Here is a 144,179-nt window from a genome sequence, read left to right as displayed (position 1 = left end):
CAAGCAAAACATGATCACTCTTTGGGTGTTAATCACATAGCGATGTGAAACTCTATTGAACCATTTGAGTATTTCTAACATCCCTAAATAGATAGTTTTGATTGTTTGCTTGATTGCTTGTGTGAAATTGAGTGCTTGCTTTTTTGATTGATTGCTTGTGTGAAATTGAGTGAAATTTGAAACTTATTGAAAGTTAAATGAGAGGGAATGAAATGAATTTCCCAAACTATCACCTTCGCTTTCTGATCTCCATGAATTCAAATTCTTTTCAGATACAAAACCCTAGAGAGAAGATGACATGACTTCTTCCATTTAAAATGAAAATGGTTCTGAAAATATTTTAATTTCATTTAGAAATATTTCAAATTCAGAAACTTTATGCAACTCAATGATTTTCATGAGAGAAAATAAAATGACTTCTTCAAATCATTTGAAATATGAGTTGGGAGTTTCAAAGAATCAAATTTTAAAGTCCCTATGAAATTATTCTCAATTTGGAGTTATTTGGATTTTATTCAAAATATTTTTCTCCAAAAATAAAATATATGGAAAATAGGGTAAAATGATTCCTTACATTAGAAAATTGGACGGAAATAAATTTGAAATTATTTTGGTATTTTTTAAAAATGTTTTTATTGGGTTTTATTGAACCAGAAGCACTCTTTGCTATACTTATATTTTTGAGGAATTTATTTGCCGCTGAAAATATGTTCACGTTTTAGGAAATATTTTTCTGAAATTTTTGGTTTATAATATGCCTATATAAAATTTTACTTTATTTTTCGTTATTCAGTTTTCCTTTGTGTTTATACTTAAAAAAAGAAAAAATATACGTGCTGCAGATAACTATATGTCGCCCACATGCGCAGCACAGTACCTGCGGCACCCCTTTTTTTCTTCTTTCTACATGGGCTAGGCCAAGTCAGCTATTATTTTTTTCTCTTTTGTTCACTTGGGCAAAAAAACATGCGCGCACGCGCCGACCGGCCGAACACTTTACGCCGCATTTCTTTTTCTTTCTCCTCTTTTCGTATATGTTTAGTTCCACATTGCCTATCTATAGATCTCTAAGCCTCCTTTTCATCTATTAATATAGACCTACAGAACCTTCAAAAATCATCCGATTCGGGTTAAATCAATATTTTGGTTTTACTAGATTCATTAAAGAAAAATATTTTTCTCCTATCCAGCGGGACTTCTGGAAATTGTCTCCTCTCTCCGAAGTCGTCTTTTCTCTACCTTATAAAGGTATCTTTCTACGTTTTTTTTCCTTTTATACTTCCGTAGTTTATTATTTCTAGACTAGTACGGTAGAATAATTAGATTATCAGTTAGTATCTGTATTTATACCTTAGACCTAGAATTCTTTTAGCCGTAACTATTTTTCTTCCGTTAAACAGTTTGGCCCTGATTTTTCAAATAGCCATAACTTTTTACGCGTTCATCCAAATTAGATGAAACCAGCGCATATAGTTTTGTCTTGTTTTCACCTAGCCAGTGAACCTGTCACATCAACTTTTTTGAAATTTTCAAATTTTAAAATTTGTTCAGATTCATATTCAAACTTCTTTTGATCATAACTTGAGTTTCGTAACTACGATTTAGTTGATTCTTTTTGCAAATCGAAGCTCTTGACCTAAACTTTCTGATAAGACCAAATCCACCCAATTTCTGTACTATTAGAAATTGTTTTCTGTTTCAAGAGTTAATTGCTTGTTTTCGAAGTCTTTACTTCAATTCTTTGGCATGAGTGATTATGTATGCAATTGCTTTCTCATGATAGATTGAAGGGAGTGTGACAAGTAGAACTATCAGGAGTTATGAGTGTGAATCATCTTCATCAACAGTACAAGGCAAGTTCACACTTTGATCATATCCCTTTTACCCAGTTTGTATGCATTAGTTTCACCCCTCAAACATTGCATGAGTCGGATTTGATAACATGTGGGTATTGGGCAGTAGTTGATGAGGTAGGAACCTATTGTCTTGCATTCAAACCCAGGGTATTATTGCGTTATGCTTGCACTACTTTGCTATGCTCATAGACATGGATTGGTATGTGAGATTTCATGGAAGATGTGAGAGTAATATTAACTAAGGGAAACTTAAGGTGGCTACTTTAATACACATCTGGATGGATTGGTTGGGGCACCCTAGGGATACCAGTGGCTTGCCCGGGCACCTGGGGAATCCAGTGTTGTCCAAGGAGATCCCGGGGTATTCGTGTGATCATCCTATGGAATGCCACCGAGGCTCAAAGGGATCATAAGATTATTCATCCTAGAAACTTCCATGTGCAGCCACAAGCCATTATGGGCTCTGGCATAGTTGAGAAAGTTGTGGGAATCCTTTCCATGATGGGCTAGCAGATGTAGGGGATTGTAGGTGTACTAGCCTATGTATCGGTTAAGGGGACCTCTTCGGAAAGACTGTGTCTCGTTCATCCATTTCTCAAACATCATGTAGTGCGAGAAATACCACGGAGGAGATCGAGCCTTGTTGGGAAAAGTGCGCCAACCTCTGCAGAGTGTACAAACTAATCATGATTAGCCGTGTCCTCAGTTATGGACATCTTGAGTATCTGGTACTTGAATTATCATGTTGATCTCATCATTGTACTTAATTAATTTGTTGGGTTGCTAACTTTTAATTAGGATTGGTTGGGGTTACCTTCTCAATGATCGTCAACAAACTTTGTAGTTAAATAAAATATATTCCTTTGTTGTAGGAAAAAATTAGCTTTATGCAAAATTAAACTTTGAGCCTCGACCAGCCAAATATGCATGTAGTGATAGTCATTATTCAGCATTGCTCTGCAGTGTGAAATTGCAAGTACATTCAATGTACTGACCTACATGGCTGCAACGTCTCATGTTGCAGGATTCTTACGACAAGTAAGTGATATGTTAGGGTTACGATTTCTACACTCAACTTTGTCATTGGTGTTGATGGGAATCCACAACCTTGTTGTTACTTCCGCTATATTGATTGAGGTAATAGTATTTACGTTACTTCATACATGGTATTTACCTCTGTTATAAATCCTCGAGTACTATGTGTTAGTATACCGATCCAGGGATGACACTTAAGCACAGAGACTTGATCCATTCGGGCCGGGTCGCTACAAGATGGTACCAGAGCACATGTTGACTGTAGGACATGACCCCTAGAAACTGGCAAGCCCATAGGGAAGATTTTCTCTACAACTTCACTTTCAAAAAGATCTTTTAGCTCTGTTCTTTTCTAAGCTTTATCAAAATATTCCCTTTTAGTTAGACTATACCCCTTTCCCCTTTTAAACACACGAATATTCGACTGATGAGACTGTTACGTCTCCAACGTATCTATAATTTATGAAGTATGCATGCCATGTTTACAATAGTTTTATATGATTTTGGTATGATTTGATTAGAACTAACCGGGACTGACACTATTTTCAGCAGAACTACCATGGTGTTGTTTTTGTGCAGAAATAAAAGTTCTCGGAATGCGATGAAAATCAACAGAGAATTTTTCTGGAAAATATAAAAAATACTGGAACAAAAATCTACCGGAGGGGAGTCCCGTGGCCCCCACAAGGGTGGGGGCGCGCCCCAATGCCTCGTGGACTACCCATGGGGCCCCCTGACTTGTTCTCGACACCAACCTCTCCTATAAATAGCCAAACCTCCAGAAATTAACCTAGATCAGAAGTTCCGCCGCTGCAAGCCTCTGTAGCCACGAGAAATCAATCTAGGCCCTCTCTGGCGCCCTGCCGGAGGGGGCCATCATCACTTGAGGCTATGGAGGAGGATCTCGGAGGGGCCATCATCGCCATGAAGGCCAAGGCCCAGAGGGAGAACCTCTCCCCATCCAGGGGGAGGCCATGGAGGAGGAAGCACAAGGGGGTGAACCTCTCCTCCTCTCTCTCGGTGGCACCGGAGTGCCATCGGGAGGGGAATCATCGCCGTGGTGATCGTCTTCATCAACATCACCATCATCATCACCATCCTCATCTCTTTTATGCGGTCCACTATCCCGCACCCCACTATAACCCCTACTTGAACATGGTGCTTTATGCCACATATTATGATCCAGTGATGTGTTTCCATCCTATGATGTTTTGAGTAGATATCCTTTGTCTTTGGGTTGATTGATGATCTAGATTGGTACGAGTTGTATGTTTGATTTTGGTGCTGTCCTATTGTGCCCTCCGTGTTGCGCAAGCGTGAGGGATTCTCGCTGTAGGGTGTTGCAATACGTTCATGATTCGCTTATAGTGGGTGTCTTGTGTGACAGAAGCATAAACCCGAGTAAGGGGGTTGTTGCGTATGGGATAAAGAGGACTTGATGCTTGAATGCTATGGTTGGGTTTTACCTTAATGATCTCTAGTAGTTGCGGATGCTTGCTAGAGTTCCAATCATAAGTGCGTATGATCCAAGAAGAGAAAGTATGTTAGCTTATGCATCTCCCTCATATGAAATTGCAATGACGACTATCGGTTTTGTTAACATTTGCCTAGGACAATTCCGCACACCGACCCATCATTATTACACACTCGCTATTTATAATATTTAGTAATATGTTCTAACTTTATGATAACATCACCTACTTTTATATTTTAGCTCTTTGATATCATGCAAAGTTATCCTCATCATATCCACAACGTAGTTTTCTTTCTCGTTTGTAGTTGGAAGCAAACGTTCGGTGTGCGTATAGTCGTATCAGTGGAAGATAGGGCTTGAGAGAATATTGATCTTACCTTTAGCTCCTTGTGGGTTCGAAACTCCATAATTATCACTTCCACCATTGGGAATTGCTACGATGATTCCCTACACTTGGGGATTATCAAGCTCTTTTCTGGCGCCGTTGCCGGGGAGCAATAGCGTGGGGTTGATATTCTCGTGTGTGCTTGTTTTCTTTCTTCACTAAGTAGATTTTGTTTTTCCTTTTTTGTTTCTGTTTAGTTGTGGGTGAAACATACAAAAAAAATTTAAAGAATGAAAATACAAAAAAATTACTTGCCTCTCATACCTAAAAAGTTTTCAATAAGAGAAGTGATTGGAAGGTTATGCATTGGAGAAGTGAGGGTCGACCTTTAACACTTGTGTTCATGCTCATGGAAACAATGTAAAAAAATTCATGGAAGCTTCTCTGAAAATAATTATCCCCTTGTATATATCCATTGTATTATAAAATAATGTGCCAAGCCTTGGTTTTAGGATGATTAGATTGCTTGTTTACTTTGTGCAGTACAAAAACAGAAATTTTGGCTGTAGCGCGTGATTTTACATTTTTTACTGGAAAGTAAAATGGGTATGAAACTTTTTGCACATTACTTATGTACAATTTTTTTAAATTGTCATAGTTTTTTAGAATTTGTTGGAGTTACAGAAGTTCACTAAACTTCCAGATTACTACAGACTATCCTGTTTTTGACAGATTCTGTTTTCTATGAGTTGTTCACTTATTTTGATGAATCTATGGGTAGTATCGGGGGGGTATGAACCATGGTGAAGTTGGAATACAGTATATATAGTTCTAATATGAAATTGGAATAAGTTTGCAACAGTACCTAAAGGTAGTGAATTGCTTTATTATACTAACGGATCTCACAAATTTTTTGTTAAAGTTTTGTGCTGATGAAGTGTTCAAAGAACGAGGAGTTAACGATGTGAGAAGAATAAAGAGAGGCAAGAGCTAAAGCTTGGGGATGCCCAAGGCACCCCAAGTAAATATTCTAAGGATACTAAAGAATCTAAGCTTGGGGATGCCCCGGTTGGCATCGCATCTTTCTTCTTCAACAATTATCGGTATACCTCAGTTTTTGTTTTGTTAACATGATTTGTGTCCTTTGTGTTTTTTTATTTTTCCTTTAAGAACCATACTAGTATGATATAGCCCTTCATTCGTTTATAGAATGCTTCATGTGCTTCACTTATATCTTTTAAGTATGATCTTATAGATTTGCTCTTTGTGCTTCACTTAAATCTTTTGAGTATGGTTTTATAGAATGCTTCGTGTGCTTCACTTATATATTTTGAGCTTGGATATTGGTTAGTCTATATTAATTGTAGAATGCTCCATGAGCTTCACTTACATATTTTGGAGTATGAATAATACTATCATCTAAAGTGGATTTAGAAGAAGTTTGCTCCCACTATCTCGAATGAGAAATTTTTTGCTTATGTGAAGACTAGTAAAATTTGTATGCTTGTAGATCATGAACATAATGCTTTATGTGCTAGTTATATTGTTGAACTCATTCATGATTCTACTGAGAATTATTATGAGGGAGGAATACATGCTTGTAGGAGTTGCAATAATATCAAGTTTCCTCTCTATGTGCTTAAAGTTTTGGAGTTATACTTGTTTTGCCTTCCTATGCTAGTTGATTCTTGTTCCCATAAATTGTGTGCTCACAAAATCCCTAGGCATAGTAAGTGAGTTAGGTTCAAATGTGATAGTCATATTCTTCATGATGCTCTCTTTATGTTTCAATTCTTATCTTTTATGTGAGCATCATTGAAATCATCATGCCTAGCTAAAAGGCATTAAAGAAAAGTGCTTGTTGGGAGTCAACCCAATTTGTTTTTGTGTGTTCTCATGATTAAGCTACTGTAGTAATAATTCATTATAGCTTTTGTTTAAATAAAGTGCCAAGTAAGACCTTTGGGAAGACTTGGGTGAAAGTTAATGTGATCTTGCTGTAAAAAACAGAAACTTTGCGCTCACGAGATTAGATGTCATTTTTTACAGAGGAGTGTGATTGAGTTGATTCTTTTTTCAGAAGATTAATAGACAAATTACTCATGTCCACAAATTTATTTCAGAATTTTTGGAGTAGCATAAGTATGGTTGGTGTTCAGATCATTACAGACTGTTCTGTTTCTGACAGCTTATGTTTTCATTGCATAGTCTACTTGTTTTCCAGTTTCTATGGCTTATATTTCTCAATATAAATTGTAGAAATGATTTGGTACAGTAGAAATTGTGTCATAATAATTATGAACCTTGTCTTTGACAGTACCAAAGTGACTGGTTTACTCTTTATCATACTAACCTATCTCATGAAGTTCCGTTAAGTTTTGTGTGATTGAAGTTTTCAAGCTTTGCGTGAGATATCGATATGAGGAGAATAAGGAGTGGAAGGACCCTAAGCTTGGGGATGCCCAAGGCACCCCAAGGTAATATTCAAGGAAGACTCAAGCACCTAAGCTTGGGGATGCCCCGGAAGGCATCCCCTCTTTCGTCCTCAAAACTATCGGTATACCTTACTCAGAGCTATATTTTTATTCGTCACATGACATGTGTTTTGCTTGGAGCGTATTTTCAATTTTACTTTCTGTTTGAATAAAATCATTGGATCTGAAATATTGAATGAAAAATAATCCTCCCATGGCTAGTTAATTATTTGACTCACTTATATCTTTTTGGAGTCATTTGTCATTTACTCATCTGCCTCGCATATATCCTATGAGTAAATTGTTGAATGAATTGAATATTATAAATCTGAATTTATATACGTTTCATATGCTTACAGCATGGGGAGTAATGACTTCACACATAATAAGTATAGGTAGTAAACTTATTGGAAGCTAGCAAACGCAGAATTGGTCACTTAAACAATTGATGAAAGAATATTGAAGGAAGAGAGATTTCACATATAAATATACTATCTTGGACATCTTTTGCAATTGTGAGAACTCATTTAAATATGACATGCTAAAAGGTTGATGTTGGACAAGGAAGACAACTTTATGGGTTATGTTTTCCTATATCGGAAACGTTATATTGTCTTGGATCATCCAACATGTTGAGCTTACCTTTCCCTCTCATGCTAGCCAAATTCTTTGCACCAAGTAGAGATACTACTTGTGCTTCCAAATATCCTTAAACCCAGTTTTTCCATGAGAGTCCACCATATCTACCTATGGATTGAGTAAGATCCTTCAAGTAAGTTGTCATTGTTGCAAGCAATAAAAATTGCTCTCTAAATATGTATGATTTATTAGTGTGGAGAAAATAAGCTTTATACGATCTTGTGATGTGGAAGAAATAAAAGCGATAGACTACATAATAAAGGTCCATATCACAAGTGGCAATATAAAGTGACGTTCTTTTGCATTAAGATTTTGTGCATCCAACCATAAAAGCGCATAACAACCTCTGCTTCCCTCTGTGAGGGGCCTATCCTTTACTTTTATCTTCTACCCTTATACAAGAGTCTGGTGATCATCACCTTTCCCTTTTTACACTTTTTCCTTTGGCAAGAACTTTTTGTTGGAGCGATCCGCATATATATAACTTGGATGTAGGTTTTCATAAATTATTATTGTTAACATTACCCTTGAGGTAAAAGGTTGGGAGGCAGCGAAATGTTGATCTTCCGAGGCCGGGCATGACCCAGAAAAGTGTGTCCGGCCAAATGGGATCGAGCATGTTGGGTTATGTGGTGCACCCCTGCAGGGAAGTTAATCTATTCGAATAGCCGTGATCTTCGGTAACAGGACGACTTGGAGTTGTACCTTGACCTTATGACAACTAGAACCGGATACTTAATAAAACACACCCTTCCAAGTGCCAGATACAACCGGTGATCGCTCTCTCACAGGGCGACGAGGGGAGGATCATCGGTTAGGGTTATGCTATGCGATGCTACTTGGAGGACTTCAGTCTACTCTCTTCTACATGCTGCAAGACGGAGGCTGCCAGAAGCGTAGTCTTCGACAGGATTAGCTATCCCCTCTTATTCTGGCATTCTGCAGTTCAGTCCACCGATATGGCCTTTACACATATACCCATGCATATGTAGTGTAGCTCCTTGCTTGCGAGTACTTTGGATGAGTAATCACGGTTGCTTTCTCCTTCTTTTCCCCCTTTCCCTTCTACCTGGTTGTCGCAACCAGATGCTGGAGTCCAGGAGCCAGACGCCACCATCGACGACGACTCCTACTACACCGGAGGTGCCTACTACTACGTGCAGCCCGCTGACGACGACTAGGAGTAGTTAGGAGGATCCCAGGCAGGAGGCCTGCGCCTCTTTCGATCGGTATCCCAGTTTGTGCTAGCCTTCTTAAGGCAAACTTGTTTAACTTATGTTTGTACTCAGATATTGTTGCTTCCGCTGACTCGTCTATGATCGAGCTCTTGTATTCGAGCCCTCGAGGCCCCTGGCTTGTAATATGATGCTTGTATGACTTATTTTATTTGTAGAGTTGTGTTGTGATATCTTCCCGTGAGTCCCTGATCTTGATCGTACACGTTTGTGTGTATGATTAGTGTACGATCGAATCGGGGGCGTCACAAGTTGGTATCAGAGCCGACTGCCTGTAGGAACCCCCCCTTCCACACTCTTTGGTCGAAGTTGAGTCTAGACATTACAAAAACTTTTACTAACATGGCCATGTGCCTTACGGGCCCACGTCGCCATTTGGGTGGTATTAGAATCTTTTACTCCTCGATCTTTACTCCGGGATTCTGAACTCTCTTCTATTCGGGTTAAACGATTTTTACTAAAATCTAACTTTAGGTTCTCGAAATTACTTTCTCCCAGAGAGCCCCTTCAGTCCAGATGATCGCCGGCTGCACCAGAAGATTTCAAAGATACTCTCCAATATTCTCTCGAGACCTTGTGCCGTTTCTTTTGCAATTCCCTTCCACCGAAATATCCCTATGGATAAATACTTACACCTGTCATGCTTACTGTTATTCCCAATCGATCTTGTTATTACAAGATACCCCGAGAATATTTTGTGCCTACTGCCTTGCAGTTCTTTGCCACCTGATTACCCCTAAGAATAATTTCTCGCACTTTCCGAGTATCCGCTCATCCCCAGTTGTTCAGGTGTTTCACAAAAGTCTTTGAAATACTATTCAATCCTCTGAAAATCCTTAGCAACTAATGCTCTGCAAATACTTGTATGCTTATATTATGGATGCTCCCATATCACTAGCAATATTCACTAGTATCTTTTGACACCGTCATTTTGATCCTATTGATTCAACATGTGTGCAAATGCACACAATCATCTATCGACCCTTCTAAATTATCTTTCCGGCTCAGACATCCTTTTAAACATGAGCTGGTTCCCGACCAGTCGGATTGCCATTGATTGTACTCCTAAGTCTATGCAACTTATCCATCCTTAAGTCAGAGCATTTGCTTCCGATCCCTTGATTGGAAATCATAATCCTTTTGCATTTGAACTTTGAATTAGTCAGGTGTTTCTATAATGAGATCTCCTTGCATTCTTCTTCCTCTGGTTGAGTATCGACGCTCACATCATATCCCTTGTGGACCATCGGTTCCTTTGTTGGATTTTATCCGACAGTGTGCTTCATATTGAATAACCTTGTGAGCCTTTGCATGGGTATATAATGCCTTTGGTAAATTGTGTCATCTGCTTTTGAACAATGCTTTACTTTCGAGCTTGTATTATTTACTCCGAAGTTTGTGGTATATGTTCCTAAGATGCCCTAATGGGTTGGACCTACGCCTTCCCTAATCCGCGTGAACCCGAAATATTACACGGGTCATACTTATCTGGTATTGCACCAGGTAAAAACTTTCAACAACTAATGTCATTTTCGAAATACGGGAGGTGAATGAAAGGTTATGCGTTGAACAAGTGGGAGTCGACCTTGAACCCTGTGTTCATGCCCATGGACACGATGTATACCTTATCATGGAAGCTTCTCTTAAAATAATTATCCCCTTGTTATAAGTTCATCTTGTATCCATGGACGTGGTTCCGACCATGTTCCTCCTTGATTCCGTTTCTCGTGCAAGTTTGAGCCCTTATCTTCTGCAGAGCAATACCCTAGTCCAACCTCTACCTTGATCTGTCGTCGAGTATTACCCCCTGGTATCTTGAGATAATCATGGAACTGCATAACTTCTTATGAGTTCTTCATCAAGTGCTACATTCTCACTGATTCCAATTTTCCACGGGCTGGAGTTAATAGACACTCAAAGACACCGATAACTGAATCGAGATCGCACCGCGATTAAACAACTCTTGGTAACCTTCATTACTTACGAATTTGAACTCGATCACGTAAGTACTGGCCTGCTCAGCTATATCATTATCATGCTAAACTTTAATTGTGCTACCTGGTCCTTAATCCCGGAGCACAACTTTCGATGATGAGCTAAGCTTACGACGATCATGCTCGTCATATCAGTTCACCTTGAACAACAAGCTTGATTTCAAGTTTGTGTCCTACCCATGGTTCCAATAACCTTCTGCTCCATCATTCCTTTGACCTGATGTCATCGCTGATTGATTACATCTTCATGAAATCCCTCGACAAATGTGTCGTGATCATCATCGACCTTATGAGCTCTTCCAGGATATCAATTGAGTTCATGATGAGAAATACTATCCTTGCCCCCGATGATTTGTGTTACTTTTGACCACTTTATTGCCTTTCGGTCAACACAAACGTGTTCGTGTTTTCTGTTATACCTTGAGTTCCCTGCTATCCAGCATTTGATCTTCTTTACCTTGGAGTATTACCATCTTTTAATATCAAGGATGTTGTGAGGATTTCTCCACCTCTTAAGAATTCTTGGTATAGTGATACTTCTCATCATCACCATTCTTTCTTGGTCCTCGCGTTGATTCCAACCGGGGTACCAACAAGTGAATGGTGCTGTTTGGATTCTGCCTTTCTAGCAACCCTATTGCTTTGAAGTTAATGGCCGGCCATGCATTCTTAGACTATTGATTATTGAATCACCATTCTGACATTGGTCGTGCAGCCCAACCATATTTCGGGCACATCTTTCTACCAATGTTTAACTGTGTATGTTTTCCTCCAGCATACCTCATTATATCATTTGATTTGACAAATGTTATCTCCTTGTTCACATAGTTGTGGAAATCCATCCTTTTTGGAAATGTCAATGGATTGTCGCTGAGTCAATCAACCACCTCCTCACCTCTCCTTGATTAAATGATGAACTTGTGTGTCGGAACTCGCTCCATAGCTCATTTCCCGAGAATCTTACAAGGTCATCTCGACAATTGTGTTGCACCTTTTCTTCTCAGGCATCCTGAGTCAGAGGTATCCTAACACCAATCAGACCTGAATCTCGGTCAAATATGATGGTTGGGACATATTTCCAAGAGTTATAACACTGTTCCTTATATATCGGTAAGGTGATGTCATGCCCATCACACCTGGCCGGAGGACTTGTGGTTATAGTTTCCTGTTTAACAAGGTTAACCATTCTTCCATGAGGAAATTGTAACACTTAATCTATAAGTTATTCCTGATGGATCCTTTGTGTTACCAAAGTCTGATCTTCACCTGTTGACCATGTCAATGCTATCTCGAAGCATGTCGGTGGTACTCCGATTTTCAACAAGAACATTTGAAGCCCAGATGATAAATGTTTCCTGCTCAAATATCCAAACACCGCGGTATGGGTAAAGTCATGAAATTTCGCTCACCTTACCTAAAGAGTTTACTACATTATATCTTGACATGGATATCATGCTCTGGTTGTCCTTGGGAAGGATATACCCCTGCAATATGTGTTTAAACACATTTTCCTTTCCATTGTTCTGTTTAATCTGATAATCATATTTTCCTTTCCATTGTTCTGTTTAACCTTCTTGAGGTCTATATGATCTAAGCAGTAATATTCTCCTGCTTATGTAAACACCCAGGTGTGCAATTCTGCCAGCAAGACCCTGTTACTATTGTTGATGACATCCCGATAGGCACCGATGGACGAGAACTTTGCCTATTGGTCCGCCTCGTTTCAACGAGCAGGAAATTGGTTCTCTTCGTCCCTCGCCCTTGGTATCAATGTTGTTGCCAACATAGCTAACGGGCTATCCTCTGACATGCCTTGCTTACATGATCATGAAAATCGTCACCGCCTTCCTACTTTTAACCCACACTGTGGGCCCATAACCAACAGTTCCACAGGATCGAAACCTGACTCTCCTATACAACCCTATTTCTAAATTTATTCGTCATGCTTGGCTTCATATGTAATTCATGAGCCACCTTCCGTGTGATCATCAATTCTGGTATTAAACACAATACCTATGCCCGTTGCCTTGTTTCAGGCAACGACGATTGTCTATCCGCTTCAAACTTCTTATGGCACCTTCTTACTTTGCTCTCGATGTGTTTCATTTGTTCAACTCGAGAGATACTCTTATGATCATTCTTGGGATACCCCCGCCTAGATGATTTTCCTTTATAACATTCAATTGTTGTAAAGCTGCCCCTTACCTATTCGTAAGTATGATGGAGATCCCAAAGAAAGGACGACAACTTCATCATGATGACCTGAAACAGCGAAATGAAGACATCAATGTAATGGATCAACCTCTTCGAGAAGAACAACCAAGACCAAGAACACTCCCTGGAATTTCGTAACCCGAACCTTCCCCCTTTACCGCCCTCTTAAATCTCGGGACGAGATTTCTTGTAGTGGAGGAGAATTGTGACACCCGGATAATCAAGCTACAATAAAACTCTACTAATGGTGCCATGTCACCTCGGTTACTGTTGATAAACTCGAGTTAGTTCGAAACCGATTCAAATTCAAATTCAAAGTCAAGCAAACAATAAAAGTTTTCAAACATTAAAACTAAAATGTTCAAGCTGGGACAAATAAATCCTAAGTAATAAAGGTGAAGAAAACACATTTTTATAAAGTGTTTAAATGCTCTAATATAAATAAAATTGTAGAAAACATAATTATCTAAATGCCTTTACTAATTAATAAAATATCAAACTAGATTATTTGGGGACTAGACTTTTGGTGGCAGTGCAGCTTATTGCATAGTATTTATGTGCCAAGGCTCCACTTTTTACAAAATTCATTTGGATCAAGTTTTAAGTGGAAAACAGCAGCTAATTAAAAGAAACAGAAAAGAAAAAGGGCAAACAAAAAAGAAAAGGAGAAAGAAACCTAACTACTGTACACTTAAGGCCCAAAGGCCTGTAGCTAGCCCAGCCCACCAGGAGGTTTCCTCCTACCTCCTGTTCACAGGAGACGCGCTGGACGCGCCCGCGGCGTCCATGGCCGGATCGGCCACGTGCTGGCCATCCAGCTCCTCCCCGTCGCCTACAAGTCCTGCCCGACCACTCAGTGGTAAACCCTAGCTACAATCCCCCTCCTCCACCTCGCCTCATTTCCCCTCGATCTGGAGCTCACATGTGAGGAGCTGGTGTGCGCCGTCGTCAAATCACGTGGCCACCATCGTACCCCCGCCCCCTAGAGTTGCTCGGGAGCTCCGCCTCCGTCATCTACGTCCTCTACGCGAACCATCTCGACCTCAACTCCGTCACACCGTCGGGATCGAGTTCTTCTCCGCCTTTAGCCACCGCCGCATCATCGCCGGATTCGTCGCCGTCAGCTCCTTTCCGACCACCCTTGCACCTCCCCGAGCTTGCCCCCGTCATCACTGTGATCATCACCATGTTTTCCCCATCTCCCTGCTACCGCATGTGCCCCGTAGCGAACAACCATCGTAGCCGTGCTCCGACCTCCGCTCGGCTTCGCTGCCGCCGCCGTCACCGGCCGTAGGTGCTTGTGCTTCTTGCACCTTCGGACGTGGCGCGTCGCGCTTGTCTTGTAGGACCAAACCCCCGGGCCAACTGGCCACCGGAGTGCCAGTGCCGCGCTCGCCGTCATCGCGTCTAAAACTCTGCTCCTGTCGCCCTTGGCCACTCCGCCCGCGCCATACCCTGCGTCCGGCCGAGTTACCGCGCGTGCTCGCTGCGCCCGTAGCCGTGCTCCCCTGCGCCACTGTCCGTCCCAGGCCGCGCGCTCGCGTCTGCCCGGTCCGCGCGCCTGCTCCTGCTAGCTGCCACTGCTACTGCGTGCTGCCTTGTCGCGGCTGCTACACTCCTCTGCCTGCCGCTGCTTGCTCTATTGCTGCCGCGCTCCTTCCCTTGCTACGCTGCATCGCCTGCTGCTTGCCGATGCTACTGTTGCCTCCCTTTCTGGCTGCCCCCACTGCTGCTGCACGCCGCGCTCGGCCGCGCCTCAGGCCACTCTCTGGCCGCGGCGACGCGCGCGCCCGCGCCTTCCCAACGCGCTCCCCGCCACTGCATCTCCCGCGCCACACCACTGCCATTGCTCCGTCTGTACTACTCCTGCTAGCTAGCTTTTCAATTTCTACAATAACTAACCCTCTAGACAGCCCCTAAACAGCGCCTAAACGACTATTAACAGAAGCAAAAATATTTTTTGAAGGTAGTATACTTGACAAACTCCATTTTATCCCATTGGACCAAATCCATTTGATGCATGTATTAAGTACTATGAAAATCACAAAATGCTATCTTTTGTTAGCAGAAAACAGCTATAACCTCAAGCACCGTGTGTTGCGTGTTGTGTGTGTGCCGTGCGTGTGGCTGGATGGGCTGTCGCCGTCCCTTGTTAGTACTAGGTTGAGCTAGTAGTATTAATTAGTGCTAAGTTAGTCTAATAGTAGATGACATGTAGGCCCCAATTAAATAAGTTAGGTTTATTTAATTTTTAGGTAAATAGTCCATGACGGGTGGGTCGCAGCTCTCCTTTTGACTAGTCAAATTGACTTGGTCGACTTGAATTAAAAGTAATTTAGAAAATCTAAAATTTTATTAAAACTTTGAAAAATCATATAAAATAATCCGTAACTCGGATGAAAATACTTTGTACATGAAAGTTGCTCAGATCAACGGGACGAATCCGGATACGCAGCCTGTTCGTCCGCCGCACATCCCTAGCATATCAAACACGCAACTTTTCTCCTTCGGTTCATTTGTCCGAAAACGCAAAACACCGGGAATACTTTCCCGGATGTTTCCCCCCTTCGTTGGTACCACCTCCTACCGCGTTAGGGCACACCTAGCACCCCACATTGTCATGTCTTCCATTGTCATGCTTATGTTTGCATTATATTTATTGTTTCTTCCCGCTCTTCTCTCTTAGACACCGAGACTGACACCGCTGCTACCCAGTACGACTACGGTGTTGACGACCCCTTCTTGCCAGAGCAACCAGGCAAGCCCCCCCTTTTGATCACCAGATATCGCCTATTCTTCTCTCTACTGCTTGCATTAGAGTAGTGTAACATGTTACTGCTTTCCGTTAATCCTATTCTGGTGCATAGCCTGTCCTTGCTACTACTGTTGTTACCTTTACCTGCAATCCTAATGCTTAGTATAGGATGCTAGTGTTCCATCAGTGGCCCTACACTCTTGTCCGTCTGCCATGCTATACTACTGGGCCGTGATCACTTTGGGAGGTGATCACGGGCATATACTATATACTTTGAGGGGCAGGTGGCTCCATCCCGGTAGAGGTGGGCCTGGGTTCCCGACGGCCCCCGACTGTTACTTTGAGGCGGAGCGACAGGGCAGGTTGAGACCACCTAGGAGAGAGGTGGGCCTGGCCTTGGTCGGTGTTCACAGATACTTAACACGTTTAACGAGATCTTGGTATTTGATTTGAGTCTGGCTACTAGCCTATACGCACTAACCATCTACGCGGGGACAGTTATGGGCACTCGACGTCGTGGTATCAGCCGAAGCCTTCGTGATGTCAACAACGGAGCGGCGCGCGCTGGATTGGACTGGAACGCCTACTAGGCTAGGTCTGCTTTCGGCCGCCCACGCAACGTGCAGGTGTGCTAAGGGCGATGGGCCCAGACCCCTGGGCGCTTAGGTTTAGACCGGCGTGCTGACCTCTCTGTTGGTCTAGGTGGGGCTGCGACATGTTGATCTTCCGAGGTCGGGCATGACCCAGAAAAGTGTGTCCGGCCAAATGGGATCGAGCGTGTTGGGTTATGTGGTGCACCCCTGCAGGGAAGTTAATCTATTTGAATAGCCGTGATCTTCGGTAACAGGACGACTTGGAGTTGTACCTTGACCTTATGACAACTAGAACCGGATACTTAATAAAACACACCCTTCCAAGTGCCAGATACAACCGATGATCGCTCTCTCATAGGGCGACGAGGGGAGGATCGTCGGTTAGGGTTATGCTATGCGATGCTACTTGGAGGACTTCAGTCTACTCTCTTCTACATGCTGCAAGACGGAGGCTGCCAGAAGCGTAGTCTTCGACGGGATTAGCTATCCCCTCTTATTCTGGCATTCTGCAGTTCAGTCCACCGATATGGCCTTTACACATATACCCATGCATATGTAGTGTAGCTCCTTGCTTGCGAGTACTTTGGATGAGTACTCACGGTTGCTTTCTCCTTCTTTTCCCCCTTTCCCTTCTACCTGGTTGTCGCAACCAGATGCTGGAGTCCAGGAGCCAGACGCCACCGTCGACGACGACTCCTACTACACCGGAGGTGCCTACTACTACGTGCAGCCCGCTGACGACGACCAGGAGTAGTTAGGAGGATCCCAAGCAGGAGGACTGCGCCTCTTTTGATCGGTATCCCAGTTTGTGCTAGCCTTCTTAAGGCGAACTTGTTTAACTTATGTCTGTACTCAGATATTGTTGCTTCCGCTGACTCGTTTATGATCGAGCTCTTGTATTCGAGCCCTCGAGGCCCCTGGCTTGTAATATGATGCTTGTATGACTTATTTTATTTGTAGAGTTGTGTTGTGATATCTTCCCGTGAGTCCCTGATCTTGATCGTACACGTTTGCGTGTATGATTAGTGTACGATCGAATCGGGGGCGTCACAGAGGCAAAACTATAAGCCCCTATATTTCTCTGTGTCCGATTAAAACTTTGAACCCATAAATATCACATGAGTTTTAGGAGTTGTGATAGATTAAATGTTAGTTGAGTATGTGGAGTTTGCTGAATCAAAGCTCTTACATAGACCCTTCCCGAAAATAAGATGAATTGCAATTGTTTGATGACTAAGAGCACGGTTTGTTAGTTTTCAAGAAAGTTTATGATCTATACTTTAACATGTGAATAGCTTGTTACTTGATCATGAGAAGTTTTATGAGTTGAGCTACTACTATGATATATAATGATGCTATAAAAAGTGACTGAAACTATCATTGATCACACTTAAGCACTTGCTAGCATTCACACTTCATAAATTATTTCTTTTATCATTTACCTACTCGAGGACGAGCAGGAATTAAGCTTGGGGATACCGATACGTCTCCAATGTATCTATAATTTATGAAGTATTCATGCCATGTTTACAATAGTTTTATATGATTTTGGTATGATTTGATTAGAACTAACCCGGACTGATGCTGTTTTCAGCAGAACTACCATGGTGTTGTTTTTGTGCAAAAATAAAAGTTCTTGGAATGCGATGAAAATCAACAGAGATTTTTTTCTGGAAAATATAAAAAATACTGGAACAAAGATCTACCGGAGGGGAGTCCCATGGGCCCCACGAGGGTGGGAGCGCGCCCACCCCCCTGGGCGCGCCCCTGTGCCTCGTGGACTACCCGTGGCGCCCCCTGGCTTGTTCTCGATGCCAACCTCTCCTATAAATACCCAAACCTCCATAAATTAACCTAGATCGGAAGTTCCGCCGCCGCAAGCCTCTGTAGCCATGAGAAATCAATCTAGGCCCTCTCTGGCACCCTGCCAGAGGGGGCCATCATCACCGGAGGCTATGGAGGAGAATCCCGGAGGCCATCATCGCCATGAAGGCCAAGATCCAGAGGGAGAACCTCTCCCCATCCAGGGGGCCATGGAGGAGGAAGCACAAGGGGGAGAACCTCTCCTCCTCTCTCTCGGTGGCACCGGAGTGCCATCGGGAGGAGAATCATCGCCGCGGTGATCGTCTTCATCAACATCACTATCCTCATCTCTTTTACGTGGTCCACTCTCCCGCACCCTGCTGTAATCCCTACTTGAACATGGTGCTTTATGCCACATATTATGATCCAATGATGTGTTGCCATCCTATGATGTTTTGAGTAGATATCCTTTGTCTTTGGGTTGATTGCTGATCTATATTGGTACGAGTTGTATGTTTTATTTTGGTGTTGTCCTATTGTGCCCTCCATGTCATGAAAGGGTGAGGGATTCCCGTTGTAGGGTGTTGCAATACATGTATGATTCGCTTATAGTGGGTTGCTTGAGTGACAGAAGCATAAACCCAAGTAAGGGGGTTGTTGCGTATGGGATAAAGGGGACTTGATGCTTTAATGCTATGGTTTGGTTTTACCTTAATGATCTTTAGTAGTTGCGGATGCTTGCTAGAGTTCCAATCATAAGTGCATATGATCCAAGAAGAGAAAGTATATTTGCTTATGCCTCTCCCTCATATGAAATTGCAATGACGACTATCGGTTTTGTTTACATTTGCCTAGGACAATTCCGCACACCGACCAATCATTATTCCACACTCGCTATTTATAATATTTAGTAATATATTCTAACTTTATGATAACATCACCTAATTTTATATTTTAGCTCTCTGATATCATGCAAAGTTATCCTCTTCATACCCACAACGTAGTTTTCTTTCTCATTTCTAGTTGGAAGCAAATGTTCAGTGTGCTTAGAGTCATATCAGTGGTAGATAGGGATTGAGAGAATATTGATCTTACCTTTAGCTCCTTGTGGGTTCGACACTCCATACTTATCACTTCCACCATTGGGAATTACTATGATGATTCCCTACACTTGGGGACTATCAGAGACCACTCCAATAAGTACAAGATATCGGACAACTAAGACCACTTTGAAATGAAGAGGATTTTAGTGCATTATAAAAATGGAAACTACAATGGTTGAAGACTCCGAAGACTAGGAGAATTTGGAGGCTCTGATGAATCCCAGAGTGAAGTGACTTGGAATGCTCGGAATAGGATCTACTTATGTATTCTCGTACCCTTCTGAAGTTCGTTATTGAAGAACCCCTGGCCTACATATTTTAAATGAAGAGCTTCACCCTGAACCAAAGACAACACTACGAAGACTTTACCTATGATCCAGCCTTATGGAATTTGTCAGGCTATTGAAGTTGCCGATACCTAAGATGTAGGTGTGTTACAGAAGTACCGGAACATGGAGCGTCAAGACTCAAGATGTTGGCCATCAAGAAAACCCCAGGACAGGAGATATCAACTATGGAATGATAGCTCATGATAGAGACATGAGCATAAACATGAATATCCATGATGTTGACGCCCGCTTATGCTATTGTCACCGTGCTGAGTTAAGAAAGGATTTCTTCGGAAGGATTGGATGACAAAAGGGCTAATGGAGCACCTATAAGCAAAAGTCAATGTTTAACCTTAGCTGGTGCATCACCAGGATCTAGAGTATTACATCAAGAATTTTAAGATGGACCTTCAGGAAGCTGTATTTGATAAGGAAACAGTTCGTGAAGAACTCAGGACCCAGAAGCTGAAAGTAGCCAAGATGGAGGAGCAAAACCTCGAGATACCGGAGATTCGTCAGTAACTGAAGGACAGTAGGACCAAGGTTCAGGCCAAGGATGTTGAAACCCAGAAGTTTGGAACACAACTCCAGAATATTAAAGGACGTCATGAGAGACTTCGCGTCAACAGAAATGATCTGGCAAAAGAACTTAAGAAGGACAAGCACGATCGGAAGAAGACATCAGAGACATGAACACAACTGGAAGAGTTTGATGACTTTGAAGATTTATTGACCTTTAGAAGACCAAACCCCTATTATATACATACTTTAGATGCGACATTGTGAGCTGTCATTTGTTTGATGTTTTCCCGACAGCCACAAAAAACATCTGTCTCTTCAAAACTATTGTTTTTATTGTGTGTATCCCTCTCTATCTCTCTTATCTCACCCCAAAACCCATGGACCCAATAGAGGATGAATGGAGATGAACTCATATTTTCTGGACTAATAACTCAATTGGAGACGGACCGATGGATTCAGAACATGGAAGGTCACATGAAGAATAACCCTATAGCTGGAAAGGATATGACCCAGCATGCTCTTGAGTGCTTTGAAAGAGGTGCTGCTACTTGGGGGAGGATGTACCAAACCATCAATGGGTGGCAAAGAGTAACCACTTGGGAAGAATTTAAGTTGACTCTGCAAAGGTCTCTTGTGTCCCCAAATTTGAAGCCTTATGGAAATGATATGAAGAAACCCTATGCATGAAAGATTTGTGGAGAAATAGGACACAACCATAAAGAACACAAGGATGAATGCCCTCATTGTGAAGAAATTCACTCAGCTGAAGAATGCCCAACTAGGCAGATTACTTGTTTCTTGTGTGAAGGGACTACCCACTACCCTGCCCAGTGTCACATTTACCCCATGGTACAAAGAACCGTCCAGAAGAAGAAAGAAGCAATGAAAGGAGCCCTGATGGAAATTTTAGATGAACTGTTGATGAAGGAAGAGGTGGAGGACACAATCGAAGAATACCCAAATAAACCCTGCACCAAGTCGTGCTAGTCATGTGGAGAAGGACACATCTCCCAGAATTGTCTGAATGGGGATCTGGTAGAATTCCTGACAGAGGAAGTAGAGTATGACCCATAGGAAATAGAAGCCCTGATTGGAACGGAAAAATCCTGGAAGAGAAATAGATTGGATTCCAGGAAGGACTTGAGTCATATCACCTGTTTTAGGTGCAAGGAGTCAGGGCACTACTTTAGCGGTTGCCCAAAAAGGAAGCCGAGGACCCAAGGAGGCTTTGAAATCACAAGGAAACCTAGAGACTTTTCAGAAGTAATATGTTTTCGTTGTAATGAAGTAGGGCACTTTGCCAGAGATTGTCCCAAAGAGAAGGAGGCTTGTGCTAAATATTTGAGTTTGTGAGAAATATAGTTGTAGTAGTAGTGGGAACATCTCTTTTTATATTGAGGCGTTGAGTTGAGGCATGTAGTGGAAGTGCAGGAGATTGTAATAATTTGAGAATCATAAAGTTAGCACCGTTGGTACTGATTTGGATTTTATGAGTAGTTACTCTAAGAAGAAAGATTTTGACCATTTTCTAGGATATGAGAAATATGGTCTATGGAAGATTTGTGCATTTTAAGGGTGGTAGTACCCTATGAGGACACTTGACCCCTGGAGAAGATAATGATATTCCACGGAGTGGACTTCGGACAAAGTAGGTACGAGTTTTATCTCGATATGTGGGATACCCCAGGAGTATGAAGGGATGAAATACTATTGGATATAAAGGGGGTATAATGTTGGTAATATGGAGCAAGTGTAACCCCACGATGAGTCTGAGTAATCACGTCTTAATTTGGTACCAATAGAAGTAAGAGAGACAATATAATTGGATGGAATGCTAGGAAGTTGGATGTTGGAATAAGGACCAGTTGCCCCCGATGATGATTTCAAGGTTTGCAAGTGATGAGATGGGCCATAACCCACAGGCCCCAGGACCTGCCAAGAAGCAAGCACACTCTTGCTGAAGGAAAACCCCTGGAAGAGGATATGCCTTTATCAACAGACGATCTTATAGGAGTAATGCAAAACCTGAGAGTTGTGATGGAATGATATATGTTTGTTTGGCTTGCAGAAACCGTGGATTTATCCGAACTTAGTTTGTCGACAAGAGAAATTCTGCAATGCTTGTGAGGATGACCGAGTGTTAGAATGCGAGATTCTCTAGACCATATACAAGGTAATTATTTGGGTGCGGGATGGATTGATCACCATACCGACTTACTCTTATTATTCGCCTTGCTATATGGGATGGTAAATCTGAGTGACTTGCCTATAGTAGAGAGACGACGATCAAAACCTTATTTGAACCTTAGAATGGTATGACAATTTTCCCTTGTACAAGCCAGCTGTTGCCAACCGTAGGTCATACGGTGAGGTTCAAGCCCAGACCCGTTTTCTGCAGGGACCCAGTCAAATTGTTTTATGACCACCATGACATATCAATAGTTGTTTAGTATTAGCGCCAGACCCGTTAGCTAAGAAGACCCAGTCTTGGAAGAACCTTACCGAGATGAAAGGACAGAAGAATTGAGGAAAAGGTTATTCCACTACCGGAAGAGCCAGAGAAGGAATTATCCTGAAGATCTGAGAAGACTGACACTGCCAACAATAATGATGGAGTATATGAGTTTTGTTGGAACCGTAACCATGCTTCTAAGGGTGGTAGCACCCCAGACCCCCTGTGACGATCGATGGATTTTTAGAAGCCCCGAACCTAACCTATTTCTTTCTAGCCTCTCCGAATCTCGAGGGCGAGATTCATTTTAAGGGTGGTAGGTATGTAACATCCTAAAATTCTAAATTTTGAAATGTTATATTAAATAGATAGTTTTGATTGTTTGCTTGATTGCTTGTGTGAAATTGAGTGAAATTTGAAACTTTTTGAAAGTTAAATGAGAGGGAATGAAATGACTTTCCCAAACTTTCACCTTCGCTTTCTGATCTCCATGAAATCAAATTCTTTTGAGATACAAAACCCTAGAGAGAAGATGACATGACTTCTTCCATTTAAAATGAAAAGGGTTCTAAAAATATTTGAATTTCATTTGGAAATATTTCAAATTCAGAAACTTTATGCAACTCAATGATTTTCATGAGAGAAGATAAAATGAATTCTTCAAATCATATGAAATATGAGTTGGGAGTTTCAAAGAATCAAATTTTAAAGTCCCTATGAAATTATTTTCAATTTGGAGTTATTTGGATTTTATTCAAATTATTTTTCTCCAAAAATAAAATATATGGAAAATAGGGTAAAATGATTCCCTAGATTAGAAAATTGGAGAGAAATAAATTTGAAATTATTTTTGTATTTTTTAAAATGTTTTTATTGCGTTTTATTGAACCAAAAGCACTCTTTGCTTTACTTATATTTTTGAGGAATTTATTTTCCTCTAAAAATATGTTCATGTTTTAGGAAATCTTTTTCTGAAAATTTTGATATATAATATTCCTATATAAAATTTTACTTCATTTTTCGTTATTCAGTTTTCCTTTCTGTTTCTATTTAAAAAAAGAAAAAAACTGTACGTGCGGGTGCTAACTATATGTCACCCACATGTGCAGCATAGTGGCAGTGGCGCCCCATTTTTTCCTTCTTTCTACATGGGCCAGGCCCAGTCAGCTATTATTTTTTTTCTCTTTTGTTGACTTTGGCTAAATATATATGCGCGCATGCGTTGACCGGCCGAACACTTTAGGCCGCATTTCTTTTTCTTTCTCCTCTTTTCGTATATGTTTAGTCCCACATTGCCTATCTATAGATCTTTAAGTCTCCTTTTCATCTATAAATATAGACCCATAGAGCCTCCAAAAATCATCCGATTCGGGTTAAATCAATATTTTGGTTTGACTAGATTCATTAAAGAAAAATATTTTTTCCTCCCGGCGGGACTTCTGGAAATTGTCTCCTCTCTCCGAAGTCGTCTTTTCTCTACCTTATAAAGGTATCTTTCTTCGTTTTTTTTCTTTTTATACTTCCGTAGTTTATTATTTCTATACTAATATGGTCGAATAATTAGATTATCAATTAGTCTCTGTATTTATACATTAGACCTAGAATTCTTTTAGCCGTAACTATTTTTGTTCCGTAAAAGAGCTTGGCCCTGATATTTGAAATAGCCATAACTTTTTACTCGTTCTTCCAAATTAGATGAAACCAGGGTCTATAGTTTTGTCTTGTTTTCACCTATCCAGTGAACCTGTCACATCAACTTTTTTGAAATTTTGAAATTTTGAAATTTGTTCAGATTCAGATTCAAACTTCTTTTGATCATAACTTGAGTTTCGTAACTCCAATTCAGTTGATTCTTTTTGCAAATCGAAGCTCTTGACCTGAACTTTCTGATAAGACCAAATCCACCCAATTTTGGTACTCTTATAAATTGTTTTCTGTTGCAATAGTTAATTGCTTGTTTTCAATGTTTTTCGAAGTCTTTTATTTGATTCTTTTGCATGAGTGCTTATGTATGCAATTGCTTTCTAACGATAGATTGAACGGAGTGTGACTAGTAGAACTATCAGGAGTTATGAGTGCGAATCATCTTCATCAACAGCACAAGGCAAGTTCACACTTTGATCATATCCCTTTTACCCAGTTTTATGCATTAGTTTCAACCCTCAAACATTGCATGAGTAGGATTTGATAACATGTGGGCATTGGGAAGTAGTTGATGAGGTAGGAACCTATTGTCTTGCATTCAAACCCAGGGTATTATTGTGTCATGCTTGCACTACTTTGCTATGCTCGTAGACGTGGATTGGTATGTGAGATTTCATGGAAGATGTGAGAGTTATATTAACTAAGGGAAACCTAAGGTGGCTACTTTAATACACATCTGAGTGGATTGGTTGGGACACCCTGGGGATAGCAGTGGCTTGCCCGGGCACTTGGGGAATCCAGTGTTGTCCAAGGAGATCCCGGGGTATTCCTGTGATCATCCTACGGAATGCCACCTAGGCTCAAAGGGATCATAAGATTATTCATGCTAGAAACTTCCGTGTGTAGCCACAAGCCATTGTGGGCTCTGGCATAGTTGAGTAAATTGTGGGAATCCTTTCCGTGATGGGCTAGAATATGTAGGGGATTGTAGGTGTACCGGCCTATCTATCAGTTAAGGGGACCTCTTCGGAAAGACTGTGTCTCGGTCATCCGTTTCTCAAACATCATGCAGTGCGAGAAATACCACAGAGGAGATCGAGTCATGTGGGGAAAAGAGCACAACCCTCCGCAGAGTGTACAAACTAATCATGATTAGCCGAGTCCTCGGTTATGGACATCTTGAGTATCTGGTACTTGAATTATTATGTTGATCCCATCATTCTACTTAATTAATTTGTTGGGTTGTTAACTTTTAATTGGGATTGAGTAGGGGTTACCTTCTCAATGTTTGTCAACAAACTTTGTAGTTAAATAAAATATATTCCTTTGTTGTAGGGAAAATTAGCTTTATGCAAAATTAAACTTTGAGCCTCCACCAGCCAAATATGCATGTAGTGATAGCCATTATTCAGCATTGCTCTACAGTGTGAAATTGCCAGTACATTCAATGTACTGACCTACATGGCTGCAACGTCTCATGTTGCAGGATTCTTACGACGAGTAAGTGATACGTTAGGGTTACGATTTCTACGCCCAACTTTGCCGTTGGTGTTGATGGGAATCCGCAACCTTGTTGTTACTTCCGCTATATGGATTGAGGTAATAGTATTTACGTTACATTATACATGTGATTTACCTCTGTTATAAATCCTCGAGTACTGTGTGTGTCGGCATACCGATCCAGGGATGACACTTAAGCACAGAGACTTGATCCATTCGGGTCGGGTCGCTACAGTATTAGTCACATGGAGATGTGAACTAATCACATAAAGATGTGAACTATTGGTGTTAAATCACATGGCGATGTGAACTAGATTATTGACTCTAGTGCAAGTGGGAGACTGAAGGAAATATGCCCTAGGGGCAATAATAAAGTTGTTATTTATATTTCCTTATATCATGATAAATGTTTATTATTCATGTTAGAATTGTATTAACCGGAAACTTAGTATATGTGTGAATACATAGACAAAACAGAGTGTCCCTAGTATGCCTCTACTTGACTGGCTCGTTAATTAAAGATGTTTAAGTTTCCTGACCATAGACATGTGTTGTCATTTGATGAACGGGATCACATCATTAGAGAATGATGTGATGGACAAGACCTTTCCGTTAGCTTAGCATAAATGATCGTTTAGTTTTATTGCTATTGCTTTCATCATGACTTGTACATGTTCCTCTAACTATGAGATTATGCAACTCGCGAATACCGGAGGAACACCTTGTGTGCTATCAAACATCACAACATAACTGGGTGACTATAAAGATGATCTACAGGTGTCTCCAATGGTGTTTGTTGAGTTGGCATAGATCGAGATTAGGATTTGTCACTCCGTGTATCAAAGAGGTATCTCTGGGCCCTCTTGGTAATGCGCATCACTATAAGCCTTGCAAGCAATGTGACTAATGAGTTAGTTGCAGGATGATGCATTACGGAACGAGTAAAGAGACTTGCCGGTAATGAGATTAAACTAGGTATTGAGATACCGACGATCGAATCTCGGGCAAGTAACATACCGATGACAAAGGGAACAGTATATGTTGTTATGCAGTTTGACTGATAAAGATCTTCGTAGAATATGTAGGAACCAATATGAGCATCCAGGTTCCGCTATTGGTTATTGACCGGAAGTGAGTCTCGGTCATGTCTGCATAGTTCTCGAACCCGTAGGGTCCGCACGCTTAACGTTCGATGACGATCGGTATTATGAGTTTATGTGTTTTGATGTACCGAAGGTAGTTTGGAGTCCCATATGTGATCACGGACATGACGAGGAGTCTCAAAATGGTTGAGACATAAAGATCGATATATTGGAAGGCTATGTTTGGACATCGGAATGGTGCCGGATGAGTTCGGGCATTTACCGGAGTACCGGGGGGTTACTGGAACCCCCCCCCCCTGAGTCAATGGGCCTTATTGGGCCTTAGTGGGAGAGAAGACGAGGCAGCCAAGGTGGGGGCGCCAACCCCCCCAAGCCCAATCCGAATTAGGACGGGGGCCGCCCCTCCTTTCGTTCTCTCCCTCTCCCTCTTCCTTCTTCTCCTACTCCAACTAGGGAAAGGGGGAAACCTACTCCTAATAGGAATAGGACCCCCCTGGGCGCGCCATGAGAGGGCCGGCCCTCCCCTCCTCCACTCCTTTATATATGGGGGAGGGGGGCACCCCATAGACACACAAGTTGATTGTTTAGCCGTGTGCGGTGCACCATCCACAAAATTCCACCTCAGTCATATCATTGTAGTGCTTAGGCGAAGCCTTGCGTCGTAACTTCATCATCACCGTCATCATGCCATCGTGCTCACAAAAATCTCCCTCGACCTCAGCTGGATCTAGAGTTCGTTGGAGGTCACCGAGCTGAACGTGTGCAGATCACGGAGGTGTCGAACCTTTGGTGCTATGATAAGTCGGATCGTGAAGACGTACGACTACATCAACCATGTTGTCATAACGCTTCCGCTTTCAGTCTATGACGGTATGTGGACAACACTCCCCCCTCTCGTTTCTATGCATCACCTAGATAGATCTTGCGTGTGCGTAGGAATTTTTTTGAAATTACTGTGTTCCCCAACACATTAAATTAAATAAGAGATATTGTGATCTCCCATGATATCCATGCCCCAACATGGAACAACCTGCAACTGCACCTGCAACTAGCAACGCTATAAGAGGGGCTGAGCAAAGCGGTAACATAGCCAAACAACGGTTTGCTAGCAAGGGTAAAAAGGTTAGAGGCTAACATGGCAATTTGGGAGGCTTGATAAACAAGTGGTAGGTAGCACGACATAGCGATAGCATCAAGACAACTAGCATAGAAAAGATAGCAGTGAGATCCAAGGTGACGGTCATCTTGCCTGAAATCCCACTAAGAAGAAAAATGAGTCCATGAAGAAGATGAAGCCACATAGTCGAACGAATCCTCACAATCGCAACGAAACAAGAACTATCGAGAAGGAGCACAACCGGAAAGAAGCAAACAACATGGTAAACACACCACACATAAACATGACATGATGGTCAACCAATTGTGATGCATGACAAGGCTACATGATGCTACTCATGGCAAGAGATGATGCATACAAGAACAACACATCAAAGAAAGTGTAAATGAGGCCGGAAACAACATATAACAATTTCGGTAAGTCCTCATATGCAAATTTCGAAATTGCTCCAGATCTGAACAAAACATTATGTTAAAGTTGTTAAACATCAAGTTAAAATGCACCAAGATGATCTACATGGTTCTCTAGTCAAGTTACATATAAAGTTCGTTTAATTCGGAGCTACGGCCTAGAAGGTATGAGCAAAACAAGTTAAACATGGCATTGATGCCAATGCAAGCAAAACAGCATCACAATCACTCCAAAATATGGATGCAACAAGGCATGATGGAGCTACATGCAAAACCAAACAAGTTTCATATAGAGCATACTCCAAACGGAGCCACGGTTCAACACATACACTCAACACAAGTTTCAAACACAATCTGCCCAAAACAGCAACTAAGCACTTTGCAATCGAGGAAACAACATGCTACAGGATACACATGGACACAAACTTGATATGCACTCAAAGTACACACAACATGCTTCAAATAACATTAAGGTTGAACTTCATAGGCATCAGGATTAAACCAATATGATCAATGCAAAAAGCAACTTAATAACACAGATTATGACTTGGTGAAAAACAGGGCATACATGTGAGCAGAAATAACATGTTGACATGTTGGAGGCGTGAAACAATGATGATATAGTGCAAGATCATGGCAAACAAAAGCATGGAATTAAAGTAAAGGTTAAACATGGCAAAACTTGATTACTAAGCATCTCCATATAACCCCTAGATCAATGGCAATCAACAAGACAAGATGCAACATGACATAAGCTGGTTCTCAGGCTTAGGGGAAATCTGGTAATGCAAAACAATAAGATTATGATGTTGACTTTGGAGGCACATAACAGCAAGCATAGCAACTTTAATAATTATTAAAAAGACATGTGCACGTAGTAGACATGATAAAATTCAACTTAGTCCATGGGCACAAATTCATATGAAGCATGGAATAATTACTATGATGCTTCAAAACATGAACATGCTATTAACAGGATGACAGATTTAGCATGATGGCAACTTGAGAGCAAGAAAAGGATAAACTACAGCAAGTTATATGGCAACCAAGGGCGTGGCATCAAAGTACACATAACAAAGAGCAAATAACACCAAGATATCATAAACATGTGGCTTATGGACTTGTGGGAAACAACATGACAAGTTTATATGTTGTAACAGTTTCAGCCAGTGTAAAACAGCAACATCAGCATAGCATGTTTACAAGCTTGGAACAGAGGTCATAGGAAGTCCAAAATTATCAAACTTGGCATGTGGAAAAAGTAGTCATAGCATCTCCAAAAGAGGCATAGGTTAATCAATAACAAGCTCACAACATGGCGTCATGAGGTTAACAAAAAACTGGAACATCATTTAGTCATGTTCATGGCAATGAAAACATATGCTACAGGACATATATGAGGCATCAAATGGCATGGCATGATAGATCATAACATGGACATCAAAACATGTCAACTAGGCATGTCCAGATTATGCATGGAATAGATGGTAGCATCAAGTTAACATGGCAACATACTGTAACAGTTACAGACTTGGCAAAAATCACGGTCTCAAAAAACAGCAAACATCAAGCAGCACACTTTACAAGCTTGTGCTAGTCACCACAAGGCACATAAAAATACATGGATTGTACCATTGTAAAGATGGCATTAATATGTTTCTAAAACATGCTTACATGATGCACAAAAGATCAACACACAAAATGCTATGAAAAAGACAAAACAACAAGTTATGACAATCTCCAGTAGTTAACATCATATATGACCCTTGCAACAATGATTAAGGCATCAAGATGGACACTAACATGCATGCAAACTAAACAACCATGTAGAGCACTCAGAGACAAACAATTTGACATATCATGCACACAAATCGGAGCGATACGCGTGAAGTTATGATCATCGCAAGATGCACACATGATGGGGCAAAATAGGGACTTAGGTGATTTTTGTGGGACAGAAACTGAGCGCGATATAGCTATAATGCGCACGAAGCGAAGAATAGGGGTGTGCTCACCAGTTGGATGGCCCAGGAAAGAAGAGGAGGCTGGCTGGGCCTTGCAGCGGTAGAGGAGGTGGGCTAGCCCACACATGCAGGAAGAAGGCCCATGCGGGCGCGTGGTTGCCCACACGGCTAGCGACGCTGGTCGTCGTTCTCCTCGTGACCGCACGAGGGGAGGCAGGCGGCGGCGACTGGGGCTTGCGGTGGCGCGGCACGGACCTGGCCGGAGGTCGCCGGCGGGCGCATGATGGGGCGGATCCCGTCAGATCCGGGCGGTGGGGCGGTGAAACGGGGTCGGCAGCGAGCTCGGAGCTCCTGCTCCTGTTCATGGCGATGATAGAGAGAGAGAGAGGTTAGGGTAAGGAGGAGAAGAAGATGGGGAAGGGCGCGATGGTCGGCGACCTGGGGGCAGCGGAGCACAGCGAGACGGCAGCGGCGACCTCGGGGAAGAGGAGCGGACGGGTGGCGGCGAGCGCTCTCGATCCCCTTGGGATCAAGCGGGAGGAGCGGGATGGATGGTCGGGCCCGGGCGGGCCGCGGTTGGGCCACAGTGGGCCGGCGGCATGGGGAAGTGGCTGAGGCGACGTGGCGACTCCGGATAGGCTCGGGCGCGGCGGAGCGGACATGTCCGGCCGTCGGCGAACATGTCCGGCGGCGCGGAGGAGGTGGGAGCTAGGGTTTCGTTTGCGAAAATGGAGGGGGAGGCTTATTTATAGGTAGAGGGAGCTAGGAGAGGACAAATGAGGTGCGGTTTTCGCCCACACGATCGTGATCCAACCACGGAGATCATGGAGGGGGCTTAGATGGGCTAGTGGGCTATTGTGGAGGGGTGCTGGGCTGCAAAGAGAAGGAGGGTTTCGGTTAATGCGGTTAACTTTTGGGGCATCAAACGACCTCCAAATGGAACGAAATTTCGCAGGCGATCTACCATTGATATACCAAGGCCACTCGACAAATCTCGCCCCATTCCGAGAAGGTTTTTCTCCCGCTCACGAAACAAGATCTGAGAGGGGCGACAGGTGCGTGTGAGAGTGTAGGATTCCGAAACGGACAACGGAGACCGTGACCAGATGCAAGAGACGAACATGAATGCAAATGGAATGCACATGATGACATGGCAAAATGCAACACGCAAGAAAATGACATGGTAACGACGACGAATAAACGGAAGACACCTGGCGCATCAGGCTCGGAGCGTTACAATACTAGTTCGCATGCGCTTGGAAATCTCTCTGAGTTTACCTTACCTTGATACGCCATGATGAGGGGCCAAACATGCGTCATCCAGTGATTGAGAGGGACGCTTGGGTCATGCTCCTTACTTCTCCACCGGATTATTAGACCGAATATCATCTCATTAAAGCGGTTTCTTGCTTTGGGCATATTACTTACTGGCATCATCCTGGTCACCGTAAGGCGCGAGTTATTGTGTGTGTTCTGATCAATGAAGTTCCTGTGGTTCCATTTAGTCTTGTGGTGAAGAGGTTTGCTGACATTAATGGTCTTGGGAAATCGTGGTCTGTTCCTGTCTACATTCTCAATGGAAGAAATCCCAATCAAAACTTGCCAGGGAATGAATAAGAGGTTTCGCCTATGGGTGCATCACCCCACCCGAACAATTCACTTTTATGATGGCCATACAACAAGCGCAACACGATGCACAGGTCTGGTAGATGCAAAACACCGCTAATGCTTGGGAGGCTGTCCCTACCTTGCCACCACCACAGAAGGGATCGGGGGAGTGGAGTGTGCTTCCTCCAGTTCATGAATCTTACCGAGGCTTCAGTTACCGTCAGATGACTAGATCTGAGGGGCCGTCCATGATGGATGGCATTCAGACTAGTGATGCAGACCGGGAGGATGGTATTTGAGTATGGAATGAACATGTCGCAATGGTGGAAAGGGCTGCTGCTAGTTAATACGTCCATTTTGCATCATGCTTTTATATTGATATTTATTGCATTATGGGCTATTCTTACACATTATATCACAATACTTATGCCTTTCTCTCTTATTTTACAAGGATTACATGAAGAGGGAGAATGCCGGCAGCTGTAATTCTGGATTGGAAAAGGAGCAAATATTATAGACTTATTCTGCACATCTCCATAAGTCCTGAAACTTCACGGAGAATTATTTTGGAATATATAAAAAACATTGGGCGAAGAAAGCACCAGAGGGGGGCCACCTGCCATCCATAAGGGTGGAAGGCGCTCCCTACCCCCCTGGGCACACTGCCCTGCCTTGTGGGGTCTCCGGTAGGCCCTGGATGCCCATCTTTTGCTATATGGTGTGTTTTGACCTAAAAAATCAGGAGGAAACTTTTGGGACGAAGCGCCACCATCTCGAGGCGGAGCCTGGGCAGAACCAATCTAGGGCTCCGGCGGAGCTGTTTTGCTGGGGAAACTTCCCTCTGGGAGGGGGAAATCGAAGCCATCGTCATCACTAACGCCATCTCCTCTCAAACCCTAGTTCATCTCTTGTATCTGATCTTTGTTTCAAAACCTCAGATTGGTACCTGTGGGTTGCTAGTAGTGTTGATTACTCCTTGTAGTTGATGCTAATTGGTTTATTCGGTGAAAGATCATATATTCAGATCCTTAATGATAATTAATACTCCTCTGATTATGAACATTAATATGCTTTGTGAGTAGTTACATTTGTTCCTAAGGACATGGGAGAAGTCTTTGTTATAAGTAATCATGTGAATTTGGTATTCGTTTGATATTTTGATGAGATGTATGTTGTCTCTCCTCTAGTGGTGTTATGTGAACATCGACTACATGACACTTCACCATGATTTGGGCCTAGGGAAGGCCTTGGGAAGTAATAAGTTGATGATGGGTTGCTAGAGTGACATAAGCTTAAACCCTAGTTTATGCGTTGCTTCGTAAGGGGCTGATTTGGATCTATATGTTTCATGCTGTGGTTAGATTTATCTAAATTCTTGTTTCGTAGTTGCGGATGCTTGTGAGAGGGGTTAATCATAAGTGGGAGGCTTGTCCGAGGAAGGGAAGCACCTAAGCACCGGCCCACTCGCATATCAAATTATCAAAGTAACGAACGTGAATCATATAAGCATGATGAAAACTAGCTTGACAGTAATTCCCATGTGTCCTCGGGAGCGCTTTGCTTTATATAAGAGTTCGTCTAGGCTTGTCCTTTGATACAAAAAGAATTGGGGCACCTACCCATTACAAATTATCTCATCATAGAACTTCCCTTAGCGATAATTTCAGTGCTTGCAGAGAATACCTTGCTGAAAACCGCTTGTCTTTTCCTTCTGCTCCTCGTTGGGTTCGACACTCTTACTTATCGAAAGGACTACGATAGATCCCCTATACTTGTGGGTCATCACTAGTATTGTTGATGGGACTCCTGCTGGACAATTCATTTTTTGTTAGATTGGCAATGACGAGGTGGAAGTTGGTTTACCTGTGGATGGAAATCTTTTGGTCTTTCTGATTCACTGCTACGCTATAGTTTTCACACCTCACATTGGCTACTTTGTTTCTCTTGAAAAAAAATTGAAGAGTGGATGATCTGTATGAACGGACTTCAATCATTTCTTCACAAAATTGTTGGAGTGGCCTGCTACACCTGGTTTCCTTTCTCTAATTTAGCTCATGGCAATACTGTGATCTATATCTCTCGGGAAATCTTGTGTGTTGTGCATGATACCCTTGCTGATATTCATCTGATGGGCACAGATATCATCTTTGATGAATATGATAGTCTTCCTTCTTCATTGGATACCACTGAAACTATGGATGTTGACACTGCTGCATCTAAGAATCGTCATCACATAATCACTCCGTTGTATGTCTCTGAGGTCAGGCGTTGCAACAGATACACAAGGTACCTAGGTTTCAAGGCTCCTTCTCTTTCTAAAAAAAGGAAGAAAGTTTCTCATGTTATGCACAGACATGTGCCTGCTTTGGAGGATGTTCAATCAATGCAAATAGAAGAAAATGTTGCGGTTGGGGAGTTAGAGGATCAAAATGTGCCAGAACATGATGGAAATATGCCCTAGAGGCAATAATAAATTTGTTATTTATATTTCCTTATATCATGATAAATGTTTATTATTCTTATAGAATTGTATTAACCGGAAACTTGATACATGTGCGAATACATAGACAAAACAAAGTGTCCCTAGTATGCCTCTACTTTACTAGCTTGTTAATCAAAGATGGTTAAGTTTCCTGACCATAGACATGTGTTGTCATTTGATGAACTGGATCACATCATTAGGAGAATGATGTGATGGATAAGACCCATCTGTTAGCTTAGCATTATGATCGTTAAGTTTTATTACTATTGCTTTGTTCATGACTTATACATATTCCTTTGACTATGAGATTATGCAACTCCCGAATACCAGAGGAACACCTTGTGTGCTATCAAACGTCACAACGTAATTGGGTGATTATAAAGACCTCTACAGGTGTCTCCGAAGGTGTTTGTTGGGTTGGCATAGATCGAGATTTGGATTTTTCACTCGAGTATCGGAGAGGTATCTCTGGGCCCTCTCGGTAATGCACATCACGATAAGCCTTGCAAGCAATGTAACTAATGAGTTAGTTACGGGATGATGCATTATAGAACGAGTAAAGAGACTTGCTGATAACAAGATTGATCTAGGTATGAAGATACCGATGATCGAATCTCGGGCAAGTAACATACAGATGACAAAGGGAATGACATATTTTATCATTGTGGTTTGACCGATAAAGATCTTCGTAGAATATGTAGGAACCAATATGAGCATCCAGGTTCCGCTATTGGTTATTGATCGGAGATGTGTCTCGGTCATGTCTACATAGTTCTCGAACCCGTAGGGTCCGCACGCTTAACGTTCGACGATGATTTATATGATGAGTTATGTGTTTTGGTGACCGAAATTGTTCGGAGTCCCGGATGAGATCACGGACATGACGAGGAGTCTCGAAATGGTTGAGAGGTAAAGATTGGTATATTGGACGATAGTATTCGAACACCGGAATAGTTTCGGAGTGTTTCAGAAATTTTTCGGAGTACCGAGCGGTTACCCGACCCCCCCCCCCAGAAAGTAATGGGCCAACATGGCCATATGGGACAGAGTGCGCAGCCGACAAGGGGTGGCGCCCCCCCATGGACAGTCCGAATTGGACAATGGGAGGGGGCGCCGCTGCCCTTTCCTTCCCCCTCTCCCTCCCCTTCGCCCCTTCCCCCTCCGAAAGAAGGAAGGGGGCCGACATGGACTAGGAGTCCTAGTCAGTTTCCCCCCCATGGCGTGCCCCCTTAGGCCAGCCTCCTCCCCTCCTCCTTTGTATACGGGGGCAGGGGGCACCCCAAAGCACAACAATTGTTCTCTTAGATGTGTGCGGTGCTGTAACGCCCCGAGTCCGATGCGCCAGGTGTCTTCCAATCATTCGCCGTCGTTGCCATGTCATTCCCTTGCATGTTGTATTTTGCCATGTTATCATGTGCATTGCATCCTCATGTTTCCAAAACTTGCATCCGGCCATTTTCTGTGTTGTCCGTTTCGGCTTCCGACACTCTCACATGCACCCGTTGCACCTCCCATACCTCGTTTTGTGAGTGGGAGAAAACGTTCTTGGAATGGGCCGAGATTTGTCGAGTTGCCTTGGTACATCACCAGTAGACCGCCTGTCAAATTCCGTTCAATTTGGAGGTCGTTTGATGCCCCAACGGTTAACTATGTAACCGTCAAACCCTCCTTCTCTTTGCAGCCCAGCACCCCTCAACAACAGCCCACTAGCCCATCTAAACCCCCTCCATGCCCTCCGCCGTTGGATCACGATCGTGTGGTTGAAAACCGCACCTCATTCAGCCTCTCCTAGCTCCCTCTACCTGTAAATTAGTCCCCTCCCTCGAAATTTGTGGGCAAACCCTAGCCATCTTCCTCCTCGCGCCGCCAAACACGTCCGTCCCGGCCGGACATGTCCAGCCACCGCCCCCCATAGCCAACCAAGCGCCTCCACGTCGCCCAGCCGTCGCTTGCCTCCACTCCCATCACGCCATGTGTCCTCCCTGCGCGCCCCTGCCTCCCTCTCCTGCCGCCGGACCTTCTGGCCTAGATTGGGGCCCGCCCGAGCCCAGCTAGCCCCTGACGAGCCCGCGCGACGCCGCCCGTATGCCCCGCATGCTCGGGTCGCCACCTCGCTAGCGTTCGCCGTCCGCCGCCGCCTCAACCCCACTGGAGCACACCGGCGTCCGCCTCTTCCTCGGAGCACCGCCTGAGCTCACCCACGGCGCTCCCGCCGCCCCACACCCGAAGGTCTTCACCGCCGCACCACCTTCCTCCAGCAAGATCGATGCCCACTATCGGATCCAGCCTCCTCCACCGCGACACCGCCGTCCCTAGCCCTGCACGCCGTTGTCACTGCTCGCCGGCTCCGCCATGCCACGACCCCTGCCTTGTCTTGCCTGGTCAACCGAGCGGACCGGCCGGTCCGAGCAGACCGGTCCGGTTCGACCAGGCCTGCTGAACCAGCAATCCGCACCGCGCCGGTTTTTCCCAGCCCCAACCTCGATCTGGCACATGGGCCCTCTGGTGAGCTCGCCTCCGCTAAGTCCCACACATGCACAGTTTTGTTATATTGCCCCCTAGAAACTCATGTCATAAGTGCAACCTGTGGTGTGTGTAACTTTGTGCATAATAATCCTATGATGATGTTCTTAGTATGGAATTGTTCATCTTTGAATGCTCTACATGCTAGTCTAATTTTCATGCATGTTATGGTTCAGATTGATGCCTTAATCATCGTTGCAAAAGTGCTAAATGTTGTTATCTACAGGAAACTGTCATAACTTGTTGATTTTCCTTTTTATAGCATTTTGTGTGTTTATCGTTTGAGCATCATGTCTACATGTTTTAGGATCATATTCATGCCATCTTTACAGTGGTGCCATCCATGTATTTTTATGTGCTCTGTCGTAACTATCACAAGCTTGCAAAGTGTGCTACTTGATGTTTGTTGTTTTATGAGACTTAGTGATTTTTGCTAAGTCTGTAATTGTTACGTTGTGTTGCCTTGTTAACTTGATGTTACCATATATTCCATGCACAATCTCGAGATGCCTAGTTGACATGTTTTGATGTCCATATTATGCTCTATAATGTCGTGCCATTTTATGCCTCATATATGTACCGTAGCATATGTTTTCATTGCCATGAACATGCCTAAATGATGTTCCAGTTTTCTGTTACCTTCATGATGCCCTATTGTGAGCTTGTTATTAGTTAATATATGCCTCTTTTGGAGATGCTCCAATTACATGAATTGAATTATGTTATGAGTATCGTGTCCACATGCCAAGTTTTATAATTGTGGACTTCATATGACCTCTGTTCCAAGCTAGCAAACATGCTATGCTGATTTTGCTGTTTTACACTTGCTGAAATTGTTACAACATTTAAACTTGTCTTGATGGTTCCCACTAGTCCATGAGCCATATGTATATGGTGCCTTGATGTTATTTGATCCTTGTTATGTGTACTTTGATGCCATGTCCTTGGTTTCCATATAACTTGCTGTAGTTTGTCTCTTTCTTGCTCTCAAGTTGGCATCATGCTAAATCTGTCATCCTGTTAACATCATGTTCCTTTTTTGCATGAATCATATGAACTTGTGCCCTTGGACTAAGTTCAAGTATATCATGTATACTAAATGCCCATGTATTTTGCATCATTACTAAAGTTACAATGGTTGCTGTTATGTGCCTCCAAACTCAGCATCATAATGTTACTATTTTGCATTCCTAGATTTTCTCAAAGTTTGAGAATCATCTTATACCATGTTACATCTTGTCTTGTTGATTGCCATTGATCTAGGGCTCATACGGAGATGCTTAGTAATAATGTTTTGCCATGTTTAACATGTAATTTAATGCCATGCTTTTGCTTGTTGTGTTCTTGCACTATATCATCATTGTTTCATGCCTCCAACATGTCAACATGTTATTTCTGCTCACTTGTATGCCCTGTTTTTCACAGTCATAATCTGTGTTATCAAGTTGCTTTTTTGCATTGATCATCTTCGATTAATCTTGATGCCTATGAACCTGAACCTTAATGATATTTGAAGCATGTTGTCTGTACTTGAAGTGAATGTCAAGTTTGTGTCCATGTCTTTCCTGTAGCATGTTGTTTCCTTGATTGTAATGTGCTTAGTCGCTGTTTTGGGTAGATTGTGTTTGAAACTTGTATTGAGTGTATGTGTTGAACCGTTGCTCCGTTTTGAGCATGCTCTACATGAAACTTGCTTGGTTTTGCATGTAGCTTCATGATGCCTTGTTGCATCCATGTTTTGGAGTGTTGGAGATGCTGTTCGGCTTGCTTTTGCATCAATGTCATGTTTAACTTGTTTTGCTCATATCTTCTAGGTCGTAGCTCCGAATTAAATGAACTTTATATGTAACTTGACTAGAAAAGCATGTAGATCATCTTGGTGCACTTTAACTTGATGTTTAACTACTTTAACATGATGTATTATTCATATCTGGACCAATTTCAAAATTTGCATATGAGGACTTACTAGAATTGTTATATGTTGATTTCGGCCTCATTTAAACTTGCTTTGATGTGTTGTTCTTGTATGCATCATCTCTTGCCATCAGTAGCATCATATAGCCTTGTCATGCATCCTACTTGGTTGAGCACCATGTCTTGTTATGTGTTGTGTGTTTACCATGTTGGTTGCTTCTTTCTGGTTGTGCTCCTTCTCGATAGTTCCTGTTTCATAGCGATTGTGAGGATTCGTTCGAATACGTGGGATCATCTTCTTCATGCACTTGTTCTTCTTCCTAGTTGGATTTCAGGCAAGATGACCATCACCTTGGATCTCACTACTATCTTTGCTATTCTAGTTGTCTCGATGCTATCGCTATGTCGCGCTACCTACCACTTGTTTATCAACCTCCCAAATTGCCATGATAGCTTCTAACCTTTTCACCTTTCCTAGCAAACCATTGTTTGTCTATGTTATCGCTTTGCCCAGCTCCTCTTATAGCGTTGCTAGTTGCAGGTGCAGTTGCAGGTTGTTCCATGTTGGGACATGGTTATTTTGGGATATCACGATATCTCTTATTTAATTAATGCATATGTATACTTGCTAAAGTGTGGAAGGCTCGGCCTTTTGCCTGGTGTTTTGTTCCACTCTTGCCACCCTAGTTTCCGTCATACCGGTGTTATGTTCCTTGATTTTGCATCCCTAACATGGTGAGGGTTTATCGGCCCCTCTTGACAGTTCGCTTTCAATAAAACTCTTCCAGCAAGGCCCAACATTGGTTTTAACTTTTGCCATAATAAAACTTGAACTAAGTAATTAATTGGCATTGGGTGTCATGAACCCGAGGATTCTTTCTACATACAAGGGGGGCAGTGTCGATGGTGTTGGTGCCAAACTAGAGCACTGTGCGGGACCGCCCCTTGGCAATTTGGGGTATTTTGGCACTAGCGCATCTGTCGTGGCCTGAGACGAGATACACGCGGCTACTATCAGGGTCTCGGCACGTAGGGAGGTCTTGCTGGACTTGTTTTACCATTGTCGAAATGTCTCGTGCACCGGGATTCCGAGTAGAGGACTTGAAGTAAACTCATTTAAAATACACCAACCACGTTGCGTAACCGTGACTGTCTCTTTTCAGGGAAGTTCAAGAGGAGAACACGGTTGGGATATGTTTGAACGTAAGTAGTTCAGGATCACTTATTGGTCATTACTAGTTGGTGACCGTTTGCGTAGTTTCTCATCTTACTCTTGTATTCGTAAGTTAGCCACCATACAATGCTTAGTCGCTTGCTGCAACCTCACCACCTTATCCTTTTACATACCCATTAAGCTTTGCTAGTCTTGAAACCCACGGTAATCGGATTGCTGAGTCCTCGTGGCTCGCAGATTACTACACCAACAGTTGCAGGTACAGGTAATGCAATGATCATGACGTGAGAGCGATGTTTCCTTGTCTTGGAGTTCTTCTTCTTCTTCGATCTTGGGTTAGGTTCCTAGTCGGCAGCCTGGGCTAGCAGGGTGGATGTCATTTGAGTTTATGTTTGTGTTTCATCCGTAGTCGGATGTTGTTCTCATGTATGATGTTTGATGTATTCATGTGGCTATGTATGTCTTCTTTATGTATCCCCAACTATTATGTAATGGTTCGATGTAATGATATCCACCTTGCAAAAGCGTGTCAATATGCGATTCTATCCTTGGTGGGACCTTCGAGTTCCTTTAAGATAGAGTCGCATATTGGGCATGACAGGTGCCCCCCTCCACAGTTTACTCCTCCGGACATATTGTCATAGTGCTTAGGCGAAGCCCTGCATGGATCATATCACCATCACCGTCACCACAGCGTCGTGCTGACGAAACTCTCCCTCGACACTTTGCTGGATCAAGAGTTAGAGGGACATCATCGAGCAGAACGTGTGCAGAACTCGAAGGTGTCGTACATTCGGTGCTTGATAGGTTGGATCACGAAGACGTTCGACTACATCAACCGTGTTAAGCTAACGCTTCCGCTTTTGGTCTACGAGGGTACATGGACACACTCTCCCCCTCTCGTTGCTATGCATCTCCTAGATAGATCTTGCATGATCGTAGATATTTTTTTTGAAATTGCATGCTACGTTTCCCAACAGAACCTACCCTGATTGCCATGATTCAGATGGTGGGCACTACTATGTGCGGTATCCCTGAAGTTGAGCTTGCGGAGGATCTCCTTCTGAAAGATGCCTCTGCCTCCATCTAAGGATGTCTTCTGATAGTGTTTGTTGCGCTTCAGTATTTTGTGTCTTCTCTCTTTTATTTCACTTATCTCTCTGTTTATTTTATCTGAACTATGCCGACTGCACTTTGGAAGATCTGATGCTGGAATATGCATGGTATGAATGATGATAACAAGTGTCTTGCGTTGCTCAACTAGATCGAAGAAGCCAACTGCTCTATTTTTTGTCTGCAAGAAACAAAAAAAAGTTTCGATCACTCTTAAATTCGTAAATGTTGTCCACGCCGGTTTGACAAATTTGAGTTCATGCCTTCGAATGGTGCCTCGGGAGGCCTTATTATAATATGGTGTAGTAACCAATTCTCAGGTGTAGTCATCTACAAATTTCTGTTTACGCTTATAATTAAGTTTGAGGCTCTTTGATGCAATAAAATTTGGTCTCTCTCCAACATTTATGGACCATGCTCGGGTTAGGAGAGAATTGATTTTTTGGGAATGGTTTTCGGCTTTGGAAGTCAATGTGGATGATCTCTAGCTTTTCATGGGGGATTTTAATTTTATGCGATCTTTGGAAAATAGGAACTTGCCTAGAGGAAATGTGTATGAAATCCTTAACTTTAATGAAGTAATCAGCGGACTATCTCTATTGGAAATTCCCATTAAAGGTAGGCAGCACACGTGGTCGAACATGCAGGATCAACCCCTATTGGAACAACTTGATTGGTTCTTCTCCTCGCTGAAATGGATTTCTGCATTTCCTAATACCATGGTAAAACCCTTGGCATGCCCAATCTCTGATCATGTACCTTGTGTGATGATGATTTACACTTTGATCCTTAGGTGCAAAAATTTTAGGCTTGAAAGTTTTTGGCCATCTCATCCAGATTTCATGTCAACGGTGGAGAAATCTTGGAATGCTCCCTAAAAGCTTCGTCCTCTACCACTAGACTTTCAAGGACGCTCAAAAGGCTGAGATATGCACTAAAAAATTTAGTAAATAGATATCAAAATTATGCTTATTAATTGAAATTTCCAACAAGGTCCTGCTTCAACTTGATGAACTTGAGGAAGAAAGATATCTCATGATACCAAAGACAAAATTTCAAAGAATTTTCAAAACCACTTGACCGACTCCTCAAATACCAAAATGGTTACTGGAAGAAGCGCCGCAATTTCCGTTGGGCCGTCAAAGGAGAGGAAAACACCAAGTACTTTCAACCTAGGGCTACAGAAAGATTTTGTAAGAACTCCATTCCAAATTTAAAACTTTCGCATGGCCGTCTAATTGAAGATCCTGATGAAAAGGCTGAAGCCTTTCTGGAATGCTACACGAATATGATGGGAGTCTCGAATACTCTTATATATGATTTTTAGCTCTTTGATTTAATTCAAAGTGTGCTTGGACTGGATGAGCTCCCGACCCCTTTTTCAAATGAGGAAATTGATCGAGTGATTAAAATTATTCCTGCGGATAGGGCCCCTAGCCTAGATGGTTTTTCTGGACTTTTTCTCAAGGTATGTTGGGATATTAACAAAACTGATTTCTACCAGTTATGTGCTGATTTTTGGGAAGGAAAAATTGATCTCAAATGTCTAAATACTTCTCTTATAACCGTCATCCCCAAGAAAATTACACATGAGACTGTCAATGATTTCAGCCTATTTCTTTATTGAATTGTGTGCTCAAAGTGATCACAAAAATCCTAGCCGAATCATTGCAGAGATGGATTCTTATAGGTGTGCATCGTAACCAATATGGTTTCATTAAGACAAGGACAATACATAATTGATTGGCATGGCCGTATGAAAATTTATATCGATGCAAGCAATCTGGCACGGATATTGTCATCTAAAACTGGATCTCGAAAAGGCGTTTGACACAATGGAACACAAATTTATTCTGGATATCATGAAAGCCAAAGGGTTTGATGCACATTGGTGCATGTGGACAAAAAATTTGCTAGACTCTGGATCATCCTTGGTGCTTCTCAATGGGGTCACTGGGAAAGAATTCAAATGTAGACGAGGTGTATGACAAGGTGATCTGGTTTCCCCCTTACCTTTTGCCCTAGCTATAGATTTACTACAGTCATTAATTAATTGTGTGTGGTCGGAAGGGCACCTCGAACTTCCAATTGATCAACCTGCCTAGGGAGACTTCCTAGTTATTCAATACACTGACGACACTATGATTGTTGTCAATGCATCCTGGCAAGAACTTATGACTATTAAAACTTTGTTGGACTCTTATGCAAAAGCTACTTGTCTCAAAATTAATTATGCTAAATCTCAAATTATTCCAATCAATGTGTCCGAACAGAAGATGGTGGACTTGGCTATGGTACTTGATTGCCAAATAGGCTCAATGCCCTTTTCCTATCTTGGGCTTCCCCTAGGAACCACTAGACCAACTATGATAGATCTGATGTCGTTGGTGGATCGTATCGAAAGAAGACTTATTCTGGCTTTCCTAGAGCGAAAGATTACAGCTCATTAACTCGTCCCTCTCCTCAGTCCTATCATTTGCGATGTGTGTCCTGAAAGTCCCATTGAAGATCATTGATGCTTTTGATCATGCTAGAAGGCACTGTTTATCGAGGAAAGTGGCTGATCGCAACATGAAATCTTACTCTCTAGAAGCCTGGAATCTCGTCTGTCGACCGAAACAAAAAGGTGGGCTGGGTGTGATCGACCTCAAGGTCCAAAACAAAGCATTGCTCCTCAAATTTTCACACAAACTTATTAATCGAGATAATGTGCCTTGGGTGATGCTTGTCTGGAATGCCTACTATGGTTCCAATCCCCCACATGCAAACCAAGTGTGTGGTTCCTTCAGGTGGTGGGATGTCTTTAAACTCATGGATATTTGCAGAGGGATTACCACCTGCATCCCGGCTGGGGGAGACATGATGCTTATGTGGAAGGATCTACGGCATGAAAATGATCTCATCATGAACACTTACCCACACTTGTTCTCCTTCACGTTGGATGAGGACATCTCTTTAGCAGACTTCTATTTTGATCCTTAGCCATACAATCACTTTGCTCTACCTCTTTTGATTGAAGCTAGAACAGAAGTGGACTCTATAATGGTGGTGATGCAGGGCCTTCAAAGGACATGGTGAAGGATGAATGGACTGTTTGTTGGGGGGACACGATCTTCCGTCCCAAAAAATTCTACAAATTTGTATTTAGGAACTGTCAAGCCCCAAAACATACCACAACGAATTCAAAGACACAAAGTCTTCGCCTGGCTAATATGCATGGATAGAATCAACACGAGAAACATGCTTTTACAAGGAGGTAGTTCCCAATTGGTGAGGATCATGGCTACATGCTTTGTACTGTTCAGTACTTGGGAACATACATACACCGGTTCTTCCAATGCACTTTCAGTAGTGCTTGCTGGAATGTTTTGGGTCTCTCTTGGGATTGCGGTAGACCCATTTAGGAGATTATTAAACATGCTTCAAACACTTGGCAACGTCCACTTTTCAAAGAATTTCTGATCTTGCCTGCGTGGAACATTTGGAAACAGAGGAATAGAAGGTACTCCAAGGGGGTGTCTGCCTCAACTCAGGACTGGCTCCATGCACTTAAGAGTGATCTTGAGATTATGAGTTATAGAGTGAAACCAGATTTGTCTGAGTTCATGCAAACTCTTTCCACCTCCCTTGTTGCATAGAATCAAACTCCCTAAACCTCCCTCTGTAGTAGCCCTTAGTGCCATGTAAACTAAACTTTGTAAATTTTATTTTAATGGAGCAACGGTAGGAGCCTCTCCTGCTGTTTTTACTATTCAAAAAATATATGCGAAAAGCATAGGCATGGGATCAGTGATGGATATTTGTGTTGGATGATATTCATCATATAACAGTCACAACCTAGAGTGATACACGATAGCTCCAATTCATCAATGTAATGTAGGCATGTGTTCCGTATATAGTCATACATGCTTATGATAAGAACTTGTGTGACATCTTTTGTCCTACCCTCCCGTGGCAGTGGGGTCCATAAGGAAATCTAAGTGATATTAAGGCCTCCTTTTAATAGAGAACCGGAACAAAGAATTAGCACATAATGAATACATGAACTCCTCAAACTACGGTAATCACCAAAAAGAATACCAATTATTGTCACCTCGGGTATGCGGATCATAACACATAATAGGTGCATACAACTTGCAAGATAGGATCAAGAACTCAAATATATTCATGAAAACATAAAGGGTTCAAATCTGAAATCATGGCACTCGGGCCCTAGTGAAAAGCATTAAGCATAGCAAAGTCATAGAAACATCAATCTCGGAACATAGTGTATGCTAGGGATCAAGCGCTAAAAAATTGACTTGATTACATGAAAAATCTCATCCAACTCCATCACCATCCGGTAAGCCTATGAAGGGATTACTCACTCCCGGTAGTGAGCATCATGGAATATTTTATGGAGATGGGTTGATGATGGCCATGGAGATGATTTCCACCCTCCGGAGCCCTGAACGGACTCCAGATCAGCCCTCCCGATGAAGAACAAGAGGTGGTGGTGGCTCTGTATCATAGAATGCGATGATTCCTTCTCCCTGATTTTTTCTCCCCGGATAGGTATATACGGAGTAGGAGTTATGGTTGCCGGAGGTTTCAGGGGCCCACAAGCCTGTGGGTGTGCCCTGGGGGATGGGCGCGCCGCCCGAGCTTTACGCTCCTGGGTGGCCCCCCTCTCGTAATTCTCTTCGCCAATATTTTTATATATTCTAGAAATTATCACCATAAATTTTCAGCCGAATCCAAGAACTTTTATTTCTGCACAAAAATAACACCATGGCAATTCTGCTGAAAATAACGCTAGTCCGGGTTAGTTCCATTCAAATCATGCAAATTAGTGTCCAAAACAAGAGCAAACATGTTTGGAGAAGTAGATACGTTTGGGACATATCAGTTACTAATAATGATGCTTTAGTAGTAAGGCTTTATTGAGGGTTCCAGAATCACTACCACTAATATGAACTATTGTATCCTCTAGTAACTGGTCAAATGCATAAGTGGGCGGAGTCACGTATAGTACATGTTCTACTCGAGGTAGACTACGTACCATGCATGACACCATCATAGTCTCCCCCATAGGGTTACAATTCATGATAATTAAGGGTTAATCCCATGGACACAGCCTCTCTAAGGGCTCTCCGTAACTCCCCCATAAATTGCAATGGCGAGGAATCGAGGATTTTACTGTCACCTCAAATTACCCCAACGCCCCAACCCTTCACAATGACAATAATATAATTCACGGCACAAGGCACAAATGTGAGTGAGCATTCCTCTCAACATTTGTGAAGGTTACTAACTTGAATCATGTACATGTAATATTGGATCGCAACAGTTATCATAATGGGTTCAACCATATCCTCAAGAACTAGTTCAACTACTCAAACAAAGACATGAAGGTTAGGGACAAGTTACAAGCTGACATCAAGCCGATGAAGGGAGAAGGCATGCTGGTGATGGTGGAGACAGCGATGCTGTGATGATGGTGATGATGATGCCCACACCGATGGTGAGGGAGATGGAGATGGGGGTGGCGCTAGTGACGGCGCCGGTGTAAGGGCACCAGCCCGGCGGCCGGTGCTTATGGCGGCAGAGCCTCCTCCTCTTCCCTTTGCATTGTCCCTCCTTCTATTGGTGGTCGAGCAGCAATGGAGATGGTTGTGGATGAATGATATGTGATGGAAGATGGATTATGAGATGGTATGTCGGCGGCTAGCATTGAGGAGGTGTATATAAGGAGCCTCCCTAGCCTCCTCTCTTGATGGGCTTCATCCAAGGGCTCTCAATGAGCCAAATCCTCTCCCAATCTCTTCTCTACGAGCCAAGGACCTCCCGAGATAGAACAGGGGTGAAACCGGTGAAGAATCCCATCTGGAAGGGCAACTTTCGGAGCTGTCTACACATCATACTCCCCCCAAAACAACCGCATGTGTCACATGGATGTCGTCTTTTGATGTGACCTCTTCCGGTAAAATGATCACCATTTCTTCATGCAAACTCAGAATTTTTTGTTCTTGGGCTGGTTGGATTCATATTAACGATGTCGATCCATTCCTCGTTTCATATGTTGATTTGGAGCACTTTGAAAAAAAAAACTTTTTCCTACCTCCGGAGTGGCTGTCTGGACCCTAGTTGACTCCGTATTGAACCCATCCTTGGTCCTTTCATCGTACTTGGTCCTAGGTTTCTCCAACACACCTGTAGACACAAGAAAACTAATGATAATGAAGTAAAATACTAAAGGTGCAATGCTCACAAGGAAAAGTGTAGATACCGATAATCATGCATAATGGATAACTATTTGGTTCAATGGTACATGATATATCAAGAGAACATGCAACAAATGAGCTCTAAAATTTGTGAAATATAGAGCTATCACCCAGTCGGAAAGAACTCCAAACTTAAGCATGCTCAACTTGGAGCAATTTCAGGATGGGTGACTAACTGGGAAGTTGGTCCTAGGTGCGCACGAGTGAGGACAAAGTGAGCGGGGAAGACTAGTATTGATATGTGGGGCTAGTCTAGATTCCATCAGGAGTAATGGGCAGTAACCGATGGCATTGTCTGGAAAGGTTTTCGAGTTGATGAGTCGTTTTGGGGTAGCGACCCGTGATGAGTCGAGCCTGGCAAATTGACTAGTCGCGAATAGTCTAGACTATTGGAGGGGTTTGAGTCAACCCTAGCAGTGCGACTCGTCGAGTAGTCGATGACTAGTCGTGCGACTCAAAAACAATGGTCTCCGGGGCATTACAACTTACATAGAGACACCTCGTGGCTCAACTCGATGAAGCACACAAAATCAGTAAATAAAATACACAAGGAAGGTTGAGTTGGGGCTGCCACAAAAATGTGATATATTGATCGGCACATATTTTGGCATGGCTGCATGTTGCACGAGAAGAAAGAGCGAAGATACAGATTTCTAACTTCTAGCAATAAGTACTCCGTCTGATTGAACCTACTAGAAGGGGATTCTTGAGAAAAAAACCATACGGATAGGGAACTATGTGTAAATGTACTTGCAAACTAAAATCCACCATGAAAATTCCATTATGAGCCATCCTAGTAAGAGAGGGAGAGAGTGCCATATCCATATTGTTAGGTGAGCATATGACACCTCACGGAGGAAGAACCCATGTGAATCCACGGATTGGAGAAAGGATGAAGCCAAAGATTATGATCTGTCGGATGACGCGGTTAAACTCCTGAGCACATATGCATCGACGATTCGTCGGGTGTGAGCCAAGTGGTGTTGATCTTTAATGAAGATGTACAGTAAGATCATTCGTACCTGCAGAGGCATGGATAACAAAATTAACTGAGAAAGTAAGAGGAAAATAATATTGAATTTGCTGAACAGTCCAATAGAATGAGATGGTTCCAGAATGAGGAGAGAAAGACGATCCAATGTGAGGAAGAAGAGTACATGAAGAGGAATGGTCGACGGGGAGAAATGTATTTGGTCGATTCGATGCAATGAAAAGGCATTTTTTAGAAAATGAAGAGGCAAAGTGAAAGGAAATGTTGGGGCTAATTTGGGTGGGCCATAGGGCGCAACTATAGAGCCCGCTTACAAAAACTTGGCTTGGGCAGCTTAGGCAAAAGAAAATGGGGAATGGTTTCGTAGCCCACGCACAAGAAGAAAGTCAGGATGTGGCGAAAGTTTCAATGTGCATGCAACATGTTGTATAAAAGGGATGATGTGGCTGCATGGGTAGGCAGGAAAAGTGTGAAGGGATCCTATTTAGATATAGAAGATTTGTGCCAATGCTGCTTTTCTTCATATATTTTTCAGCAAAATATGTTCTAACATGTGATGTTATCTACACCTGTATACTAACATCATCACCTACTGTATCAACTTGCTTCTAACTTCCTATAATTCATGTTCCACACATTGTTGGAAAAGTTGAAATCAACTTATCTGAAACGGAAGGAGTTCCACAAGATATTATTGTTCCTACTGTTGGACTTAACATTGGTCGTATTGAGGATCAAAATACAAAACTTATTTTCTGGGATCTTGGAGGCAATGTAAGATTGTCAATGCGAACATCTGGTCCAAAATTCTAATGGGAAATTGGGGATACTCCATTTATTGTGGTTGGTTATCTTTCGTGTATGATGTTAGGTTAATTGGACTTGCAACCTATGTTGGTTTGAATTTGTAACATCTGGGGGTTGTATATCTTAAGATTGAAGGGCTATAATAGTGTATCAGTGGTAAGCATAGAATATGAGGTACTCATGATTTTTTTTGTATTTGGAACAAGGAAATGCATGCCCCACTTGATTATTTTTGAGTATAATACCCTGGAGGTCCTAAAAATATTCCAAGTGTGTCAAGTAGTTCCTAAAAGTTTGCAATCATTCACCTCAAGTCCTAAATGTGTGTAAGTCATTCACCACAGTTCCGAAAAGTATTACAAGTGTGTCAAGTAAGTCCTAAAGGACCCGGGTAAAATACACATATAGGACCCATGGTGAACGATTTCAAACCTTTAGGACCTTTCTTGACACACTTGGAATACTTTTAGGACCTGTAGTGTATTTTACTCATTATTTTCGCATGGTTGGATTGTTTCCATGATTTTGACAATGTGTTGTGTTTTGTCTAATAAGGTATTAGGGAAGCATGTGATATGAGTATATGGCCCATTATTGCAGCCTTATCTGCATTGTTTTCTTGCATATACTCCATGTTCTTGTTAAGAATTCCACTGGTAGATAACACCTTTTGTGTGTAACAAGAATTTCATATAAGCTAATCCACATATGAGTTGCCATTTTCCAGCCAAGACACCATTTGCTTGCTTGATAGGTTGGCCTATGCACGATCTAGGAAAAATATTACCAAGAGGCCCATGCTATAATATATGTTATTGATGGTGTTGTTGAATCATCACTTGATGATGCCAAATCTGCTCTAGGTAAATTGATCCTTTTTAATCCTAAACTAACTATTATATCATCGTTAGATTCATAATATATTCTTGTTATATCTGATGACTGGTGGATTTTACTGAAGAGAAACATAATATATAATTCTTCAGAAAAGGTTCTTTGGCATGAGGATCTAAAAGGGGCACAAGTCCTGTTATTTTCCAATAAACATGTCAAAGGTTTAATGCCAGTTACTAAAACGAATTGTAAATTTCTCATTTTGTGTTATCTTTTGGACCATCAAAACATATTATTGGGGTTAAATCGTTAAATAGTTGTGGTCCTTAGAGCAAAGTTAGCATGTCAATCAAAATAAGATGCTAGTCAAGTCCACCTTCTACATCCTTGTTTTATAAAGTGCCTACACATTATAACCTGCCAATTTAAAATGACCCGCCAAATTAATATTCACATATGCCTATAGAAATGCCCACTATATCATTGTATATACAGCAAAAAACAGACAAGGGGATGTGGCCGTTCCATGCTAAATTATACGGTGTATTAGGCTTTTCATTGTCTCAAAGGTATAATTTTGATCATTTAATTTCCCAAAAATTTGTATTGTTAAAATTAAATTACGAAATTACTTCTTAGTTGTAGCAACGAATCTGTCAATAATCTAATTTTTTGTAGTAACAATTTTATACATGTATATGTATACCGTGTCACATATTTTAGTAAGCTCAATTGCCCTTATTTTATTGTTATTTTAGCAGATAATAATGCACCCCCTTCTGGTCTAATGGGCTAATTTTCTCCAAGTTTTATACTGTTGCGAAAGTCCTCTCAGTTGGTTGACATTTACTTGTATAGACTAGGATCCATACATTCTGTCGTGACCCAACACAGAGCAATACACATCATACATACGCAGAACATGCAAGTATGTGTTGGTACAACATGGCATCACAACATAACTCTACGACTCAAGGTATTTTACTTAAGAGGCCCTAAAGAGCCATACATAACATGATATTAAAAACATGGGTTTGATGACCCAACATATAAAGTCATACAAGCAACAAGCGGAAGCATAAACCTGTCTGAGTACAAACAGCTGAAAAGAAAGAAGGCTAGGAAGCCTGTCTATCTACAAGATCCTCCATAGGATCCAGGCCTCTATCCGGGATTCCCAAGATAATTATCGAAACCCATGTGGAACTATTAGAGAGACTGAAGTCTCCTATGCAAAAACATAAATTAAGTAAACATGAGTACAAATGTACTCAATGATGACCCACAAGTATAGGGGATCTATCGTAGTCCTTTCGATAAGTAAGAGTGTCGAACCCAACGAGGAGCAGAAGGAAATGATAAGCAGTTTTCAGCAAGGTATTCTCTGCAAGTACTGAAATGAGTGGTAACAGATAGTTTTTTGATGAGATAATTTGTAACGAGAAACAAGTAACAAAAGTAAATAAAGTGCAGCAAGGTGGCCCAATCCTTTTTGTAGCAAAGGACAAGCCTGGACAAACTCTTATATAAGGAAAAGCACTCCCGAGGACACATGGGAATATCGTCAAGCTAGTTTTCATCACGTTCGTATGATTCGCGTTCGGTACTTTGATAATTTGACATGTGGGTGGACCGGTGCTTGGGTGTTGTTCTTACTTGAACAAGCATTCCACTTATGATTAACCTCTATTGCCAGCATCCACAACTACAACAAAAGTATTAAGGTAAACCTAACCATAGCATGAAACATATGGATCCAAATTAGCCCCTTACGAAGCAACGCATAAACTAGGGTTTAATCTTCTGTCACTCTAGCAACCCATCATCTACTTATTACTTCCCAATGCCTTCCTCTAGGCCCAAATAATGGTGAGGTGTTATGTAGTCGACGTTCAGATAGCACCATTAGAGGCTAGACAACATGCATCTCATCATAATATCGAACGAATACCAAATTCACGTGACTACTAATAGCAAGACTTCTCCCTTGTCCCCAGGAACAAACGTAACTACTCACAAAGCATATTCATGTTCATAATCAGAGGGGTAATAATATGCATAAAGGATCTGAACATATGATCTTCCACCAATTAAACCAACTAGCATCAACTACAAGGACTAATTAACACTGCTAGCAACCTACTAGCACCAATCCCCGACTTGGAGACAAGAATTGGATACAAGAGATGAACTAGGGTTTTGAGATGAGATGGTGCTGATGAAGATGTTGATGGAGATTGCCCTCTCTCGATGAGAAGAGCGTTGGTGATGACGATGGCGATGATTTCCCCCTCCGGGAGGGAAGTTTCCCCGATAGAACAGCTCTGCCGGAGCTCTAGATTGGATCCGCCAAGGTTCCGCCTCGTGGAGGCGGAGTTTCGTCCCGAAAGGTTGCTTGTTATTTTTTTCTCGACGAAAGACTTCATATAGGAGAAGATGGTCATCGGAGAGCCACCAGGGGGCCCACGAGGTAGGGGGCGCGCCCTAGGGGGCGCCCCCCACCCTCGTGAGAAGGGTGTGGTCCCCCTGGTCTTCATCTTTGGCGAGGATTTTTCATTATTTATTATAAGGTATTCCATGGAGTTTCAGGACTTTTGGAGTTGCACAGAATAGGTCTCTAATATTTTCTCCTTTTCTAGCCCAGAATTCTAGCTGCCGGCATTCTCCCTCCTTATGTAAACCTTGTAAAATAAGAGAGAATAGCCATAAGTATTGTGACATAATGTGAAATAACAGCCCATAATGCAATAAATATCGATATAAAAGCATGATGCAAAATGGACGTATCAACTCCCCCAAGCTTGGATCTCGCTTGTCCTCAAGCGAAAGCCGATAACAATTAATATGTCCTCATGTTTAGTGGTAGAGGCGTCGATAAAAATAAAATACGGACATGAGGGCATCATGATTATTCTCATAACAGTGACATACATAGATATTGTCATATGATTACTTATGTTCAAGTGATGATCTATTCACAGTGCAGAAGTATGAATCAGAAACCTTATTGAGAACCAACAAACTATAACCTCAGTCATTGAAACAATTGCAATTTATCATAACATCAGAAAGAGTCTATGTCAGAGCTAAAAAGCAAGTCCACATACTCAACTATCATCTAGTCCTTCATAATTGCTAACACTCGCGCAATACTTGTGGTTACGGAGTTTTAATCGAACACAGAGAAAGATAGGGGCTTATAGTTTCGCCCCACAACCTTTTACCTCGAGGGTAATGTCAACAATAATAACTCATGCCCCCCTACATCCAATTATATATATCTATCAGGATCTTTCCAACATATTGTGCTTGCCAAAGGATAAAATGTAAAAAGGAAAGGTGAAGATCACCATGACTCTTGCATAAGGTAGAAGATAATAATAAAAGATAGGCCCTTCGCAGAGGGAAGCAGAGGTTGCCATGCGCTTTTATGGTTGGATGCACAAAGTCTTAATGCGAAAGGACGTCACTTTATATTGCCCCTTGTGATATGAACCTTTATTATGCAGTCCGTCGCTTTTATTACTTCCACATCACAAGATCGTATAAAGCTTATTTCTCCCACACTAATCATACATATTTAGAGCAATTTTATTGCTTGCACCGATGACAACTTACTTGAAGGATCTTACTCAATCCATAGGTAGATATGGTGGACTCTCATGGCAAAACTGGTTTAAGGTTATTTGGAAGCACAAGTAGTATCTCTACTTGGTGCTGAGAATTTGGCTAGCATGAGGGGGAAAGGCAAGCTCAACATGTTGGATGATCCATGACAACATACTTTATCTCAGATTTAAGAAAACATAACCCATTACATTGTCTTCCTTGTCCAACATCAACTCTTTAACATGTCATATTTTGATGAGTGCTCCCAATCGTAAAAGATGTCAATAATAGTATATTTATATGTGAAACCTCCCTTTCCTTATTACTTCCTATTAATTGCAACGATGACCAAAGCTATGTCTGCCAACTCCCAACAACTTTTAATCATCACACTCTTTCTATGTGAAGTCATTACTATCAATAAGATCAATATGAACTTTTGTTTCTTCTTGTTCTTTCTCTCTTTTCTTTTACTTGGGATCATGGCAAAAATAAACAAGCCCTTGACTCAATCACTAATGTTTATTATATAGCTCAAGGACTCGATTACACAGAAGGATAATAAAGCAAAACTCATGACTAGATCATGCCACAAACTTTATTCTACTAGATCAAAATACTACTGATAGGATCGAACTAAGGAAAACGGTAAAGATAGGAGTTGTGATTGTGATATGATACCGGGGCACCTCCCCCAAGCTTGGCGGTTGCCAAGGGGAGTGCCCATGCCCATGTTATTATATCTCCTTGGTTGGTGAAGAAGGTGGAGGTGTTGTTGATGATGCAGGCTTGTCATCCATCTTCCAATGCATAGGTTCACCATCATAGAAGGATGATCGAGTCTCCGGAATCCTCGAATCTGCAGCCAAACTCATTCTTTTGAATATATATTCATACTCACAGTTTTGGTTTTGCAGGTCCTAGATTTGGTCTTGGAGGTGCTCGATCTTCTCATATAGCTTGAAGATGGCCTCCTCGGTGTTCTTGGCATCCGGCTTGTAGTTGTTAGTGAACTCCGCGAGCATCGTGTGGCTAGCGTTGATTCCACGCTCCACCATCCCCTGGCACTTGAAAACTTGTTGCTCGATTGCTTTGAGCCTCGTCTCCATGCTTTCGGTTCCCTTTGGTGCCTCAGCATCGCGGAGGTGCAGCAACCCATCACGCATCTCAATGGTTTGAGGGTGTCGCAGCACCTCTGCGAGGTAAGGGTTGATGACCTCGAAGAACTTGTCCTTGGAAGCACTTGGGGACGTCATGATAATCTAGATCTGTCAGAAAAACAACTCGAAATAAAAACAGGAGATTTTTGCATGATACGGGAGTCAAAACCCCCGGGAGATTATATAATGAATTTTTATTGACCAAAATACGTATCATGCAAGAAAACGGAGTCCGGAAGGCACACGAGGAGCTCATGAGGTAGGGGGGCGCGCCCTCCACCCTCGTGGGGCCCTCGTGTCCTTCCTGGACTGCTACTTAATTTTCTATTTTTCTAAATATTCCAGAGCGGAGAAATATTGCCTTAAAATTGGTTTGGAGTCGGTTTACTTACCGTACCACATACCTATTCCTTTTTGAAGTCTGAAACGTTCTGGAAAGTGTCCCTTATGTATTCCTCCGGGGTTGTGGTTTCAATAATATTGGTTTCAACATTTATGGGATTACCTGAGATATAATGTTTGATTCTTTGACCGTTTACCACCTTCGGATTTGTGCCTTCAAAGTTATTGGTTTTTATGGCATCGGAACGATAGACCTCCTCGATAACATTGGGGCCTTCCCATTTAGAGAGAAGTTTTCCTGCAAAAAATCTTAAACGAGGGTTGTGTAGAAGTACATAATCACCTACATTAAACTCACGCTTTTGTATCCTTTTGTCATGCCATCTTTTAACCTTTTCTTTAAACAACTTGGCATTTTCATAAGCTTGGGTTCTCCATACATCAAGTGAGCTAAAATCAAATAACCTCTTTTCACAGAAAAGTCATAGTTGAGCTCTTTAATAGCCCAATATGCCTTATGTTCTAGTTTTAGAGGTAAGTGACATGCTTTTCCATATACCATTTTGTACGGAGACATACCCATAGGATTTTTATATGCAGTTCTATAGGCCCATAATGCATCATCAAGTTTCCTGGACCAATTCTTTCTAGACCTATTGACAGTCTTTTGCAAAATTAATTTGAGTTCTCTATTACTCAATTCTACTTGACCACTAGACTGTGGGTGATACGGAGATGCAATTCTATGATTGACGTCATATTTAGCAAGCATTTTACGGAAAGCACCATGAGTAAAATGTGAACCACCATCAGTCATTAAATATCTAGGGACTCCAAACCTCGGAAAAATAACTTCTTTAAGCATTTTAATAGAAGTGTTATGATCAGCACTACTAGTTGGAATAGCTTCTACCCACTAAGTAACGTAATCAACAGCAACTAAAATATGTGTATATCCATTAGAGGCAGGAAAAGGTCCCATATAATCAAAGCCCCAAACATCAAACGGTTCAATAACAAGTGAATAATTCATAGGCATTTCTTGACGTCAACTAATATTACCAATTCTTTGACATTCATCACAAGCTAGGACAAACTTAGGGGCATCCTTGAAGAGAGTAGGCCAATAAAAACCGGATTGCAATACCTTATGTGCAGTTCTATCTCCCGCGTGGTGTCCTCCATAAGTTTCGGAGTGGCACTTGCGTAGGATCTGTTCCTGTTCATGCTCAGGTACACAACGTCTAATAACACCATCTACTCCTTCTTTATAAAGATGTGGGTCATCCCAAAAGTAATGTCTCAAATCATAGAAGAACTTTTTCTTTTGTTGGTATGTGAAGCTATGTGGTATAAATTTAGCAACTACGTAATTAGCATAATCAGCATACCAAGGGGTACTATGAGAAGTACTTATGACATTTAATTGTTCATCAGGAAAGCTATCATCAATAGGTAGTGGCTCATCAAGAACATTATCTAACCTAGATAAGTTGTCTGCAACGGGGTTCTCAGCTCCTTTTCTATCAACAATATGCAAATCAAATTCTTGTAGCAAGAGAACCCATCTAATAAGTCTAGGTTTAGCATCTTTCTTCTCCATAAGATATTTAATAGCAGCATGATCAGTGTGGCTAGTTACTTTAGAATCAACAATATAAGGTCTGAACTTATCACAAGAAAATACAACTGCTAAAAGTTCTTTTTCAGTAGTAGCATAATTTCTTTGAGCATTGTCTAGAGTCTTACTAGCATAATGGATAACATTTAATTTCTTATCAACTCTTTGCCCTAGAACAACACCTACAGCATAATCGCTAGCATCACACATAATTTCAAAGGGTAAATTCCAATCAGGTGGCTGAACAATAGGTGCAGAGACTAATGCTTTCTTAAGTATTTCAAATGCGTCTACATAATCATCATCAAAGACAACTGGTATATCTTTTTGTAATAAATTAGTCAGAGGCCAAGAAATTTTTGAGAAGTCCTTAATGAACCTCCTATAAAATCCAGCGTGACCAAGGAAACTTCTTATACCTTTGATGTCCTTGGGACATGGCATCTTTTCAATAGCATCAACCTTGGCTTTATCAACTTCAATACCTCTTTCAGAAACTTTATGCCCCAAGACAATACCTTCATTAACCATCAAGTGGCACTTTTCCCAATTGAAGACAAGATTAGTTTCTTCACATCTCTGCAAAACTCGATCAAGATTGCTCAAGCAATCATCAAAGAAGATCCATAGACAGAAAAGTCGTCCATGAAAACCTCACAAATCTTTTCACAAAAGTCAGAGAATATAGCCATCATGCATCTTTGAAAAGTAGCAGGTGCATTACATAAACCAAAAGGCATACGTCTATAAGCAAAAGTACCAAAAGGGCATGTAAAAGTAGTCTTTGATTGATCTTTAGCCGACACAGGTATTTGAGAGAAACCAGAATAACCATCTAGAAAGCTGTAATGTGTATGTTTGCATAATCTTTCTAGCATTTGATCGATAAAAGGTAAGGGGTAATGATCTTTCTTAGTAGCCTTATTTAATTTGCGGAAATCAATTACCATCCTATAACCTGTAATAATTCTTTGTGGAATCAATTCATCTTTATCATTAGGAACAACAGTAATGCCTCCCTTCTTAGGGACACAATAAACAGGACTTACCCACTGACTATCAGCAACGGGATAAATTATACCTGCCTCTAGAAGCTTTAGTATTTCTTTTCTTACCACTTCTTTCATTTTAGGATTCAGACGTCGTTGAGGATCACGAAATGGTTTGGCATCTGCTTCCAAATTTATTTTATGTTGACATAGAGTGGGACTAATGCCCTTCAGATCATCAAGAGTATATCCAATAGCAGCATGATGCTTCTTCAGAGTTTTCAATAATCTTTCTTCTTCATGCTATGAAAGTTTAGCACTAATAATAACATGATATATCTTCTTTTCATCAAGATAAGCATATTTAAGATTATCAGGCAACGGTTTAAGCTCAAACACGGGATCACCCTTAGGTGGAGGGAGATCCCCTAGGATTTCAATAGGCAAATTGTGTTTCAGCATAGGTTCCTGTTTAAAGAATACTTCATCTATTTCCCTTCTTTCATTCATAAACATATCATTCTCATGGTCTAGCAAATATTGTTCTAAAGGATCATTAGGAGGTACGGCAATAGAAGCAAGACCAATAATTTCATCCTTACTAGGCAATTCTTCTTCACGGTGTTGTTTACTAAATTTAGAGAAATTAAATTCATGGGCCATATCATCTAAGCCAACAGTAATAACATCCCTAGTGCAATCTATGGTAGCATTAACATTATTTAAGAAGGGTCTACCAAATATAATGGGACAAAAGCTATCTTGTGGGGAACCAAGAACAAGAAAATCAGCAGGTTATTTAGTTTTCCCACACAAGACTTCAACATCTCTAACAATTCCCATTGGTGAAATAGTATCTCTATTAGCAAGTTTAATAGTAACATCAATTTCTTCTAACTCAACAGGTGCAATGTCATGCATAATTTCTTTGTATAAGTCAATAGGTATTGCACTAGCACTAGCACCCATATCACATAAGCCATGATAACAATGATCTCCTATTTTAACAGAAATAACAGGCATGCCTAGCATAGGTCTATATTTATCTTTAACACAAGGTTTAGCAATTCTAGCAGTTTCATCACAAAACTGAATAACATGCCCATCAACATTATCAGACAAGAGATCTTTAACAATAGCAATATTAGGTTCTACTTTAACTTGCTCAGGAGGTGTATATGTTTTAATATTGCTTTTACGAACCACAGTTGAAGCTTTAGCATGATCCTTTATCCTAACAGGGAAAGGTGGTTTCTCAACATAACAAGTAGGAACAATAGGATCATTATAAGTGAATGTATTTTCTTCAACTTTAATAGGTGCATCTACTTTTACTTCTATGGGAGAATGATATTTAAACCACTTCTCCTTAGGGATATCAACATAAGTAGCAAAACATTCACAGAAAGAAGCTACTATCTCAGAATCAAGTCCATATTTAGTGCTAAACTTATGGAAAATATCGGTATCCATAAAAGATTTAACACAATCAAAACTAGGTGTCATACATGACTCCTTAATATTGTCGAGGTCCCAATCTTCAGAGTTGCGGTTAATTCTATCCAATAAATCCCATCTAAATCCAATAGTCTTCATCATAAAAGAGCCAGCACAAGAAGTATCGAGCATGGTGCGATTATTTTCAGAAAGCCGAGCATAAATTTTTTGAAGAATTGTTTCTCTCGGAAGCTCATGATTGGGGCATGAATATAACATTGATTTAAGCCTCCCCCAAGCTTGAGCAATGCTTTCTCCTTCGCGAGGCAAAAAATTATATATATACTTGCGATCACGATGAACAAGATGCATAGGGTAATACTTTTGATGAAATTCCCATTTCAATCTTCTATAATTCCATGATCTCGTATCATCACATAGCCTATACCATATCAATGCGTCTCCCTTCAAAGATAAAGGGAATACCTTCTTCTTAGCAACATCATCGGGTACACCTGCAAGCTTAAATAATCCACAAACTTCATCCACATATATTAGGTGTTCATCGGGAAGCTCTATTCCATCTCCTGTAAAGGATTAGCTAGAAGTTTTTCTATCTTACTCGAAGGATACTCATACGGAATTTCATTTTCATGCTCATTTTCAATAGGTGCATTAGGTTGAGGAGAAACTCTTTGCTCTACTGGTCGGGGTGAAGATACCCCGAACAAGCCCCTTAGAGGATTACTTTCCATAGTAACAAGTGACAGTAAATTTCAGCAAACTATATAAATTTTTCCTTACCAAATTCCACCTACCAAAGGCGCTTCACTCCCCGGCAACGGCACCACAAAAGAGTCTTGATGACCCACAAGTATAGGGGATCTATCGTAGTCCTTTGGATAAGTAAGAGTGATGAACCCAACGAGGAGCAGAACGAAATGATAAGCGGTTTTCAGCAAGGTATTCTCTGCAAGTACTGAAATGAGTGGTAACAGATAGTTTTGTGATCAGATAATTTGTAACGAGCAACAAGTAACAAAAGTAAATAAAGTGCAGCAAGGTGGCCCAATCCTTTTTGTAGCAAATGACAAGCCTGGCCAAAGTATTATATAAGGAAAAGCGCTCCCGAGGACACATGGGAATATCGTCAAGCTAGTTTTCATCACGTTCGTATGATTCGCGTTCGGTACTTTGATAATTTGACATGTGGGTGGACCGGTGCTTGGGTGCTGTTCTTACTTGAACAAGCATCCTACTTATGATTAACCTCTATTGCAAGCATCCGCAACTACAACAAAAGTATTAAGGTAAACCTAACCATAGCATGAAACATATGGATCTAAATCAGCCCCTTATGAAGCAACGCATAAACTAGGGTTTAAGCTTCTGTCACTCTAGCAATCCATCATCTACTTATTACTTCCCAATGCCTTCCTCTAGGACCAAATAATGGTGAAGTGTTATGTAGTCGACGTTCACATAACACCACTAGAGGCTAGACAACATGCATCTCATCAAAATATTGAACGAATACCAAATTCACATGACTACTAATAGCAAGACTTCTCCCTTCTCCTCAGGAACAAACGTAACTACTCACAAAGCATATTCATGTTCATAATGAGAGGGGTAATAATATGCATAAAGGATCTGAACATATGATCTTCCACCAATTAAACCAACTAGCATCAACTACAAGGAGTAATTAACACTACTAGCAACCTACTAGCACCAATCCCGGACTTGGAGACAAGAATTGGATACAAGAGATGAACTAGAGTTTTGAGATGAGATGGTGCTGATGAAGATATTGATGGAGATTGCCCTCTCCCGAGGAGAGGAGCGTTGGTGATGACGATGGTGATCCCCGGCAGAACAGCTCTGCCGGAGCTCTAGATTGGATCCGCCAAGGTTCCACCTCGTGGCGGCGGAATTTCGTCCCGAAAGGTTGCTTGTTATTTTTTTCTTGACGAAAGACTTCATCGGAGAGCCACCAGGGGGCCCATGAGGTAGGGGGGCACGCCCTAGGGAGGGCGCGCCCCCCACCCTCGTGAGAAGGGTGTGGGCCCCCTGGTCTTCATCTTTGGCGAGGATTTTTCATTATTTATTATAAGGTATTCCGTGGAGTTTCAGGACTTTTGGAGTTGTGCAGAATAGGTCTCTAATATTTGCTCCTTTTCCAGCCCAGAATTCCACCTGCCGGCATTCTCCCTCCTTATGTAAACCTTGTAAAATAAGAGAGAATAGCCATAAGTATTGTGACATAATGTGAAATAACAGCCCATAATGCAATAAATATCGATATAAAAGCATGATGCCAAAATGGACGTATCACTCAACAAGACTTACATTGGAACTAGCTACCTATGCTCCAGTATCAACAATGGGGTGATGGAGTTTAACTGTGGCAAGCTAGCTTTGACTCAGTGGCTATTCTGAACTATGATTATCAGTAATTTCTTTGAGGTGGGAAAGCGCACACGAGTTCACATAATCACCATATCAATAGACCACTATGGATCTGCTCCCGTCTCCCTACAAGAAGGCCATCAAAAGCACTAATGCTTATCTTGCGTATTTTAGAATATCCACTTTAAGTTATCTATGAACCATATAAGTTTTCCAAGTAGTCCATATCCATGGATGCGGCTATTCGAATAGATCATTAATAACCCTACAGGGGTGTACTTCTTCACACACACTCCCACCACTTACCACCATGTACACGTCATGTATCTCGGTAACCTTGAAGCGGAAGCCTGGCGAGGATGTCTGCCACAACCTGACTAACTACGCAAGACTCTACTATAGGTTTATCGCCTATCTGAGAACTAACCCGTAAAGGAAGTCGGGCCGAAGTTTCCATCATGACCTTAAATGATATGCGCAGGGTTCCCATGCCCACCTCAACGGATGTACCTACGCTTGGTGCACGGTGCCATAGTTCCTGCTGCAATAAAGCTTAACCCTTCGGTCAGCGCTAAGTATGGCCCCCAGCACATCCTTCAAACACCAAAAACTAGTTGCAACTCCTGGACAGACATCATGGCGATTTATAAGTCGAAGAGTCAACTAAGGATCACAATGTGTGGTAGTAGCTAGTCTTGGATCACAAACACATAACTCGGTTCCTGAGGACGGTTTGAATGAGACAACCCACCATGTACTCCTACATGGTCTCTCATCACTACCTTTTCCAAACCATGTTCACACACTTAGCTCTCTACAGCAGGACATGTTCACCACAATTCCAATCCATCCCAGATGAATCAGACCTGACACAACTCTCACTACAAGAAATATGTCAACTAGTGACCTTATGTTAGTGACCCTTAAAGAATTGGTCATATATCTACGACCATTTGGGACCAATTGGTCAAAAGTTGCTCAGGGGGCTCCAAACCATCAACTATATCGACCATTTTGGCCATAAAGGTCGTAATTTCCTTACACGAAATGGTCATAAAGCAGACATCACTGATCCGCTGCCTTATTTCTAGCTGATCACGACCAATATAGATGGTCATAACCTTGTAAATTTTGGAGGATTGCTATGACTAGGCGCCACCTCATCAGTTTTGCCTATGTGTCATATCCATGTGTCAATTTTTGCCCTAGGTTGTGAAGCAACCTATATTTCTGTCATTCCCAAAATTTCCGAAAAATCTCATAAATTCTTTGGGTCCTATCTTCACCAAATATGTAAAAATACTTCCTTGCCTAGTTCAAAAATAATACAACAATATTCATTTTCCTATTTTGTTCAGAACACTACTTTGTGAAGGAAGTACTATTTATATATTCTTCATTGCCCTCAAAGTTTTTGGGCACTCTGTCAGGACCCTGATTCCAAGTCACATCGATCTAGCCGGTAACACCTCATATCACTTTGCGGCCTCACGCATGGTATTCCCACGGGTGTCGCCTTACCATGGCCCGGGACCGTTTGCGTCTTTTGGCTCACGTATATGATAGTGTTGCTAGCATCCATATGACAGAGAACCCGGGCCGACATGGCTAGTCGTGAACCCAAAGCGGCACTAACCTATGGGAACAGGCATACATGAATCACATCGAGCATGTCGGTCGGCAGCGTGTATATCCGGGCTGTAGCACTGGGCTAACAGGACACCGGGAACCCAGGCTGTAGCAGGCTAGGCAGGACTCCGGATGTTACCGCGTGACATTTCCCTGAAGGGACAGACATAGGAACGAAGTGAAACACATGCCGGCCAGTCAAGTGTCCTGAGAAGTAGTGCTGGGCTAACAGGACTCAAGTGAACCGGGCTGTAGCGGACTACTATGGCTCATGGAAGCATAAGACTACATTTCCCCATAAGATAGGCTGCCAAGGATAAACAACTAGATTGTCGGATCCCACACATACCAAGCATTTCAATCATACACACAATATGCACGACATGTGTAAATACAACATGGCATCACAACAAGACTCTACGACTCAAAGTATTTATTCATTAGGCTCTGAGGAGCGAGATATTACAAACATGGGTCTTACGACCCAACATACAGAGCATACAAGCAACAAGCACATGCGGAAGCTTAACTTGTCTGAGTACAGACAACTACAAATGAAGAAGGCTGAGAAGCCTGACTATCTACCAGATCCTGCCAAGGGCACAAGATCGTAGCTGAGGTATCAAGCTAAACGTCGAAGTCCACGCGGAACTACTAGCGAGACTGACGTCTCTCTGCAAAAACATAGAATAGGCAAATGTGAGTACAAATGTACCCATCAAGACTTATATCAGAACTAACTACATATGCACCGGTATCAACAAAGGGGGTGGTGGAGTTTAACTGCAGCAAGCCAGCTTTGACTCAGTGGCTAATCTGAACTATGACTGCAAGCAACTCTTTTGAGGTGGCGTTCACAAGTCCACATATTCACCATTCAATACACCACTATGGATCCGCTCTCGTCTCCCTATGAGAAGGCTATCCATAGCACTCACACTTATCTTGCGAGTTTTAGAGTATCCACATTCACTTGTCTATGAACTATTATAGGCAACCCAGAAGTCCATTACCGCGGACATGGCTATTCGAATAGATGATGTTAACCCCGCAAGGGTGTACTTCTTCACACACGCTCTCACCACTTACCTCCGTTTACACGACATGTACTCGGCAACCTTCAAGCGGAAGCCCAACGAGGGTGTCGTCCACAACCTACCTAAACACTCAAGTCTCTAGTCCATGTTTATCGCCTATCCAGGTTCCATCTGCAGGGAGTCTGGCCGAGGTTTCCACATACGGCCCCGGACGATGTGTATAGGGTTCTGAGACACCAAACGGGCCCGGCATGCCCGGCCACGGTGTATCTACAACATCATAGCCCACTCCTAGGGTCAGCGCTACGCACGGCCGCCAACACATATCCTATAAACACCAGAAACTAGTTGCAACTCCTGGACAGAGGACAAGGGTGATCAAGAAGCCGAGAGGGTCCATTGGTTTCGGGCCCAATGCGTGGTAGTAACTGTTTCATGGATCACAAACACAGAACTCAGTTCCTAAGGACGGTTTCAATGAGACAACCCACCATGTACTCCTACATGGCCTCTCACCGCTACCTTTACCAAATCGTGTTCACACACTTAGCTCACACACAGTAGGACATGTTCATCACTGTTCCAATTCATCCCCGATGAATCAGACCTGACTCAACTCTAAGCAGTAGCAGGCATGACAAATAAGCATGAATGAGTAGGCACATCAGGGCTCAAACAACTCCTACTCATGCTAGTGGGTTTCATCTATTTACTGTGGCAATGACAGGTCATGCAGAGGAAAGGGGTTCAACTACCGCAACATGTAATAGTTGAATCGTTGTTGTCCTAATGCAATAAAAGAGAGCAGGAGCGAGAGAATGGGATTGTATCGGAATGAACAAGGGTGTTTTGCTTGCCTAGCACTTCTGAAGATATCATTGGGTCTTCATTAGTGTCAACGATCACAGCATCGGTACAACGTCTATAGAGAGGGGACAACCACCGGCAATAGAGAAGGAACACAATCAATGCAATGCACAACATGATGCATGATAATTACATGGCAATATGTTGTTAATTGAGCTAATGCAACTAGCAACACAATTAAATGAAGTTGGTTTGAATACAAGATTCAAATTCCAACTCCATATATGATTATTTAAATGCCCTTTATTGGATTTGTCCTAAACAGTGGCCTTAAATTGTTCTAACATGCATGAAAATGCCATAAACAGATTCCTTGAATTTTTCTGATAATTTTTCATATATAAATTATTTCATTCTGAGTTATAGATTATTTTCTATGATTTTTTGAAGTTTTGGACATTTTCTGAATTAAATAAATCATTTCTGATTTATTTAAAATCCAGAAAAGCATTTATGACCTCATCACTGCGTCACTATGATGTCATCCAGTCAACAGGACGGGTCCAGGTCAAACCTGACCTGCGGGACCCATTGGTCAGTGACCCTGGGCTAGTTAGGTCGCCGAAAGGTGGGCCCGGTCAACGTTGACTAAGTCAAAGTCAAGCTGACACGTGGGGTCCGCAGGATTAGCACTAATTTAAGCAGGATATTTAGACTAACCTAATTAGGCTCGGGGACCCACATGTCAGTGTCTGTTAGGATGGGTAATTAACGGAGATTAGCACTAATTACGCCGCCACGTCGGCATGCCGGAGTTTGGCCGGCGGCGACCTCAAGCCGTGGCGGAGTCTGCTCGGGATTGAGCTACAGGTGATGGTTTTGAGCGTGGTTTGCAGCTACGGGACGCTGACACTCGCGCGCATCCAATGGTGGAGGCGGTCGGAGCTGGGGTGGCCTGCAGAGGCACCGGCGACGAGCGAGGCGGCGGCCGGAGCTACGGGTTCAAGGGGGGCGAGGCCACAGAGGACGGGAGGGCTAGCTAAGGGGCTCACTGAGCTCCTGAAGATGCTAGGAGCACGGTGCCGTGCTCGTTTTCAAGCCTCAGTGGCTGCAGTGACGGCGGCGACATCGCCGGCGCTGGGGAATTCTCGGCCAAGACGGGGCTATGGCCTAGAGGTCGAAAGCGACCAGGGGAGAAGGCGGAAACGACTCGGGGGCTCACTGTGGTGACGTAGGGATGGCCAGCGTGCTCGGGGAAGCGTCAGAGGCAGCGAATCGACCGGCGACGCTGTAGGGCTTCCAGCGGGGCGTGGTTCGATGAGGGGGTCGAGGACGACGTCGCGGAACTCGTGGGCACAACAGAGGGGCGAGGGGGTAGCTGTGGCCGTGGTGGTTCTTGTCGGCGGCGGCGGCCGCATTCGGTGGTGCGAGGGAGAGAGACAGGGGAAGGGGACGAGGGCGAGGGAGAGTGCGAGAGCGTCAAGGGGGTCCAGGGGGGTAGCGTGGCGTCGCAGAGGGAGTCCAGGGCGATGAGGGGGCAGCCAGGCAGGCAGCTGCCGGCGTGGCACGCCGCGGCGCCGTGACTAGCTTCTCCTCTGCCTTCTGGCGAGAGGGGGAAGACAACTGGCAGGGGGGTGGCTGGGCTGGGCCGGCTTCAACAGCAGGCCGCACAGGTAGGTGGGCCGAGGTAAGTGCCAGGTTAGTCCTTCTCTCTCTCTTTTATTTAGTTTCTGTTTTCTATTTATGTTATTTTGTTTTGATTTAGTTAATAACCCAAACCATTTTAATAAATCCTGAAAATAATTGTGGCCATTAAATGAATTATTGCAAATGCCCTTAACTATTTTCAGAATTATTGGAGCATTTCAAAATATTAATAGTATTTAAAGGCCCCAATTCAAATACAATATGGGTTATTCAAAATTCCAGAATGGCCTAAAAGTATGTGCATCATTTTTGGCAGAGGTTTTCACCTTTATCAAAAATAATGAACTTTTCTAAAGGGCATTCTGGGTTCATTGAAAATATTTTTATTTTGATCCTAATTGTATTTCATTTAGTGCTAGGGCTTGTCATCCCCATTTCAAATTTTCTGTGTAAAGTAGACATGATGCAACACCATATGTTAGCACTAGGCATTACCAGAACTTGGGATGTGACAACTCACCCCCACTAAAACAAGAATCTCGTCCCGAGATTCAGGAAGTGGAGTAAGAAGACAGAGGGGTCACAAAACTATCACAGTCTTGTCGATCGAACTGTCATTCTCGAAGATACCGATATATTGCATCACATTGCTCTTGACGTCTTTGTCTTCGAGATCTTCATCCAACACGATGAAGAGGGAAGGAAACTCTACAGAAAACGATCTTCTCAAAGATCGAGCAACTTAAGATCAACTCATGGAGTGAGACATTGGAACATCTCTTGACCTGAGACAGTAAACACACATCGAGAGAGATGGAAGGTAATAGATGACAAGGGTTCAAATTGGTAGGCAACAATTCCACGCTGGAGTAGGATGGTGCATGGTTTCAAAGTAGCAAGGAGATAATTGCCATGATTCCACAATGGGGCACCTTAGGGAAAAATGACTCGTAGAGCATTTCCCTTAAGTGGCAAAAAGAATTACTTTTGATACAAAGATCATTGAAACTCTCTATACCAGCCTGAGGTAATCACAATCGATCGTTGGAAGGGGTTCGAAAGAATGGCATACTCCGACTAGGATGGATGATGTGGACTATCTTGTTGAAGACAACGCAATGGATGATTTTTGCTTATCATCGGAAATGGATGAGACCCATGGTAAGTTCACTTTTGAAGATGATCCTGAACAACAACTACTGAGGTGTAAACTGGGAACAAAATGCAAATGTTGGGAATGATTCTAGTAACTGGGGAGAAGGTTCACTGGCAAAGGTGATTCCACCAATTGGATGGCTATCGAACAACTGAGAGAACGGAGGCACATTCCAGTTAATGACGACATCAGAACCTAGTGCCTGAGCGTGCTCTCAAGAACTTGAGCATTTTCATACTCATCAAGGTCTTACCAACATCCGTGCCGAGGATCCTGGCAACACATCTTACTACCATGATGAATAGTGATGGACAATGCGGGTGCAAAGGAAGATAACACTTTCTCAGATTTCACCTTAGCGAGGCCAAGGGATCAAAATCTGGATGATCGACCAAGAGACATTTAGCGCTCCGCTTCTAATGCTCTCCTTGATGTGCTAGCCTAACCATTCTTTGAAATGGTTTGGTATCTAGAACATCAAGTAGCAGGTCGGACTTCGGAAACACAAAAATCCATAAGGAACTACTATTGGAATAAATTCTACGAGATCCTTATGGGGAGGTGGCCAACTTACTCAATCAATATACTACAATAATAGGTCTTCTGGCTGGGTGTGTTGGTCACGACATCCACTTTACCGGGTTACAGAGAGATCAATATTATAGCTCTTGGGAAAACGTCCCAACCATCACATCTACCTGAGATTCAGATCTGGTTGGTGTCAGGATATTCCAGACTCATCGAGTCTGGAAATAAAATGAAAGTTTGCAACACAAATCGACAAGATGACATTGCGAGATTCTCAGGAAATGGACTATGGTAGTAAGCTCCAAAACATGAGCTGGTTCTGCTAAACACATGCGAACATGTTGTCCCAGACAAGCATGATCACATAGTAGTCTTACAATGAAACACTACCGAGTCCTAGTTGGGAACCATCATCAAGGATATCGAAGTCCTTGCATAAGTCATATGATTAGCTCTTATGAAGAAACTTCTTTTCCCTGAACGAATCAGCCAGTGGCTTGGTGTGATAGGGAATACAAATGGAATGGAGGTAGCGAGCCTGTCAAACCATAGCATACTTCACACATGCATGACTGACTTGGGATGGTACCAGAGGAAACAAAAACAACCTTTCTCGAACTCACGGCGGCAACTTGCATCGTTTGCACGTGAACTTAGAGGAGGTCACTACTTTCATCCAAACATATTCTACATGAACGGGGCATGAAGAAAATGCTTACACAAGTTTTCAACACTAGCTGGATGTTCAACACAAATCATGGAGGAGACAAAATGCTGCTAATGGTCTCAACAGCAACTCATCGGAATTTCCATATCACTGGACTTCCACCATCATGTGAACACGGTGATAGCATTGGTCAGCCCAAAATATGTAATGGTGTATGCTCGAGGGATCAACCACGAGTAAGGCAACATTACGAACATCGTTGGTTCTGATTTGACTTGACTATAGCTCATACTCAAGTCAAAGTTTTGATAAGGCAATAGATCCAACAACTGATCACGAGGACCAATAGATGGAGATATCATCTTTCTTCATCACACACACACACACAAAAAGATATCCCTTAACATGAACTAAGTCAGACAAGCTTTATCTTCCAACTCTCCAAGTTGTTGTTTACCGCAACCAACTAGCTCAGGGATATCCAACACAGATTCTTGGAGAAGGGGTGATTTATAAGAAAACCCATTTAATCACGAACTCAACATACCGGTCAGGTGACAACCAGGTAATACTTCCGAGAAGATCTTCAGAAAATCACGAACCACTGATATGTTACTAAACTCGAGAACAATCTTGCTTTTCAGGGCAAGACGATATGATCAACTAAGCAAGGATAGACACAGTCCCAACTCTTGATCGAAGAGTGTACCAGGAAAATGGACTAGGTAGCACGATCAATCTTAGAATGATGATTCAATAACCAACACGCTAAGAATGAGAATATTGTCCATTAACTACTAAGCAACGGAGTTGCTAGGAGTATTGATTTCACACATCACGACTCACTTGCCGGCATTCCGGTTACAATAACACGGGAACCGAGGAATGAACAATGATGGCAAGAAGTATCACTGCGTCAAGAATTCATAAGAGAATGTGCAAATCTCATGACGCTCCTGACATAAAGTGGGTAATACTTCAGGGTAGAACAGAACCAAAAGCTAGGTTGCATTTTGATCTACAGAATACAACTGCTTTGACCCAATCTTAGAAATGGATGAGGTACTGGAGTTTGTTTCTCCTAGTCATTCTGAAATAGAATGGCTTGACGAACCACAAGAATACTAGGCATCAATGAACACAAATGCACACGTACTCTTGGCTATCAACTGATAGAGGATGGTCGGGATACAACTGAAGAGGAACCACTCAAGGAACATATAATTTTCTGGGTTGTGGACGCATAGATTAGTATGTCGAACAAGTTCAACAGGTTTCTTCCGGATAATCCATGCAGAAAGGTAGGACTAGCAGATTCACAATTCTTGAATGGAGAACCCATTAAGAGCACTCTTATTGTGATCTTTTGGTTCAAAGAACTTCTGCCTTAATGGTTCATGGTATTTGGAATAAGGAAATACCTCGGACCTTGAGGACTATCGCAAAGGTTACTAATATCCTAAAGGAACTAGCAACACTATCAACACGAGATAAGTAGAGTGAATTTTGGGCCAAGAACCCAGGAATAGAATGCGTACTAACTAAACGGCATCACGGGATGCTTTCGAGAATGGTGGCCAGAATCATCACACTGGGGATGCAAATCATTGCTAGATTACCAGGTGATACTCCAGACACCTAGGGTCATAATAATAGCTCCAGCATAAATGCCGAGGCAGCGGAGTACCTCAATAGACGGATTAGTGTGATTAATCTAGCCCAAATGGACATCAGGAACAGGAGGAAGGGGTTTGCAAATGCATCAGACTATTTAGAAACATGGAATGACTCGGACAGCATAACGGCTGTAAATGCTCAAAAAGATTTGAGACATCCTGCAAAATAGTGGCGTAACCACTTAACATCATCATATCAAGGTTCTGAGGCCAGCTATGAGCATACGGAGGTAAAAGGAACTGAACTGAGACTTGAATCCAACAATCCTATAAGTCTACGGATTAGTAACACGTCATCCTAATAGATAGATGAGAAGGCCTAGTTTCTTAACCCGCGTAGAATGAGAAGAGAATGACTCAGATCAGAAGGCATAAGGTATAAGGAGCAAAAAGAGGCTTACGTTCCCTTCCACAATCAATTCCCGTATATAACTAAAGCATTTCTAGACTCAACTTCGACTGGTTTGGCTTGGTAATCCTACAGGCAGTCAGGCTCTGATACCAACGCTGTCAGGACCCCGATTCCAAGTCACATCGATCTAGCCGGTAACACCTCATATCACTTTGCGGCCTCACGCACGGTATTCCCACTGGTGTCGCCTTACCATGGCCCGGGACCGTTTGCGTCTTTTGGCTCACGTATATGATAGTGTTGCTAGCATCCATATGACAGAGAACCCGGGCCGACATGGCTAGTCGTGAACCCAAAGCGGCACTAACCGATGGGAACAGGCATACATGAATCACATCGAGCATGTCGGTCAGCAGCGTGTATATCTGGGCTATAGCACTGGGCTAACAGGACTCTGGGAACCCGGGCTGTAGCAGGCTAGGCAGGACTCCGGATGTTACCGCGTGACATTTCCCTGAAGGGACAGACACAGGAACGAAGTGAAACACATGCCGGCCAGTCAACTGTCCTGAGCAGTAGTGCTGGGCTAACAGGACTCCGGTGAACCGGGCTGTAGCGGACTACTATGGCTCATGGAAGCACAAGACTACATTTCCCCATAAGATAGGCTGCCAAGGATAAACAACTAGATTGTCGGATCCCACACATACCAAGCATTTCAATCATACACACAATATGCTCGACATGTGTAAATACAACATGGCATCACAACAAGACTCTACGACTCAAAGTATTTATTCATTAGGCTCCGAGGAGCGAGATATTACAAACATGGGTCTTACGACCCAACATATAGAGCATACAAGCAACAAGCACATGCGGAAGCTTAACTTGTCTGAGTACAGACAACTACAAATGAAGAAGGCTGAGAAGCCTGACAATCTACCAGATCCTGCCAAGGGCACAAGATCGTAGCTGAGGTATCAAGCTAAACGTCGAAGTCCACGCGGAACTACTAGCGAGACTGACGTCTCTCTGCAAAAACATAGAATAGGCAAATGTGAGTACAAATGTACCCATCAAGACTTATATCAGAACTAACTACATATGCACCGGTATCAACAAAGGGGGTGGTGGAGTTTAACTGCAGCAAGCCAGCTTTGACTCAGTGGCTAATCTGAACTACGACTGCAAGCAACTCTTTTGAGGTGGCGCACACGATTCCACATGTTCACCATTCAATACACCACTATGGATCCGCTCTCGTCTCCCTATGAGAAGGCCATCCATAGCACTCACACTTATCTTGCGAGTTTTAGAGTATCCACTTTCACTTATCTATGAACTATTATAGGCAACCCAGAAGTCCATTACCGCGGACACGGCTATTCGAATAGATGATGTTAACCCTGTAGGGGTGTACTTCTTCACACACGCTCTCAGCACTTACCGCCGTTTACACGACATGTACTCGGCAACCTTCAAGCGGAAGCCCAACGAGGGTGTCGGCCACAGCCTACCTAAACACTCAAGTCTCTAGTCCAGGTTTATCGCCTATCCAGGTTCCATCCGCAGGGAGTCCGGCCGAGGTTTCCACATACGGCCCCGGACGATGTGTACAGGGTTCCGAGACACCAAACGGGCGCCCGGCATGCCCGGCCACGGTGTATCTACCGCATCATAGCCCACCCTAGGGCCAGCGCTACGCACGGCCGCCAACACATATCCTATAAACACCAGAAACTAGTTGCAACTCCTGGACAAAGGACAAGGGTGATCAAGAAGCCGAGAGGGTCCATTGGTTTCGGGCCCAATGCGTGGTAGTAACTGTTTCATGGATCACAAACACAGAACTCAGTTCCTAAGGACGGTTTCAATGAGACAACCCACCAATGTACTCCTACATGGCTCCTCACCGCTACCTTTACCAAATCGTGTTCACACACTTAGCTCACACACAGTAGGACATGTCACACTGTTCCAATTCATCCCCGATGAATCAGACCTGACTACAACTCTAAGCAGTAGCAGGCATGACAACATAGCATGAATGAGTAGGCACATCAGGGCTCAAACAACTCCTACTCATGCTAGTGGGTTTCATCTATTTACTGTGGCAATGACAGGTCATGCAGAGGAAAGGGGTTCAACTACCGCAACATGTAATAGTTGAATCGTTGTTGTCCTAATGCAATAAAAGAGAGCAGGAGCGAGAGAATGGGATTGTATCGGAATGAACAAGGGGATTGTGCTTGCCTGGCACTTCTGAAGATATCATTGGGTCTTCATCAGTGTCAACGATCACAACGTCGAAACAACGTCTATCGAGAGGGGACAAACACCGGCAAACACAAAAGGAACCACAATCAATGCAATGCACATTCATATGAATGATATGTCATATTAAAGTACTGAATTGACCTAGTGCAACAGCAACACAATTAAATGAAGTTGGTTTGAATACAAGATTCAAATTCCAACTCCATATATGATTATTTAAATGCCCTTTATTGGATTTGTCCTAAACAGTGGCCTTAAATTGTTCTAACATGCATGAAAATGCCATAAACAGATTCCTTGAATTTTTCTGATAATTTTTCATATATAAATTATTTCATTCTGAGTTATAGATTATTTTCTATGATTTTTTGAAGTTTTGGACATTTTCTGAATTAAATAAATCATTTCTGATTTATTTAAAATCCAGAAAAGCATTTATGACCTCATCACTGCGTCACTATGATGTCATCCAGTCAACAGGACGGGTCCAGGTCAAACCTGACCTACGGGACCCATTGGTCAGTGACCCTGGGCTAGTTAGGTCGCCGACAGGTGGGCCCGGTCAACGTTGACTAAGTCAAAGTCAAGCTGACATGTGGGGTCCGCAGGATTAGCACTAATTTAAGCAGGATATTTAGACTAACCTAATTAGGCTCGGGGACCCACATGTCAGTGTCTATTAGGATGGGTAATTAACGGAATTAGCACTAATTACGCCGCCACGTCGGCATGCCAGAGTTTGGCCGGCGGTGACCTCAAGCCATGGCGGAGTCTGCTCAGGATTGAGCTACAGGTGATGGTTTTGAGCGTGGTTTGCAGCTACGGGACGCTGACACTCGCGCGCATCCAATGGTGGAGGCGGTCGGAGCTGGGGTGGCCTGCAGAGGCACCGGCGATGAGCGAGGCGGCGGCCGGAGCTACGGGTTCAAGCGGGGCGAGGCCATAGAGGACGGGAGGGCTAGCTAAGGGGCTCACTGAGCTCCTGAAGATTCTAGGAGCACGGTGCCGTGCTCGTTTTCGAGCCTTAGTGGCTGCAGTGATGGCGGTGACATTGCCGGCGCCGTGGAATTCTCGGCCAAGACGGGGCTATGGCCTAGAGGTCGAAAGCGACCACGGGAGAAGGGGGAAACAACTCGGGGGCTCACTGTGGTGACGTAGGGATGGCCAGCATGCTCGGGGAAGCGTCGGAGGCGGCGAATCGACCGGCGACGCTGCAGGGCTTCCGGCGGGGCATGGTTCGGTGAGGGGGTCGAGGACGACGTCGCGGAACTCGTGGGCACAACAGAGGGGCGAGGGTGTAGCTGTGGCTGTGGTGGTTCTCGTCGGCGGTGGCCGCCGCGTTCGGTGGTGCGAGGGAGAGAGACAGGGGAAGGGGACGATGGCGAGGGAGAGTGCGAGAGCGTCAAGGGGGTCCAGGGGGTTGTGTGGCGTCGCAGAGGGAGTCCAGGGCGACGAGGGGGCAGCCAGGCAGGCAGCTGCCGGCGTGGCACGCCGCGGCGCCGTGACTAGCTTCTCCTCTGCCTTCTGGCGAGAGGGGGAAGACAACTGGCAGGGGGGTGGCTGGGCTGGGCCGGCTTCAAAAGCAGGCCGCACAGGTAGGTGGGCCGAGGTAAGTGTCAGGTTAGTCCTTCTCTCTCTCTCTTTTATTTAGTTTCTGTTTTCTATTTATGTTATTTTGTTTTGATTTAGTTTATAACCGAAACCATTTTAATAAATCCTGAAAATAATTGTGGCCATTAAATGAATTATTGCAGATGCCATTAACTATTTTCAGAATTATTGGAGCATTTAAAAATATTAATTGTATTTAAAGGCCCTAATTCAAATACAATATGGGTTATTCAAAAATCCAGAATGGCCTAAAAGTATGTGCATCATTTTTGGCAGAGGTTTTCACCGTTATCAAAAATAATGAACTTTTCTAAAGGGCATTCTGGGTTCATTGAAAATATTTTTATTTTGATCCTAATTGCATTTCATTTAGTGCTAGGGCTTGTCATCCCCATTTCAAATTTTCTGAGTAAAGTAGACATGATGCAACACCATATGTTAGCACTAGGCATTACCAGAACTTGGGATGTGACACACTCTTTCCTATCCAAATCATTGCCTCATGACAAAATTCAGCTCCCTTTGCCGAGTAAATCTTCCTCGAAATTTTTCCAAAGTTTTTGTCCACCTAGAAGCATTGTGAGGGAACTACAAGATAGAAATATCATAAAGAGTTGAATTTTTTACACATATTCTATATGACAAAGCCATAGCTCTAGACAAAAGTTTAGCTCTATCTAACAACACATGTGAGCTCGCCATCGAATCTTTGTTTCTGGTAATATTTTTAATTTGTGAAGCAACTACATTTTATATTGCTTTATAATTACTGAAAAATAACCAGGACATTACCCTGACTATAGAAACCCCCTACACCAAATTTCAGCATAATCCAATCATCTATGTAAGCCCAGCTTCAATTTCTATTTTCTATCCAAATTGGCACATTGCAAAGCAAGTGCTATCTAGACACCTCCTATTGTCCTCAAACTTTTTTTGCCATCTTAAATATACAAATCGTTGCCACATTCCAATATTCAGGTCCATTTGCCTATTAAATCTTCCTCAGCAAATTTCTAAAGTTTCTATCTAGAGAGAAGCTTTCTGAAGGAAGTAAAAGCTAGGATTACCCAAATGGTACAAATTTTTATAGTCCTTTACTATGCCCAAATTACCATACTCCACAAATTTTCAGCCCAATCCAATTATCCATTTGAGCCCAGCTTCACCATCCATATATCTGTCTGATGTGGTACTTTGCAAAGCAAGTGCCATCCAAATTCCTCCATTTGAGATGAAAATTTGCCAAGACAGTCTCCCTAGTAGATGATCATACTCAGCCAAAACTCAGTCCCATTGGCCTTGTGAATTTCCCGTACCGCTAATCAAACACTTGGCTGCTAATTCATGTTTGAGCATAGTTTGGTCTCCTCATGAGATTCTTCTGTTGTTATTTTATTCCTAGCATCTACCTGGGGAGTGCCCAACCTACTAGACATGCATAGGCTGCCCAGAATGCATGGCAACGCCATGGTCACGCGGTGACCACGCGGTGGGCATTCAAGTCTACGCGCTTTGGAGTTGGGGCCCTGGGCCACCGTCCAAACCTCGACGTATCACCACTGAACGATGTATTTATGCTTAAATATATATTTATGTACCTAGAAATGATTTCTGGAAAAAATAAAGAGCAAACTATGAGGCAGCTGCAGTTCAAATTTTACCCGCTTCCTCCTAAATCCGCGGAAATTTGTCTTTTTCACCAGAGGTGGATAAATTGTTTTTCCACCCAACCATTTTGTCAATTGTGCATTAAACATGGCATAGTATTTTATAAAATTGATTTGGTCCATTTTTGCAACAATTATTTGGTAGTTCCTTCACAAAAAACTCATTTTGGGCACTCAAAAAATGGAAAATGAATTTTTCGTGCAAATGAAATGAAGACTCCCTTAGGAAACATTGTTTGGAATTCCAAGATGCACCCTTGTGCATAATATGAGACCATTTGAACAAACTATGTCATGAATGTGGCCATAAGATTGATGATTTGGCTTGAAAGCCATGAATCTTCACGCATGATAGCTCATTTCTGAGAATGATTTTTTAAAATAATTTTCGTATTACAAGTTTATTATTTTTCATGGAAACTTGGTCACATATGATGACACAATGCGAAGGTTTTCCAATTTTTTGATTTTTTCTCAATTTTTTATGCCCGCTTCAAAATGTGGTCAAAACGGCCGGCTTGAGCATTCCTAGCTAGTTGTTGAATCTTGGAAACCTTTTGAGGTTTCTCTGATTAAGTAGATAGTTATGTACCTAGAAATGATTTTTGGAAAAAATAAAGAGCAAACTATGTGGCAGCTACAATTCAAAGTTGACCCACTTCCTGAATCAGTGGAAATTTGTCTTTTTCACTAGAGGTGGATCAAAGATTTTGACACTCACCCACTGTGTCAATTGTGCATTAAACGTGGCCTAGTATTTCATAAAATTGATTTGGTCCATTTTTGCAACAATTATTTGGTAGGTCCTTCACAAAAAAACTCATTTCGGGCACTCGGAAAATGGAAAATAAATATTCAGTGCAAATAAAATGAAAACTCCCTTAGGAAACATTGTTTGGAATTCCAAGATGCATCCTTGTGCACAATATGAGATCATTTGAAGAAACTATGCCATGAATGTGGCCATAAGATTGATCATTTGGCTTGAAAGCCATGAATCTTCATGCATGATAGCTCATTTCTGAGAACACTTTTTTAAAATAATTGCCGTATTACAAGTTTATTATTTTTCCTAGAAACTAGGTCACATATGATGACACAATGCGAAGGTTTTCCAATTTTTTGATTTTTTTTGAATTTTTTATGCCCGTTTCAAAATGCGGTCAAAACGGCCAGCTTGACCGTTCCTAGCTAGTTCTTGAATCTTGCAAACTTTTTGATGTTTCTCTGATTAAATAGATAGTTATGTACCTAGAAATGATTTTTAGAAAAAAATAAAGAGCAAACTATGAGACAGCTAGAGTTCAAATTTGACCCGCTTCCTACTAAATCAGCGGAAATTTGTCTTTTTCACCATAGGTGGATCAAAACTTTTTACACCCATCCATTTTTCAATTGTGCATTAAATATGGCATAGTATTTTATAAAATTGATTTGGTCCAGTTTTGCAACAAATATATGGTAGGTCCTTCATAAAAAAACTCATTTCGGGCACTCAGAAAATGGAAAATGAATTTTTCGTTCAAAGAAAATGAAAACTCCCTAAGGCAACATTGTTTGGAATTCCAAGATGCACCCTTGTGCACAATACGAGGTTTGAACAAACTATGCCATGAATGTGCCCATAAGATTGATCATTTGGCTTGAAAGCCATGAGCCTTCACACATGATAGCTCATTTCTGAGAACACTTTTTAAAAATAATTGTCATATTACAAGTTTATTATTTTTTATGGAAACTTGGTCACATATAATGACATAATGCGAAGGTTTTCTGATTTTTTGATTTTTTTGAATTTTTATGCCCGCTTCAAAATGCGGTCAAAACAATGGGCTTGACCGTTCCTAGCTAGTGGTTGAATCTTGGAAAACTTTTGATGTTTCTCTAATTAAATAGATACTTATGTACAGAGAAATGATTTTTCGAAAAAATAAAGAGCAAACTATGAGGCAGCTACAGTTCAAACTTGACCTGCTTCCTACTGAATAGGCGAAAATTTGTCTTTTTCACCAAAAGTGGAACAAAGCTTTTGACACCCAACCATTTGGTCAATTAAGAATTAAATATGTCCTAGTATTTCATAAAATTGATTTGGTCCAATTTTGCAACAAATATATGGTAGGTCCTTCACAAAAAAAACTAATTTCGGGAACTCGGAAAATGGAAAATGAATTTTCTGTGCAAATAAAATGTAAACTTCCTTAGGAAACATTGTTTGGAATTCCATGATGCACCTTTGTGCACAATATGAGATCATTTGATCAAACTATGCCATGAATGTGGCCATAAGATTGATCATTTGGCTTGAAAGCCATGAATCTTCACGCATTATAGATCATTTCTGAGAACACTTTTGAAAAATAATTGTTGTATTACAAGTTTATTATTTTTCCTAGAAACTTGGTCACATATAATGACACAATGCGAAGGTTTTCTAATTTTTTGATTTTTTTTGAATTTTTATGCCCGTTTCAAAATGTGGTCAAAATGGCGGGCTTGACCATTCCTAGCTAGTGGTTGAATCTTGGAAATTTTTTGATATTTCTCTGATTAAATAGATACTTATGTACCTTGAAATGATTTTTGGAAAAAAAATAAAGAGCAAACTATGAGGCAGCTGCAGTTCAAACCTGACCCGCTTCCTACCGAATCGACGAAAATTTGTCTTCTTCACCAGAGGTGGAACAAAGCTTTTGACACCCAACCATTTGGTCAATTGTGAATTAAATATGTCCTAGTCTTTCATAAAATTGATTTGGTCCAATTTTACAACAAATATATGGTAGGTCCTTCACAAAAAAACTCATTCGGGCACTTAGAAAATGGAAAATGATCTAAAAAAACTCATTTCTTCTAACTCTTTTAAAAGATATTTGTCTTATTTCGATTTTTCATTATTCCTGAAAACTAAGGTCAAATTTGATGACACATGAAAAGGTATTCCATTTTTATTTTTATTTTTCAGGTCATAAAATAGCCAATATGATTTAGCACCTTAATTTTAGTCGGTTACGACCAATTTAGATGGTCAAAATATCATACTTGTATGTTGTGTTCTGATTGGTCCAGGAGCATCTCACGTGGATCGTGCCTAATCACCGTCGGATGCTCCTGGATCCAACGGCCCGCCTGTCTCACCCACGTCGCCCAACCCATAACGCACATCCTCCCACACACCACCGCCCCTCTCGCTCTCGCGAACCCCACCCAACCCCTCGTGCCCTCCTCTCTCTCTCTCTCTCTCTCTCGAACCCTAGCGCTCCACTCCTCCCTGGCCGCCGCCACCTCCGGCGCCCTCTGTTCGGCGAGATCCATATGGATCGATCCCCTCCAACCCAGGACTCCATGAATCCTCCTCCTCCTCTCTGGATCGATCCGCAACCGCTTCCAACCCAGCCGCCGCCGCAGACCTCCCCCAATCCAGGCTCCTACACGCCCCACTCCCAGATCGAACTCTAGCCTGAGACCCCTTCCTGCTCGATGGCAAACCCCACCATGGCGGTAGGTGGCGGGGCTCATTGGCGAAGGGCGTCCGCGCCGTCGAGGCCCAGATCCGCAACCGCTTCCGCGTGGCGCCCGTCGACCGCGTGGCTGCGGCCCTGGCAATGCGATGGCAGCGTCGGCCCTGGCGGCGTCGGCGGCGGCGAGCCAGTCCCTGAGAAACCGCGAGATCCTCGACGTTGTGGGCACCACTACGTTGCCGCTCTCGCTTGCCGGCTTCTCCTTCATCGTGGTCTGCTACCTCCTCTTCCGCGAGCTACGCAAGTTCTCATTCAAGCTCCTCTACTTCCTCGCTGTTGCGGTGAGAGCATCGGATCTGGGAGCTTTGCTTTCTATTTTACGGGTTTGGGATGCTGATTGCGTGATTTGGCATGGCCGCGGCTTGGAATTTGGCGCTGGTGGCGCGATCTGCGAGCAGTGGTTTGATAGTTTGGTCTATAATTGAGCGATTTTGATGCCTCATTTCATTAGTTTGCACATAATGGTCACCTTTAGTACATACGAGTTGAAGTAGATGTGGAGAATTTGGTGCAGGAAGTAGTCAGAACCGGGATCTTCATAAATGTTCGTCGAATTTTGACATGTGATGCTTATTTTTGCCAGTTGGGGCTAGTATAGAGTCATTTTCCCGATAGTTTCGTAGCAGCAGCAGCTTTGGCACGACACTAAGCATGTCTTACACTATGGTTAGCTTCAATTATTGATCAACTTAACACTTGTTTCGTAAGATAATCAAAAGATGGTTGAGATCATGTGACATGTTGCCATTCCCACATGGGCCGCTCCAGTCTAATGAAGCTAAGCAGTAGGATGTCTTCCACATATATACTTGAATCCGAAAAAATGGCATCCAATAGGCATTTTTTAAATTGTTCATTTGCAAGAGATCACATTGCCCCCTAGCTCTATTTTGTTGTTGAATTTGCAAGTTGCAACCAATGAGATTATGATCATACACCTACTTTTGGTTGAGGTACTACCAGACATTGCTTCTAGGTCCTGCTTCACCTAAAAATATATTTGAATCGTAGGAAATGTTTGTGTGGAGAACTGATAGCACTTCATTAGAATGTAGAGAACTTTGAACTGTCTAGAATTTTGTAACATTACAAATCGCTGAAACTGATAGCTTTGCTTGCTCCTAAACTTAAACTTTTCATGATTAAGATCATTACTTAATGTACAGTTCAATTTGAGCAAATGTGATGTTTATTATCTGAAGTTGATTCTCATGTGAGCAAATGTGTGAGCAAATTAGAATGTTCAACTTAAACTTTTCATGATTAAGATCAGTACTTAATGTACAGTTCAACATCAGTGGCTGGACTGTAGTTGTTTGAATCATGAAACAAATTGTGGGGAAATAGTCCATTTATCCTTGATTGCTTTGTGTTTTCTTTTCTAGAATTAGTGTACTTTGCTTATATGTTTATATGTTGTTTGGATGCATGAGAGGAAGTGTACTGGATCCTTATTGCGTGGCTAAGCCTGGCATATTAGTTTGTATGTCATGGGGTTGCAATGGCATACAGATGCTGCATTACGTGGCTAATTATCATAGATTCACAGCTGCAAACTGGAAAAAACCATGCACTATTAAGCAATGCAGTAGAATGGCACACTGAAGCATACACTACTTTATTGTACGCTTATGCTAGTGTTATTGAAATTTGCCCTGTCAATTCCTTATTGAAATTTCCTCCTGTCAAATTCTTAATGAAATTGTAAGCTTTGTTACTGAATTCTGGCGGCAGTGTAACAATTGTACACTTTATTGTAAGCTTTGCCCCCAATCAATATTCAGTTAACACTAGGATCAATACTCAGTGTAAAAATATTCAGTTAACAGTATCTTCTTCCAGTCCATCGGGGGAGCTTTGGCGGCAGCACAAGGAGCAGGGCATCGAGCAGCAGCACTGGCACGGGCTTATATATTGTTGGCTTGTAGCATAAATTTTTGGCATGATAGCATAAATTGGTTGGCGTCTTGACACACTAATGCAATCTTACTGACAATTGGCAGTAACCAAAATCATATAAAGGTAGTCTGCTCTCCTTTAAATTATATTTCATATACTACATTGAACCACTGCAGCTGCTGTAGATTTGAGATTCACATCTTTTTACATTGGCTGCTCTAGGAAGTTACTATTGCATAGTTAGTCTTTTCGCACTGCATTTGTACAATTGTATATTCTTGCCACTACTAGGTGATTCCTTGAATTACTCAGTTTGTGGTAGCATACTAGTTTGATGGAATGCCTAAGGTCTAAGTAGATAAACATTGGTATCCAGAATAGATCTACCTAAACCAACAGGCACAAAACATGCATATCCCTTTAATCTGCATTAGTGCGTCTAAGTGGTTACTGTATTGTAAGCTCCATCCATGGAGCAGTGAAATAAGCTGATGTTATATAACGTGCAACTAGCTTGTTGTGTAGACATTTTCCCATTTTTAAGTATTACTTTTCTCTATATCCGTGAATTGGATTGTCGATCTTTCCTGGAGTCGATTTTGCGCTAGAGCTTCTAAAAGTAACCAATCCAGGGAAGAATTTCTCTCTTATCTTAATGTTTTGTAGAACTCCAGATTGACCATATATATTGCATGCTATCATTCACAATAGATGTTCTGTCCTTTGTTTTAAGTAATCAAGATGCAGTAATTGGATCCCAAAAAATCTTTGGTTTCTTTCCTATCATGTGTTCCGAGGGTTCAATCCACAAGAAAACCCATCAGACCTGTATATGTCATCTAATTTAGATCACTTAATTTCATACACGGATTGTTGAGGTTTATTGATCTTGCAGGTCGCGGCGACCACCAAGAACACACCCAACTCCCGCATCCTGAACTACCTGAGCCTGCCGTCGCAGCTGCTGTGTCAAGTCCACAACATCACCATGCATGTAGGTGTACTTGGTTCATCATCAAGTTCAGGTGTAGGGGTTAGTGGCCTTAAGCATTAACCATTTAATCCTGATGAATGATGCTTGTTTTGCACAGGCTGACAAGGACACCGACGAGGTCTACGCACAAATGACTCTGCAACCAGTAAACTCTGTAAGTACTGTCAGAAACGGAGCTTGGTGAAGATATTCAGAACATGCTGAACTGCATTTTCTCTACATGTACTTTTATCGGTTTGCATGATGCATGTTTGATGTTTTGCCTGAGCTGGGGACGAAATGGTACTGAATGCCTGAAACTAACATTAACAGTGTTCAGTTTAATTGTACATTTTGAGATCAGTGCCAATGTTTATAAACGCTCAAAATCTGTATAGTATTTCTTAGATTAACGAGTGCTTATTGCATAATTTAGGGAAGTTTTAATAATACTACACCAGATGCTAATTTAGGAAGTGAAGCACTACCAAACGTACTGTATACAATGTTCAGTTCAAGTTTAATTTTCAATTTAGAGCAAGAGTTTATCATCAACCCTATATATATATATATATATATCTGATTTTCACATTAATGAGTACTACTGCTTACTTCTCCGATTCCTTGGCTGAAGACTCTGTTTTGAACCGAGCCTTGCAGCAAGGAGGGAATGGTTGTGTCTGTTTTGTGTTGTTGTAGTTTATACTATAACTCCACTGTAAAATTCTAAAATACTTGTGTAATTCTACTAATTTACTACTCCTACTGCCCATTTTTTGTTTTCTTCCTGGACATTTCTTGGTTCAAGTGCTGCTGCTGTTTACTACTCCCGGTGTAAAGAAATATAAGGGCATCTAGATCAGCACTTTAGTGATCCTAATGCTCTTATATTTCTTTACAGAGGTTAATCTGTTGCATTAAAGTTGTTGGAAGTTTTGTTATGCCATGATTAGTGTTTACTGAACTTGGCCATTTTGTCTCTTGAAAGATTATTTACTTGTAGTGTATTTCACTAATAGTTTATCTAGATCAGGATCTAATGTCGTCGGGGCTGCTGCTGTTGTGATAGAAGATGAAGAAGCTTGGAGATGTGCACCACAGTTTTAGTTGACGTATCTCTACTGATGTACCTGTTTAATTGTATGTGCACTTGTATAAGTTGCTTGAAGATGAACAACATCAGTAGTGCTTAGTGCATGTGTATCTTTGTTTTTGATTGTCTGTGCATTTGTTGGACATGTAGACGTGCATGTTCTCTTGTGAGTATTTGGCTAGATGATATCTGGATTTAATCAGTTAATTGAGATATTTATTGATTTGTTGCTGTTCAAATGTGTAAATTTAAATATGTGAATGAAACAGACCAAATGTTCTACTTGACAAAATAACATTTGGGCTCTAAAAAGGCTGCAGCCCAAACTATACGGATCAGAATATTGTGCATTTCTGAAAACCAGAAAAATAGGCTTAATGAAATGATATTCAAAAGGCCAAATTGTTGGGCCAGGCCCATATTACTAGAGAAAATTAACAGAAAAATATACAGTAAAAAGGATGAACTGTTGGGCTCGTCCCATGTAAAGCGTTGAATTGGACCGGGCTGAATCTTATCAGTGACCTTTTCAATTGGTCACAATTTTGCCACGTACGTGAGATTGCCACGTCGGATCCGACGTGGCCTGGGTAGAAAGCTTGCGACCAAAACAAAAGGTCGTTGAACCAGTGACCTTTTGATAAGGTCGTTGCCTTCCACGACCTTCTCGCAGAGAAGGTCGTTAATTTCAGTTTATGACAGCCAGCTTTTGACCATCTATTTTTTGTCAAAAAAGATCGCAAATGAAAAACAATGACCTTTCAGTGACCAATAGTGACGGTCGCAAGTTGACATATTTCTTGTAGTGTCTAAGCATAGCAGGCATAACAAGCAAGCTTGAATGAGTAGGAACATCATGCTAGTTAGTTTTACTAATTATTGTGGCAAAGACAGGTCATGCAGAGGAATGGGTTCAACTACCACAACATGTAAAAGTTAAATCATTGTTGTCCTAATGCATTGAAAGAGAGCTGCAGTGAGAGAGTGGGATTGTATAGAAATGCTCAAAGGGGGATTGCTTGCCTGGCACTTCTGAAGATAGAATTGCTCTTCATTGGTGTCAACAATGACATCATCGGAAAAGGTGGCTACCGAGAAGGAACAACATCGGCTAGTAGAGAAGTAACACAACTCAATGCAATGCAAATCCAAATGAATGACTTGATAGATTAAGGTACTAAATTGGCCTAATGCAATAGTTAGTCATATTAATTGAAGTGGAATTCAAACATATAGCGAATTCCAGCTCCAAAACTAAATGCCAAATATTCCGTAATCATTAATTGTCCTAGTTGGTGAATAGTCCATAATCATTAACTTTCTCAAACATGCATGAACATGGCATAAATAGATTCTTAATATTTTTCTGATAATTTTTCATATATAATCTATTTCATTATGAGCTACGATTGAATTTCTATGATTTTTAGAAGTTTCAAATATTTTTTGGAATTTCCAAATAAATTTCTAAGAAGAAAAATTCCAGCAAATGTAATTATGACGTCAACAAGGTCAATACAAACTTCATAAGTCAACGGGCCAACAAGAGTCAAACCTAACCAATGGGGCCCACTAGTCGGTGGCCCATTGACTTAACAGCGTCGTTAGTGTTAACTTTTGCTCCTAATTTAAACAGTCAGCAGGCTGGATGTAACACCCACGATGCGGCTATATCTCCCACGTGTCGGGGCACGACTTAGAGGCATAACCGCGTGGTAGGCATGTCGCAAGAGGGGTAATCTTTACACATCCCATGTACTGAATAAGGAAGGGATAAAGAGTTGGCTTACAATCGCCACTTCACACAATACATAAATATCATACATCATCCAGATTACAATCAAGGTCCGACTACGGAACCAAAATAAAGAAAGACAACCCGAAATGCTAGATCCCCGATCGACCCAATTGGGCTCCACTAATGATCAACAGGAAACGAAAACAACACTATGATCAAGGACTTCATCGAGCTCCCATCTGAGCTTGGTTGCGTCACCTACACTAGTATCATCGGCACCTACAACTGTTTGGAAGTATCTGTGAGCCACGAGGACTCAGCAATCTCACACCCGCGAGATCAAGACTATTTAAGCTTATGCGTAGGAAAGGGTAGTGAGGTGGAGCTACAGCAAGCACTAGCATATATGGTGGCTAACATGCGCAAATGAGAGCGAGAAGAGAAGCAACGCGCCGGTCGTGAAGCTAGAAGTGATCCTGAAACTACTTACGTTCAAGCATAACACAAGAACCGTGTTCACTTCCCGCACCCCGCCGAGAAGAGACCATCAAGGCTACACACGCGGTTGATTCATTTTAATTAAGTTAAGTGTCAAGTTCTCTACAACCGGACATTAACAAATTCCCATCTTCCCATAACCGCGTGCACGGCTTTCGAAAGTTCAAACCCTGCAGGGGTGTCCCAACTTAGCCCATCACAAGCTCTCACGGTCAATGAAGGATATTCCTTCTCCCAGGAAGACCCGATCAGACTCGGAATCCCGGTTACAAGACATTTCGACAATGGTAAAACAAGACCAGCATAGCCGCCCGAATGTGCTGACAAATCCCGATAGGAGCTGCACATATCTTGTTCTCAGGGCACACCGTATGAGCAAGACGTCGGGTTGGCATAGACCTTGGTTGCCCAGGGGCCGCCGGACATCGCTCAGGTTGGACCAACACTTAGAGAAGCACTGGCCCGGGGGGATTAAAATAAAGATGACCCTCGGGCTCCGGAAACCCAAGGGAAAAAAGGCTAGGTGAGGCAAATGTAAAGCCAAGGTTGGGCCTTCCTGGAGGAGTCTTATTCAAAGCAAACTGTCAAGGGGTTCCCATAACACCCAGCCGTGTAAGGAATGCAAAGTCAAGGACATAACACTGTCATGACGGAAACTAGGGCGGGAAGAGTGGAACAAAACACCAGGCATAAGGACGAGCCTTCCACCCTTTACCAAGTATATAGATGCATTAATTAAACAATGTATATATAGTGATATCCCAACAATATCCATGTTCCAACATGGAACAAACTTCATCTTCACCTGCAACTAGCAACGCTATAAGAGGGGCTGAGCAAAGTGGTAACATAGCCAAACAATGGTTTGCTAGGAAAGGTGGGTTAGCGGCTTGACATGGCAATATGGGAGGCATGATAAAGCAAGTGGTAGGTATCGCGGCATAGCAATAGAGCGAGCAACTAAGCAAGCAAAGATACAAGTGATTTCGAGGGTATGGTCATCTTGCCTGAGATCCCGCAAGGAAGAAGAACGAGTCCATGCAGAAGACAAACGGACGTAGTCGAACGGATCTTCACAAACGCGACGTTAATGGAACTAACCCGAAGAAGCAACACCGGAAAGAAGCAACCAACATAGTAATCAACCATCACATAGACATGGCATGATGCACAACCAAGTATGATGCATGTCCGGTTTAATGAAGCATGGCATGGCAAAGTGCACAAGCAATCCTACAAATTAAGTGGAGCTCAATATGCAACGAGTTGCATATTGACGAAACACCACGTGACTTATTTAGTTCTCTCCCGTTTATGTACCCAACAATATTAAATGTTGGTTAGCATGGCAAGGGATGAAGCATACATAAATTAACTACCTAGTCAAGTTTAAATGAGGCCGGAAAACAACAAACAACAATTCTAGAAAATCATCATGAGCATATATTAGATTTGGTACTGTTCTGTCCTAAAGCATAATTTAGAGTTGTTAAACATGCAAGATGAATGCACCAGGTTAAACTAGGCATTCTTCTACCCCAAATACATATAAAGTTTATTAAATTTGTAGCTACGGTTATTTAATTATGAATTAAAACATTTTAGCAAGTTATTTAATCAAATTTAAAAAAACAGCATTTTAAACATTTTAAACATGGATGGAAATGACATATTATGAAACTACACAAAATTCTAAGCAACTGTCATTTTAAGTTTGTTTAATTTCGATGCATGGTTTGTGAGATATGATATGCATGAAGAAAGAGGGTTTTTCTGCAAAACTGCCAACTCTGGAAAATTGGACAGAACCGCAGAACAAAAAAAACACAGCCGGGCCGAAACTGAATACACTGCTGGCCAACAGAGAGGAGGGCTGTCGGCGCTCACCCATGGGCCAAAGCCCAGGTCGGTGGAGGAGGAAGCAGCAGGCCGGATCGGGAGGTGGGCTTTGCGGGGATGGGCCTTGCTGTGGGATGCGGTTGCTGGGCCAGCTCGCATGGACGCGGCCCATGCGCTGGTCAACGCGCGCGGCCCCCTCGCTCGCACGATCTGCAGCAAGGGATGCAGAGGCTGGCGACGCCGGCGAACTCGTGCGGCGAGGGAGGGCACTGGGAGGCAACGGGGGCCCTAGACGATGCGGGAATAGCTGGATCCGGTCCCGCGCAACCGAATCCGGGCGATGCGGCGGTGGACGATAGCAGAGAAGGATCCAAGGTGGCGGCGGCCATGGCATCGAGCTCCCTGGTTCCTGCAGGTGGAGAGGGAGATGGTGAGCGGGCGAGGGCGAGACGGAAGGGAAGGAGAGGGCGCAACGAGGCAGGCCTGCACGTGGAGTCCGGCGAGGTTGCCGTGGTGCGGGCGGCGGTGAGAGCCCGGCAGGCGGCAGAGTTTGATCTGGATCGGGAGCTCCTCTCCCGATCTGGATCGGTCGGTCGAGCGGGTACGGGCGGCGGCACGTTCGGGCCTGCTTGGGCCCGGCGTGCCAGATCCGGACCCCGGTGGGCCGCGCGGTGGAGACGGAGCTGCGGGGCGACATGGCAGCATAGGAGTGGTGGAGGGAGGTGCTCAGGTGGCGGCTGACCATCGCAAGCTATTGTCGAAGGTTCGTTGAGAATTTCTCTAAGATCGCGAAGCGTCTTTCCAACCTCCTCCAGAAGCATGTGAAGTATGTCTGGATGCTTGAATGTGACGTAGATTTCAACACCCTCAAACAGAAGTTAGTCACAGCTCCAGTTCTGACTCCTCCTAATGAATCCAAACCATTCGAGGTTTTCTGTGATGCTTCCCTTCAAGGTCTCGGTGCTGTGTTATTGCAAGAGAAGAAAGTTGTGGTCTATACCTCTCGCCAGTTGAAGCCCAACGAAAAGAACTACCCCACTCATGACCTCGAGTTGGCGGCAGTTGTTCCTGCTCTTTTAACATGGAGACATCTCTTGTTGGGAAGAAAAGTGGACATCTTCACTCAACCCAACGTTATCCTCAGGCAGACTCGTTGGGTCGAAATGATTCAAGAGTATAATCCGAGTATTGAATATACTCCAGGCAAGGCCAATGTAATTGCTGATGCATTGAGTAGGAAGGCTTACTGCAACAGTTTGATTCTCAAGCCCTACCAACCAGAGCTTTATGAAGCTTTCCGCAAACTTAATCTCCAAGTTGTTCCTCAAGGATTCCTTGCCAACCTCCAAGTCTCTCCTACTTTGGAAGATCAGATTCGTGAGGCACAACTTCTTGATGCTATGGTGAAGAAGGTGAAGATTGGGATTGCCAAGAGCCAACCCAAGTACAAGTGCTATCGCCTTGATGACAAGTATACTCTTATCTTCGAGGATCGCATTGTTGTTCCTAAGGGTGAACTTCGTAAAGTCGTTATGAACGAGTCTCACAATTCACTCTTATCTATTCATCCTGGAAGTACAAAGATGTACCATGACCTCAAGCAGTCGTATTGGTGGACTCGAATGAAGCGCAAGATTGCTTCAGTTCGTGAATGAATGTGATGTCTGTAGAAGAGTGAAAGCAGAACACCAACGACCAGCTGGTCTCCTCCAACCTCTTGCCATTCCAGAATGGAAGTTTGACCATATTGAGATGGACTTCGAGCTGGTTTTCCCAAGTCCAAGCGTGGCAATGATGCTATCTTTGTTGTCATCGACAAGCTCACTAAAGTGGCTCATTTTCTTCCTATCAAAGAATCTATCACAGCAAGCTCAGTTGGTAGAGCTATATAACTCTCCAGGATTGTCTCCTTGCACGGCATTCCGCAGTTGATATCTTCAGATCGTGGAAGCATCTTCACCTCTAAGTTCTGGATTCCTTTCAAGAAGGCATGGGCACCAACATTCGCTTCAAGCACAGCCTTTCATCCTCAAACTAGTGCAAGTCGAGCGAGTAAATCAAATTCTTGATATATGCTCAGGGCTTGTGTCATTTCTTCGTATGAATGGGAAGAATTGTCTTCCATATGCCGAGTTCTCCTACAACAACAGCTTCCAAGCGAGTGGGCAAGGCCCCATTCGAGATTCTCTATGGCAGAAAAGTGCCGTACTCCTCTAACTGGTCAGAGACTGGTGAATCGCCACTCTTGAAATGACTTGATCACAGAGCCTGAAGAAATGTGCAAAGTCATTCGTAAATCTCAAAGCCGCACAATCGCGCCAGAAGAGTTACTATGATAGCAAGCATCATGACTTGGCTTTCGAGATCGGAGACCATGTCTACCTCCGCGTCTCTCCAATGAAAGGTACTCGTCGCTTCGGTATCAAAGGGAAGCTTGCCCCTAGATATGTGGGTCATTTCAAGATCATGCAAAAGAGGCGATCTCGCCTATCAACTTGAGCTTCCATCCAACTTTGCAAACGTGCATGACGTGTTTCATGCTCTCAGCTCCGCAAGTGTCTCAAGACTCCTGATCGCACCATCAACTTCGAAGAGATTGATCTCCAAGAAGCATGTCTTATCATGAGCATCACGTTGCTATTCTTGAAGAAACTGAGCGCAAGACTGGCAACAAGTCTATCAAATTCCTGAAAGTGAAGTGGTCACATCATTCTGATCGTGAAGCCACCTGGGAACGTGAGGACCAACTCGGTTCCGAATATCCGGAGTTTTTCCAGTCCTAGATCTCGGGATGAGATCCTTTCATAGTGGTGGAGTGTTGTAACGCTCTGTATGTAACTCGCCATATTTGTATTCTAACTCTTGCCAATTTCGGCACTAAGTTATGATATTCCCTAGTGGTTGGGTTTTGTCTTTGTTTTGCATTTTGTCCATGTCTTGCATCTCATATCTTGTCATCATGTGCATCGCATTTGCATACGTGCTTGTCTCATGCATCCGAGCATTTTCCCCGTTGTCCGATTTGCATTCCGGCACTCCTATGATCCCCGGCGTCCCCTTTTACCTCATGTGCGGGTGTTAAACATTCTCGGAATGGACCGAGACTTGCCAAGCGGCCTTGGTATACTACCGGTAGACCGCCTGTCAAGTTTCGTGCCATTTGGACTTCGTTTGATACTCCAACGGTTAACCGAGGAACCGTAAAGGCCTCGTGTGTGTTGAAGCCCAACACCTCTCCAAAGTGGCCCAAAACCCAGCTAAACCCCCTCCATCCTCTGGGTCATTCGATCACGATCGCGTGGCCGAAAACCGCACTCCATTTGGAGTCTCCTAGCTCCTTCTATGTATAAATAAGCCTTCCCCATCCAAATCTCGGATCAAATCCACCCCTAACCCTAGTCTTCCCTTCCTTCGCGTGCCGGACACGTCCGCCCGGCGCCAGACGCGTCCGCACCACCGCGCCGCCGCCACGTGTCGCCATGTGATTCGCTCACCGCCCGCGCCCACTTCGCCGGCCCGCGGGAGGCCCTCCCGGCCCGAATCGCCGCAGCCGCCCCGCGCGGGACCCCGCCACCCGGCTCGTCTCCTCCGCCGCCCGAGCCCTCGCCGTGCCGGCCGGCCGCCGCCCCGCCATCGCCGCTCGCCACCACCCCGCGCCCGGCGCCGCGCCTCGTCGCCAGTGTCAAGCTCCGGCCACCGCTCCAAGCTCCGGCCATCTTCCTCCCCCCGGCAAGTCCCGGCCACCGCAGTGAAGAACTCCGGCGAGAGCTCCGACGTTCCTCGGGAAGCGTGCCCCCAGATCCAGATCCAAAATTCTAGGGTTGACCCCATTTTCTTCCTAAGTCCCTAACATTTTTAGCTATGTTCATGGCATCATATCTCATCATCCGTAGCTCCGTTTTGCGCGTATGATATATCGAATTGTTCGTCTGGATGTGATCTTCATTTCATTCCATTGCACCATGTTCATTTGAGTTCGTCTTGATGCCCTAAATGCTGTTGCAGGAGTGCTATGTAATGTTAGTTTCTGTTCCTTAATAGATTATGGACATTTGTCATTTTTGCCATGATTAATGTGTGCCTCCTATGAACTTGAGCCCTACATGTGTTTTGGGCTATGCCATGCCATCTTAACAGGGGTGTATGTCATGTTTTTTGTGATCAATGTGGTGATTAGAACAAGCATGCAAATTAGATCTCGTGATGTTGCTGATTTCAGGGACTTAGAATTCTTCTAAGTCATTTCCCTGATGATATTTTTATGCCATGTATTCTTGTTGCTACAGAGTGATCCATGCCTCTTTTGAGCATGTTCAGTAATGATGATTTTTAGATATTATTATGTTCTATCCATCCATGTCTTTGTTTGCAATTATGGAGTACCCTAGCATGACTCAGTCTTGCTATACTTTTGCTATAAAATGTTCTTGGCAGATTGTTTACGTGTTAAGCAATTTTGCCGAGGTTGTTGTAGTTGATCCATGCATGCTATGAGTTGGTTCTTGTCATGGTTAGCTTATTGATCATGTATTCTTGCTGGGTGTATGCTTAGTTTGTCATGCAATGCCTTGTGGTGAGTGCATCGAGATTGCAAACATGCCTACGTAACTCTGTTTTTGCCATGTCCAATTTTCTGCTAAGTCTGAATCTGTTAACGAAAACTTGCTGTGTTTACATGGTTGCCATTATATTTTCTGATCCCTTTTGGTTTATGGTCAATAAGGGACTTTTGCTATATGCTTTGAGTAGTTTCATACCATGCCTTGATTTTCCATGATATGTTCCTGTATCATGTTGTTATCTTGCTCTAAACATTGCTTCCTGATGTTAAATCCTGACATGTTGTTATTTTCACTAAGTCTGTGAACCTGATATCTTTCGCACTTTTGTCATGCTTGTTTGAACCTGCTATTGTGTGATTTAGCCATAGCTCAGTGTTCATCTTTTGTCAAGCATCTTGAGTGGATCACTGCCATGTGCTTTGTTGCTATGTTAGAGTGCAGTAGCTTATTTTTCTTGATGCATTTAGATGGCATCGTGCTGTTAATCGCAGATTGGTGCCATTATTGTTTTGCTTGCCATTTGCAAACGTGCATCCGATTCCGGTGATCTTTATATCGATTTTGACCGAAATCAACTCATCTTTCCAGCGGCACTCTTGGTTTGCCAAGTTGAGGCCTGGTTCAATCTTTTCCTTCCGGAGCATGCATATGCATTGCATATCACATCCCGCTTATCATGCCATGTTTTGCATCATGTTGCTTGCGCATTGCACCGTGATTGATTGTGGTTCCCTTTGCTTATGTTCTTGCTTTGGGTAGAGCCGGGAGACGAGTACGTGATCGAGGAACCCGTTGAGTACGCTTACGAGGACCAAGCTCATGTCAACTCGGAGAACTTTGCAGGCAAGATGACCATACCCTCGAAATCACTTCTATCTTTGCTTGCTAGTTGCTCGCTCTATTGCTATGCCTATGCCTGATACCTACCACATGCTTTATCATGCCTCCCATATTGCCATGTCAAACCTCTAACCCACCTTGTCCTAGCAAACCATTGTTTGGCTATGTTACCGCTTTGCTCAGCCCTTCTTATAGCGTTGCTAGTTGCAGGTGAAGATTGGAGTTTGTTCCTTGTTGGAACATGTTTATTGTTGTGATATCATTATTATATCTTGTCTATTTTAATGCACCTATATATTTGGTAAAGGGTGGAAGGCTCGGCCTTATTCCTGGTGTTTTGTTCCACTCTTGCCGCCCTAGTTTCCGTCATACCGGTGTTATGTTCCTTGATTTTGCGTTCCTTACATGGTTGGGTTATAATGGGAACCCCTTGACAGTTCGCCTTGAATAAAACTCCTCCAGCAAGGACCCAACCTTGGTTTTACCATTTGCCACCTAGCCTTCCTTGGGTTTCGTGGACTCAAGGGTCATCTTTATTTTAAAACCCCGGGCCAGTGCTCCTCTGAGTGTTGGTCCAAACTAGAGTCCTTTGCAGCGCCCCTCGGGGAAACTCGAGGTTTGGTTTTAGTTGTACGGAGCTCTCATCCGGTGTGCCCTGAGAACGAGATATGTGCAGCTCCTATCGGGATTTGTCGGCACATTCGGGCGGCTTTGCTGGTTTAGTTTTACCATTGTTGAGATGTCTTGTAACCGGGATTCCGAGTCTGATCGGGTCGTCCTGGGAGAAGGAATATCATTCGTTGACCGTGAGAGCTTGTGATGGGCTAAGTTGGGACACCCCTGCAGGAATTTGAACTTTTGAAAGCCGTGCCCGCGGTTATGGGCAGATGGGAATTTGTTAATGTCCGGTTGTAGAAAACCTGAAACTAAACTTAAGTAAAATGAATCAACGGCGTGTGTAGCCGTGATGGTCTCTTTTCGGCGGAGTCCGGGAAGAGAACATGGTCTCGTGTTATCTTTGAACGTAAGTAGTCTAGGATCACTTATTGATCATAGATTCTTGACCGTGCCTTGCCTTTCTCTTCTCGCTCTCATTTGCATAAGATTAGCCACCATATATGCTAGTGCTTGCTGCAGCTCCACCTCATACCTTTTCCCTACCCATAAGCTTAAATAGTCTTGATCGCGAGGGTGTGAGATTGCTGAGTCCCCGTGACTCACAGATTACTTCCAAAACCAGATGCAGGTGTTGATGATACCATTCCAGGAGATGCGACTGAGCTCAAGTGGGAGTTCGATGAGGACTCGGGACGTTACTACGTTTCCTTTCCAGACGATCAGTAGTGGAGCCCAGTTGGGGCGATTGGGGATCTTATGCATTTGGGGTTGTCTTTATTTTGGTTCCGTAGTTGGACCTTGATTGTATCTGGATGATTAATGCTATATTTATGTATTGTGTGAAGTGGCAATTGTAAGCCAACTCTGTACCTCTTTCTTCTTCAGTACATGGGATGTGTAAAGATTACCCCTCTTGCGACTTTGCCTACAATGCGGTTATGCCTCTAAGTCGTGCTCCGACACGTGGGAGATATAGCCGCATCGTGGGTGTTACACCCGCATCGAGGGCGTTACAAGTTGGTATTAGAGCCTTCCCCGACTTAGGAGCCCCCTTCTTGATCGAATCGCTGGCGTTGTTGAGTCTAGAAAAATGTTTTTGAGTCTTTTAGGATTGTATATATCGGAGAGTAGGATTCTTTTTACTCCTCAGTCCCTTCGTCGCTCTGGTGAGGCATCCTGACGTAGAGTTTTGACTCTTCTCTTCTCAAATTTCACTAAAAAAATTTAGGATCATGCGCGTATCTTGGAATCGTTCCAATGGTTTTGTGACGAGAACATTCTTCTTGGTGCCTCCTGACATTTAGGGGTTGTGGCAGTGTCCCGGGGAGTTGAGCTCCGAGGTGTTGTCATCACAATTTTATCGTTACAATTTTGGAATACCTGAGTTTCGCCGACATCAAAAATCTCTTTTATGCAGTTGTTGGTGAGATAACCTCGACGCCACCTAGTACTGGGTCGGGAGTTCGGGAGTATTGCCATAACTCGTATAACGGATGCTTTTTGAAGGTTGAGGTAAACAATTTCTGAAGGTTTCTTGGTTATCTGTTGAAGGATGGATACAGCTGGATGTAGGATTTGCTAGTTTTGGGTGAGATATTATGCTTCCCCTGTATCCCCAACACCTGATTGCATAACTGGGAAATTTCGGAAGTTTCATAGGTGGGAATTCATGTAGCTCTAGTATTTCTTCCACAGATATTTTGTTTGTGACTGGGTAATCCTTACCAAGTATTTGTTCATGTCCGTACCTTGTTGTTTTATTCATCTACCTCTATCTAGGTGGCTACTCAATTTATGGAAATGTGATCATTTAATTTGGAATTCATTCGTTCATTCTTGTTTGAATGTTAAGGCTATATGTTCCAATTTCGATCCATTTGATTCAGCTTGAATATATGTCTTTCAATATGTTAACGGATGTCACCCTCTTCAGGATGGCTCCTCCAACGCATCAGAATCCGGAACCACCGCCACCACCTCCACCTCCGGAGGCATGGTAAGCTGTGATGGCCGTTACCAACGCCAACACGCAGCTCATTATGCAACTCTTGCAAGAGCGCAACCAAGGAAATCAAGGCAATGGCAACAATCAAACTCACCTTGCTACACTCAACCAGTTCTGTCGGGTGGTAGGTGCGACATATTCCAACGGGTGGCTTATCATTGTGGGAGCCAGTAAGACATCGCCGGTGCCTGGAAACGGGATAAGGCGAAGACATGCATGCTGGCGGATCTTACCCAGCTTCGGGGCTCTCCGTGGAGATAACACCCCTACTGCTGCTCTGCGGGGTCTCCGCATGATCACTAGATGGACAAGTAGCTACACAATGCTCCTTGAGCTGTTTGGTGGGAGGAGGAAGAAGGGCATGGCTTGCCTGCTTCTTCTTCTTGTGTGATGTCTAGGACTAGAAGGGGGTCGAACCCTTTGCATGGGTGCCCCGGGAGGTTTATATAGGCCTACCCCCCGGGGGTACAATGGTAATCCGACTGGGTGCGGGGCCCAACCGTCTGTGACTGCGCTCGCCGGCTTCTGCGCCAGCTGCTGGGGCCCACCGACTGGTGGGTCCCGCCGGCTGCCGGCCCCTTGGTCGACAGGCAGGCCCCACTGTCCAGGGCCTGGTCGGCGGCTGGTTACTATGGCTCCATCTTGGTGACGTGGGCTTCATCGTGGTAGGCGCGGCTACAGTGCCGCCGCCCATCGGGCGATCGCTGTAGCCTCACCGCGTCTTGTCTCCTTAATGGGGCATCTCCTTCGAGGGAGGTGGCAAGCCGGCTGCGGGGAGCCGGCTCTGTCTTGGGCCGACTAGGGGGAGGCGTGGCCGCCTTCGGGTGTCTCTCTGCCCAAAGGGGCCCACCGTCTGTGGGCCGCGCTGGCGGCCCGTCGTGGGTGACATCAGGGTCAACATGGCAAGAGTGTCGCGCCGGACGGTTCATGGCCACTCTGTACGGCGCACTGTGCCAGGCGTGCTCCGGGATTCGGGGGTGGCAGGCTTCACTGTAGCCACGCCCCATCGCACCGCCGTTAGGTGGGTGCAAACTTTGAGGGTACGGTCTCGACCGCTTTATGGGAGCCGGCTTCTTGGAGTCGGCCTTCTCACGGCCGGCTTCCCGAAGTCAGCCCTCCCACGTCTTTCTTCATGAGGGCTAAAGTCGGGGCGCCTTTCGAAAGCCAGCCTAGATGACAGCCAGCGAGGGGAAGGCGGCCCCATGTCTTGGGTTCTTGAGAGCCGGACGGGCTCATAATTTTTTTTCAGAAGGGCCAGGGGAAGCCGGCTAGGCTACCCATGGCTATTTACTCCCACAAGTTCCTCGCAAACCAGCCGAAGACCTTCAGTAACTGTGTCGAGGCCACAGACGCTGATGATTGGCTCGTGGATATCTGCAAACATTTCGAGTGCAGCAACGTCAGGCCTGAGGACTTTGTCAAGTTTGCTTCGTTCCAACTCAAAGACCAAGCTGCAGAGTGGTATCAGCAATACAAAGATTCCAGAGGAGGTCGTGTGATTACCTGGGATGATTTCCGCCAAGACTTCAGAGCTCATCACATCCCTCAGAGTGTTGTTGAGAGAAAGCGTGAGGAGTTCTGCAATCTAAAGCAAGGCAGCTTGTCTGTTTACCAATACAACATCATGTTCCAGAAGCTCGCTCGTTTCGCTAAGCAAGATGTCCCTGACGAGAAGAGCATGATTTATCAGTTCAGAGGTGGCCTTAGAGAAGATCTGCAATTAGCCCTCGTGCTTTTTGATCCGAAAAAGTATGATGAGTTCTACAATATGGCACTAAAGCAAGAGGCTGCTCAGCTCAAGTGCGATGCTTCCAAGAAGAGAGTTAGGGATGCAACTCCTTCTTCCTCAACTCAACTGGCAGCTAAGAAGCAAAAGTATTGGTTGCCTCCTCCTCCTCCTCCATTCCGTCAGCCTTATCAGCAGAAGAGCAAAGGTGGCAATGGATCTTCCCACCCACCCAACCGAGGCTTTCAGAACAAGACTTCGTCTCATGCTCCAAGGTCAAGTGCTCCGTATCACCGTCCGCTTTCAGAGGTCACGTGCAACAAGTGTCAGCAGAAGGGTCACTATGCAAACAAATGCTTCAACCAGAGGCGTCTTCCTCCTCCTCCTGTGATATCTGCTAGCAATGCAGTGGTCAAGCATAATCCCAAGCATGCTAAGGTCAACTTGTTGAACGCAACTCAGGCAGAGGACTCGTCAGAAGTGATCATGGGTAACCTTCTAGTTAATTCTATTCCGGCAAAAGTTCTTTTTGATATTGGTGCATCGTATTCTTTCATTTCAAGACCTTTTGTGGCTATGCATGATTTGGTTACTCAAGTTTTGCTGAGACCTTTTTCTATTGTTTCTCCGGCCCGACAAATGACTTCTCGAGTTTTCGTTCCGGATGTGTCTATCAAGATGGGCGACTATAAGTTTCTGTCTTCTCCTAATGTTCTTGGTGACTCGGATATTGATCTAATTCTCGGAACAGACTGGCTTTCTAAGCACAAGGCTCAGCTTGATTGTGCTGCCAGGAAGATTCAATTGACACACTCGTCTAAGGATGTGATTGTCTTTGCCACTCGTGACAATACCATTCGACTATTTTGTCTCAACGAGAAGGGCGAGTTGGATGCCATCTCTCAGATTCCAGTCGTTTGTGAATATCAACACGTCTTTCCAGAAGAGCTTCCAGGAATGCCTCCTCACCGGCCAGTTGAATTCGTCATCGATCTTGAGCCTGGCATGGAACCTGTTTGCAAACGTCCTTACAAGCTTGGACCAGAAGAGTTGAAGGAGCTGAAGAAACAACTCGATATACAAGAGCGTATGGGTCTCATCCGACCGAGTTCTTCTCCATGGGGTTGTGGTGTTCTTTTTGTCAAGAAGAAGGATGGAACGGACCGAATTTGTGTTGACTACCGTCCATTGAACAAGAAGACCATAAAGAACAAGTACCCACTTCCCAACATCAATGAGCTATTGGAACAACTCAAGGGTGCTCAAGTATTCTCCAAGCTTGACCTCTGTATGGGCTATCATCAGATTCGCATTCGTGAACAAGATATCCCCAAGACAGCATTCAGAACAAGCTTTGGTTCATATGAATACACTGTCATGTCTTTCGGCCTTGTCAACGCTCCTCCAACATTCTCTCGCATGATGAACTTCATCTTCATCCCCTACACAAATGACTTCGTCTTGGTCTATCTCGATGACATTTTGGTCTTTTCCAAGAACAATGAGGATCATGCCAAGCACTTTAGATTGGTGCTGGACAAACTCAGAGAACATCAGTTCTATACGAAGTTTTCAAAGTGCGAGTTTTGTCTCGATGAGGTTCTCTACCTTGGGCATATCATCTCCGCCAAGGGCATAGCTGTTAATCCTGAGAAGGTGTCTACAATTGTGAATTGGGAACCGCCTCAGAATGTGAAGCAACTCCGCAGCTTCCTTGGGCTCGCAAGCTATTGTCGAAGGTTCGTTGAGAATTTCTCTAAGATCGCGAAGCCTCTTTCCAACCTCCTCCAGAAGCATGTGAAGTATGTCTGGACGCCTGAATGTGACATCACTTTCAACACCCTCAAAGAGAAGTTAGTCACAGCTCCAGTTCTGACTCCTCCTGATGAATCCAAACCATTCAAGGTTTTCTGTGATGCTTCCCTTCAAAGTCTCGCCAGTTGAAGCCCAACGAAAAGAACTACCCCACTCATGACCTCGAGTTGACGGCAGTTGTCCATGCTCTTTTAACATGGATACATCTCTTGTTGGGAAGGAAAGTGGACATCTTCACTGATCATAAGAGTCTCAAGTACATCTTCACTCAGCCGAACCTCAACCTCAGGCAGACTCGTTGGGTTGAAATGATTCAAGAGTATAATCCGAGTATTGAATATACTCCAGGCAAGGCCAATGTCATTGCTGACGCATTGAGCAGGAAGGCTTACTGCAACAGTTTGATTCTCAAGTCCTTTAACCTGGATTTTTGTGAAGCTTTCCGCAAACTTAATCTCCAAGTTGTTCCTCAAGGATTCCTTGCCAACCTCCAAGTCTCACCTACTTTGGAAGATCAGATTCGTGAGGCTCAACTTCTTGATGCCATGGTGAAGAAGGTGAAGATTGGGATTTCCAGGAGCCAACCCAAGTACAAGTGCTATCGTCTTGATGACAAAGATACTCTATTCTTCGAGGATCGCATTGTTGTTCCTAAGGGTGACCTTCGTAAAGTCATTATGTACGAGGCTCACAATTCACTCCTGTCTATTCATCCTGGAAGTACAAAGATATACCATGACCTCAAACACTCGTATTGGTGGACTCGAATGAAGCGCGAGATTTCTCAGTTCGTGAATCAATGTGATGTCTACAGAAGAGTGAAGGCAGAGCACCAATGACCAGCTGGTCTCCTCCAACCTATTGCCATTCCAGAATGGAAGTTTGACCATATTGAGATGGGCTTCGTGACTGGATTTCCCAAGTCCAAGCGTGGCAATGATGGTATCTTTGTTGTCATGGACAAGCTCACTAAAGTGGCTCATTTTCTGCCTATCAAAGAATCTATCATAGCAGCTCAGTTGGCAGAGCTATATACCTCCAGGATTGTCTCTTTGCACGGCAATCCGCAGTTGATATCTTCAGATCGTGGAAGCATCTTCACCTCTAAGTTTTGGGATTCTTTTCAGAAGGCCATGGGCACCAACATTCGCTTCAGCACAGCCTTTCATCCTCAAACTAGTGGCCAAGTCGAGCGAGTCAATCAATTTTTTGAAGATATGCTCAGGGAATGTGTCATTTCTTTCGGTATGAAGTGGGAAGATTGTCTTCCATATGCCGAGTTCTCCTACAACAACAGCTTCCAAGCGAGTTTGGGCAAGGCCCCATTCGAGATTCTCTATGGCAGAAAGTGCAGTACTCCTCTTAATTGGTTAGAGACTGGTGAACGCCAACTTCTTGGCAATGACTTGATAACAGAGGTTGAAGAAATGTGCAAAGTCATTCGTGAAAATCTCAAAGCCGCGCAATCGCGTCACAAGAGTTACTATGATAGCAAGCATCGTGACTTGGCTTTCAAGATCGGAGACCATGTCTACCTCCGCGTCTCCCCAATGAAAGGTACTCATCGCTTCGGTATCAAAGGGAAGCTTTCCCCTAGATACGTGGGTCCTTTCAAGATCATTGGAAAAAGAGGCGATCTCGCCTATCAACTTGAGCTTCCATCCAACTTTGCAAATGTGCACGACGTGTTTCACGTGTCTCAACTCCGCAGTGTTTCAATACTCCTGACCGCACCATCAACCTCGAAGAGATTGATCTCCAAGAAGACCTATCTTATCATGAGCATCCCGTTGCTATTCTTGAAGAAACTGAGCGCAAGACTCGCAACAAGTCTATCAAATTCCTGAAAGTGAAGTGGTCACATCATTCCGACCGTGAAGCCACTTGGGAATGCGAGGACCACCTCCGTTCCAAATATCCGGAGTTTTTCCATACCTAGATCTCGGGACGAGATCCTTTCGTAGTGGTGGAGTGTTGTAACGCCCCGTATATAACTTGCCATATTTGTATTCCAACTCTTCCTTTTTCGGCACTAAGTTATGATATTCCCTTGTGGTTGGGTTTTGTCTTCGTTTTGTTTTTGTCCTTGTCATGCATCTCATATCATGTCATCATGTGCATCGCATTTGCATACGTGTTCGTCTCATGCATCCGAGCATTTTCCCCGTTGTCTGTTTTGCATTCCGGCACTCCTATGTCCTGCGGCGTCCCCTTTTGCCTCTTTTTCGTGTGCGGGTGTTAAACATTCTCGGATTGGACCGAGACTTGCCAAGCAGCCTTGGTCCACTACCGGTAGACCGCATGTTAAGTTTCGTGCCATTTGGACTTCGTTTGATACTCCAACAGTGGACGGCATGAAGTTAGAACCACGAGTCTTTGGAAGAACGGGTAAGGATTTAAGAGGAACTCTTCTTCGGTCTTCAAAATTCGAGAATGATGACGAGAAACACCTCCATGAATTTTGAGGTACTCCGGAATAATGAAGAATAGAAAGGTTGAACCAACGATGAAAGGAATTTGAAAGATCTTGGAGAAAGGCATTTGACTGATGAAAATTCATTCTTACGTCAAACATTGAAATTAATTTGAAAATAACTCCGCAAAATTAGAAGAGTCAGGTAAGATCCTGGGAAAAGACCTGTGTGTTAGGGCCCACTCAAAAGAAACATCGTTGAACGATTACTTGAAGGGGAGATTGCACCGGTTGAGTTAAATGACTTGAATGACATAACAACCTCGAGATATCTTTAACGAATTAGCAATGGAAAACGCGAATCTTCTAAGATGTCTTTAGCACTCCGGAAGAATTGAATAGCAAGCGGGGAATGACTATGAGATGCACCGGCATGAGAAAGCATTGGACAAATGAAAGGACTATGCTCAATACCAAGGATTGAATTGAATCCATTGGAGAAGAAAAGAGAACGGATAATGTTGAACTTGTAGCTTCCTTAGCATCTTGCTGAGAATCACCGGATAAAAACATTCGAAGGAAAAAAATGAAGAGACTTTGTGTGAATAAAATGGATAGTTGATTTTAATATATAAAAGCCTTAAAAAAAAGGGGGGGGGGGGGGGAAAAACAAAGGAAACTTGGGGATGGATGAAACAAACCATCATGAGAAAAAACTTAGAGTTGATCTTGCGGATGTTGAAAATGATTGGATCCACTTCAAGAGAAGCACACCGGTTGAAAAGGATTGACATGACCATCTCGATGATCAAGAAGGATTAATACTCTCATAGAAATATGAGAACACCTCTTAGAAAGGGTATGGAATCCACATTTGACTTCGAAGCAACTCGAATACCAGAACTCAAAACAAAACAAAAGATTGGCTTGCAGAATAAGCCGGAACAAACATATGATAGATCCCATATCGTATCATGTGTCTGTTGGAAAGATATCCTACGTGATAGTTGAATTCCCACTTATAAACTCCCGAAACTTTCTGGTTATGCAATCAGGTGTTGAGGATACAGGAGAAGCATAATATCTCACCCAAACTAACAATTCCTACATCTAGCTGTATCCATCCTTCAACACATAACCAAGAAACCTTCGGAAATCATTTACCTCGACCTTCGAAAAGCATCCATTATACGAGTTATGGCAATACTCCCGAACTCCCGCCCCAGTACTAGGTGGCGTCGAGGTTTATCTCACCAACAACTGCATAAAAGAGATTTTCGATGTTGGCGAAAACACAGGTATTCCAGAATTGCAACGATAAAATTGTGACGACAACACCTCGGAGCTCAACTCCCTGGGACACTGCCACAACCCCTAAATGTCAAGAGGCACCAAGAATAATGTTCTCGTCACAAAACCATCGAAACGATTCCAAGATACCCATGTGATCCTAAATTTTTCTTTGTGAAATTTGAGAAGAGAAGAATCAAAACTCTATGTCAGGAGGCCTCACCAGAGCAACGAAGGGACTGAGGAGTAAAAATAATTCTACTCTCCGATATATATAATCCTATAAGACTCAAAACATTTTTCTAGACTCAACAACGTCAGAGATTCGATCAAGCAGGGGGCTCCTAAGTCGGGGATGGCTTTGATACCAACTTGTAACACCCACGATGCGGCTATATCTCCCACGTGTCGGGGCACGACTTAGACGCATAACCACATGTCGCAATAGGGGTAATCTTTACACATCCCATGTACTGAATAAGGAAGGGATAAAGAGTTGGCTTACAATCGCCACTTCACACAGTACATAAATATCATACATCATCCAGATTACAATCAAGGTCTGACTACGGAACCAAAATAAAGAAAGACAACCCCAAATGTTAGATCACCGATCGACCCAACTGGGCTCCACTACTGATCAACAGGAAACGGAAACAACACTACGATCAAGGACTTCATCGAGCTCCCATCTGAGCTGGGTTGCGTCACCTACACTGGTATCATCGACACTTGCAACAGTTTGGAAGTATCTGTGAGCCACGAGGACTCAGCAATCTCACACCCGCGAGATCAAGACTATTTAAGCTTATGTGTAGGAAAGGGTAGTGAGGTGGAGCTGCGGTAAGCACTAGCATATATGGTGGCTAACATGCATAAATGAGAGCGAGAAGAGAAGCAACGCGACGGTCGTGAAGGTAGAAGTGATCAAGAAGTGATCCTGAAACTACTTACGTTCAAGCATAACACAAGAACCGTGTTCACTTCCCGAACCCCACCGAGAAGAGACCATCACGGCTACACACGCGGTTGATTCATTTTAGTTAAGTTAAGTGTCAAGTTCTCTACAACCGGACATTAACAAATTCCCATCTGCCCATAACCGCGGGCACGGCTTTTGAAAGTTCAAACCCTGCAGGGGTGTCCCAACTTATCCCATCACAAGCTCTCATGGTCAACAAAGGATATTCCTTCTCCCAGGAAGACCCGATCAGACTCGGAATCCCGGTTACAAGACATTTCGACAATGGTAAAACAAGACCAGCAAAGCCGCCCGAATGTGCCGACAAATCTCGATAGGAGCTGCACATATCTCGTTCTCAGGGCACACCGGATGAGCAAGACGTCGGGTTGGCATAGACCCTGGTTGCCCAGGGGGCGCTGGACATCGCTCAGGTTGGACAAACACTTAGAGAAGCACTGGCCCGGGGGGGTTAAAATAAAGATGACCCTCGGGCTCCGAAAACCCAAGGGAAAAAAAGGCTAGGTGAGGCAAATGTAAAACCAAGGTTGGGCCTTGCTGGAGGAGTTTTATTCAAAGCGAACTGTCAAGGGGTTCCCATAACACCTAACCGTGTAAGGAGCGCAAAGTCAAGGAACATAACACCAGTATGACGAAAACCAGGGTGGCAAGAGTGGAACAAAACACCAGGCATAAGGCCGAGCCTTCCACCCATTACCAAGTATATAGATTCATTAATTAAACAATGTATATATAGTGATATCCCAACAATATCCATGTTCCAACATGGAACAAACTTCATCTTCACCTGCAACTAGCAACGCTATAAGAGGGGCTGAGCAAAGCGGTAACATAGCCAAACAACGGTTTTCTAGGAAAGGTGGGTTAGCGGCTTCACATGGCAATATGGGAGGGATGATAAAGCAAGTGGTAGGTATCGCGGCATAGCAATAGAGCGAGAAACTAAGCAAGCAAAGATAGAATTGATTTCGACGGTATGCTCATCTTGCCTGAGATCCCGCAAGGAAGAAGAACAAGTCCATGAAGAAGACAAACGGACGTAGTTGAACAGATCCTCACAAACGCGACGTTAACGGAACTAACCCGAAGAAGCAACACCGGAAAGAAGCAAACAACATAGTAAACAACCATTACATAAACATGGCATGATGCACAACCAAGTATGATGCATGTTCGGTTTAGTGAAGCATGGCATGGCAGAGTGCACAAGCAATCCTACAAATTAAGTGGAGCTCAATATGCAACGAGTTGCATATTGACGAAACACCACGTGACTTATTTAGTTCTCTCCGGTTTATGTACCAAACAATATTAAATGTTGGTTAGCATGGCAAGGGATGAAGCATACATAAATTAACTAGCTAGTCAAGTTTAAATGAGGACGGAAAACAACAAACAACAATTCCGGAAAATCCTCATGAGCATATATTAGATTTGGTATTGTTCTGTCCTAAAGCATATTTGGTACTGCATCAGGTTAAACTAGGCATTCTTCTACCCAAAATACATATAAAATTTATTAAATTTGGATCTACGGTTATTTAGTTACGAATTAAAACATTTTAGCAAGTTATTTAAGCAAATTTAAACAAACAGCATTTTAAACATTTTAAACATGGATGGAAATGACATATTATAAAACTACACAAAATTCTAAGCAACTTTCATTTTAAGTTTGTTTAATTCCGATGCAAGGTTTGTTAGATATGATATGCATGAAGAAAGAGGGTTTTTCTGCAAAACTGCCAACTCTGGAAAATTGGACAAAATCGCAGAACGAAAAAAAACACAACCAGGCCGAAACTGAATGCACTGCTAGCCAACAAAGAGGAGGGCTGTGGGCGCTCACCCATGGGCCAAAGCCCAGATCGGTGGAGGAGGAAGCTGCAGGCCGGATCGGGAGGTGGGCTTTGGCGGGGATGGGCCTTGCCACCGGATGCGGTTGCTGGGCCGGCTCGCATGGACGCGGCCCATGCGCTGGTCAACGCGCATGGCCCCCTCGCTTGCATGATCTGGAGCAGGGGATGCAGAGGCTGGCGACGCCGGCGAACTCCCGCGACGAGGGAGGGCGCTGGGAGGCAACAGGGGCCCTAGACGATGCGGGAATAGCTGGAACCGGTCCCGCGTGACCGAATTCGGGCGATGCGGCGGTGGACGGAGCTCCGGCGATAGGAGAGAAGGATCTGAGGCAGCGGTGGCCATGGGTTCGAGCTCCCTGGTTCCTGCAGGCGGAGAGGGAGGTGGTGAGCGGGCGAGGGCGAGACGGAAGGGAAGGAGAGGAGGCAACGAGGCAGGCCTGCACGTGGAGTCCGGCAAGGTTGTCGTGGTGCGGGCGGCGGCGAGAGGCCAGCAGGCGGCGGAGTTTGATCTGGATTGGGAGCTCCTCTCCCAATCTGGATCGGTCGGTCGAGCAGGTATGGGCGGCGGCGTGGTCAGGCCTGCTTGGGCCCGGTGGGCCAGATCCGGACCCCAGCGGGCCGCGTGATGGAGATGGAGCTGCGGGGCGACATGGCGGCGTAGGAGTGGTGGAGGGCGGCACTCAGGTGGCGGCTTACCAACCAGGGCGCGCCAAGTGGCGATGGAGGGGTGGCCGGTGCCGGAAATTGAGGTGGGAGGCGACTGCTGCGGGTTGGGGCATGGATTTTGAGGAAGATGCGTCGGCTGGAGGTGGGAGGAGGCTAGGAGGGGTAGGTTTAGGGGCTAGGGATGGCCAAAATGGCAAGGGTGGCTTCTTAAATAGGAAGGGGCTAGGGTTTGGGTGGGTTTTGGGGGTTTTCGGACCCTCGGATCGCGATCGATGGATCCGATCGACAGGGGGAAATAGGTAGGCCTATGTGGACTGGTTGTGACTGTGTAGAAGGCCGAGGGCTGCGGGAGAGAAGAGAGAGAGAGACCCGACAGCAGTCTCCGGAGACCGAAAACGTCCGACGATTTGACCGACTATAATGTCGCTATAGTTATCCGTTGGGGCATCAAACGAACTCTGAATGCGATGAAACTTGGCAGGCGACCTACTAACAACATAACTACACTGCATGCCAACTTCCAACCCATTCCGAGAACATTTTCCGGCCACTTATAAAATACTATTTCGGAGGTGCCGTGGGCGCGTGCGAGTGTGTCTGGGCTCAGAACGGACAACGGAAAGAACGGGGAGACCGGGACGGATGCAAGTTTGAAAACATGATGATGCAATGCACATGATGACATGGCAAGATGCAACACGCAAACGAAAGACAAGGCAACAACAACGAATAACTGGGAGACACCCGGCGCATCGGACTCGGGGCGTCACACTGGACTCACACGTCAGGGACTTAGAAGTGGTTAAATCCAGTCAATCAGGGTCAAACCTAGTGGCAGTTCACCGCCGGTGAGGCCCAAGATGGTCAAGTGCCTCGAAAAGGCTCTGTGGTGCTCTGTTTTCCATGCGATTGGGATCGTTGGATAGCTGGTTCAGCGAGGCGCCCAACGGTGGCATCAGTCGGACCTGGGGTGGCTGGAATAGTCGATGGCGATCTCAACAATGGCAGTCAGCATTTGGTTGATCACGGAATCGATATTGCAGCTTGCAAATGGGTGACCTAATGCGCTAGGGCTACTCTATTTGGCATTGTGAGCACAACAGGCACGTTTACAGGACTAGATGGTCATCGGAGCTTCCCCGACTGGGAGCTCAAGTGGCAGCGTGCTACGATCATTGCGGGGTTGACAGCTACGGCGCGAAATAAGCCACGGGGTTAGGGAGGATCAGTGGCGGAGCTCACTAGGAGGTCGAAGCGCAGCTCTATGGGCTCAGGGAGGCGTCAGAGTTGATGTACGGTCGCTGGTGATCTCAGTGGCCGAGGGACGAAGACATTGAAGATGGCGATGTTGTGGGGCGTCTGACCTCGCAAGGCTCGACGAGGAAGACATAGACGTTAAGGCGGAGCCTATGGACACGGAGTGGAGGCGCAGGGTGGCTGTGGGCGCGACTACGGCGGCGGCGAGCACACGGTGGGCTCATCCATGGTAGGGAGAGAGTGAGGAAGAGCGAACGAAATAGTGAGAGGAGTCAGAGTGATGAAGACGACATCGCGACTCTTATCTGTGGCGTCGATATAGTCAGGAGGCAACCAGGCGAGCATGACATAGCGAGCTACGCACTCGCGCATCGGGCACACACTTTGTGTCCGACTGGCACGGGGAATAAGACCACCCTTCCCCTGGTGGGTTGGGCCTACCAGGTGGGCTGCCAGGTATGTCAGGTAGGTTTCCCCCTTTTCCTATTTTCTTTTTGTTTTCTATTTTGATTTGATTCACAGACCAAATCATTTTCTAAAAATCTTGAAACTAAATATGTGGACTAAATGGATAAACCTAGATCCACATAGAAAATTGCAGAATTATTGGACTTGTATTTATTTAATAGTAAATATAAATCCAATTCAAATAGTTAGTTAATTAATTCAAAGGCCCAAAATAAATATTTCTCAGATTCAAAAAATATTGGTTTGAATTTTGCTCTTGCCAACATTTTTATAGATTAGCAGGAACATTTTATTGGACTTGTTTGAAGAGATTTTTAATGTTGATCATCTTTAAAAGGTTTCTCAGGCTTCGTGAATTCCCTAAATTCAATTTCCTTGAATTTAAAATGATTCATGAATTCTTTTGATGTGACTAATTACATTCTAGGGTTGTGACACATTCTGCCAAATTGCCTACTTGTCTTATGTTCTCATATGTGGAGTTGCATCAATTTATTTGAGCAGGATTTACCTGCAGTTATCTCTGAAGAAGAATTGAGTAGACAGCTGCATCTTAGAGAGCTAAATGAGAGGCCATGTAGGTTTCAAACTCTATCTGCCTATGATGGGTGAGAGACCTCACTGTTCACCTTAACACATGATAGTTGAGAAGTTCTTTGATTTAGCCATGCATACATGGACAATGCTTTGGCCTATCTGTTGATCACTCGGTGCACCTTGTGCACTACATTTTTATTCATTTGTCTTATTGGAACAGTTGCTTTCTGGCAGGTGGGGGATCAAATTCGGCATAGACTGGCTAGGGGAACAAATGGAAAGAAATAAACGGACCAATGTTCTAAGGCAGGGCCAACTCCAGGAATTCGGTGCCCAATGCGAAATGCAAAATGGGGCCGTTAAATAGACAATTTTTATAGAAAAAGTATGAATGAATTCTAACATTGCGTAAATTATAGGCTTATCAAGGTAATAAAACAAAAAATACTAAAGACTAAAGTAACTATCCTGGAAATCTTTGTGTGTGACAACTTGATCATGATCGACTAGCCTACTATGGCCCTGTTCAGAATCTCTCCACTCCGTTCAAATAATTCTGACTCCGCGGAGCTATGGAGATTGGTTTTAGCCACTTCGGGAAAATAAGTTGTAGCCTGGTCCGCTCTGGGAGCACAGCCGAGGGAGCAGAGAGGAACCAAAAATGCTCTATATATCTTCCTTAAAAAATGATTGATGAACTGATGTGTATGCTCACGAATATAATTATTAAACGAAACAAAATACTATAGATTAACTAGGGATTCAGTTTCAGAGCACATGTTGGACAGTCGGTGTTGCCCTCACCTTGCTCTCGGCAACGAGCTGCTTCTACTCATGCGTTGGGATTTGCAACTTGTGGAGTGCTTAGTGGCCAATAGAATCGATGAATCAATTCTAGGCTATGATTGTGTCTCCGGAAAGGATACAAAGCTATCAAATGAACAACATTGTGAGCCTCCGTCTCCCTATGGGGTGCCGCACTTCCGCTAGTTCTCTTGTGAAGGGATTTTTTTCCTCATGAGGGCTGGATCGATCGTTCACCGGATTGTGTCAGTCGGGGGGGGGGGGGCTCGGGAAAGCCTCGTTGGGGAGATTGAGGAGCAGGACTGATCGTGACTGTCTGTGTTAGGTCTGAAAAGGGGCCAAAAGAAAAAAATATACTAAGACATTGGCCCAAAATTGGGGGCCCCTAAAATTTGGGGGCTCTGTGCGATCGCCCAACCCGCACATGCTCGTGGACGCCCCTATTCTAAGGGAGCATGCAGGCATGGGTGGGCTGATTTAGAACTTTTACATGCAGTTGTAATCAATGATTTTGTGAAGGAGCGAGTCATTTTGTGATCAATTAGTTCTATGGTTCCATAATGTCATTGAGGGCCAGAAATTGTCCCTAGTGAAGTTCCTGATCTATGAGGTTTTGTGGCATGGACCAGTGGCCCCATCCTGGCAAATTAGCCTCTTCTTCTGCCTTTGCATCCTCCACTTCCATCATGTCAGGTTTATTACCCTCATTATTCAGAGTTAACTACAGATTAACATTGGATTCTGGATGATGAATGTCATCATACTCATGTTGCTGTATAGGCCCAAGAAAGTGATTGTGTTGATTGGGATGAAACACTTCTTGGGGGGGATTGGATGGGGGTTACCATGAGGAGGGATGGGGTCCTCATCAGGTGGAGCTACCCCATGTATCTGATGTTGTAGGATGAATACAGGCACAGTGAGAGATCCTGATTGAAATCTCTCTCCTTCCCCAAAAACAATATTGTTAGGGATGTCAGAAAGTTCCTCCACCCTTGCATGAACCATGAGATTTTCCCTAGCGCTTCTGACCCTGTCCCACATGAGCAGTTTACCAAATTTATTCATAGCAGTACTGATCTCCTAAATATTCCTTCTGTCGAATGGATATCCACAAAGAAGAATTCATACATCTCTATTCAGAACAATGTTTCTCCAGTTCAGGCCCTGGTTGTGCTTTTGGAATATGACATGCACACCAGTGAATTGATGCGGACTATTGGAAACAAGAGCATCCCTATCGAAGACACTGTTCATCTTGATATAAGCTTGACCGAACGGGCAAGGTTCAATCTCTGAAAACCCCAATCTTCTATCAGTAAGAAAATATGTGAGTACCTCTCTGATGGTGTTGAATGAAACTGGTAGGTTTGGCATCGGCACAATCGTAGCAATCACCCATTCTTCATGTGTGGGTTGCGCCGCTCCAGTGAGGATCCGAAACCGTGCAGGTCTCCCTTCGACCTGAATGCTCTGGTGGTTTAGTGAGAGGAATGGCGTCGGGTCGAATGGGAATGTGGCCCTTGTGGACGATTCTGGAGTAGATGGGGTGGGGTTGAGTTGCGGAGGGGATGGAAGAACCATAGAGGCTTCGAGTTTTCGGAGATGGAGATTTGGGAGGGCAGGAGATGATGGCTGCTCTCGGGGGAAGTGTGAGGGATAGCATTAACTGGGATACTCCGGTTGGTTGGCTGATTGATAGCCAGAGTCGTCACAATCGCGGGAACAGTGGCCTCCTGTCTTGCAAACTGAATCGCTGAGGGACCCATTGGGCTTGTAGTGATTTGTGGGTTGGGCTGGGCCGAGGAGAAGCAGTCTTTTTTGATACGGCCCAACGTTTTCATGAATGGCATTTAATTCGATTAGTGCAGCTGGGCCGAGAATGGCCTGTGAGTAAACATCGGACGCAGAACGCCGATTGCTCATGGGTTTGAATGTGCGGTGATCCCGCTCTCCTAGTAGTAACTGTAGCATTTAAGTTATTCAAACCACATGAACGATATTGGTCCGTTGATGAAGCCAAATTTGAAATACGTGGTGGAGATGATCTGCTTGCAGCATGAGGTTGATCTTCGAAGATCATAGGCGATCTAAGAGCTTGAAGATGAGATTTTCTTGGATGCTTGCGAAACACATGGGTCCATTCATCCTCTTTTTCTTGCAAATATTGGTCCAGATCCTAGCAAGAATTAGGTCCTCCATTACCCCAGAGTAGGAAATTGATAAGGAGAAGAGGTGTGGATATGTTACCTCCCTTGATGATCGAGAACCCAACTTCTTTGGATGAGACAGAAAATTTGAAGGACCAGTTTTGTAAGCATTGTACCTTGAAGAGTGAGGCACGTCCCCCAAAGAATGCAAGGATGGATGGTGCTAATAGAATCCTCTGTCAACCGGAGTTGTGATCTTTTAAATTCCGCGACCAGAATGAACTCCTCAAGATCTTTACCAGCTTCAAAATTGATCGGGACCCCCCATTTCTTCCATACCTTAGACGCAAAATCCTGACCGACATCGAAGTTGAGATCGGCTAATGCCACGATGCTATGGAAGGTGGTGACTGAGAGAAGATGATGCGTGGACGCCGAGGTCGGAGTGGCCACCGGGGTGATGTGTGGATGCCGGGGCCGGAGTGGCCGCCGGCGGGCTAGGAGCGGGGGCATGTACCATATTGATGCTGAGATTTTGGCTGAGGGAGAAAATGCCAACAGTAGCATTACTATATTTGATGGCCCATCTGACAATTCTGCTGGAACAGATGCCTCTACCAATGGTCCATTGGCACCAATGCAACCTGCTTTGCCAGATTTGAATGTGGCAGTTGGACCTGTTGGGCCAGGCCCAATCCCAGTTCCTCATGGTCCACCTGTTCTGGCCCAACAACCAATTATCCAGGCAGCCAACAATCCCCTACCAGTACCAGCTATGGAATTACACCCACCTGCTATTCAGCTTTTGCCCATTATGGATCTTAGTATTGAGATCATTATGGAGAAGAATGAACTTTTCCAGGATAACAGAGATTTGGATCCCATGCAACTGGAATTTCAGTCACACAGCTAAACATCTCTCCAACAAAAGGAAGATTTTCAGGGTGATGCCAATATTGTCAACACTACACTCTTTGAACCTGTTCTTACAGCAGTAACAGAACCCCAGGAAAACCAAATGCAGAACATGAACATAGAGGTAGTAACCAATGAGATTGAGGGGGGACCTCTGATCTCTCTGCTCCAATAGGTTTGCCTATCCCAGCTTTTCTTCACCGGGCTCATACTATTTGCCCTAGTAACAACTAGACACATGGTCAACATTTAAGTGCAGATGCAACCTCCAAACAACAGTCAACAGAAGAACTTCTTGGCAAGGAAGGGGCATAAATCTAGGAGACTCATTTTGCCCTTATTTTGGACAGTAAAGAGATTATCCAGGTACCTAGTGAATGGGTAAACTTTCTTGCAGTTAATTTCCTGACACTAGATAAGTTTGCATGGGCCAAAAGATTTATTAAACCTAATGTCTAGGATATTATTAGTCAGAACTCAACTTGTCCAAATACTCTACCATTTTCTATACCTGGCAAATGCCCAACTGATGATCTTCTTCTTTGCTCTGCTACTACCTCCTAGTAGGGCTCAAAAGACATCACCTTGGGCTCTCCAACAGAGGACACTAACAAACATGGCACATCTGCTTCATCCTCCTCAGCTCCACAAAATCTCAAAAAGAGAAAGGGAAAGATTCCTCTGGTGGAAACAGAGGTAAGAAGAAGTTGTAGAATTCAGCAACTTGCTAAGGGGTATAAACAGTCAGTATGTGTTGACAAAGATTGTGTGGCATGTTCTGTTAAACCACCTACTCTGAATGTCAAAGTGGTTAAAAGTTTGAACAATTTCTTTTTGCAAGGTGAGTGAGAAAGACTCCACTAAAGAGAACCTATCTAAAAGGAATAAGAAGAGCAAGGGCACAAGTTCCAACATGGAAGGGAACAAGGCCACCAAGGAGCAGACCAAGAAATGGCATTAGTTCTGTCTTTTATTTCTCATCCTAGATGGATTTCTATCTTGTTAAGGGACTAAAACGATTCTGCAATGATAGTCTCTTTTGGTGATGGCAGTAAGGTTGCTCTTTTGGTCTGTTGTAAGTCCTGTAATGCTATTAAGTTCTTGGCCTGGGTTGTACACTTTTTGGACAACTTCCTGTGACGCCCCGAGACCAATGTGCCAGGTGTCTTCCAGTTATTTGCTGTTGTTGCCTTGTCATTGCTGGCGTGTCATGCATTTCATATCATGTCATCATGTGCATTTCATTTGCATACATGTTCGCCTCATGCATCCAAGCATTTTCCCCGTTGTCCGTTTTGCAATCCGGCGCTCCTATGTCATCCGGTGTCCCTTTCTACCTCTTTTCGTGTGCGGGAGTTAAACATTATTGGATTGGACCGAGACTTGCCAAGCGGCTTTGGTTTACTACTGGTAGACCACCTGTCAAGTTTCGTACCACTTGGACTTCGTTTGATACTCCAATGGTTAACCGAGGGACCGAAAAGGCCTCGTGTGTGTTGCAGCACAACACCCCTCCAAAGTGGCCCAAAACCCACCAAAACCCCCTCCATCCTCTCGGTCTTTCGATCACGATCGCGTGGCCGATAACCGCACCTCATTTGGACTCTCCTAGATCCCTCTACCTATAAGTATGTGGCTCTCCCCAAAATTTCGCGCAGTCCAAACCCTAGCAAACTCCTCCCCGCGCCGCCGGGCAATTCCTCCCGCGCCGGCCGGACATGTCCGCCGCCCCGCAGCCACCTCACTCCGGCCAATGGCGTGCTACCACGTCATCGCGCCGCCGCCCTCGTCCACTCCCCTCGCGCCAGCTATCACCGCCGCTCACCGCACCGCGCCCGGCCCGCCGGGACCCGGATCTGGCCCTCCGGGCCCGAGCCGCCCGACCCCGCGCCTCCCGAGCGCCTGAGCGCGCCGCCGCCTAGGTTCATCGTCGCCGGATCCCGAGATCCCCGTCGCGCCGCCGCCAAGCCCTCCCGCCGGCGAGCCTCGCCGCGGTTCGCGCCGCCGCTGTAGCCCGACGCGCCTCTGCGCCATCCGGCCGCGCCGCCTTGCACGTCCCGACCCACGCCGGCCCCGCGCCACCCTTCGCCGGCGTGACCGGCACCGCGCCCCAGCGACCGCGCGCCGTCTCCGGCCATCTCCGTCGTCTCTGGTGAGGTCCGGTGGATCGGGACGAGATCCACTGGTCCCTTCATCCAACGCGCCCGACCCGGATCTCCTCGTCCCGCACGTCTCCGTGCCGGGTTGACTTTTCCTGCGAGGTCTAATTTCGTCTAAGTCCCAGTAATTTTGTGCACTTTGTGTCGCATCATAACTTCATCACTGTTGCTCCGATTCGCGCGTGTAGCATATCAGAATATTCATCTCGACGAGTACATCATTTCATCTCATTGCATCATTTTCATTTGAGCTCATCTTAATGCCCGGAATGCTGTTGGAAGAGGGCTATGTGATGATAGTTCCAGATCTGTTTCAGCAAATGCACTTTTGTCATTTTTGCCATGATTAATGTGTGCATGATATGATCCTAAGCTCTACATGTGTTTTGTAGTATCCCATGCCATCCGTACAGGGGTGTATGCCATGTATTTTTTGTGATCCTTGTGGTGACTAGCACAAGCATCCGTCATATCGGTGTTATGTTCCCGGATTTTGCGTTCCTTACACGGTTGGGTTATAATGGGAACCCCTTGACAGTTCGCCTTGAATAAAACTCCTCCAGCATCGCCCAACATTGGTTTTACCATTTGCCACCTAGCCTTTTCTTTCCCTTGGGTAGGCCTGCCCAAGGGTCATCTTTATTTAAACTCCCGGGCCAGTGCTCCTCTGAGTGTTGGTCCACCTTGTCAGCCGCCGGTGGCCCCCAGGGGCAACTCTGGGCTGGCCTACCAGAAGTTTGGGCAATCCGGTGTGCCCTGAGAACGAGATATGTGCAGCTCCTAACAGGATTTGTCGACACATCTGGGTGGCTTTGCTGGACTTGTTTTACCATTGTCGAGGATGTCTTGTAACCGGGATGCCGAGTCTGATCGGATTGTCTTGGGAGAAGGAATATCCTCCATTGACCGTGAGAGCTTGTGATGGGCTAATTTGGGACACCCCTGCAGGGATTTGAACTTTCGAAACTCGTGCCCGCGCTTATGGGCAGATGGCAATTTGTTAATGTCCGGTTGTAGAAAACATGAAACTTACCTTAATTAAAATGCATCAACCGCGTGTGTAACCGTGATGGTCTCTTCTCGGCGGAGTCCGGGAAGTGAACACGGTGTTGGAGTAATGCTTGACGTAGGTTGTTCTAGGATCCCTTCTTGATCATAGTTTCTCGAACGTGCTTTGCCTTCTCTTCTCGCTCTCATTTGCGTATGTTAGCCACCATATATGCTAGTCACTTGCTGCAGCTCCACCTCATACTTTTACCCTTCCTATAAGCTTAAATAGTCTTGATCGCAAGGGTGTGAGATTGTTGAGTCCTCGTGACTCACAGATACTTCCAAAACCAGCTTGCAGGTGTCGTTGAATCGTGCAGGTGACGCAACCAAGCTGAAGGTGGAGCTCGATGAAGATTGTGTTCGCTACGTTGTTTCGTTTCCAGTTGATCAGTAGTGGAGTCCAGTTGGGACAGTCGGGGATCTGTGTAGCATTTGGGGTAGTCTTCTTTTATTTTGGGTTCCGTAGTTGGACCTTGATGGTATCTGTTGATGTAATGTTATATTCATGTATTGTGTGAAGTGGCGATTGTAAGCCAACTATGTATCTCTTTCCCTTATGTATTACATGGGTTGTGAGAAGATTACCTCACTTGCGACATTGCTTTCAATGCGGTTATGCCTCTAAGTCGTGCTTCAACACGTGGGAGATATAGCCACATCGAGGGCGTTACAAGTTGGTATCAGAGCTTTCCCCGACTTAGGAGCCCCCGTCTTGATCGAATCGCTGGCGTTGTTGAGTCTAGAAAAATGTTTTTGAGTCTTTTAGGATTGTATATATCGGAGAGTAGGATTCTTTTTACTCCTCAGTCCCTTCGTCGCTCTGGTGAGGCATCCTGACGTGGAGTTTTGACTCTTCTCTTCTCAAATTTCACTAAAAAAAATTTAGGATCACGCGGGTATCTTGGAATCGTTCCGATGGTTTTGTGACGAGAACATTGTTCTTAGTGCCTCCTGACATTTAGGGGTTGTGGCAGTGTCCCGGGGAGTTGAGCTCCGAGGTGTTGTCGTCACAATTTTATCGTTGCAGTTCTGGAATACCTAAGTTTCGCCGACATCAAAAATCTCTTTTATGCAGTTGTTGGTGAGGTAACCTCGACGCCACCTAGTACTGGGGCGGGAGTTCGGGAGTATTGCCATAACTCGTATAACAGATGCTTTTTGAAGGTTGAGGTAAACGATTTCCGAAGGTTTGTTGGTTATGTGTTGAAGGATGGATACAGTTGGATGTAGGATTTGCTAGCTTTGGGTGAGATATTATGCTTCCCCTATATTCCCAACACCTGATTGCATAACCGGAAAATTTCGGGAGTTTCAAAAGTGGGAATTCAAGTAGCTCTTAGGATATCTTTCCGACACATGTATGATATGAAATTGGGGTTCGACGTCTAGTGGTCCGCCTATCCACGGTTGGTTTTACAGTGGTCTCGTTGTGTCTTAAAAAGTCCTTGGCTATGCTGACTCGGGGACGCTTCGTATGTCATGTGCACTGCCTTTTACATGATGGTGTTGTACGATCGAGCCCGTCTAGGCCCCACCACGAAAACTTCGGACGAAATCTCTATCATATGTTTGTTCCGGCTTATTTTGCAAGCCAATCCTTTATTTTGTTTTTGAGTTGTGGTATTCCAGTTGCTTCAATGTCAAGTGTTGATTCCGTACTTTTCCTAAGCGGTGTTCTCATACTCCGATGTGAATACCAATCCTTCATGATAATCGAGATTGTCTTTTCAATCCTTTTCCAACCGGTGCGCTTCTCTTTGATATGATCCCATCTTTCTCCCCATCCGCAAGATCACTTCTAAGTCTTCTCGACGGTGTTTGTTTCATCCGTCCTAAATTGCTTTTGTTTTCCCACCCACCCCCTTTTTCTTCGAGGACTCGGATTTGTTAATCAAGTATCCATCTTATTGATGTGAAGTCTCTCCATTCTTTTCCGTCAATATTCTTATCCGGTGATTCTCATGAAGATGCTCTACAGGTTCATCATTATTCGTTCTTTTTTCTCCGGTGGATTCAATTCAAGTTTCGTTGATCATATCCTTTCCTCGTTTTAAATGTTTTCTCATGTCGGTGCACCTCTTTATCATTCACTTCTCACTATTCATTTGTTCCGGAGTGTTGAAGATATCTCAGAAGATTCTAGTTTCCATCCTAAATTCGTTCAAGCTTTTGCGAGGATGTTACCTTATTCAAGCCATTGATTTCAACCGGCGCAATCTATATTTTAAATCATCAACGGTGTTTCTTTTGAGTGGGCCCTAACCCACATGTCTTTTCCCAGGATCTTACCTGACTCTTCTTATTTTACCGGAGCTTCTCAAATTCTTTTCCAGGTTTGACGTAAGAATGAATTATCATCAGTCAAATGTCTTTCTCCAAGATGTTTCAAATTCTTTTCATCGTTGGTTCAACATTTCTAATTTTCATGCCGGAGTATCTCAACAACTCATGGTGGTGTTTCTCATCGTCATTCTCTGCATTTGAAGACCGAAGAAGAGTTTTACCTCCATATCTTATCCATTCTCTCAGAGATTCATGCTTCTAGTTCAAGGCCATCCTCTCATAATTGTTTTGATTGTGAGAATTTATTTCACCTATCTGGAGTCCATCAATTCATGTTTATTCATTCTCAGCTTTCAGTTATCATTCTCCATCCTACCGGTGCTTCTTTCAAATATCCTCTTCTCAGTTCGTGATCTCTTCGTTCTCATGTATCTTAACTCTCTAATGTATGTTCGTTCATTTGCTAATTCTTACCGGTGATTCATCATTTTACTACATTCGTTGTTAATTCTTACGGTGGTTCTTCCAGGATTTTCTTCCACTGTTATCTTATCAATTCATTCGTCGTTCCAATCATACCGGTGGTTCGTTGAAGACCTTCTCAAGTTTGCGCTATATCTATCTTAAATCCTTTCCACGAGAATAAGTAGTATGCCAATTCCATTGCCTGTCATCAATTTGAATTAGTGACGGATAAGCATAATGTAATTCTTATTCTTGTTTCATCGAGTTTATTCAATTTCTTTTTCCGGAGTGGTTCATCATGTCACATTCTCAGTTCGAGATGCTTTATTTTTCTTTTCTGGAATTCCAAGTCTCCACTTTGTCTCGTCACAAAGCTTCATCTAATCATTGCAAGGCTTCAACCTTATTCTTTTCATCCTTCTTTTCGTGTGATCATTCTTCTGTTGCCAGAGTTCTTCATGGAGGTTCTACATGTTGGTTCATAAATGATTTAATTCCTTCTCGAAGTGTTCATCAAGATTCTTTTCAGAGGAGCTCAATCATTCTTCATTTTGCAATCCGGAGTGCAATTCTTTCTACCGTACCATTGGAGGTGGTATTATGTCATTCTTGATAATTTGAGTTCATGTTTCATGATTCACATGTTGTTAAGAATGAGGTATTTTAAATCCGTCAATCTCTTCGTTGGAGTTATCTTGTGTCATGTTTCACCTAAAGCCTTACCTAAGGATTGTTGCTATCTATGGTGCTTATAAATGAAACAAGTTCTTCATTTATCCTCCCGGTGATATAAGCTTCTCGTCTCCTTGTTTATATCAATCCAATCTATCGTTTCCGTCAGTGGCAGAATTTCAACTCGGTTTTGAGATGTTTTCCATAAGTCCACAACAAGCTTACTCTTTTCGTTGTTTTTTTTCCAACTACTCCGTTCGACCCTTCTCCTAAGTATGCCTTTTCAATCTCTTTTGTGACAGAAGTTGGCATTTTCTTCTCCATTCTCCTATTTCAATTATCTATCTTCTACTCTTTTGTTCCGGAGGCATTGTGATGTTTCTCTCTTCAACCCATCTTCTTGTTTCGTCAGGATCGTGTTCTTTTCTTGGGTTATCCATTTAACCGGAGTGTTGTGTCCCTTCGATCAAGCTCTTTCATTTTATCAAGTCTTCAACTGAAGTGCTACTCGAATCGGTTCTTTCTTTTCCTCTTTCTTAACGGAGTGCTTTCAACTTCGTTCATCTCCGTTGTATTCTTTTCTCGAAATGGCTTAACCTTTTCAAGGTTCTTTGGTTTCACTCGTTTGTCAAAGAAGCAACTTAGTTTTACCTCTTCTCTTTCTCTTCCGTTTTTCCCTCCGGTGCCATTCTAGATATCGGGACGAGATCCTCTCGTAGTGGTGGAGTGTTGTGACGCACCAAGACCGATGTGCCAGGTGTCTTCCAGTTATTTGCTGTTGTTTCCTTGTCATTGCTGGCGTGTCATGCATTTCATATCATGTCATCATGTGCATTTCATTTGCATACATGTTCGCCTCATGCATCCGAGCATTTTCCCTGTTGTCCATTTTGCAATTCGGCGCTCCTATGTCATCCGGTGTCCCTTTCTACCTCTTTTCATGTGCGGGTGTTCAACGTTATCGGATTGGACCCAGACTTGCCAAGCGGCCTTGGTTTACTACCGGTAGACCGCCTGTCATGTTTCGTACCATTTGGACTTCGTTTGATACTCCAACGGTTAACCGAGAGACCGAAAAGGCCTCGTGTGTGTTGCAGCCCAACACCCCTCCAAAGTGGCCCAAAACGCACCAAAACCCCCTCCATCCTCTCGGTCGTTCGATCACGATCGCGTGACCGAAAACCGCACCTCAGTTGGACTCTCCTAGCTCCCTCTACCTATAAGTATGTGGCTCTCCCCAAAATTTCACGCAGTCCAAACCCTAGCAAACTCCTCCCCGCGCCGCCGGACAATTCCTCCCGCGCCGGCCGGACATGTCCGCCGCCCCACAGCCACCTCACTCCGGCCAATGGAGAGCTGCCACGTCATCGCGTCACCGCCCTCGTCCACTCCCCTCGCGCCAGCTGTCACCGCCGCTCACCGCACCGCGCCCGGGCTGCCGGGACCCGGATCTGGCCCTCCGGGCCCGAGCCACCCGACCCCGCGCCTCCCGAGCGCCTGAGCGCGCCGCCGCCTAGGTTCATCTTCGGCGGATCCCGAGATCCCCGTCGAGCCGCCGCCAAGCCCTCCCGCCGGCAAGCCTCGCCGCGGTTCGCGCCGCCGCTATAGCCTGACGTGCCTCCGCACCATCCGGCCGCGCCGCCTTGCGTGCCCCGACCCGCGCCAGCCCCGCGCCACCCTTCGCCGGCGCACCCGCCTCTCGCGACCGGTGCCGCGCCCCAGCGACCGCGCGCCGTCTCCGGCCACCCTCCGGCCATCTCCGTCGTCTCCGGCGAGGTCCGGTGGATCGGGACGAGATCCACCGGTCCCGTCATCCAAACGCTCCCGCGCCCGACCCGGATCTCCTCGTCCCGCATGTCTCCGTCCCGGGTTGACTTTTCCCGCGAGGTCTAATTTCTTCTAAGTCCCGGTAATTTTGTGCACTTTTCATCGCATCATAACTTCATCACCGTTGCTCCGATTCGCGCGTGTAGCATATCAAAATGTTTGTCTAGACGAGTACATCATTTCATCTCATTGCATCATTTTCATTTGAGCTCATCTTGATACGTGAAATACTGTTGGAAGAGGGCTATATGATGATAGTTCCAGATCTGTTTCAGCAAATGCACTTTTGTCATTTTTTCCATGATTAATGTGTGGATGATATGATCCTGAGCTCTACATGTGTTTTGTAGTATGCCATGCCATCCGTACAGGGGTGTATGCCATGTATTTTTTGTGATCCTTGTGGTGACTAGCACAAGCATGAACAGTAGCTTACTCAATGTTGCTGATTTCAGGGATTTAGAATTTCATTAAGTCCTTGTCATGTTATTGTTTTTATGCCATATGTTCATGTTCATTCCTAGTGATCCGTGCCTCTTTTGAGCATGATCAGTAAGGATGTTTTGTAGATAATGTTGTGCTCTATCCATCCATGTAATTTTTGCAATTATGGAGAAACCTAGCTTGACTCAATCGAGCTCTACTTTTGCTATAAAATGTTCCTAGCAGATTGCTAACATGTTTAGCACTTTTGCCGAGCTTGTTGTTGTTGATCCGTGCATGCTATGTAGTTGTTCTTGCCATGTATAGCTTCTATGCCATGTCTACTTTCTGGGCGTATGCTTAGATTATCATGACATGCTTTGTAGTGAGTGCTTCGAGCTCGTAAACATGCCTACTTGTTATCTGTTTTGCCATGCTCCAGTTTTTCACTGAGTCTGAATCTGTTTATGTTTTTGCTATGTTCACAGGCTTGCAATTGTATTTTCTGGTCCCTTTTGGCTCATGGTCACTAAGGGACTTTTGTTATATGCTTTGAGTAGCTTCATGCCATGCCTTGATTTGCCATGATATGTTCCTGTAGCATGTAGTTTTCATGCTCTAAAGATTGCTTCCTGATGATAAATCCTGACATGATGTTAATTTCACTAAGTCTGAAACCTGTTATCTTTTGCACTTTTGCCATGCTTGTTTGAACCTGCTATTGAGTGAATTAGTCGTAGCTCAGTGTTCATCTTTTGTCAAGCATCATGACTAGATACCTGCCATGTATTTTGTTGCTATGTTTGAGTGCAGTAGTTTATTTATCTTGATGCATTTATATGGCTTCGTGCTGATAATCGCAGACCGGTGCCATACTTGTTTTTCTTGCCATTTCCAAACCGTGCATCCGATTCCGGTGATCTTTATATCGATTTCAACCGAAATCAACTACCTTTCCAGTGGCACTCTTGATTTTCCAAGTTGAGGCCAGGTTCTATCATTCCTTTCCAAATCATGCATATGCATCACATATCGCATCCCCCATACCATACCATGTTTTGCATCATGTTGCTTGTGCATTGCACGTGGTTGATTGTGCTCCCTTTTGCTTGTTGTCTTGCTTTGGGTAGAGCCGGGAGACGAGTTCATGTTCGAGGAGCCCGTTGAGTAGGCTTACGAGGATCAAGCTTTTCGTCTTCTCGGAGAACTTTGCACGCAAGATGACCATACCCTCGAAATCACTTCTATCTTTGCTTGCTAGTTGCTTGCTCTTTTGTTATGCCTATGCTGCGATACCTACCACTTTCTTATCATGCCTCCCATATTGTTAAGCCAAGCCTCTAACCCACCTTGTCCTAGCAAACCATTGTTTGGCTATGTTACCACTTTGCTCAGCCCCTCTTATAGCGTTGCTAGTTGCAGGTAAAGATTGGACTTTGTTCCTTGTTGGAACATGATTATTGTTGGGATATCAAAATATCTCTTATTTATATTAATGCATCTATATACTTGGTAAAGGGTGGAAGTCTCGGCCTTATGCCTGGTGTTTTGTTCCACTCTTGCCGCCCTAGTTTCCGTCATATCGGTGTTATGTTCCCGGATTTTGCGTTCCTTACACGGTTGGGTTATAATGGGAACCCCTTGACAGTTCGCCTTGAATAAAACTCCTCCAGCATCGCCCAACATTGGTTTTACCATTTTCCACCTAGCCTTTTCTTTCCCTTGGGTAGGCCTGCCCAAGGTTCATCTTTATTTAAAACCCTGGGCCAGTGCTCCTCTGAGTGTTGCTCCACCTTGTCAGCCGCCGGTGGCCACCAGGGGCAACTCTGGGCTGGCCTACCGGAAGTTTGGATGATCCGGTGTGACCTGAGAACGAGATATGTGCAGCTCCTATCGGGATTTGTCGACACATCTGGGTGGCTTTGCTGGACTTGTTTTACCATTGTCGAGGATGTCTTGTAACCAGGATGCCGAGTCTGATCGAATTGTCTTGGGAGAAGGAATATCCTTCGTTGACCGTGAGAGCTTGTGATGGGCTAAGTTGGGACACCCCTGCAGGGATTTGAACTTTCGAAAGCCGTGCTCGTGGTTATGGGCAGATGGGAATTTGTTAATGTCCGGTTGTAGAAAACCTGAAACTTACCTTAATTAAAATGCATCAACCGCGTGTGTAACCGTGATGGTCTCTTCTCGGCGGAGTCCGGGAAGTGAACACGGTGTTGGAGTAATGCTTGACGTAGGTTGTTCTAGGATCACTTCTTGATCATAGTTTCTCGAGCGTGCTTTGCCTTCTCTTCTCGCTCTCATTTGCGTATGTTAGCCACCATATATGCTAGTCACTTGCTGCAGCTCCTCCTCATACTTTTACCCTTCGTATAAGCTTAAATAGTCTTGATCGCGAGGGTGTGAGATTGCTGAGTCCCCGTGACTCACAAATACTTCCAAAACTAGCTTGCAGGTGCCGTTGAACCGTGCAGGTGACGCAACCAAGCTCAAGGAGGAGCTCGATGAAGATTGTGTTCGCTATGTTGTTCCGTTTCTAGTTGATCAGTAGTGGAGCCCAGTTGGGACGATCGGGGATCTGTGTAGCATTTGGGGTAGTCTTCTTTTATTTTGGGTTCCGTAGACGGACCTTGATGGTATCTGTTGATGTAATTTTATATTCATGTATTGTGTGAAGTCGCGATTGTAAGCCAACTATGTATCTCTTTCCCTTATGTATTACATGGGTTGTGTGAAGATTACCTCACTTGCGACATTGCTTTCAATGCGGTTATGCCTCTAAGTCGTGCTTCGACATGTGGGAGACATAGCCGCATCGAGGGCGTTACACTTCCTCATGCTTCTTTTCCTCTCAATCCTGAACTCTTGTGACAGTATCATTACATCATGTCCATCCCAGTGGTTTTATTTCAGTCCAGTTTTCTTATGTCCCTATGAATAAAGATTGGAATATCCTTAACTGTAATATCAGAGGTATCAATGATACACTGGTATGCGTCGGTCCTAAACAAATGGTCTTTAACCCCTTTCCGCGACGGCATTTGGAACCATCGCGAAGTGAGTGTGTGCGATAGGGTGTCCTTCCCACACGACCCAGAAATCGTCGGGGATAGGCCCTCCTATGACCCAGGCTGGGGCTGTGTGCGATCGGGCGAGGCATCAAAACCCAATCATTTCCATAGGTATGTACATCCCACATGGTAATCCGAGAAAATCATTTCCGTAGGTATGTACATCCCACACGGTGAATCCTAGAAAAACATTTCCGTTCGTATGTATATCACACACAGTCAATCCAAGGAATACGTTTCCGTTCTTATGTACATCCCACACAGTCAATCCAGGGAACACGTTTCCATTCGGACGTACATCCCACACAGTTTTATGTATAGGCTCGTGTGTGAAAGGTGTAACTTGCCATGGTTAACTGTTTGCTTTTACCAACTATATCACACACGATTTGATGAAGAAAACTGTGTGGCATTGGGCTATCCATCGCAAGTGCTTTTACTGCTAGAACCATTTGCAAAGGTCCATGACACATTTAGCGGGTTTATTAGTTTGCAATTAATAATTCCAGTATTACGCAAATTCACATTTCATATCGGACAGCTGTTTGCCAATTTCATATCAGGCACATAAATATATTATAACGTCACAGTACGGTAGCTACATGAAAACAACACAGTACAACATATAGCTAGTTCAACTTCATAAGAACAATATATTCATTTCCCTAATTGAGATCATCCAGGCTCGTCTTATCCACCTTTGCTTTCAGTTCAGTAAGAACCCGTTTTGCACGGGCCAACTGGGAAAGTGCCTCCTCCTTCGCCAACACCATCTTAGCAAAGTCTAATTTAAAAAATCTGAGCTCATTCTCCACCTTCAACTTTTTATCCCGCATCTTGAAATATGCTTCAGCGTTGACAACAATTTCGCTAAGCCTTCGTGTGCTCTCTTCCTCATACATGATCCATAGCTTCGTGCTACCTCTTGAGCACTTGCATTGGTTTTCCTTTGAAGAGGAAAGGGTGATGCAGCAGAGTAGCATAAGTATTTCCCTCAGTTTTTGAGAACCAAGGTATCAATCCAGTAGGAGGCTATGCGCGAGTCCCTTGCACCTACATAAAACAAATAAATCCTCACAACCAACGCGATAAGGGGTTGTCAATCCCTACACAGTCACTTACGAGAGTGAGATTTTATAGATATGATAAGATAATATTTTTGGTATTTTTATGATAAATATGCAAAGTAAAATAAAAGGCAATGAAAATAACTAAGTGTTGGAAGATTAATATGATGAAGATAGACTCGGGGGCCATAGGTTTCACTAGTGGATTCTCTCAAGAGCATAAGTATTTTACGGTGGGTGAACAAATTACTGTTGAGCAATTGACAGAATTGAGCATAGTTATGAGAATATCTAGGTATGATCATGTATATAGGCATCACGTCCGAGACAAGTAGACCGACTCCTGCCTGCATCTACTACTATTACTCCACACATCGACCGCTATCCAGCATGCATCTAGAGTATTAAGTTCAAGAGAACAGAGTAACGCTTTAAGCAAGATGACATGATGTAGAGGGATAAACTCATGCAATATGATGAAAACCCCATCTTGTTATCCTCGATGGCAACAATACAATACGTGCCTTGCTGCCCCTACTGAACCCAAAGCTAAGCACTCTCCCATTGCAAGAAAGATCAATCTAGTAGGCCAAACCAAACAGATAATTCGAAGAGACTTGCAAAGATAACCAATCATACATAAAAGAATTCAGAGAAGATTGAAATATTGTTCATAGATAAACTTGATCATAAACCCACAATTCATCGATCTCAACAAACACACCCCAAAAGAAGATTACATCGAATAGATCACCACAAGAGAGGGGGAGAACTTTGTATTGAGATCCAAAAAGAGAGAAGAAGCCATCTAGCTAATAACTATGGACCCGAAGGTCTGAGGTAAACTACTCACACTTCATCGGAGAGGCTATGGTGTTGATGTAGAAGCCCTACGTGATCGATGCCCCCTCCGATGGAGCTCCGGAACAGGCCCCAAGATGGGATCTCGTGGATACAGAAATTTATGGCGGTGGAATTAGGGTTTTGGCTCCGTATCTGATCGTTTGGGGGTACGTAGGTATATATAGGAGGAAGGAGTACGTCGGTGGAGCAACAGGGGGCCCACGAGGGTGGAGGGCGCGCGGGGGGGGGGGGGGGGGGAGGTAGGCGCGCCCCCTACCTCGTGGACTCCCTGTTGGTTGCTTGCGTAGGGTCCAAGTCTCCTGGATCTTGTTCGTTCCAAAAATCACGTTCCCAAAGGTTTCATTCCGTTTGGACTCCATTTGATATTCCTTTTCTTCGAAACCCTAAAATAGGCAAAAAAAATAGCAATTCTGGGCTGGGCCTCCGGTTAATAGGTTAGTCCCAAAAAGAATATAAAAGTGTATAATAAAGCCCAATAATATCCAAAACAGAAGATAGTATAGCATGGAGCAATCAAAAATTATAGATACGTTGGAGACGTATCAAGCATCCCCAAGCTTAATTCCTACTCGTCCTTGAGTAGGTAAATGATAAAAACAGAATTTGTGATGTGGAATGCTACTTGGCATAATTTCAAAATAATTCTTCTTAATTGTGGTATGAATATTCAGATCCGAAAGATTCAAGACAAAAGTTTAATATTGACATAGAAATAATAATACTTCAAGCATACTAACTAAGCAATTATGTCTTCTCAAAATAACATGGCCAAAGAAAGTTATCCCTACAAAATCATATAGTCTAGCTATGCTCTATCTTCACCACACAAAGTATTTAAATCATACACAACCCCGATGAGAAGCCAAGAAATTGTTTCATACTTTTGGTGTTCTCAAACTTTTTCAATTTTCACGCAATACATGAGCGTGAGCCATGGACATAGCACTATAGGTGGAATAGAATGGTGGTTGTGGAGGAGATAAAAAGGGAGAAGATAGTCTCACATCAACTAAGCGTATCAACGGGCTATGGAGATGCCCATAAATAGATATCAATGTGAGTGAGTACGGATTGCCATGCAACGGAAGCACTAGAGCTATAAGCATATGAAATCTCAAAAAGAAACTAAGTGGGTGTGCATCCAACTTGCTTGCTCACAAAGACCTAGGGCATTCTGAGGAAGACCATCATTGGAATATGCAAGCCAAGTTCTATAATGAATAGTTCCCACTAGTATATAAAAATGATAACATAGGAGACTCTCTATTATGAAGATCATGGTGCTACTTTGAAGCACAAGTGTGGTAAAAGGATAGTAGCATTGTCCCTTCTCTCTTTTTCTCTCATTTTTTTATTTGGGCCTTTTTATGGCCTCTTTTTTTCGTCCGGAGTCTCATCCCGACTTGTGGGGGAATCATAGTCTCCATCATCCTTTCCTCACTGGGACAATGCTCTAATAATGATGATCATCACACTTTTATTTTCTTACATCTCAAGAATTACAACTCGATACTTAGAACAAGATATGACTCTATACGAATGCCTCCGGCGGTGTACCGGGATATGCAATGACTCATGAGTGACATGTATGAAAGAATTATGAACGGTGGCTTTGCCACAAATACAATGTCAACTAGATGATCATGCAAAGCAATATGACAATGATGGAGCGTGTCATAGTGAACAGAACGGTGGAAAGTTGCATGGCAATATATCTCGGAATGGCTATGGAAATGCCATGATAGGTAGGTATGGTGGCTGTTTTGAGGAAGGTATATGGTGGGTGTATGATACCGGCGAAAGGTGTGCGGTATTAGAGAGGCTAGCAATGGTGGAAGGTTGAGAGTGCGTATAATCCATGGACTCAACATTAGTCATAAAGAACGCATATACTTATAGCAAAAATCTACAAGTTATCAAAGCAAAGTATTACGCGCATGCTCCTAGGGGGATAGATTGGTAGGAAAAGACCATCGCTCATCCCCGACCGCCACTCATAAGGAAGACAATCAATAAATAAATCATGCTCCGACTCCATCACATAATGGTTCACCATACGTGCATGCTACGGGAATCACAAACTTTAACACAAGTATTTCTCAAATTCACAACTACTCAACTAGCATGACTCTAATATCACCATCTCCATATCTCAAAACAATTATCAAGTAACAAACTTCTCATAGTATTCTACACACACATAAGAGAATTTTATTATTAATCCTGTATACATAGCATATTAGGATTATTTAATAAAATTACCATGATATTTAAGACTCTCAAAATATTCTAAGTGAAGCATGAGAGATCAATAGTTTCTATAAAACAAATCGACTACCGTGCTCTAAAAAGATATAAGTGAAGTACTAGAGCAAAACTATATAACTCAAAAGATATAAGTGAAGCACATAGAGTATTCTAATAATTTCCGAATCATGTGTGTCTCTCTCAAAAGGTGTGTACAGCAAGGATTATTGTGGTAAACTAACAAATAAAGACTCAAATCATACAAGACGCTCCAAGAAAAACACATATCATGCGGTGAATAAAAATATAGCTCCAAGTAAAGTTACCGATAGAAGTAGACGAAAGAGGGGATGCCTTCCGGGGCATCCCCAAGATTTGGCTTTTAGGTGTCCTTAGATTATCTTGGGGGGTCCATCCGAATCCCCAAGCTTAGGCTCTTGCCACTCCTTATTCCATAATCCATCAAATCTTTACCCAAAACTTGAAAACTTCACAAAACAAAACTTAAAGTAGAAAATCTCGTGAGCTCCGTTAGCAAAAGAAAACAAAAGACTACCTCAAGGTACTGTAATGAACTCATTCTTTATTTATATTGGGGTTAAACCTACTGTATTCCAACTTCTCTATGGTTTATAAACTATTTTACTAGCCATAGATTCATCAAAATAAGCAAACAACACACGAAGAACAGAATCTGTTAAAAACAGAACAGTCTGTAGTAATATGTAGCTAGCGCAAGATCTGTAACCCCAAAAATTCTAAAATAAACTTCTGGACGTGAGGAATTTAGCTATTAATCATATTAAAAAATAATTCACTAAATAGAACGTTCCAAATAAAAATGGCAGCATTTCTCGTGAGTGCTAAAGTTTCTGTTTTTACAGCAAGATTAACAAGACTTTCCCCAAGTCTTCCCAACGGTTCTACTTGGCACAAACACTAATTAAACACAAAAAACACAACCAAAACAGAGGCTAGATAAATTATTTATTACTAAACAGGATCAAAAAGTAAGGAATAAAAATAAAATTTGGTAGCCTCCCAACAAGCGCTATCGTTTAACACCCCCAGCTAGGCATAAAAAGCAAGGATAGATCGAGGTATTGCCATCTTTGGTAGGCAATCCATAAGTGGCTCTCATAATAGATTCATAAGGTAATTTAATTTTATTTCTAGTAAAGTGTTCCATGCCTTTCCTTAACAGAAATTGGAATCTAATATTTCCTTCCTTCATATCAATAATTGCACCAATCGTTCTAAGGAAAGGTCTACCAAGAATAATAGGACATGAAGGATTGCAATCTATATCAAGAACGATAAAATCTACATGCACATAATTCCTATTTGCAACAATAAGAACATCATTAATTCTTCCCATAGGTTTCTTAATAGTGTAATCCGCAAGGTGCAAGTTTAAAGAGCAATCATCAAAATCACGGAAACCTAACAAATCACACAAAGTCTTTGGAATAGTGGAAACACTAGCACCCAAATAACACAAAGCATATCATTCATGATCTTTAATTTTAATTTTAATAGTTGGTTCCCACTCATCATAAAGTTTTCTAGGGATGGAAACTTCCAACTCAAGTTTTTCTTCATATGATTGCATCAAAGCATCAACGATATGTTTGGTAAAAGCTTTATTTTGACTATAAGCACGAGGAGAATTTAGCACGGATTGCAACAAGGAAATATAATCTATCAAAGAGCAATTATCATAATTAAATTCCTTGAAATCCAAAATAGTGGGTTCATTACTATTTAATGTTTTGACTTCTTCAATCCCACTTTTAACAATTTTAGCATCAAGATCTAAAGACTCTGAATTTTTGGAACGCCATCGAGGTAAAGGTGGATCATATTCAGTCCCATCATTATCAAGATTCATATTGAAAAACAAAGATTTAATAGGGGACACATCAATAACTTTTAGATCATCATCTTTATTATCATGGAAACTAGAAGAACACGCTCTTATAAAGGAATCTTTCTTAGCACGCATCCTAGCGGTTCTTTCTTTGCACTCATAAATGGAAATTCTCATGGCTTTGAGAGACTCATTGATATCATGCTTAGGAGGAATAGATCTAAGTTCCAAAGAATCAACATCAAGAGAAATTCTATCAACGTTCCTAGCCAACTCATCAATCTTAAGCATTTTTTCTTCAATCAAAGCATTGAAATTCTTTTGCGAAGTAATAAATTCTTTAATATTAGATTCAAAATCAGAGGTCATCTTATTATAATTTCCATAAGAATTGTTGTAGGAATTACCATAATTATTAGAGGAATTACTAGGATACGGCCTAGGATTAAAGTTTCCTTTATACGCGTTGTTACCAAAATTGTTCCTACCAACAAAATTCACATCCATAGATTCATTATTATTATCAATCAAAGTAGACAAAGGCATATCATTAGAATCAGAAGAAACACTTTTATTAGCAAATAATTTCATAAGTTCATCCATCTTTCCACTCAAAACATTAATTTCTTCTATCGCATGCACTTTTTTATTAGTAGATCTTTCAGAGTGCCATTGAGAATAATTAACCATAATATTATCTAGGAGTTTAGTAGCTTCTCCTAAAGTGATTTCCATAAAAGTGCCTCCTGCGGCCGAATCTAAAAGATTTCTAGAAGAAAAATTCAATCCGGCATAAAAATTGTGTATAATCATCCACAAATTCAAACCATGCGTAGGGCAATTACGTATCATTAATTTCATCCTCTCCCAATATTGTGCAACATGTTCATGATCAAGTTGCTTAAAATTCATAATATCATTTCTAGGAGAGATGATGTTAGCAGGAGGAAAATACTTAGAAATAAAAGCATCTTTGCACTTATTCCAAGAATCAATACTATTTTTAGGCAAAGACGAAAACCAAGCTTTAGCACGATCTCTAAGCGAAAAAGGAAATAGCTTCAATTTAACAATATCATTGTCCACATCTTTCTTCTTTTTCATATCACACAAATCAACGAAACTATTTAGATGGATAGCTGCATCTTCACTAGGAAGGTCGGAAAACGGATCTTTCATGACAAGATTCAGCAAGGCAGCATTAATTTCACAAGATTCAGCATCGGTAAGAGGAGCAACCGGAGTGCTAATAAAATCATTGTTGTTGGTATTGGTAAAGTCACACAATTTAGTGTTATCTTGAGCCATCGTGACAAGCAAGCAATCCAACACACAAGCAAACGAGGAACGGGCAAAAAGAGGCTAATAGAGAAAGAGAGGGAGGATAGAGAGAGAGAGAGGGCGAATAAAATGGCAAGGGTGAAGTGGGGGAGTGGAAAACGAGAGGCAAATGGCAAATAATGTAATGTGGGAGATAAGGGTTTGTGATGGGTACTTGGTATGTTGATTTTTGCATAGACCTCCCCGGCAACGGCGCCAGAAATCCTTCTTGCTACCTCTTGAGCACTTGCGTTGGTTTTCCCATGAAGAGGAAAGGGTGATGCAACAGAGTAGCGTAAGTATTTCCCTCAGTTTTTGAGAACCAAGATATCAATCCAGTAGGAGGCTACCCGCGAGTCCCTCGCACCTACACAAAACAAATAAATCCTCGCAACCAACGCGATAAGGGGTTGTCAATCCCCACACGGTCACTTACGAGAGTGAGATCTGATAGATATGATAAGATAATATTTTTGGTATTTTTATGATAAAGATGCAAACTAAAATAAAAGGCAATGAAAATAACTAAGTGTTGGAAGATTAATATGATGAAGATAGACCCGGGGGCCATAGGTTTCACTAGTGGCTTCTCTCAAGAGCATAAGTATTTTACGGTGGGTGAACAAATTAGTGTTTAGCAATTGACAGAATTGAGCATAGTTATGAGAATATCTAGGTATGATCATGTATAAAGGCATCACGTCTGAGACAAGTAGACCGACTCCTGCCTGCATCTACTACTATTACTCCACACATCGACCGCTATCCAGCATGCATCTAGAGTAGTAAGTTCAAGAGAACGAAGTAACGCTTTAAGCAAGATGCCATGATGTAGAGGGATAAACTCATGCAATATGATGAAAACCCCATCTTGTTATGCTCGATGGCAACAATACAATACGTTTCTTGCTGCACCTACTGTCACTGGGAAAGGACACCGCAAGATTGAACCCAAAGCTAAGCACTTCTCCCATTGCAAGAAAGATCAATCTAGCAGGCCAAACCAAACTGATAATTCGAAGAGACTTGCAAAGATAACCAATCATACATAAAAGAATTCAGAGAAGATTCAAATATTGTTCATAGATAAACTTGATCATAAACCCACAATTCATCAGTCTCAACAAACACACCAGAAAAGAAGATTACATTGAATAGATCTCCACAAGAGAGGGGGAGAACTTTGTATTGAGATCCAAAAAGAGAGAAGAAGCCATCTAGCTAATAACTATGGACCCGAAGGTGTGAGGTAAACTACTCACACTTCATCGGAGAGGCTATGGTGTTGATGTAGAAGTCCTCCATGATCGATGCCCCCTCCGGCGGAGCTCCAGAACAGGCCCCAATATGGGATCTCATGGATACAAAAAGTTACGGCGGTGGAATTAGGGTATTGGCTCCGTATCTGATCGTTTGGGGGTACGTAGGTATATATAGGAGGAAGGAGTACGTCGGTGGAGCAACAGGGGGCCCACGAGGGTGGACGGCGCGCTTGGGGGGTAGGCGCGCCCCCCTACCTCGTGGCCTCCCTATTGGTTTCTTGACGTAGGGTCCAAGTCTCCCGGATCTTGTTTGTTCCAAAAATCACATTGCCGAAGTTTTCATTCCGTTTGGACTCCGTTTGATATTCCTTTTCTTCGAAACCCTAAAATAGGCAAAAAAAATAGCAATTCTGGGTTGGGCCTCCGGTTAATAGGTTAGTCCCAAAAATAATATAAAAGTGTATAATAAAGCCCAATAATGTCCAAAACAGAAGATAATATAGCATGGAGCAATCAAAAATTATAGATACGTTGGATACGTATCACTTCGCTAGGTACATCTTCAAAGATTGTGGCCACTCTTGATCAACCCACTCCAAGTAAGAACACTTCCATTCATCCTATAATATTTAAAACTAGATCATTAACAATTTTAGGGGAAATGGGTTTATAGCAACATAGAAAATCACCAATGCTTATTTGAAAACTGAATAAACATGTTAATTATGACATATCTTCTCAAAAAGATCAATGTGCAAATGAAATAATTGGTACTGAGACAACAACCAACTTCTAGAACATTAGAAGTTATAATTAACTACAACGATGCTACAAGTTCTTACTCATGTACAATAGATAACAAATTGAACATTTTATGAGGAAGGTAAATATAATTGCAACAGCATAGCGACAGTGTTTGGATGACAGCAAATTGAGACTAACAGGTGTGTACATGCACAAATTTAGTAACATAGAACTAATAGCACTAAGGTCGTCGACTATGTATGCCAAAACTGGGGTAAAAACAACTGTCGCTACATCTTGCACCGGTACCCTACACTAGCGAGCTGATGTAGCAAAAAAATTCAGGGACCCGGACTCTGGAGCACGTAGTAGCTCCGATGCCCAGTTCCTTCGTGCCATAAAGATTTAGTATTCTACTTCTTGGCTGCTCGGATGTGTGGACGAAAGTTGGCTGCACAAACTGCTGAAGCGGTGCCAAATAATTTTGTAATGGCACCACTGATGAGATGGCAACAATTTAAGATACCAGGTACAAACTGTGACACTGTCTTCGGATGTGTTTGGTTGAAGGAGTGGTATGAGTGCGTTGGGACCGTGACAGTGTCTGAATCACATCTAACAAATGATTTGTAACAATGAAAGAGGGTCTAACCCTCTCTGCACATGCCTGATGTCAACTACACAACCTTCTTCTTTTAGACGTTGTTGGGCCTCCAAGTGCTGAGGTTTGTAGGACAGTAGCAAATTTCCCTCAAGTGGATGACCTAAGTTTTATCAATCCATAGGAGGCGTAGGATGAAGATGGTCTCTCTCAAGCAACCCTGCAACCAAATAACAAAGAGTCTCTTGTGTCCCCAACACACCCAATACAATGGTAAATTGTATAGGTGCACTAGTTCGGTGAAGAGATGGTGATACAAGTGGTATATGGATGGTAGATAATAGTTTTTGTAATCTGAAAATATAAAAACAGCAAGGTAACGAATGATAAAAGTGAGCGTAAACGGTATTGCAATGTGTTGAAATAAGGCCTAGGGTTCATACTTTCACTAGTGCAAGTCCTCTCAACAATAATAACATAGTTGGATCATATAACTATCCCTCAACATGCAACAAAGAGTCACTCCAAAGTTATTCTTTCCAAAGTTATTCTTTCCAATCAATCCGTTGGGCTATTCCTATAAGTGTCACAAACAGACCAAGAGTTCGTACTAGAATAACACCTTAAGACACAAACCAACCAAAACCCTAATGTCACCTAGATACTCCAATGTCACCTCAAGTATCTATGGGTATGATTATACGATATGCATCACACAATCTCCGATTCATCTATTCAACCAACACATAGAACCTGAAAGAGTGCCCCAAAGTTTCTACCAGAGAATCACGACGAAAACGTGTGCCAACCCCTATGCATAGGTTCATGGGCGGAACCCGCAAGTTGATCACCATAACATACATCAAGTGAATCACGTGATATCCCATTGTCACCACAGATACGCACGACAAGACATACATCAAGTGTTCTCAAATCTTTAAAGACTCAATCTGATAAGATAACTTCGAAGGGGAAACTCAATCCATTACAAGAGAGTAGAGGGGAAAAGAAACATAAGATCCAACTATAATAGCAAAGCTCGCGATACATCAAGATCGTGCCAAATCAAGAACACGAGAGAGAGATCAAACACATAGCTACTGGTACATACCCTCAGCCCCGAGGGAGAACTACTCCCTCCTCGTCATGGAGAGCACCGGGATGATGAAGATGGCCATCGGAGAGGGATTGCCCCCTCCGGCAGGGTGCCGGAACGGGTCTAGATTGGTTTTCGGTGGCTATGGAGGCTTCTCGCGGCGGAACTCCCGATCTATTGTGCTCCCCGATAGTTTAGGGTATATGGATATATATAGGTGGAAGAAATACATCAGGGGAGCCACGAGGGACCCACGAGGGTGGAGGGCGTGCCCAGGGGGGTGGGCGCGCCCCCTGCCTCGTGGCTTCCTCGTTGATCCCCTGACGTGCACTCCAAGTCTCCTGTATTGCTTCCTTTCCAAAAATAACTTTTCCAAAGGTTTCATTCCGTTTGGACTCCGTTTGATATTCCTTTTCTTCGAAACCCTAAAACAAGGAAAAAAGAGAAACTGGCACTGGCACTAGGCTCTAGGTTAATAGGTTAGTCCCAAAAATCATATAAAATAGCATATAAATGCATATAAAACATCCAAGGTTGATAATATAATAGCATGGAACAATAAAAAATTATAGATAAGTTGGAGAAGTATCAGCATCCCCAAGCTTAATTCCTTCTCGTCCTCGAGTACGTAAATGATAAAAACAGAATTTTTGATGTGGAATGCTACCTAACATATTTCTCTAAGTAATTCTTCTTTATTGTGGCAAGAATATTCAGATCCATAAGATTCAAGAACAAAAGTTTAATATTGACATCAAAATAATAATACTTCAAGCATACTAATATAGTAATCATGTCTTCTCAAAATAACATGGCCAAAGAAAGCTATCCCTACAAAATCATATAGTCTAGCTATACTCCATCTTCACCACACAAAACATTTAAATCATGCTCAACCCCGATGACAAGCCAAGCAATTGTTTCATACTTTTGGTGTTATCAAACTTTTTCAATATTCACGCAATATGTGAGCGTGAGCCATGGATATAGTACTATGGTGGAATAGAATGGTGGTTGTGGAGGAGACAAAATGGAGAAGATAGTCTCACATCAACTAGGCATCTCAACGGGCTATGGAGATGCCCATCAATAGATATCAATGTGAGTGAGTAGGGATTGCCATGCAACGGATGCACTAGAGCTATAAGTGTATGAAAGCTCAAAAAGAAACTAAGTGGGTGTGCATCCAACTCGCTTGCTCACGAAGACCTAGGGCATTTTGTGGAAGCCCATCATTGGAATATACAAGCCAAGTTCTATAATGAAAGATTCCCACTAGTATATGAAAGTGACAACAAAGGAGACTCTCTATCATGAAGATCATGGTGCTACCTTGAAGCACAAGTGTGGTAAAAGGATAGTAGCATTGCCCCCTCTCTCTTTTTCTCTCATTTTTTTATTTGGGCCTTCTCTTTTTTATGGCCTCTTTTCTCTTATTTTTATTATTTGGGCTTCTTTGGCCTCTTTTCTTTATTTATTTTTGTCCGGAGTCTCATCCTGACTTGTGGGGGAATCATAGTCTCCATCATCCTTTTCTCACTGGGACAATGCTCTAATAATGATGATCATCACACTTTTATTTACTTCGAACTCAAGAATTACAACTCGATACTTAGAACAAAATATGGCTCTATATGAATGCCTCCGGCGGTGTACCGAGATGTGCAATGACTCCTGAGTGACTATGTATGAAAGAATTATGAATGGTGGCTTTGCCACAAATACAATGTCAACTACATGATCATGCAAAGCAATATGACAATGATGAAGCGTGTCATAATAAATGGAACAGTGGAGAGTTGCGTGGCAATATATCTCGGAATGGCTATGGAAATGTGTAAGTGCATCTAGTGCCACCCCTAGTTGGTTTTGGAGTATTGACGACAAACCTGGTTGAGGGACTAATGTGTTTGTGAGAATTGCAGGATAACACAGGTAGAAGTCCCTCATTGATTCGGTTTTCCTACCGGAGATGACCCCTAAAAATGTATGAAGACATTGAAGTCAAAGGTGGTATGTGAAGACATTCACGTTGAAGACTATGACAAGAGAAGACATCGCGTGAAGACTATGGAGTGCGAAGACTTAGTTGTTTCGTCGTTCTTTTTCTTCTTTGTTGAGTCATAGGAACCATAGTACTGTTAAGTGGCGTCCAAGTGAACCAGTGAGAATGACTGAAGTGATGCTTAACCAAAATCCTATGTCTTCGAGCGAAGACAATGAGAGCAAATCTTATCTAGAGCTGGATAAGTCAGCTTTGCTTGTAGCTCAAGTAAAGTTGCCATGTGTGTTTGAAATCTGACCGTTGGAACACGTGTCAGTTCCTTAGTGACCCAGGGTCATTTCAGACAAATCAGGTCGGGTTGCCTAGTGGCTATAAATAGCCCACCCCCTACACCATAAATTGGTTGGCTGCTCAGAGTTAGTGCACGGCTTTTGTCATTTGAGAGCAACCCACCTCGAAGCCTTTGAGAGAGAAATCCTTGCGAGGACAAAGCCCTAAACACCCAGAGCTAAGAGTGTTAGGCATCACTGAAGTCTTCCTGTCTGTGTGATCTGAAGACTTATTACACTTGAGGACTGTGAATCCTCCATCCGGTTAGGCGTCGCGTTCTGAGCATCCAAGAGTCATTGTGGATCGCGGATGAACGAAGTCTATGAAGGTTTGGAAGTCTGCCTTGAAGACTTACCAGAGTAATTGGGCAAGGACTGGGTGTCCTTAGCTCAAGGGGAATAAGGTGAAGACGCGGTCTTCTGAGTTGAATCTCAGCCTCCCTAACCAGACGTATAGTTGTCACAGCAACTGGAACTGGTCTAACAAATCATTGTCTTCAACGAGCAACTGGTTCTATCCTTTCCATCTCTTTATTTACAGTTGGTCCTTGTGAAGTCATTGCCTGTTTTCATTATCTATTTTGTCTTCACTGTGTGACTGCTTGTTCTGATTGGCTTCATACTGTCTTCCATCCTGATCCATACTGCCTAGCTGCTATTAGTCTTTGTGCTTTCACTTCATTGAATACTTGACTATGGCTTGCCTAGTGTAGTCTACCTTCCGCTGCATGTTAATAGGTTCATTTCTATCGATTGTCTTTGAAACTTCCATGTTTTGAAGACTTTCATAAAAATCGCCTATTCACCCCCCTCTAGCCGATCACTAGCACTTTCAATTGGTATCAGAGCAAGGTACTCCCTTGTTCTATGTGATTCGGTTTAACCACCTGGAGTTTTAGCTATGTCGACTGCAGGGATAATCAAAGTCTCCGCTGCATGCCCAGTCTTCGGTGGAACTGAATATCCCTACTGGAAGAATAAGATGCGCATGCATCTGGAAGCCATTGATGTCGACCTCTGGTATGTCATCAAGAATGGCGTCCCCAAGGCTGGTGAAGGTGTCACCGCAGCTGATGTCAAGAAGTTCGTTCAACTGGATTCCACTACAAAGAACATCATCTGTGGTCATCTGACCAAAGGACAGTATGGCCGTGTGAGCGCTTTGGAAACATCCAAGCTAGTCTGGGACTGGCTATCCAAGGTCAATGAAGGCATATCAACCTAGAGAGATCAAAGAATCAGTGTCCTTCACAACCTCTTCAACCACTTCAAGAGAAACAACAATGAGAATGTTCAGCTCACGTTTGATCGACTCACTGACATCACAAATGAGCTTCAAGCTCTCGGCGCTACTGAGATCACCAAGCATGAAGTCGTCAAGACACTCCTGAGATCACTTGACAGCTCGTTTGACACCCTAGCCCTGATGATTCAAGAACGCCTTGACTTCAAGACACTCGATCCGTCTGACATACTTGAAAGGCTCAACACACATGAGTTTCAACTTTCTGGGAAAAGAGACATCTACGGTCCCAAACTATGGGCGAACTCGTGCTTTGAAGGCAAAAGTTGTTTCCTCATCTGAAGAAGACTCTGATTGCAGTTCTGATGATCTTGAAGACATTGGAAAGGAGCTTGCTATGCTTGTGAAGAAGTTCCAGAAATTCACCAAGAAGAAAGGCTTCATAAATTCCTCGCGATCCAGCTCAAGGAATGATGAAGCTTCTGCTCATGACTACAAGAAGAGAACATGCCACAAGTGCAAGAAACCTGGTCACTACATCTCTGAGTGTCCGCGGTGGGACAATGAGAACAAGAAGAAGAAGAGCAAGGAATATGATTCTGACGACAAGAAGAAGAAGAAATACTCAAAGTCTTCTTCCAAGTCTTCATCAAAGTCTTCATCACACAAGAAGAGCTCATCTGGCAAGGCTCGTGCATTTGTTGGCAAGGAAATGGATTCTAAGGAGTCTGCTTCTAAGGAGGTGGAGGTGGAGTCTAAGGATGAGTCCGACTCTGGCGTTGCAAGTCTGGCTACAACCTACGTTGCCAAGTCCATCTTCAACACTGAAGACAATGACTTCATCACCAACACCGATGCTAATGACAACAATAACTCCGCTCCCACCTACTGCTTCATGGCACGCGGTGCCAAGGTAAACTCACACACTACTCACTATCAAACATCTAGTGAACATGACTCTGATTGTGGTTCCAAACCCAGCTACAAAACACTTGCTAAAATTGCAACTGAACAACAGAAAGCTATGGAACATATTCAAAAACTGTTAGACAAAAGCGATGACCTGTTAGACGCTAAAATGACTCGATCTCAGTCCTTAATTGAAGACATAAAATATCTTCATGTTAATTATGAGGAACTTGAAAGTCATCATGAAACGCTCTCAACAACTCATGAAAAGCTTTCCTATGATTATCTTCAAAGGAAGCAAGATCTTGAGAAATTGAGAGCGACTCATGAAGATCTTCAAAAGGAAAATGAGTCACTTCACGCCAAATAGATCAGTTCTGCTCAGGAAGGATTTGAACCACCATGTCTTAAATGCATTGAGCATGATAACACTACTTCTGTTGCTAGATGTTCTACTGCTGCTACTGTTGCAATATCTTCAATTGTTGATGTGGTAACTAAACCCTCTGCTGAGGATCCCACTGCTATTGCTAATGAAAATGCTAGGTTGAAGACATTACTTGAAACACGGATGTACAAAAGTCTCAAAGGGAATCAGACACTATGTGATGTCCTCAAAAGGCAGATCCTAAACCGAAACCCTAGGAAAGAGGGTGTTGGGTTCGAAAGGAAAATGAATGCTGATGGCTCTTACTGGAAACCTGAGCAGTACCCCAAAACCACATGGGTTGCTGCAAAGGAACCTTTAGTGGATCCCTCCACGCTATCTGGCTTCACTTGTGCTAATCCCATTGTTATTGATGAATCTTTTGATGCAAACTATAAACTGTTTAAGAATTAGAATGGTGAAGTGTTTGCCAGGTATATTGGTACTAACTGCAGGAATGGGCCACCTATGAAGAAAGTCTGGGTGCCGAAAAAGTGTCTGGAAAATCTTCCTGTGTATGTCGTCATGACACCACAAGTGAAGAAGAGAAACCCCAGACCACGGTCTTCATATGGTCCAAAGGCTTCATAAAGACAGAGGACTCACCTGAGTCGTTCTAATGCAAATGTTTTGCAAGGAAACCATACTCAGGCTTATGAATATGAGCGCGTTTCATCAAACTGCCATGTTCATAAGACTAAGAAGTACTCTGCTTATTCTGATGAGTACTATTGTCCACCTACAATACTATTTGCTAGGGCTCCAAAGCCAAAGTTCTCAAATGCTGCACTTAGACTCATTGCTTCGAAGCCACCCTTGAAGATGTGGGTGGCTAAGAAAGCTTAACTCTCTTTTGCAGGGAAGGGTCTCCAGCTGAAAATCAAATGCATTTGAAGCTATTGCTGGGGACCTTAAACATCTTGTAGGGTGCAAGATCAAATGACTAAATGGTCTTATTATGTATTTTATTCCTGAGTCGCTTGCTACTTGCCCTATCAGTCCTAACCTCGATCTAAGCTTTCATAATCCACTTGCTCGTCAAATGTTTAGGCTTCACAATTCTCTTCGTGAAGCCTATCCCCCTAACTGCACTGTAGGGTATGACACTAGCTGCTTCAGAATGTATTATTGACAGTGGATGTACTAATCACATGACTGGCAAGCGAAGTCTTCTCATGCACTCAACCTTACGTCCATCTAACAAGAGTCACATCACATTTGCTGATACTGGTAAAAGCAAGGTATAGGGTCTAGGTAGAGTTGCAATCTCAAGGGATCAGCACATGGATAAAGTGATGCTTGTTGAATCCCTTAGTTTCAACTTAATGTCTGTCTCAATGCTTTGCGATTTGAATAAGATTGTGATGTTTGGAAAATATCGTTGCCTTGTTCTAATGGAATCTGACAAGTCTCTAGCCTTTGAAGGGTATCGGAAAGATGATTTGTACATGGTAGATTTCTCAGCAAGACCACAACTTGTTGTATGTCTTCTTGCAAAAGCTTCAGAATGCTGGCTCTGGCATCGGAGGCTAGGGCATGCTGGCATGAGGAACTTGCATACTCTTGCAAAGAAGCACGTCATAGGCATCGCGGGCGTCAAGTTCAAGAAGGATCACTTATGCGGTGCCTGCGAAGCTGGAAAGATGACGAGGGCCAAGCATCCCTCGAAGACAATCATGACAACGACTCAACCCTTCGAACTGCTATACATGGACCTCTTAGGTCCCACTCACTACTCAACTCTTACTACTACTGCTTGTCTCTATGGCTTCGTCATTGTTGATGATTATTCAAGATATACATGGGTGCATATAATCCTCTACAAGACTGAAGTGCAGGATGTCTTCAGACGCTTCACAAATCGAGTCATGAACAACTATGGTGTCAAGATCAAGCACATCAGAAGTGACAATGGCACTGAATTCAAGAACACCAGTCTCGACACTTATCTTGATACTTTGGGCATCACTCATGAGTTCTAAGCTCCGTACACGCCGCAGCAGAATGGCATCGTGGAACGCTAGAACAGAACACTCATTGAGATGGCCCGGACGATGCTCGATGAATACAAGACTCCAAGAAAGTTCTGGCCTGAAGCCATTGATACTTCATGCCATGTCATCAACCATGTTTATCTTCACAAGCTTCTGAACAAAACATCCTATGAGCTCCTCACTGGTAAGAAGCCAAATGTCAGTTACTTTAGAGTATTTGGTGCCAGGTGCTGGATCAAGGATCCACATCATACTTCAAAATTTGCACCGAAAGTACATGAAGGTTTTATGCTTGGATACGGAAAGGATTCGCACTCCTATAGAGTCTTCAACCTCTTTCACTCTAAAGTGGTTGAAACTGTGGATGTGCGGTTCAATGATACTAACGGCTCGCAAAGGGAGCACCTGCCAAATGTGCTAGATGAAGTTCCATCCAGTGAATCCATCAAGCTTATGGGAACTGGAGAAATCATACCGTCTGAAGCACAGCCCGAAGAGGAACTCATCATCTCTACACCTGATCAACCTGAAGACAATCCTTCTAATGATGACAATGATCAACAAGAGAAAAATCTTCGTCCTGTTCATCCTCGTGTTGCAAATGAAGTACAGATTGAGAAAATAATTGATATCATCAATGCACCTGGTCCACTCACTCATTCAAGGGCAACACAACTAGCAAATTTCTGTGGACACTTCGCATTCGTCTCAATATCTGAACCTAAGAAAGTTGATGAAGCCTTCATGGAACCAGAATGGATTCAAGCTATGCAAGAAGAGCTTCAATAGTTTGAGCTAAATAATGTATGGGAACTGGTCAAGCGTCCTGATCCTAGTAAGCACAATATCATAGGCACTAAATGGATATATCGCAACAAGCAAGATGAGCATGGTCATGTT

At 43.3% G+C, this 144,179-nt stretch overlaps 1 long non-coding RNA gene and 1 pseudogene across 1 annotated transcript; both read left to right on the top strand.

Annotated features, from left to right (window-relative positions):
* Positions 1–46,742: 46,742 nt before the first annotated feature.
* Positions 46,743–109,846, top strand: LOC125554752 (annotated as a pseudogene).
* On the top strand, positions 80,088–83,398 carry LOC125553847. The gene is made up of 3 exons (XR_007304230.1): positions 80,088–80,682; positions 82,244–82,423; positions 83,196–83,398. It is a non-coding gene; the product is annotated as an uncharacterized LOC125553847 (long non-coding RNA).
* Positions 109,847–144,179: the final 34,333 nt, after the last annotated feature.

This window comes from Triticum urartu, chromosome 4, assembly GCF_003073215.2.
Source record: "Triticum urartu cultivar G1812 chromosome 4, Tu2.1, whole genome shotgun sequence".
Lineage (NCBI taxonomy): Eukaryota > Viridiplantae > Streptophyta > Magnoliopsida > Poales > Poaceae > Triticum > Triticum urartu.
The sequence above is the reverse complement of the archived record's forward strand: the minus strand, read 5'-3'. Positions and strand labels throughout refer to the sequence as shown.